At 33.2% G+C, this 120,752-nt stretch overlaps 6 protein-coding genes and 1 long non-coding RNA gene across 9 annotated transcripts; 4 read left to right on the top strand and 3 right to left on the bottom strand.

The window, feature by feature from the left end:
• Positions 1 to 48,618: 48,618 nt before the first annotated feature.
• Positions 48,619 to 49,252, bottom strand: Dad1 (dolichyl-diphosphooligosaccharide--protein glycosyltransferase subunit). The gene is made up of 2 exons (XM_088041507.1): positions 48,918 to 49,252; positions 48,619 to 48,813 (listed from the first exon to the last, which is right to left on the bottom strand). Exons 1-2 carry the CDS (start codon positions 49,123 to 49,125, stop codon positions 48,683 to 48,685), a joined length of 339 nt encoding a protein of 112 aa, XP_087897633.1. The 5' UTR covers positions 49,126 to 49,252; the 3' UTR covers positions 48,619 to 48,682.
• A 351-nt stretch (positions 49,253 to 49,603) lies between these two features.
• NiPp1 (nuclear inhibitor of protein phosphatase 1) lies at positions 49,604 to 54,923 on the bottom strand. The gene is made up of 4 exons (XM_088030078.1): positions 54,722 to 54,923; positions 54,373 to 54,587; positions 54,075 to 54,292; positions 49,604 to 50,495 (listed from the first exon to the last, which is right to left on the bottom strand). The coding sequence occupies exons 1-4, from the start codon at positions 54,748 to 54,750 to the stop codon at positions 49,944 to 49,946; spliced, it is 1,014 nt and encodes a 337-aa protein (XP_087886204.1). The 5' UTR covers positions 54,751 to 54,923; the 3' UTR covers positions 49,604 to 49,943.
• Positions 54,924 to 55,351: 428 nt separating this feature from the next.
• On the top strand, positions 55,352 to 60,157 carry LOC148180551 (uncharacterized). Its single transcript, XM_088030055.1, has 3 exons — positions 55,352 to 55,470; positions 57,251 to 57,378; positions 57,544 to 60,157. Exons 2-3 carry the CDS (start codon positions 57,253 to 57,255, stop codon positions 59,614 to 59,616), a joined length of 2,199 nt encoding a protein of 732 aa, XP_087886181.1. The 5' UTR covers positions 55,352 to 55,470; positions 57,251 to 57,252; the 3' UTR covers positions 59,617 to 60,157.
• A 97-nt stretch (positions 60,158 to 60,254) lies between these two features.
• Positions 60,255 to 62,220, bottom strand: IntS11 (integrator complex subunit 11). The gene has a single exon (XM_088030067.1). The coding sequence runs from the start codon at positions 62,161 to 62,163 to the stop codon at positions 60,376 to 60,378; it is 1,788 nt and encodes a 595-aa protein (XP_087886193.1). The 5' UTR covers positions 62,164 to 62,220; the 3' UTR covers positions 60,255 to 60,375.
• A 12-nt stretch (positions 62,221 to 62,232) lies between these two features.
• Positions 62,233 to 62,995, top strand: LOC148180553 (uncharacterized). The gene is made up of 2 exons (XR_015769611.1): positions 62,233 to 62,735; positions 62,789 to 62,995. It is a non-coding gene; the product is annotated as an uncharacterized LOC148180553 (long non-coding RNA).
• Positions 62,996 to 65,008: 2,013 nt separating this feature from the next.
• On the top strand, positions 65,009 to 72,120 carry LOC148180554 (zinc finger Y-chromosomal protein 2-like). Its single transcript, XM_088032151.1, has 7 exons — positions 65,009 to 65,259; positions 65,306 to 65,665; positions 65,714 to 65,886; positions 68,175 to 68,376; positions 68,462 to 68,642; positions 68,692 to 69,062; positions 71,508 to 72,120. Exons 1-7 carry the CDS (start codon positions 65,209 to 65,211, stop codon positions 71,934 to 71,936), a joined length of 1,767 nt encoding a protein of 588 aa, XP_087888277.1. The 5' UTR covers positions 65,009 to 65,208; the 3' UTR covers positions 71,937 to 72,120.
• A 379-nt stretch (positions 72,121 to 72,499) lies between these two features.
• On the top strand, positions 72,500 to 112,954 carry LOC148180555 (oxysterol-binding protein-related protein 3-like). 3 transcript variants are annotated; one of them, XM_088032137.1, is made up of 7 exons: positions 72,500 to 72,725; positions 87,395 to 87,715; positions 95,925 to 96,780; positions 100,015 to 100,244; positions 100,294 to 100,555; positions 105,265 to 105,944; positions 111,967 to 112,954. In XM_088032137.1, exons 2-7 carry the CDS (start codon positions 87,416 to 87,418, stop codon positions 112,423 to 112,425), a joined length of 2,787 nt encoding a protein of 928 aa, XP_087888263.1. In that variant the 5' UTR covers positions 72,500 to 72,725; positions 87,395 to 87,415; the 3' UTR covers positions 112,426 to 112,954. The 3 variants fall into 3 exon arrangements, with proteins under 3 accessions (XP_087888263.1, XP_087888246.1, XP_087888254.1); XM_088032120.1 differs by lacking the exon at positions 72,500 to 72,725 and adding an exon at positions 86,820 to 87,350; XM_088032128.1 differs by lacking the exon at positions 72,500 to 72,725 and adding an exon at positions 86,821 to 87,344.
• Positions 112,955 to 120,752: the final 7,798 nt, after the last annotated feature.

Below are 120,752 nucleotides of genomic sequence, written 5' to 3' on the forward strand. Positions count from 1 at the left end.
AACGAAACGTCACTCCATATGTCACTTTACTGTTTTTCAGTGTGACCAACCACGAAACAGACTCATGGCCTGCTTGATCGAACGAAAGGAAGAAAAAGCGTGTTTGTTTAAACAAACAAATGAATAACTCGCAGGTTTGTATCGACGAAATGTCACTTCAGATGTCACTTTTCAACTGTTTTCCAGTGTGACCAACCACGAAACAAACTCATGGCCTGCTTGATCGAACGAAGGGAAGAAAAAGCGTGTTTGTTTAAACAAACAAATGAATAACTCGCAGGTTTGTATCGCCCTCCCCTCCCCCCCGCAGAAAAAATCGAAGAACGCGTCTCATTCCCATTCGAGGCCACTCGCGCTCTGCAAAAAATCTGTTTATTATATTTGCATGCAAGTGTGACGTAACGCCAGCTGGCGGGTCGCCAAACACCGGCGCAAACCTCGCGAAACTGCCCTATCCTAACCTCGAAATCCGCGCAAAGGTCGCGGATGAAACAAGCTCGCAGCACATACGCACTCTTGATTAATCGACATAGCCGAATTGTTTCGGCGTCGCGCGACCTTTCGTCTCCCGTCTTTCATATTCGGACTGTTTGTTGCCTTTGGACGTGTTGACAGGGCGCTGATTCAATTCCTGCCGTTTTAATGCTAATATTTAAGCTCGGCTGTGTACAAAATGTATCGTAAAATCGCGGCGCGTCCTCGTTCTTTGCATTCGAGGCTTTTGTTTATGTTTCAGTGCATGCACGCTAATAAAAACGTTTCCTTATTCCAGAAATAAAAACTTTATAGGTTATAGTAAACGTTTGAAGCGCGCGTAGGTATTTCGGGACGGGCGGCTCTGAAAAATTCGGATGCGAGCTTGTTTTCACACATACCAACTTAACGAGCTAAAAATGTGAGCTAATTTTATTATCGTTTTGTAATACGAAAACTGCACTACTTGGAAGAAGTAAATTAACATTGGCGAGCGACAATAAATCGAAGAAACGCTAAAAACATCCGAAAATAAATATCCTGCCCCCAATAACTATTTATAATATAGCTGAGAATGCAAATGCGTGTCTATGGCACGCGATTGCATTTTTGCCGGATCAGCGAAGTCGGCTGTGAACGCGTTTCCAATCAAAAGTCGTTCTTTAACTCAGCAAGCCGTGATTTTCTTTCATTTTGGCAACACTGCTAAACAATTGAAAAATGACATTTTCACGTACACATAACCTCGAATGGGTTTAAACGTCAACCGTCGATTGACATTCAGTGTTGCCAAAATTATTTGCAAGTCATGGCCTCCTTGGGGTTTTAATGCTCATCCGGTACTTTTTCCCAATCTTTGGGCTTTAATGGCGCTTTTCTTCCGAACCATCATTAGAATCAAAAAATTTCAAGAGATTAAAAAGATTCGGGATGAAATTCTGCGTATATTTGAACTATTGTCGTAGTCCAAATAAAATCTGACTAAAGAAAGTTCAAAGTTAAGTTACGTTTTGGTGTGTAGAAAAAATTTCTTCAGTGGGGGCTGCCGAGCTTTAATCGCATTTTACGTCAGAACCATCATCCGTATCAAAAAATCTCAAGAGATGAAAAAGATTCGTTATGAAATTTTACGTTAGACGATATTTGAATCATCATTGTGGTCTGTATAGAATTTGCCCAGTGGTCGTTCAAAGTTAAGTTGCATTTTAAATATTAGTTTGTTTTTCTAAAATCCAAGAAAATTTGCATAGTTTATAATAAGACCTTGTAGAATTTTAGACAATTTAAAGGGAAGTTTAAAGAATGAAAATATAATTAAAATGAAATTTGAAGATAATTAAAAAAAAATTAAAACAGATTTAAAAAATTAAGACAAAAAAAATATTTAAAAAGAATATGGAGAGAATTGAACATCAATATAATAAAGAATTAAACATAATTTAAAGAGACTAGAAAAAACAGAATTTAAAGAAAACTCAGTTAATCTAGATAAAGTCGGAAAAATGTATTTTATTTTTAAAGAATTAGAAGAAAATTTAAGAGAAATTTAAAACAATTTTGAAAAAAAATTACGAAAATTAACAAAAAATCAAAAGTAAATGAATGAGAATGTAATAAAAATAAAAAAAAACTTGAAAATTCAAAGAAGAAAGTGTAAATGCACAATTTTTTAAATTTGAACGACCATTGCGCAAATTCCATTAGAACTAAGAAGATAGCTCAAACATCATTAAACACAGAATTTCATGAAGAAAAATTTTTATTTCTTAGTATTTTTTGATTTGACTGAAGGTTCGGAAGTAAAATGCGGTCAACGCTCGGCGAGAATTTTTTCTGTACCTCGAAATTCAGCGCTATTTTGTGCAAATTGTACTCAGAGTAAAAAGTTGAATAAAATGTCGTTTTACGGAGAATTTCATGAAGAATGTTTTCGATCTCTTGATATTTTTTGATTCGAGTGACGGTTCGGAAGAAAAATGCGATTAACGCTCGGCACGCCTCTCCATTATTTGGAGGAAAACTTTTCAGTGTCAAGATTCGTTAGATTTTATTGTTTTTTTTTTAATTTTGTCGTTTTTTTACATTCTCTAGAAGTCTCTAGAATTATCTAGAATCCTTTGGGAGTCTGAAAAATTCCCCGAGATTCTGTAGGTTACTCAGGAATTCTCCCAAAATCTCTCTAAAACTCTAAAATTACTACAATTTTCTAAGATTTTTTGAAAATTTCTAGAAAGGTTTTAAATTCTTTGAATTTGTCTAGAACATTTTAGAGTTCTCAAAGATTCTCTGGTTTTCTTCAGAATTTTCTAATACTCTCTAGAATTTTTTTCTAGGATTTTTTGAGTCACTCAGAGTCTTAGAAATTTCTAGATTTTTAAGTTTTGCCTAAGATATTCTAAAATTCTCTGAAATTTTTGGTATTCGAAAGAATTTTTAGTATCGTCTAGAGAAATCTCAGAATTTTGAAAATCCTCTGGGACTGAACAGGACCGCAAAATTTTGGAAACTTTTTAAGATCTCTAGTTTTCTCTCAAAATTCCAGGATTCTGTAAGATTTTCCAAAATTTCTCCGGATCTTTAGGAACTTTTAATATTCTTCAGGATTCTCAGCGGGTCTGTGAAGTTCTTTAGATGCTTTTTTTGAACAAATTCGGTTACTTAGATGCTCGCGGATTCGATAGGATAGTTCAGGATCCTCTAGGATTCTCAGGACTTTTCTAAGATTCTCCAGGTTAAGGACTCCAGGTCTCTGATTTTCTAGAACTCTTTAGGTTTCTCGACAGAATTCTAGAATTCTCTTAGAAGTTTTAGTGTTTTTTGCTTTTTTGGACTTGTGGGATGACATTTCACCGTTTTTCGATGACATTTTGTTCCTACATAACCTCAAATGACTTAAAACGTCACTCATCAATTGACATTTACATCTACTTGATTTATTTTTAAGACAAATTGGACCTACTTGACTAAAACAACCGCGCGAATTTTTGTATATTTCGCTGCAAAACGACGATTTCTCGCCGATTTTCGTTGTTTTCTGGCTTGAATTCGCAAAGAAGAGCACGAAATCTACAAAATCATCACTTTTTATTAAGATTCAACGGCTGAATTGCAAGAAAACAGCAGAATTCTGAACGAAATCATCAAAATTCTTAGAGAAAACCGCATATTTCGATGCAAAACGACGATTTCTCGCCGATTTTCGTGGTTTTCTGGCTTGAATTCGCAAAGAAGAGCACGAAATCTACAAAATCATCACTTTTTATTAAGATTCAACGGCTGAATTGCAAGAAAACAGCAGAATTCTGAACGAAATCATCAAAATTCTTCGAGAAAACCGCATATTTCGATTCAAAACGACGATTTCTCGCCGATTTTCGTTGTTTTCTGGCTTGAATTCGCAAAGAAGAGCACGAAATCTACAAAATCATCACTTTTTATTAAGATTCAACGGCTGAATTGCAAGAAAACAGCAGAATTCTGCACGAAATCATCAAAATTCTTAGAGAAAACCGCATATTTCGATTCAAAACGACGATTTCTCGCCGATTTTCGTTGTTTTCTGGCTTGAATTCGCAAAGAAGAGCACGAAATCTACAAAATCATCACTTTTTATTAAGATTCAACGGTTGAATTGCAAGAAAACAGCAGAATTCTGCACGAAATCATCAAAATTCTTACAGAAAACTGCATATTTCGATGCAAAACGACGATTTCTCGCCGATTTTCGTGGTTTTCTGGCTTGAATTCGCAAAGAAGAGCACGAAATCTACAAAATCATCACTTTTTATTAAGATTCAACGGCTGAATTCCAAGAAAACAGCAGAATTCTGCACGAAATCATCAGAATTCTTACAGAAAACCGCATATTTCGATGCAAAACGACGATTTCTCGCCGATTTTCGTTGTTTTCTGGCTTGAATTCGCAAAGAAGAGCACGAAATCTACAAAATCATCACTTTTTATTAAGATTCAACGGTTGAATTGCAAGAAAACAGCAGAATTCTGAACGAAATCATCAAAATTCTTAGAGAAAACCGCATATTTCGATTCAAAACGACGATTTCTCGCCGATTTTCGTGGTTTTCTGGCTTGAATTCGCAAAGAAGAGCACGAAATCTACAAAATCATCACTTTTTATTAAGATTCAACGGCTGAATTGCAAGAAAACAGCAGAATTCTGAACGAAATCATCAAAATTCTTAGAGAAAACCGCATATTTCGATGCAAAACGACGATTTCTCGCCGATTTTCGTGGTTTTCTGGCTTGAATTCGCAAAGAAGAGCACGAAATCTACAAAATCATCACTTTTTATTAAGATTCAACGGCTGAATTGCAAGAAAACAGCAGAATTCTGAACGAAATCATCAAAATTCTTAGAGAAAACCGCATATTTCGATTCAAAACGACGATTTCTCGCCGATTTTCGTTGTTTTCTGGCTTGAATTCGCAAAGAAGAGCACGAAATCTACAAAATCATCACTTTTTATTAAGATTCAACGGCTGAATTGCAAGAAAACAGCAGAATTCTGCACGAAATCATCAAAATTCTTAGAGAAAACCGCATATTTCGATTCAAAACGACGATTTCTCGCCGATTTTCGTTGTTTTCTGGCTTGAATTCGCAAAGAAGAGCACGAAATCTACAAAATCATCACTTTTTATTAAGATTCAACGGCTGAATTCCAAGAAAACAGCAGAATTCTGAACGAAATCATCAAAATTCTTAGAGAAAACCGCATATTTCGATTCAAAACGACGATTTCTCGCCGATTTTCGTTGTTTTCTGGCTTGAATTCGCAAAGAAGAGCACGAAATCTACAAAATCATCACTTTTTATTAAGATTCAACGGCTGAATTGCAAGAAAACAGCAGAATTCTGCACGAAATCATCAAAATTCTTAGAGAAAACCGCATATTTCGATTCAAAACGACGATTTCTCGCCGATTTTCGTTGTTTTCTGGCTTGAATTCGCAAAGAAGAGCACGAAATCTACAAAATCATCACTTTTTATTAAGATTCAACGGCTGAATTGCAAGAAAACAGCAGAATTCTGAACGAAATCATCAAAATTCTTAGAGAAAACCGCATATTTCGATTCAAAACGACGATTTCTCGCCGATTTTCGTTGTTTTCTGGCTTGAATTCGCAAAGAAGAGCACGAAATCTACAAAATCATCACTTTTTATTAAGATTCAACGGCTGAATTCCAAGAAAACAGCAGAATTCTGAACGAAATCATCAAAATTCTTAGAGAAAACCGCATATTTCGATTCAAAACGACGATTTCTCGCCGATTTTCGTGGTTTTCTGGCTTGAATTCGCAAAGAAGAGCACGAAATCTACAAAATCATCACTTTTTATTAAGATTCAACGGCTGAATTGCAAGAAAACAGCAGAATTCTGAACGAAATCATCAAAATTCTTAGAGAAAACCGCATATTTCGATGCAAAACGACGATTTCTCGCCGATTTTCGTGGTTTTCTGGCTTGAATTCGCAAAGAAGAGCACGAAATCTACAAAATCATCACTTTTTATTAAGATTCAACGGCTGAATTGCAAGAAAACAGCAGAATTCTGAACGAAATCATCAAAATTCTTCGAGAAAACCGCATATTTCGATTCAAAACGACGATTTCTCGCCGATTTTCGTTGTTTTCTGGCTTGAATTCGCAAAGAAGAGCACGAAATCTACAAAATCATCACTTTTTATTAAGATTCAACGGCTGAATTGCAAGAAAACAGCAGAATTCTGCACGAAATCATCAAAATTCTTAGAGAAAACCGCATATTTCGATTCAAAACGACGATTTCTCGCCGATTTTCGTTGTTTTCTGGCTTGAATTCGCAAAGAAGAGCACGAAATCTACAAAATCATCACTTTTTATTAAGATTCAACGGTTGAATTGCAAGAAAACAGCAGAATTCTGCACGAAATCATCAAAATTCTTACAGAAAACTGCATATTTCGATGCAAAACGACGATTTCTCGCCGATTTTCGTGGTTTTCTGGCTTGAATTCGCAAAGAAGAGCACGAAATCTACAAAATCATCACTTTTTATTAAGATTCAACGGCTGAATTCCAAGAAAACAGCAGAATTCTGCACGAAATCATCAGAATTCTTACAGAAAACCGCATATTTCGATGCAAAACGACGATTTCTCGCCGATTTTCGTTGTTTTCTGGCTTGAGTTCGCAAAGAAGAGCACGAAATCTACAAAATCATCACTTTTTATTAAGATTCAACGGCTGAATTGCAAGAAAACAGCAGAATTCTGAACGAAATCATCAAAATTCTTAGAGAAAACCGCATATTTCGATTCAAAACGACGATTTCTCGCCGATTTTCGTTGTTTTCTGGCTTGAATTCGCAAAGAAGAGCACGAAATCTACAAAATCATCACTTTTTATTAAGATTCAACGGCTGAATTGCAAGAAAACAGCAGAATTCTGCACGAAATCATCAAAATTCTTAGAGAAAACCGCATATTTCGATTCAAAACGACGATTTCTCGCCGATTTTCGTTGTTTTCTGGCTTGAATTCGCAAAGAAGAGCACGAAATCTACAAAATCATCACTTTTTATTAAGATTCAACGGCTGAATTCCAAGAAAACAGCAGAATTCTGAACGAAATCATCAAAATTCTTAGAGAAAACCGCATATTTCGATTCAAAACGACGATTTCTCGCCGATTTTCGTGGTTTTCTGGCTTGAATTCGCAAAGAAGAGCACGAAATCTACAAAATCATCACTTTTTATTAAGATTCAACGGCTGAATTGCAAGAAAACAGCAGAATTCTGAACGAAATCATCAAAATTCTTAGAGAAAACCGCATATTTCGATGCAAAACGACGATTTCTCGCCGATTTTCGTTGTTTTCTGGCTTGAATTCGCAAAGAAGAGCACGAAATCTACAAAATCATCACTTTTTATTAAGATTCAACGGCTGAATTGCAAGAAAACAGCAGAATTCTGCACGAAATCATCAAAATTCTTAGAGAAAACCGCATATTTCGATTCAAAACGACGATTTCTCGCCGATTTTCGTTGTTTTCTGGCTTGAATTCGCAAAGAAGAGCACGAAATCTACAAAATCATCACTTTTTATTAAGATTCAACGGTTGAATTGCAAGAAAACAGCAGAATTCTGCACGAAATCATCAAAATTCTTACAGAAAACTGCATATTTCGATGCAAAACGACGATTTCTCGCCGATTTTCGTGGTTTTCTGGCTTGAATTCGCAAAGAAGAGCACGAAATCTACAAAATCATCACTTTTTATTAAGATTCAACGGCTGAATTCCAAGAAAACAGCAGAATTCTGCACGAAATCATCAGAATTCTTACAGAAAACCGCATATTTCGATGCAAAACGACGATTTCTCGCCGATTTTCGTTGTTTTCTGGCTTGAGTTCGCAAAGAAGAGCACGAAATCTACAAAATCATCACTTTTTATTAAGATTCAACGGCTGAATTGCAAGAAAACAGCAGAATTCTGCACGAAATCATCAAAATTCTTACAGAAAACCGCATATTTCGATGCAAAACGACGATTTCTCGCCGATTTTCGTGGTTTTCTGGCTTGAATTCGCAAAGAAGAGCACGAAATCTACAAAATCATCACTTTTTATTAAGATTCAACGGCTGAATTGCAAGAAAACAGCAGAATTCTGAACGAAATCATCAAAATTCTTAGAGAAAACCGCATATTTCGATGCAAAACGACGATTTCTCGCCGATTTTCGTGGTTTTCTGGCTTGAATTCGCAAAGAAGAGCACGAAATCTACAAAATCATCACTTTTTATTAAGATTCAACGGCTGAATTGCAAGAAAACAGCAGAATTCTGAACGAAATTATCAAAATTCTTACAGAAAACCGCATATTTCGATGCAAAACGACGATTTCTCGCCGATTTTCGTTGTTTTCTGGCTTGAATTCGCAAAGAAGAGCACGAAATCTACAAAATCATGACTTTTTACCAAGATTCAACGGCTGAATTGCAAGAAAACAGCAGAATTCTGCACGAAATCATCAAAATTCTTACAGAAAACCGCATATTTCGATGCAAAACGACGATTTCTCGCCGATTTTCGTGGTTTTCTGGCTTGAATTCGCAAAGAAGAACACGAAATCTACAAAATCGAAAATTCGAATTTGAGTCATACCACCCGCGGGTAAATAAATCAACAATAAAACGTCAAATTTGACATTAAAATGACATTAATGACATTTCGCTGTATTTGAATGACATTTTGTACCGACATGACAGAAGCATAACCTTAAATGGCTTCAAACGTCATTTACCAATGACAAACCTGATAATTTTTTCCTGACGTGACCAAATAAGCGCGCGAAATTTGAATTCTTACTCGACAAACAGAGTACTTTTCCACAATTCCCCCTCAATCTCCAGATAAAAACCAGAATTGTCTTGTTTACTACACCTCTTAACTGATCCTCCTCGGCAATCACGAATTTTATTAACCGTACGATAAGACTTTACAATATTTATTGAGCTATCGCATCAAAAAAGTCCACTTTTCCACACCAACAAATTAGGAAGCGTGAAGTCCATGTTTGTTTGTTGATAAATTCGCAAAAGGTGTAACAGTAAACAAGTTGTGTACTCACGCCGAAAATCGTGTTTTTGGTACGAGATAACAACAACAACAAACAACGAGGCTTTGAACTTCGCAGGTTGGCAGCGCTGCCGCGCTTCCGCCACCGTCAAGGCGCAAAAATCCCCAAGTAAGGTAACGGCGTCCAATGACAATGAATCACGGAATTAGGTTCATTTATCATAAACAAATAGTTGTCAAAGTGTAAATATTTATATCCTTTATGATATCCATTTGCGTCTCTTTATTACCAACGCGGAATTAAATGGCAAGGATAAAGTATTTTTGTCCACGCTGTCACCTAATTTATCAAAACACGTCTTTGTCGTCGCATTTTCCTTATCGTTATCATTCACTCCCCTCGAATTCCGAGTAGTTCTTGGACGGTTTGATTGTGATTAGATGGAGGTTTGTTTGAGCGTTCAAGTGCCCAAAATGGCGGTGATAACAGAACTGGGCCAAGAGATTTTTATCACGAGTTGAGTTCGGGCACCTTTGCGGTTTTCAGATAGGGAAAATCCGTCTAATCCGCCTCTGATGGTGATCAATTAATTAATTAATTAATCAGTTATCTGATCGATGATTTTGTTTGTTTAAATTTTTTTGTTTTTTTTTTACAGTTCCACGTGCATTTATGTGCTCGCAACGATTGTGTTAAGATAAGACGCAGTAAATGGAATAATACGGAAGACAAAACATTGGAGATAAGTCTGATAACAAGATAATGAGGTTGCTTGGAAATTAAATTAATGCAATTTGTAAACACGTGGGGGCAATTAAAATTAAGGAAAAATTTGTGATAAAGTGCACGAGCCAAACTGAATTTTCTTTGTTGCATTTTTTTTAATTGAAGTTTCTCTTATATATTTATTTCAAATGCGATTAAGATTGGGGAAATAAAACGAGGAAACTCAGTTTAGGAAGAACATACATATAAAAGTGTAAAAGAAAGTCTAGAAGGATAATCAAAAGAATCAAAAGAAAATAATGTAAAAATACCCAAAACCGTCAAATTTTCTTGTTTGTTTTTCTTTTTTCTTTTTATTTCTGTTATTTTCATTATATTACTATTTTAAAGCCACATAAATTGTGAAAATTTTAGAATTTGTAATTTCTAGGGCAAGTTAAAACTGGGAATTCATAAGATCGACAGTTTTTACGCTAAAACTATAAACTTTGATGTATGTTTTACTTTCATTTTGTGTACCAAATTACAGAATTTTCGGTGACGAAAAGAAAATTTAGAACATTTTTATTTGGAGGACGAGGTTAAAATTTAAAATTTCTTATTAAAGTCCGTAAAACTAAGAATTTTAACGCCAAATCAATGATATTTCGTAAACTTATTACTTTTTAGATGTTTATTTAATGTACTAAATTTAAGAATTTTGGAAAAAGAAGTGGAAATTTTAGAATTTTTTTTATTTGGAGGACGAATTCAAAATTAATTTTTTTTATTAAAATTTGTAAATCCAACAATTTTAAGGTTAAAACAACTATATTTTGTAAACTTATTACTTTTTAAATGTTTATTAAATATTTCAAATTTCAAAATTTTAGAAAATGAAGTAAAAATTCAAAAGTTCAAATTTTCTATTAATATCTGTAATTTTCACAATTTCAACGTAAATGCAACGAAATTTGATAGTCGTGTTACTTTAAATATGCCTATTTAGTGTACCAAATTAAAGAATTTTAGAAAAATAAGTGAATATTTTGGATTATTTTATTTGGAGGACTAGCACAAAATTCAAAATTTTCTATTAAAATTTGTAAATCAGACAATTTTTACGGTAAAACAATGGTATTGCGTAAATTTAATTACTATCTACAGATTTATTATTTAATGTACTAAAATTGGGAATTTTAAGACCAGAAATGAAAATTTTGGAACTTTTTTTGTTTAGAAAGGAGCGCAAAATTCAAAATTTTTTATTGATTACTATAACTCCTACAATTGTATATCTGATGCAACGAAAATTGATGGATTTATTACTTTTTAAATGTTTATTTAGTGTACAAAAGTACAAAATTTTAAAACAACAAATAAAAATGTTGGAATTTTTTATTTGGAAAACGAGCTCAAAATTCAATTTTTTTTATTGAAATCTGTACATCGGACAATTTTCAAGCTAAATCAATGATATTTCGTACACTTATTACTTTTAAAATGTTTATTAAATGTTCCAAATTTCAAAATTTTAGTAAAATGAAGTAAAATTTTTTTATTTTTTTATTTGGAGTTTTTAAGTTCAAATTTTCTATAAATATCTGTAATTCTCACAATTTTAACGTAAATGCAACGAAATTTGGTAGACGTGTTACTTTAAATATGCCTATTTAGTGTACCAAATTAAAGAATTTTAGAAAAATAAGTGAAAATTTTGGATTATTTTATTTGGAGGACTAGCACAATTCAAAACTTTCTATTTCAAAATTTGTAAATCAGACAATTTTTACGTTAAAACAATGGTATTTCGTAAATTTAATTACTTTCTACAGATTTATTTCATGTACTAAAATTCGGAATTTTAAGACCAGAAATGAAAATTTTGGAACTTTTTTTGTTTAGAAAGGAGCGCAAAATTCAAAATTTTTTATTGATTACTATAACTCCTACAATTGTATATCTGATGCAACGAAAATTGATGGATTTATTACTTTTTAAATGTTTATTTAGTGTACAAAAGTACAAAATTTTAAAACAACAAATAAAAATTTTGGAATTTTTTATTTGGAAAACGAGCTCAAAATTCAATTTTTTTTATTGAAATCTGTACATCGGACAATTTTCAAGCTAAATCAATGATATTTCGTACACTTATTACTTTTAAAATGTTTATTAAATGTTCCAAATTTCAAAATTTTAGAAAATGAAATAAAAATTTTCAATTTTTTTATTTGGAGTTTTTAAGTTCAAATTTTCTATTAATATCTGTAATTCTCACAATTTTAACGTAAATGTAACGAAATTTGGTAGTCGTGTTACTTTAAATATGCCTATTTAGTGTACCAAATTAAAGAATTTTGGAAAAAATAAGTGAAAATTTTGGATTATTTTATTTGAGGACTAGCACAAAATTCAAAATTTTCTATTAAAATTCGTAAATCAGACAATTTTTACGCTAAAACAATGGTATTTTGTAAATTTAATTACTGTCTACAGATTTATTTAATGTACTAAAATTCGAAATTTTAAGACCAGAAATGAAAATTTTGGAACTTTTTTTGTTTAGAAAGGGAGCACAAAATTCAAAATTTTTTATTTATAACTATAACTCCTACAATTGTATATCTGATGTAACGAAAATTGATAGATTTATTACTTTTTAAATGTTTATTTAGTGTACAAAAGTACAAAATTTTAAAACAACAAATAAAAATTTTGGAATTTTTTATTTGGAAAACGAGCTCAAAATTCATTTTTTTTTATTGAAATCTGTACATCGGACAATTTTCAAGTTAAAACAATGATATTTCGTACACTTATTACCATCTAAATGTTAATTTAATGTACTAAAATTCAGAATTTTGGAACAAAAAATAAAAATGTTTGATTTTTTTATTTGGAGGGCAAGCGCAAATTGCAAAATTTTCTATTAATATCTGTAATTTCGACAATTTTAGTGCTAATAGAATAAAATTCTGTGTCCTTATGACTTTATAAATGTTTGTTTGATGTATCAATTTGTAGAATTTTAAGGCAATAAATAAAAATTTTGGAACTTTTTTAATTTGGGGGACAAGTTCAAAATTAAAAATTTTCTATTAAAATTTGAAAATCTTACAATTCGAGCGCCAAAATAATGACATTTAGTGGACTTACTACTTTTTGAATGTTTATTTAACATATCAAATTTCAAAAACTTAAGACCAGAAATAAAAAATTTGTAATTATTTTTGTTTGGAGGGCGAGAACAAAATTTAATTTTTTTATTAATATCTATTCTATTAATATGCAACGTAATTTAGAGGCTGGTTACTTCTTAAATGCTTATTTTGTGTTCCAAATTACAAAAATTTTAGAACAATAAATAAAAATTTTGGAGTTTTTTATTTGGAAAACGAGATTTTTTTTTATAAAAATCCGTAAATCTTACAATTTAAACGCTCAATTAATGAAATTTGGTGAACTTATTACTTTCTAGATGTTTATTTAACACACCAAATTTCAGAATTTTAGAATAAGAAATAAAAATTTTGGTTTTTTTTTGGAGGGCGAGAGAAAATTTTTAAACTTTTTATTAATATCCGTAATTCAAAAATCAAAGTCAAAATTTTGCATTAAAATTTGTAAGTTTAACAGTTTTTACTCTAAAAAAATGAAATCTGGTATACTTTGGTTTATTCTACCCACAAAATTACAAGATTTTAGGCCAAAACTCAAAATTTTTCAAGAAACTCTGAAATTCCGGAAGTTTGAACTCTGAAGTAATAAAATTTGGTATAGATATTACTTAATAGTAATTAAGTGTGCAAAGTTACAAAAATTTGTAACAAAAGAGAAATTTTTTAGAATTTTTTTGCAGTACCAAGTCAAAATTCAAAATTTCATATTAAATTTTGTATTTTCAACAGTTTTAACGCTAAAGCAGTGAAATTTTGCACAGTTGTTACTTAGCGGACGCTTAATAAAAGTACCAAATTACAGAATTTTAGAACAAAAATTACAAATTTTTAAAATTTTTATTCTGAAAAACTAACCCGAAATTGAAAATTTTGTATAAAACTTTTGTAATTTCGACACTTTTTACTCTGCAGCCATAAAACTTAGTCGACTTATTACATAATTGGCTTTTATTTAGTGTACAAAATTACAAAAGTTTTAACCAAAAAGAAAAATTTCTACAAATTTTTATTTGAAGCACAAACTTAAAATCTAATTTTTTTATTAAATTTTGTATTTCGGACAACTGAAAAACAAATTGTTTATTTAAACGTATAAGTGTACCAATACATTGTAAACTATAAACAAAACAAACTTGCGAAATTGCTCAAAAATATTTCGCTCTATTTATAGTTTTATGAACTTTCAGGTAGCATTTACAGATTTCAATCTAAAACCAAACTAAAATTTAACCGATAAGAAGTCCACACTCGTTCCAAAAAACGACTTTTCGTAGTAGTTAAACAAACAGCAATTTGCTGTTTTCCTTATTTCCTTTCGCTAATCCCCGTCTTAAAACCGCATTATCATCTTCATCCTCCATCCGGTCCAAATATCCGGCGCGACGTCATTGTCCCATTTATGAAAACACGAAAATGAGTCAAAAAGGGAAAACCGCAGAGGCTTGTCGGACGCAAAACAAACGAATGAATATTTACAAAACCACCCACTAAATGAATCACGACGATTTTATTGACCCCATTAAAGCACAAGTCACGTTCGCTCATTACAAGCTAGGAAGAAGACCGGACAGCGTGCGGTTTGTTGTACGAGTTTTCACCGCAAAATTGAGATAATTTTGATAAAAATTACGCGAATTCTTATCGGAATGACTGAATTATTGTTATTCATTCATGAAAGTTTAAACGTACGGGTGATGAATGGAAATATCCGCTTCCGGCTAACCGCAGTTTAATGACAAGTCGAGATAATTCCGGAAAATTATGCGAGTTTTCTGGGCTCGATTTTCAAACTGAAAGCGACTTTCCCTGATGATGCCAAAATGGAAATAGCACAAGGTTAAGTACGCGGTGTTACATGAGCAAGGAGAAAATGAAAATTTTGCAATTAAGGATTATCCAACTAATATCAGAATTGTGAAATTAATTCAGTTTTAATTAAATATTAAAATTTCTGTTTCTCAGATTTTTTTAATTTTACGATTTCATTTCAGATCTAAAATTCTGTAATTTCGTACACCAAATAAACATCGTAAAAGTAACAAGTCCACCAAATTTGATTGTTTTGCCGTTAGAGTTGACCGATTTACGGATTTTAATAAAAATTTTGAATTTTGAGTTCGCTCTCCAAATAAAATTTTTTAAAATTTTTGAAATCTTTTGACTTTTGAAATCATACAATTTTGTACATTAAATAGACATGTAAAGAACAACGGGTGTACTAAATCACACTGCTTTAGCGTTACAATTGGAGGACTTACATTAATTTTAATAGAAAACTTGGATTTTGAGCGTGACTTCCAAAAGGAAAATTCTGAAACTTTTTCAATTCTGGTTCGAAAATTATATAAATTGGTACAATAGATAATCATTGAAAGAAAAACAATTCTACCAAATTTCATCGCTTTAGCTTTGCAATTGTTGAAGTCACAAGTTTCAAAGAAAATTTTGGGCTTTCAGCTCAGCCGAGAAATTCAAAATTTTTATTTACTGTTCAAAAATTCTGTAACTTGACACACTTAATAGGCATGTAAGAAGTTACAACTTCACCAAATTTCATAGCTTTAGCGTTAAAATTGGTAGAGTTACAAATTTTAATAAAAAAAATTTGGATTTGGAGCTTGACTTCCAAATTAAAAATTTTGAAATCGTCAATTCTTCTTCTAAAATTCTGTAATTTGTCACACTTAATAGACATGTCAGAAGTTACAACTTCACCAAATTTCATAGCTTTAGCTTTAAAATTGGTAGAGTTACAAATTTTAATAAAAAAAAATTGGATTTGGAGCTTGACTTCCAAATTAAAAATTTTGAAATCGTCAATTCTTCTTCTAAAATTCTGTAATTTGTCACACTTAATAGACATGTCAGAAGTTACAACTTCACCAAATTTCATAGCTTTAGCTTTAAAATTGGTAGAGTTACAAATTTTAATAAAAAAAAATTGGATTTGGAGCTTGACTTCCAAATTAAAAATTTTTAAATCGTCAATTCTTCTTCTAAAATTCTGTAATTTGTCACACTTAATAGACATGTCAGAAGTTACAACTTCACCAAATTTCATAGCTTTAGCTTTAAAATTGGTAGAGTTACAAATTTAATAAAAAAAAATTGGATTTGGAGCTTGACTTCCAAATTAAAAATTTTGAAATCGTCAATTCTTCTTCTAAAATTCTGTAATTTGTCACACTTAATAGACATGTCAGAAGTTACAACTTCACCAAATTTCATAGCTTTAGCTTTAAAATTGGTAGAGTTACAAATTTAATAAAAAAAAAATTGGATTTGGAGCTTGACTTCCAAATTAAAAATTTTTAAATCGTCAATTCTTCTTCTAAAATTCTGTAATTTGTCACACTTAATAGACATGTCAGAAGTTACAACTTCACTAAATTTCATAGCTTTAGCTTTAAAATTGGTAGAGTTACAAATTTTAATAAAAAAAAATTGGATTTGGAGCTTGACTTCCAAATTAAAAATTTTGAAATCGTCAATTCTTCTTCTAAAATTCTGTAATTTGTCACACTTAATAGACATGTCAGAAGTTACAACTTCACCAAATTTCATAGCTTTAGCTTTAAAATTGGTAGAGTTACAAATTTTAATAAAAAAAAATTGGATTTGGAGCTTGACTTCCAAATTAAAAATTTTGAAATCGTCAATTCTTCTTCTAAAATTCTGTAATTTGTCACACTTAATAGACAGTTAAAACGTTATAAGTTCACGAAATTTCATAGCTTTAGCGTTAAAATTGGTGAAGTTACAGATTTTAATAGTAAATTTTGGATTTTGAGCGTAATCTTAAATAAAAATTCCAATTTTTTTTTATTTTTGGTTTTAAAATTTTGCAAGCAAGTACCCTAAATATACATCTAAGAAGTCACAAGTCCACCAAATTAATGAAATTAATTAATGAAACAGTAATGGCTTTAGCGTTAAAATTTGGAAAGTTGTAGATTTTAATAGAAAATTTTGAAATTACTGCTCAACCTCCAAATTAAAAAATCTGAAATCTTCAATTTTTGTTCAAATATTCTGTAAATTGGTACAATAGATAAATATTTAATTAGAAACAATTTCAACAAATTTCATTGCTTTAGCTTTCAAATTGTTGTATTTTTAAAGGAAATTTTGGACTTTTAGCTCAGCTTAGAAATCCAAAATTTTTGTTTACTGTTCTAAAATTCTGAATATTGACAGACTTAATAGACATCTAAAAAGTAACAAGTTCACCAAATTTCATAGCATTAGCGCTAAAATTGACGAACTCAGATTTTAATAGAAAATTTTGGATGTTGAGCTTGATCTCCAAATTAAAAATTCTAAAATTTACAGTTCTTGCAGAAAAATTTTATAATTTTCAGCACCAAATAGATATTGAAGAAGTAACAAGTTTACCAAATTTCAATGTTTTAGCATTAAAATTGACGTCGTTACAGATTTTAATCGAAAATTTTGAATTTTGAGCTCGACGTTCAAATAAAAATTCCAAAATTTTAATTTTTTTGTTCGAAAATTTGGTACACTAAATAGGGATCTAAGAAGCAACTAATCCACCAACTGCCGAAGTTATAACTTTTAATAAAAAAAATTGAATTTTGAGCATGATTTCCAAATTAAAATTTTTAAAATTTACAGTTTTTGTTCTAAAATTCTACAATTTTCTGCACCGGCTAGCCATTGAAAAAGTAACAAATTTACCAAATTTCATTGCTTTGTGGTTAAATTGGCAAAGTTACAAAATTTAACAAAAAAATTCAAGCTCGACCAAATAAAAAAATCCAAATTTTTCGTTTTTTGTTCTGCAATTTGGTACACTTAATAGACGGTTAAAAAGTTACAAGTTCTCCAACTTTTATAGCTTTAGCGTTAAAATTTTGAGGACTTACTAATGTGTCTGACACGTTTACTAAATGTGCAAAATTTGAAAATTGTATACTCAAAAATAACAATGTTAGAAATGTTTATTTTCAAAAAAACCCAGATTTTTTCAAAATTTTATTTAAAACTCCATATAACTGGCAGTTTTAATAGTACCACAATACAATTTTATGGATTTCCTACATCTAACACGGTTACCAACTGTGCAAAATTACAAAATTTTAAATCCAGAAATAGCAATGCTAGAAATTTTTGTTTCCAAAAAGGACCATTTTTTTTTTAATTTTATGTAAGACTTTATATAACAGGCAGTTTGAATAGTATGACTGTAAGATTTTCAAAATTTAGCATTTCTAGCACGCTCACCAACTGTGCAAAATTACAATATTTTAGTCCCAGAAATAGCAATGCTAGAAATTTTAATTTTCAAAAAGAACCAAATTTTTTCAAAATTGTATGTAAGATTACATATAACAGAGAGTTCTAATGGTATGATTATAAGATTTTCAGGATTAAGCATTTCTGGCACGTTTACCAACTGTGCAAAATTACAAAATTATCGACCAAGAAATAACAATTTAAAAAAATTGTACTTGGGACAAAAGAAACTTTCAATTTAAAAAAAATAATAATAATTTTGTCAATATATAGCGGGTCTATAGAATTTCGAAGATTTACTGCATCTGACAAGGTTACCAACTGTGCCAAATTACATTTTTAATTGAAAAACTACGAATTTATAAATTTTAAAGGCAAAATAAATTTCCAAGATTTAAAAAAAAAATTATATTTCTGGCAAAACTATCAAATTTTGGGGATTTAGTAATTCTGACACGTCTACCAACTCTGCAAAATTACAAAATTATCTACCAACAATATACAATTTTCTAAATTTTTTTTTGACTTTAATGAAATTTTACAAGTTAAAAACAAACGTAACTCTGTCAATTTTAATAGTAAGACAATCGAATTTTGTGGATTTACTACATCTAACACCCTTACCAAACTTTGTAAAATTACAAAATTTTTGACCGAGAGAGTACGAATTTAGAAATGTTTTTTTAGAAGCTAGAAAATTTTTTGAAATAAAAAAAATTATATCTTTGTCAATTTTTGTGGCATCAAATTTTGAGAATTTACTGCTTCTGATACATTAACAAAGTAGGCAAAATTTTAAAATTGTAGCCGAAAAATTACAATATTAGACATCTGTATTTTCAAAATGGATCCAATTTTTCGAAAATTTTAGTTAAAGCTCTGTAGAATTGGCAGTTTTAATAGTACAGACATAAAACTTTGAAGATTTACTAACAATGACTAGCTTACTAATTGTGCAAATTTTCAAACGTTTACACCCAAAATCAGATTTTTCCAAAAAAATTTTTTGATATTCGAACACACTGGCAGATGTCGAGGCTTTGTCATTTCTGGCATGCTTGCCAACCGTGCAAAATTAAACAATTTCAGACCAAGAAAGTAAAAACTTTTCTAAATTGCTCTCATTACGCCACTGACAGACCCGCCAAGCTCACTAGATTTTTTCGAAAACGGCACGATCGACAAGTGTACCTGAGGAATCGTTTTTGTAATTCAAATCGTTCAAACGGTACATCGATAATAATCAGTCGTTTTTATTCCACCTCATGGCGTCAACGCCGTATTTTTCACATCGTTATTTTCATCTTAGTTAAATGTCTGTTCACACGTGAGAATTGCGTGTGCTGAACAAATTAAGCGCTGCCAGTTTTTCCAGATTTACATCTCGTTGAGCTCGTTAGCTGTTGCATATAATGGCCGATACGAATGCCACAAATTATCGGTTATTATGCGATTGAATATTTTAATGCGAGTTTTTCGTTTTGGCTTCATTATTTTAAATTGAGTTATCGGAGGAGCGAAAAAACTCAAAAATTTTCTTTATCGTTCCAAGAAAATGCCTTAAGTTGTTTGCTTCACTTTAGATATCGTAATCGGGAAATCAAATTGGGTCAAAATTTCCGGTGTGCCTTTTCTCTTTTCTGCGTGCTCGTTCGTCGATAGTTCGTCTTTTTCTTTCCACGCGAATAGGCGATAAAAGATAAATTATTATTAGTAATTTGTTATTGATAATTGTTTTATTGATATGAACAATACTTTGAAAATAACAATGACGGGAAAACAATCAGCAAGGTTGATTTTGAGTGCTAAAAGTGGGGGATTTTCTCTATTTTTTTTAAGTCTTCAAAATTTCTTCAAAACAAGTCTATTTCTATTTTTAGATTTTCAATAAAAAAAGATCATGCGATGTCTGGTGGCTGATGAAATATGCGCAAATTAGAAGACAAAGTTGCACGTACCGGCCCCCACATGGGACCCCCTTAGGAGGTTATCAAAAATATTTATTAATTTAACATGTGATTGATAAAAATACAGAAAATTATCAAATAGACAGTTCCGGTTTCTTGAAAAAAACGATCGTACGATGGATGATTACTCAAATGTTGCATAATTTTAGTTGAAAAACACAAAAATGAAGAAACAGCATCAAAAACATGAAAGAAATTGAAAAATTAAAAAAAATAAGTAAATTGAAGTGATGGAAAAACAGGTAAAAATTTGAAATTTTTTTTCGTCCCACAAATAAAAATTTATAATTTTGTGGTTTCTTGGTCGAAATATTTGTAATTTTGCACAGGGGGTAAGCATACCTGAAATGGTAAATCCTGAAAATTTTATGATCATACCATTAAAACTGCCTGTTATATAAATTTTCAAATAAAATTTTGGGAATAAACATTTTTAACATTGTTATTTCCGGGTCAACAATTTTCAACTTTTGCACATTTAGTAGGCGTGTCAGAGGTAGTAAGTCCTCAAAATTGTGTGGTCTTACCACTAAAATTGACAGAAATATAAAACTTTTTAAAAATTTTGGAATTTTTCTTCGCTCCAAATATAAATTTTTATAAATTCGTACCATTTTTGCCAAAAAGGTTGTAAGTTTGCAGAGTTGGTAAGTGTGTCAGATGTTGTGAATCCTCAAAAATTTCTGGTCTTACTACTAAAACTGACAGTTACATTTTTTTTTGACAAATAAAAATTTAGAAAATTAAACATTGGTGGATAATTTTGTAATTTTGCTCAGTTGGTAAACGTGCCAAAATTTGTAAATCCTGAAAATTTTATGGTCATACCATTAAAACTGCCTGTTATATGAAGTCTTACATAAAATTTTGAAAAAGTTTTCAAAAATAACAATTTCTAACAATGTTATTTCTGGGTCTAAAATTTTGAAATTTTGCATAGTTGGTAACCGTGTGAGTTGTAGTAAATCCACAAAATTTTACTATGGTACTGTTAAAATTGTGAAGTTTTAAATAAAATTTTGAAAAAATCTAGTTTTTTTTGAAAACACAAATTTCTTACTTCGCTATTTCTGAGTTTGAAATTTTGAAATTTTTGCACAAATGTGATTTTTTAGTTGTTTATTTAGAATACTTACTTAGAACATTTTAGAACTAAAAATTAATATTTCAAAATTTTTTAGTCAACGGTCAATTTCATAATCCAAAATTTTCTTTTGAAATCTGCAACTCTGTCAATTTTGACGCTAATGCAATAAAATTTGGTGAACTTGAAGTTTTTTAGACCTTTATTAAGTGTGCCAAACTACAGAATTTTCAAATAAGAAATACAAATTTTGGATTTTTTTATTTGGAAGTCGGGGTCAAAACTCATTTTTTTTATTAAAATGTGTAACTTCTTTAAATTTAACGCTAATGCAATGAAATTTGATGAACTTAAACTGTTTTAGACGTTTATTAAGTCTGACAAAATACAGAATTTTAGAACGAAAAATAAAAATTTTGGTGTTTTATATTTGGAAGTCAAACTCAAAATTCAAAATTTTCTGTTAAAATCTGCAACTTCGCCACTTTTAACGCTAAATCACTGAAATTTGGTAAACTTGTTATTGATTAGATGTCTATTTAGTGAATTATATCACATGATTCTAAAACTAGAAGTACAAATTTTGGAATTTTTTATTTGGAAGTCGAGCTCAAAATTTAAATTTTTTATTAAATTCGGTAACAACGTCACTTTTAACACTAATGCTATGAAAGTTGGTGGACTTGTGACTTTTTAAGTGTCTATTTAGGGTACCCACTTGCAAAATGTTTGAACAAGAAAAAATTTTTTTTTAATTTTTTATTCAGTGGTCCAAAATTTTTTGTTGAAATTTGTAACTCCGTTAATTTTAACCCAAATGCAATGAAATTTGGTAAAGTTATTACTTCTTCAATGCCTATTTGAAGCAGGAAATTACAGAATTTTAAAATAATTTATTTTGGACGTTAAAATTTATAAAATCATAGATTTTAACAATTTTTTTTAATTTTGAGCTTGAGTTCTAAATAAAAAATTCAAAAATTTTCGTTTCTTGTTCTAAAATTCTGTAATTTGGTACACTAAATAAACATCTAAGAAGTTACAATTCCACAAAATTTCATTACAGTAGCAATAGAATTGTCAAAGTTACAAATTTTAATTAAAAAAATGAATTTTGGGTTTGTCCCCAAATTAAAAAAAATATTTATTTTTTCTTTTTGTTCACAAATTCTGTAATTTCGCACAGTAAACAGATATCTTAGAAATCACAAGTCTACCAAATTTCACTGTTTAGCGTAATAATTAATAGTTACAAATTTTTATAAAAAAAAAATAATTTTGAGTTTGATTTCCAAATTAAAAATTCTAAAATTTACAGTTTTTGTTCTAAAATTCTGTAACTTCCTGCACCAAACGGCCATTGAAGAAGTAAGAAGTTTACCAAATTGCATTGCATTGGCGTTAAAATTGATAAAGTTATAGAATTTAATAGAAAATTTTGGGGATATTTTGAGGTCAACCTCCAAATATAAAATTCCAAAATTTTTATTTCTTGTTCGAAAATTCTATAATTTGCTACACTAAATAGACATCTAAGAAGTTACAATTCTACAAAATTTCATTACAGTAGCAATAAAATTGTCGAAGTTACAAATTTTAATTAAAAAAAATGAATTTTGGGTTTGTCTCCAAATTAAAAAAAATATTTATTTTTTCTTTTTGTTCAAGAATTCTGTAATTTGGCACAGTAAACAGATATCTTAGAAATCACAAGTCTACCAAATTTCACTGTTTAGCGTAATAATTAATAGTTACAAATTTTTATAAAAAAAAATAATTTTGAGATTGATTTCCAAATTCAAAATTCTAAAATTTACAGTTTTTGTTCTAAAATTCTGTAACTTCCTGCACCAAACGGCCATTGAAGAAGTAAGAAGTTTACCAAATTTCATTGCATTGGCGTTAAAATTGATAAAGTTATAGAATTTAATAGAAAATTTTGGGGAGATTTTGTGCTCAACCTCCAAATATAAAATTCCAAAATTTTTATTTCTTGTTCGAAAATTCTATAATTTGGTACACTAAATAGACATCTAAGAAGTTACAATTCTACAAAATTTCATTACAGTAGCAATAAAATTGTCGAAGTTACAAATTTTAATTAAAAAAAATGAATTTTGGGTTTGTCTCCAAATTAAAAAAAATATTTATTTTTTCTTTTTGTTCAAGAATTCTGTAATTTGGCACAGTAAACAGATATCTCAGAAATCACAAGTCTACCAAATTTTACTGTTTAGCGTAATAATTAATAGTTACAAATTTTTATAAAAAAAAATAATTTTGAGATTGATTTCCAAATTCAAAATTCTAAAATTTACAGTTTTTGTTCTAAAATTCTGTAACTTCCTGCACCAAACGGCCATTGAAGAAGTAAGAAGTTTACCAAATTTCATTGCATTGGCGTTAAAATTGATAAAGTTATAGAATTTAATAGAAAATTTTGGGGAGATTTTGAGCTCAACCTCCAAATATAAAATTCCAAAATTTTTATTCCTTGTTCGAAAATTCTATAATTTGGTACACTAAATAGACATCTAAGAAGTTACATTTCTACAAAATTTCATTACAGTAGCAATAAAATTGTCGAAGTTACAAATTTTAATTAAAAAAAATGAATTTTGGGTTTGTCTCCAAATTAAAAAAAATATTTATTTTTTCTTTTTGTTCAAAAATTCTGTAATTTGGCACAGTAAACAGATATCTCAGAAATCACAAGTCTACCAAATTTTACTGTTTAGCGTAATAATTAATAGTTACAGATTTTTATAAAAAAAAATAATTTTGAGTTTGATTTCCAAATTCAAAATTCTAAAATTTTCAGTTTTTGTTCTAAAATTCTGTAACTTCCTGCACCAAACGGCCATTGAAGAAGTAAGAAGTTTACCAAATTTCATTGCATTGGCGTTAAAATTGATAAAGTTATAGAATTTATTAGAAAATTTTGAGGAGATTTTGAACTCAACCTCCAAATATAAAATTCAAAATTTTTTATTTTTTGATCGAAAATTCTATAATTTGGTACACTAAATAGACATCTAAGAAGTTACAATTCCACAAAATTTCATTACAGTAGCAATAAAATTGTCGAAGTTACAAATTTTAATTAAAAAAATGAATTTTGGGTTGGTCCCCAAATTAAAAAAATTATTTATTTTTTCTTTTTGTTCAAACATTCTCTAATTTGGCACAGTAAACAGATATCTCAGAAATCACAAGTTTACCAAATTTCACTGTTTAGCGTAATAATTGATAAAGTTACAAATTTTTATAAAAAAAAATAATTTTGAGCTTGATTTCCAAATTAAAAATTCTAAAATTTACAGTTTTTGTTCTAAAATTCTGTAATTTCCTGCACGAAACGGCCATTGAAGAAGTAAGAAGTTTACCAAATTTCTGTGCATTGGCGTTAAAATTGATAAAGTTCTAGAATTTAATAGAAAATTTTGGGGAGATTTTGAGCTCAACCTCCAAATATAAAATTCCAAAATTAAAAAAAGTTAGAAGACCAAGAAATTTCATAGCTTTACCGTTAAAATCGCCAAAGTTACGAATTTTAATAGAAAATTTTGAATTTTTAGCTCATCCTCTAAACTAAAAATTTCAAAATTTTCCCTCTTAAAACACTCCAACAAATAAACATTTTAATCCTTGAGAAAGTCTTTGAGAAAACATTAGAGTCTAACGTATCCGAAAATATAAAAGTGAAAACTCGAGAAATTTAGAAAGAAAGTAAAACTAAAATCACTAAACTCGAAACTCAAGAAACTGACGACAAAACCAAAAAAATAACAGTTTTAAAGGATTTCAAAATAAAATTCAGAAAATTCGAAAGGATTCTTGTTCTAAACTTATTTTCTCATATTTTGTGTTCCACTACATTACAAGAGCTCTGAGACGAATTCACCATCACCTCAAGTTGCCTACTAATGGCGCATTTCCATTTAAAATCGGAAAATTATACAGATCGCCACAACTAATTGACTTAATTTGAATATTCCCCCACCCAAAAAGGTAAAGGATTGTCTGTAACTCTTACACAACCTGAAGGACAATTTTCGAAAACTCTATTTACGAATTCTAATGAGCCAATGACTTAACATCGTCTGGAAAGTAAGAATCCGAAAGCGAAAGTATGGAAACTTCTCACAGACAGAATGAAGCGCCTATGTAGGTCAAACTGGCAAAAATTGAAAGTCTTCTAAATATTCAACAGTCTGTCTGCAGACACGCGAAACTGCACGCCGCCAGAATAGCAACGAGTTTTCCGGAAATTTTTTTTTGCCCACTCGGCAATTTCCTCGCCGCTGATTCTGCATTCCAATTAGCGAAGCACTGATCAAAAATGGGAGCACCACGTCAAAATCGCTTCTCAAAGTTACAGAATTTAATACAAAATTTTGGATTTCGACTTCCAGATACACAATTTCAAAATTTTCATTTCTTTTTTTAAAATTCTGTAATTTGCTACACTAAATAGGCATCAAAGAAGTAACAATTCTACAAAATTTCATTGCATTAGCGATAAAATTAGCGGAGTTACAAATTTTAATAAAAAATTTGTGCTCAACTTCCAAATAAAAAATTTCAAAATTTTTATTTCTTGTTCTAAAATTCTATAATTTGGCAAACTCAATAGTCATCTAAGAAACAACAAGTCCACAAAATTTCATTCATTTACTGTTAAAATCGTAAATCTCACAATAGTTTGAAAGGAAAATTTAAATCAGAGGTCGTAAAAATTACAAATTCCAAAATTTTTATTCCCTGTTATAAAATTCTGAAATTTGGTACACCAGATTAGTATCTCCCAAAAAAAAGTTTACCAAATTTCACTGCTTTAGCATTAAAATTGACATAGTCACAGATTTTAATAAAAAAATTTGAATTTTGAGCTCGACGCCCAAATCAAAATTACAAAATTTTCTTTTTTTGTTCAAAAATTCTGCTATTTGGTACACTAAATAGGCATCTAAGAAGTTACTAATCCATCAATTTTTATTGCTTTAGCGACAAAATTGCCGAAGTTATAAATTTTAATACAAAAATAGAATTTTAAGTTTGCTTTCAAAATTAAAAATTTCAAACATTTTTTTTGTTCTAAAACTCTGTTATTTAGTACACTAAATAGAGATTTTAAAAAACACAAATTTACAAAATTTCAGTGTTTTAGCATAATAATTGGTGGAGTTAGAAATTTTAATAAAAAAAAAATTAATTTTGCGTTTGATTTTCAAATTAAAAATTTTAAAATTTCCAGTTTTTGTTCTAAAATTCTGTAATTTTTTGCAACGACTAGCCATTAAAAAAGTAACAAGTCTACCAAATTTCATTGCTTTTGCGTTAAAATTGACAAAGTTACAAAATTTAATAAAAAAGTTTGGATTTCGACTTCCAAATACAAAATTTCAAAATTTTTATTTCCCGTTTTAAAATTCTGAAATTTGCTATACCAGATTGGTATCTCTCAAACAACAAGTTTACCAAATTTCACTGCTTTAGCATTAAAATTGAGGGAGTTACAGATTTTAATAAAAAATTTTGAATTTTGAGTTCGACGCACAAATAAAAATTACAAAATTTTCTTTTTTTGTTTAAAAATTCTGCTATTTAGTACACTAAATAGGCATCGAAGAAGTTACTAACCCATCAATTTTTATTGCTTTAGCGACAAAATTGCCGAAGTTATAAATTTTAATACAAAAATAGAATTTTAAGTTTGCTTTCAAAATTAAAAATTTCAAACATTTTTTTTGTTCTAAAACTCTGTTATTTAGTACACTAAATAGGGATTTTAAAAAACACAAATTTACAAAATTTCAGTGTTTTAGCATAATAATTGGTGGAGTTAGAAATTTTAATAAAAAAAAAATTAATTTTGCGTTTGATTTTCAAATTAAAAATTTTAAAATTTCCAGTTTTTGTTCTAAAATTCTGTAATTTTTTGCAACGACTAGCCATTAAAAAAGTAACAAGTCTACCAAATTTCATTGCTTTTGCGTTAAAATTGACAAAGTTACAAAATTTAATAAAAAAGTTTGGATTTCGACTTCCAAATACAAAATTTCAAAATTTTTATTTCCCGTTTTAAAATTCTGAAATTTGCTATACCAGATTGGTATCTCTCAAACAACAAGTTTACCAAATTTCACTGCTTTAGCATTAAAATTGAGGGAGTTACAGATTTTAATAAAAAATTTTGAATTTTGAGTTCGACGCACAAATAAAAATTACAAAATTTTCTTTTTTTGTTTAAAAATTCTGCTATTTAGTACACTAAATAGGCATCGAAGAAGTTACTAACCCATCAATTTTTATTGCTTTAGCGACAAAATTGCCGAAGTTATAAATTTTAATACAAAAATAGAATTTTAAGTTTGCTTTCAAAATTAAAAATTTCAAACTTTTTTTTTGTTCTAAAACTCTGTTATTTAGTACACTAAATAGAGATTTTAAAAAACACAAATTTACAAAATTTCAGTGTTTTAGCATAATAATTGGTGGAGTTAGAAATTTTAATAAAAAAAAAATAATTTTGCGTTTGATTTTCAAATTAAAAATTTTAAAATTTCCAGTTTTTGTTCTAAAATTCTGTAATTTTTTGCAACGACTAGCCATTAAAAAAGTAACAAGTCTACCAAATTTCATTGCTTTTGCGTTAAAATTGACAAAGTTACAAAATTTAATAAAAAAGTTTGGATTTCGACTTCCAAATACAAAATTTCAAAATTTTCATTTCCCGTTTTAAAATTCTGAAATTTGCTACACCAGATTGGTATCTCTCAAAAAACAAGTTTACCAAATTTCACTGCTTTAGCATTAAAATTGAGGGAGTTACAGATTTTAATAAAAAATTTCGAATTTTGAGTTCGACGCACAAATAAAAATTACAAAATTTTCTTTTTTTGTTCAAAAATTCTGCAATTTAATAAAACAAGCATCTAAGAAGTTACTAATCCATCAATTTTCATTGCTTTAGCGATAAAATTGCCAAAGTTATAAATTTTAATAAAAAAATTGAATTTGAGTTTGCTCTCAAAATTAAAAATTTCAAACTTTTTTTTTGTTCTAAAATTCTGTTATTTAGTACACTAAATAGATATTTTTAAAATCACAAATCTACAAAATTTCAGTGTTTTAGCATAATAATTGGTGGAGTTACAAATTAACTTAATTAGCATTACGATTCTAAGAAGGAAAAGCGAATGACACAGATTTTACCACTGATCTCTATACTCTAAAAATAAACAGAGTTAAGTAACGAGCCAAACTCAAAATTCAATTTTCTTCAATGAATCTATTGAAAAAAACAAAAAAAATTCTTGAAAAATCGTTTTTTTTTTGCCCACTCGGCAATTTCCTCGCCGCTGATTCTGCATTCTGCAATTAGCGAAGCACTGATCAAAAATGGGAGCACCACGTCAAAATCGCTTCTCACGTTATATAACAAAAAATTTCAGCTTCAGCGCAATTTCTGCAAACTTTTTGAATAAAACCTGGCGATGTTTTGTTTGCAGATTTTTCCCTTAGTCTCCTCTATCGTTCATTCACTCGCAGTTTATTAACCTCCATTGTCAATTTCTTGAAAGCGTGTTTGCAAAGATTAGAACAAAATCAGTTTTATTAGCGATACCTGATGATTGGAGGGTGTTGACTCGCTCGAGGAAACTTTGCAATGTTTAATGTTTGCCTTAGATTATAAAAACGTCTGCACAATTTGTTTATTTTTTATGTGGGAAATCTCGCTTCGCGCGTCTTATTAATTATTCTAATCGGATTTGTAACTCTTTGCTCTGATAATTCGGCGTAACGGCTGAGATGTGCCGGCGCGGCGTCCTGCAGAAATCATTTTTCCTTAATCCGCTTGTTTGAAAGGAAAGTGGCAACCTTAAATTCTTAATTAACTCGGCAATTTACTTAATTACTTCAAACAACAAAGTTATAAAACTATCTCAGATCCTTGCGCCTGAGCGCGTTCTTGAAACTACATTAGCGATTTTCGCAATTCTGTGCCAAGTCATAATTTTTTTTTCGTTTTTTCAGTGGATTCATTGAAGAAAATGCGATTTTGAGTTTGGCTCGTTACTTAACTCTGTTTATTTTTGGTGTGTGGAGATCAGTGGTCAAATCTGTGTCATTCGCTTTTCCTTCTTGGAATCGCAATGCTGTGTCCGAAATTCGCTTGGAAGGAAGGAAAAAACCAAACATTGACCTATTTTGGTGACCACTGAGATGAAACATGCTTTCGAGAAAGTGTGAATTGATCAAAATTGGTTTCTTCAGGTTGTGTAATTTGGTGTAATGAAGAATCAAAAATGCGAAAGATTTTAGGATTGCAGTCCAATAAAAATTTATAAAACTGTACTTTCTTGATTAAATTGTTTTAATTTTTGCACAGATGACAAGCGTGCCATATGTAGTTAATACTCAAAATTTTATAGCTTTACAATAATTAAAATTGACCGAGATAAATTTTTTTTTTAATTTAGGAACTTTTTTAAGACTTTGTCTTTATTAGCTAAAAATTTTGTAATTTTACAGTTGGCAAGCGCGTCAGATGTAGTAAATTTTTTTGTCACCTTTCAATTAAAATTGACAGAAATATGAATTTATTTTCAAAATTTTGGGATTAGTTTTGCTTCAAAAATATAAATTTGTAAATTTGTTCTTTCTAGTTCAAAATTTTTGTAATTTTTCTAAGTTGATAAGAGTGCCAGAAACAATAAATCTTTAAAATCTTATAGGCGTATTATTAAAACTACCAATTATATTGACTTTTATATAAAATTTTGAAAAAAATTGGTTCATTTTACAACAAAAATTTCTTATTTTGTTATTTCTAAGTTCATTTTTTTTTAATTTTTGCACAGATGACAAGCGTGCCATTTGTAGTTAATACTCAAAATTTTATAGCTTTACAATAATTAAAATTGACCGAAATATAATTTTTTTTAATTTAGGAACTTTTTTAAGACTTTCTCTTGGTCTTAAATATAAAAATTGTGTAAATTCGTATTAGCCAAAAATTTTGTAATTTTACACAGTTGGCAAGCGCGTCAAATGTAGTAAATTTTTTTGTCCTCTTTCAATTACAATTGACGGAAATATGAATTTATTTTCAAAATTTTGGGATTATTTTTGCTTCAAAAATATAAATTTGTAAATTTGTTCTTTCTAGGTCAAAATTTTTGTAATTTTTCTAAGTTGGTAAGAGTGCCAGAAACAATAAATCTTTAAAATCTTATAGGCGTATTATTAAAACTACCAATTATATTGACTTTTATATAAAATTTTGAAAAAAATTGGTACTTTTTAAAAACAAAAATTTCTTATTTTGTTATTTCTGAGTTCAAATTTTTTAAATTATTGCACTGATGACAAGCGTGCTATATGTAGTTAATACTCAAAATTTTATAGCTTTACAATAATTAAAATTGACAGAGATATATATTTTTTTTATATTAGGAATTTTTTTAAGACTTTGTCTTTGTCTTAAATATAAACATTGTGTAAATTCGTACTAGCCAAAAATTTTGTAATTTTACACAGTTGGCAAGCGCGTCAAATGTAGTAATTTTTTTTGTCAACATTCAATTAAAATTGACAGAAATATAAATTTATTTTCAAAATTTTGGGAATAATTTTGCTTCAAAAATATAAATTTGTAAATTTGTACTTTCTAGGTCAAAATTTTTCGAAGTTGGTAAGAGTGCCAGAAACAATCAATCTTTAAAATCTTATAGGCGTATTATTAAAACTACCAATTATATTGACTTTTATATAAAATTTTGAAAAAAATTGGTTCTTTTTAAAAACAAAAATTTCTTATTTTGTTATTTCTGAGTTCAATTTTTTTAAATTTTTGCACAGATGACAAGCGTGCCATATGTAGTTAATACTCAAAATTTTGTAATTTTACACAGTTGGCAAGCGCGTCAAATGTAGTAAATTTTTTTGTCACCTTTCAATTAAAATTGACAGAAATATGAATTTATTTTCAAAATTTTGGGATTATTTTTGCTTCAAAAATATAAATTTGTAAATTTGTTCTTTCTAGGTCAAAATTTTTGCAATTTTTCTAAGTTGGTAAGAGTGCCAGAAACAATAAATCTTTAAAACCTTATAGGGGTATTATTAAAACTACCAATTATATTGACTTTTATATAAAATTTTGAAAAAAAGTGGTTCTTTTTAAAAACAAAAATTTCTTATTTTGTTATTTCTGAATTCATTTTTTTTTAATTTTGCACAGTTGGCAAGCGTGTCTGAAGTATTAAAGTCTTAAGATTGCATAGCCTTACTACTAAAATTCACTGAGCTACAACAATTAAAAAAAAATCGAAATTTAGAGAATTAGTCTTTTTGGGTTTAAACTTTTGTAATTTTGGACAGTTGATAGACGTGCCAGAAGCAGCAATTTCTCAAAATTCTGACTCCAACAGGTACAGGGCTACCAACCGTGACACCCAAAGATGCCAACATGAGAAAAATACGCACTAAACCACTAAATTTTGTTATGATTGATCATATCGGATTGCCCACTTGGAATCCAAAAATAGATTTATCTCGATATTTTTAGATGTGCCATTGTTATGATGAGCCATTAATAATCTCGAAGGCTTGGCCTGATAATAAAGTGCAATATTATCGTCTCAGGACCAACAAACAATTATTTTTTAGAAAGTGCACTTCTCCTTGTCACGATCTCTGCCTAATCTCTGAAATTTGCAAGTATGTTGGCAGCCCTGAAACATGGCCGCCTTCCGCCATCTTTCCTCCAATTCTCTATTACCGCGGATCTCATCGTCGCATAATAGTCAGACTGTGATGCAATATTTAAGGAGTACACGACCCAATTCACGTTAGTTTCTAGGCTCACTGCGATTTTCTCAACTTTCCCCCTCACCACGCTCCCTCCGTCTCCCTCCCTCTCGTTCCAACCATCACCCAAACAAAGACAACCTCGTCCACGTGTCCATTAAACAATTGCAAAAATCCATCATGTCGTGGGACCCGTTCGGCCTACTAAACGAAAGTGAAATCGAGGTTAGCTTTGCACTTTCACTTGTTCGCCGCGTCTAGCCCAGCGAATCAGCCAATCAGAACGTGAATTCGCCGTGTGTTTTGTCGGTTTGAATAAATCGAGGCATGGCCTACTTTGGCGGAGTCGCCGGGCATCTAGAATTTTGTTCTCTACGGTTTTTTCACTTTCGTTGAATCAGCGAATTGCGCGATGTTAGGTAATGTTGCTATTCCGGTCGGAAGTGGACGGACATCCTGCATGGTCGGGGATTTACGCGCCGGCGTTGGTACGACTGGCTTCTTTGAAACGCATTTTTTTTATGTGCGGAATTTCCCAGGCAATAGCGACGCCACTGGTACAACTGTCTTTTGTTTCGACCTTTTAAACTGTCATTACAAGTCAAGTTGGCGAACAAGTAGGTTTGGGGACCGAATCAAGTTGGCACTTCTGCTAGTTTGGGGTTAAAATCACTGTCAAACTCGTCGATTGTCTTTTCCGCGCGAAATTTGAGCGTTCGTCCAAATCTGTTGTGAAAACGTCCTCTAATTAGACAATTTTTATTCGTAATTTCTCTTCTTTGATTTACTTAACCCGAGCATTGTCGACGCCACTGGTTCGATAACTCGTTTTCGTTTGTTTCGATATGTCAAAGCAGTCATTCTATGTCAATTTGAGTTTAACCTCAAACTGTCAAATCGGCACTGAGAAACTGATTAGTCAGCGACGTTTCAAAGCCTTCTTTTAAAAAAATTCGAATTTGGTAGACTTTGAAGAGCGAATCAACTTGGCACTTCTGCTACCTTGAGGCTGAATTCACTGTCAAACTTGCCGATTGTCTTTTTCGCGCGAAATTTGATGGCTTATTTTTTCGAGTAAATTCAAGTTATTATACATCAGTGTACGCAGAATTTTCCGCAGATTCCAAATCTGGAATTTAAATTCAGATCCGGCAACAGATAACTGAGTTATGGCCGATCAAAGTTTGGGAAAGTTGATTTTCATTTTTTCTCATTTTTCCTAATTTTTAAAGTCACATATCTCGGAAACTATTTGAGATATTGAGATGCGGTTTGCGCCATTCTTTTTCTCGGCTCATTTTACGTTAGAAAATGTTATCAAAACCCCAAAATTCAATAGTCGATTTTTTGCGAAAAAAAAACCCGACTCAAACGATGAAATTTTTTCATTTTTTTTATTTTTTGCCATAACTTGTAAACTATTTGTCTGATCGATCTCAAATTTGGCCAGTAGATAGATTTCGAGCTCCTCTTTAGACTGATGTATAATTCAAAGCTATTAAACGTCGTTTTCATTTTGAAAACATCGCTTGAAAATCACCCTAAGATGACGTTTTCAAAACAGTTTTTGGCCAATACCTCGTTTATTTATTAAGCAAACTCAACAAATTTGGGTCTCATTTTACGCAGAATTTCAAGCTGAATCCAAAAACATGATAATTTTTTACTATTTGCCAATAAATAACCGAGTTATGGTCGTTTGGAATTTTGGGTTGTCGCCAGATGGTCAAATTTTTGAAGGTTCCAAACAATGCATGCTCGATATCTCGAAAACTATTTGAGATATTGGAATGCGGTTTGCGGCATCGTTTTTCTCGCGATTTTTTTCATAAGAAATTGTTTTTAGATTTTCTAATAGTCGAAAGTTGCAAATTTTCGCAAAAATTCATGACTAAAACTATGGCCAAACTTCTCATACCGATATCTCGCTTATTTTTTAAAGTAAACTTGAGTTATTATACACCAGTGTACGCAGAATTTTACACAGATTTCAAATCTGGGATTTAAATTCAGATACGACTGCAAATAACCGAGTTATGGCCGATCAAAGTTTCGGATAGTTGATTTTCATTTTTTCTCATTTTTCCCAATATTCAAAGTTAAATATCTCGGAAACTATTAGAGATATTGAGATGCGGTTTGCGCCATCGTTTTTCTCGGCTCATTTTACGTTAGAAAAAGTGCTTGAAAGCCCAAAATTCGATAGTCGATTTTTCGCGAAAAAAAATTGCGACTCAAACGATGAAAATTTTTCATTTTTTTGAATTTTTGGCATAACTCGCAATCTATTTGTCCTATAGATCTCAAATTTGGCCAGTAGATAGATTTTAAGCTCCTCTTTCGACTGATGTATAATTCAATGCTATCAAACGTCATTTTTATTTTGAAAACATTGATTGAAAATCACCCTAAAATGATGTTTTCAAAACAGTTTTTGGCCAATACCTCGTTTATTTATTAAGCAAACTCAAGAAGTTTGGGTCTCATTTTACGCAGAATTTCACGCTGAATCCAAAAATATAATAATTTTTTAAAATTTGTCAATAAATCTCGGCTCATTTTACGTTAGAAAATGTTATCAAAACCCCAAAATTCAATAGTCGCTTTTTGCGAAAAAAAAAACCCGACTCAAACGATGAAATTTTTTCATTTTTTTTATTTTTTGCCATAACTTGTAAACTATTTGTCTGATCGATCTCAAATTTGGCCAGTAGATAGATTTCGAGCTCCTCTTTAGACTGATGTATAATTCAAAGCTATTAAACGTCGTTTTCATTTTGAAAACATCGCTTGAAAATCACCCTAAGATGACGTTTTCAAAACAGTTTTTGGCCAATACCTCGTTTATTTATTAAGCAAACTCAACAAATTTGGTCTCATTTTACGCAGAATTTCACGCTGAATCCAAAAACATGAGAATTTTTAGTTTCCGTCAACAAATAACAGAGTTATGGTCGTTTGAATTTTTGAGTATTCGCCAGAGGGGCAAATTTTTGAAGGCTCAAAACAATTCGTGCTCGATATCTCGGAAACTATTTCAGATATTGAGATGCGGTTTGCGCCATCGTTTTTCTCGCGATTTTTTACATAAGAAATAGTTCTTTGATTTTTCTACAGTCAAAATTTGCAAATTTTCGCAAAAATTTATGACTAAAACTATGCCAAACTTTTGATATCGATATCTCGCTTATTTTTTAGAATAAACTTAAGTTATTATACATCAGTGTACGCAAAATTTTCCGCAGACTCCAAATCTGAAATTTAAATTCAGATTCGACAACAAATAACTGAGTTATGGCTGATCAAAGTTTCGGAAACTTGATTTTCATTTTTGCATTGCGCATCTTTATCAACGCTTTTGTGTCACATTTTACACAAATTTTATACAGTGATTTTTATGAACGCAGCCCAGCATTTCAAAGCCTTCTTTAAAAAAATTGAATTTAATGATCAAATAGGCTTTGAAGAGCAAATCAATTTTGCACTTCTGCTAGTTTGAAGCTAAAATAACTGTTAAAATGGTCGATTGTCTTTCCCGCGCAAAATTTGAACGTTCGTCCAAATCTATTGTGTAAACGTCCTCTAATTAGACAATTTTTATTCGTAATATTTTTTTTCATTTACTTAGCCCAAACGTTGCCGACGCCACTGGTACGATAACTCGTTTTCTTTTCTTTCGATTTGTCAAAACTGTCATTGCATGTTAATTCAATTTTAACCCCAAACTGTCAAATCGGCAGAGGAAACTGAGTCGGCGGCATTTCAAAGCCTTCTTTCAAAAACAATTGAATTTAGTGAACAAGCAAACTTTGGAGAGCGAATTAAGTTGGTACTTCTGCTAGTTTGGGGTTAAAATCACTGTCAAACTTGCCGATTGTCTTTTTCGCGCGAAATTTGAACGCCTTTGCAGTTCCATTTTAAAAACGTCCTGTAATTAGCCAATTTTAATAGAAATTCGTAATTTTCCTTCATTATTTTCTGGCCCGAGAATTGTCGACGCCAATAGTACGATACTCGACTTGTCAAAACTGTCACTGCATGTCAATTCGAGTTTAACCTCAAACTGTAAAATAGGCAATGAGTAAACTGAGTCGGCGGCATTTCAAGGCCTTCTTTAAAAAAATCGAATTTGGTGAACAAGTAGGCATTGGAGAGGAAATCACTGTTAGTGTTGACACATGTCAAAATCGTCGCGCGAAATTCGAACGCCCTCCCGGATCTATTTCGAAAACGTCCTCTAATTAGGCATGACTGAAGTACACGCGTGCCAACCCTCCGTCCTTGGATTATCCTTAACATTTAAATCTTCATCCTCGTGTGTGTACATTTAGTTCACAGGAGTCGCGCCACAAATAGCTCCTTGCAGCTCTATTCTTAGCTCGAACATAGTCAGCTGTGGACGCCGCGGCCTACTATGTCGCGGTTGCATCGACCTACTTCCTTATTTTTAAAATAATCCTGGCGGGCTGTGATGGCTTCGATTACGTCCGCTTACACGACTTACGCAATTTTTTGTTTAGTTCAATGGTAGACTTATTAAATAATTAATTAAAATTAAGTCGTCCCGTGGGAATTTCTCATCAGAAATCTTTCAATTTCAAAACCACCGAAAAATTAGTTCTCATTTTCGGAATTCTTTCACCGCGACGAGATAAATAATTATTACAGTTTTCATTAAATGGAGGTTATGTAAGGTTATTTAATATCAAAAATGAAAGTGGAATATTTAAATGAGCGGCGCTGTGTACATCTGCTTGGACTAAATTCATTTGATTGAGAGCGGTTCTTAATTGGAGGTTGGCGGCGGTTTAGGCGATTTAGAAACCAATGAAAATGCAGCGGAATTTGAGTTTTTAGCACCTGTTTTTTGGATTTTGTTAAACGCAACCACCCACTCTGTAGGACAAACTATATGTATGTCATTTTTAGAACTGGTTTTGTGGGTGTGATGATTACAAAATACAAAATGTGGAAAATTACTTCGAAGGGATTCTTCAATTGTTTTCGGGATTCTTCAAAATTCTTAAGGTTCCATAAAGATTCTTTGTGATTTTAAAGTCTAAAAAATTCTCCGAGATCCTGTAGGTTACTCAGGGATTTCCCAAAAATCTTAAAAAATTTTAACGACTCTCAAAGGCTCTAAAATGACATTTACAATTTTCTAAGATTTCCTGAAAATCTCTAGAAAGTTTTTTAATTTTTTAGGTTTGTCCAGAATATTCTAGAACCCTCAGGGATTCCCCGGTTTTTCTCAAAATTTTCTAACTCTAAGAATAAGAAATCACTCAAAAATGTCAAAAACCGAATTTAAAAAAAATAAGAAAATAACTTTGTTTCTAATTTGGCAACACTGACGTAACAATTGAAAATGACATTTTGGATGACATTGGGCTGTATTTGAACGACATTTTGTACCTACATGACAGAACCACAACCTCAAATGGCTTAAACGTCAGTCATCAATTGACAATTAGTTTACCAATGGCCTACCTGATTTATTTTTTAAATGCTCATCAGGTAACTGTACCTACTTGACTAAAACAAACGCGCGAAATTTGAATTTAAATAAACCTTAAAATTGGATATTGTTTTTAGTATATCCATAGTGGTCAAATACATAAACGTCAACTAAATATACGGAGTGTTTAAAAATATATAATATACAGGGTGTTTACCTATATATTTTCCAAATTTTGCCAACATAAACTGCACATTTTCTTTATCTTAAACTTGACCCAATTTAAGTAAAATTATCTTAATTTTTTTCCGAAACTTGCATTTGTCACAAAAACAAGATTGTGTTGAATTTACGATAAAATTGTTTTTACTTGTTGCAATTAGTCCGCAATAAAATCTCAACATTTCTAATTTAGTAAAACGCTTTTTTTAAAATACCATAAAAAACCACAAATGGTAGAAACCAAAATTAACAAAAATAATGATTTGGTAACACCGGCAAAACAATTGAAAAATGACACGTGGGATGACATTTCACCGTTTTTCGATGACATTTTGTACCTACATAACCTCAAACGGGTTAAAACGTCACTCATCAATTGACATTTAGGTCTACTTGATTTATTTTTAAAACAAACTGTACTTACTTGACTAAATCACCCGCGCGAAATTTGAATTTGATTCATGCCACCTACAGATTTGTAAGTAAATCAATAATAAAACGTCAAATTTGACAATTTGACATTAAAATGACATTAGGGATGAAATTTCGCTGTATTTGAATCACATTTACTTTCATGACAGAAGTATAACCTAAAATGGCTTCAAATTGACATTCATCAATTGACATTTAGCCTACCAATGGCTTATCTTTAATTAGTTTCTTAAATGCTCAGCTGGCATAAAAAATCTTAACTTGTCTAAAAAAACGCGCGAAATTTGAATTTGAATAGACTTGATACTTAGTTGTTTTCGTTAGTATATACAGAGGGTTTGTACAGGAAGTATTGGGAAAAAAAATGTATACCGGGTGTTTCCCAACTCGGCTAACATAAAGTGCACATTTTCCTTATCTAAAACTTGACCTAATTCAAGCAAAATTATCTAATTTTTTTCTAGGTAGGCCTGATTTATTTTTTAAATTAAATTTAAATTGACCTTATAGTTAAATATTGTTTTTACTATATACAGAGTGTTCATATACATAAACATCAACTAAATATACGGAGTGTTTAAAAATATATAATATACAGGGTGTTTACCTATATATTTTCCAAATTTTGCCAACATAAACTGCACATTTTCTTTATCTTAAACTTGACCCAATTTAAGTAAAATTATCTTAATTTTTTTCCGAAACTTGCATTTGTCACAAAAACAAGATTGTGTTGAATTTACGATAAAATTGTTTTTACTTGTTGCAATTAGTCCGCAATAAAATCTCATCATTTCTAATTTAGTAATTTTTTTTTTTAAATACCATAAAAAATCAAAAATGGTAGAAACCCAAATTTACAAAAATAATGATTTGGTAACACTGGCAAAACAATTGAAAAATGACACGTGGAATGACGTTTCGCTGTCTTTCGATGACATTTCGTACCTACATAACCTCAGAAGGCTTTAAACGTCACTCATCAATTGACATTTAGGTAAACAAAGGCCTACTTGATTTATTTTTGAAGTTGTATCAACAATAAAACGTCAAATTGATTTATTAAAATTTAATTGCGCATTATCAATGTTTGGTTTATAAACGAATTATCCCGTTTCCATTTTTGCAGAAACCCCTGTTACCATGGGAGCCCTTATCACAGCCTTCAAACAAACGGAATCATCCTTAATAATTAATTGCAAATAAATGTCAAAACAATTGTGCAGAAAATATAACAATCTGTATAAACACGTAATTAGGCAGATTTATGACGCAACAAAATCCAATATTGCACGACTTTCTTTTTAGAAAATTCGTGAGTTATAAAACACTCCCCACAAAAAGCGATGATTAACACATTTATTACCACAATTACCCTAATGTCGAAGTAATTCAAAGGCGTTTTCACCCTCGCCCTCGCCAACTATCCACTTAAACCCCTCACAAGTGGAGTCGTTAAATAATAATCTTCGAATTTTTAATAAAGACGCGTCCATTTCCCGATGAATAAATGATGAACTTTTTATGGAGCTTTTAACGCAACTTATGTAATTTAATTCATCGGCGCGATAACATTTCTAAGGTTATTGCCAATTAATTGCGCAACGATTATGACTACTGCCTTAATGACACAGAATTCGCGCGGAAGCAGCTTTTGCGCAAGTTCAAGGCCGGCGAGAGCGGAGAAAAGCGCGGAAAGAGTCGTTTGCACTGGTTTGAATGCGCAAATTTCCATTGAATTAAAAACAAATTACGTAGCGAAGTTGTCGCGAAGTAGAACGACGAATTAGGGTCATGTTTGTAAATCTCAGGTTATATAACTAATGACCACATTAAATTACGATTTATTGGCGGTATTTTGGAAAAGTTGCGTTTTACCAAATTAGAAATGTTGGGGTTTTATTGGGGGCTATTTGCAACTATTTTATCTTGTTTGCGCGGCAGGTGCGATTTTAGAAAAAAATTAGATAATTTTGCTTGAATTAGGTCAAGTTTTAGATAAGGAAAATGTGCACTTTTTGTTGGCCGAGTTGGGAAACACCCGGTATTCATTATTTTTCCTAATACATTCTGTATAAACCCTCTGTAATATACTAGCAAAAACAACAAAGTATCAAGTCTATTCAAATTCAAATTTCGCGCGTTTTTTTAGACAAGTTAGAATTTTTTATGCCAACTGAGCATTTGAAAAACTTATTAATGATAAGCCATTGGTAGGCTAAATGTCAATTTGAAGCCATTTTAGGTTATACTTCTGTCATGTAAGTAAATATGATTCAAATACAGCGAAATGTCATCCCTAATGTCATTTTAATGTCAAATTGTCAAATTTGACGTTCTATTGTTGATTTATTTACAAATCTGTAGGTGGCATGAATCAAATTCAAATTTCGCGCAGATGTTTTAGTCAAGTAGATACAGTTTGTTTAAAAATAAATCAAGTAGACCTAAATGTCAATTGATGAGTGACGTTTTAAGCCATTTGAGGTTAAATAGGTACAAAATGTCATCGAAAAACCAAATTACTCTTTTTGTAAATTTTGGTTTCTACCATTTTTGATTTTTTTATGGTATTTAAAGAAAAAGCGTTTTACTAAATTAAAAATGAGATTTTATTGCGAACTAATTGCATCAAGTAGAACAATTTTATCGTAAATTCAATACAATCTTGTTTTTGTGACAAATGCAAGTTTCTGAAAATATTTAAAATAATTTTACTTCTATTGGGTCACGTTTAAGATAAAGAAAATGTGCAGTTTGTGTTGGTAAAATTTTAAAAATATATAGGAAAACACCCTGTATATTTTATATTTTTAAACACCCCATATATTTAGTTTATGTTTACGTATATGAACACTCTATATATACCAAAAACAATATCCAAACATAAGGTCTATTTAAATTCAAATTTCGCGCGTTTGTTTTAGTCAAGTAGGTGCAGTTACCGGGTGAGCATTTAAAAAATAAAGCAAGTAGGCCATTGATGAACTAAATATCAGTTGATGACTGACGTTTAAGCCATTTGAGGTTGTGCTTCTGTCATGTAGGTGCAAAATGTCATTCAAATAAAGCGAAATGTCATTCCAAACGTCATTTTCAATTGTTTAGTCAGTGTTGCCAAATTAGAAACAAAGTTTTTTTCTTATTTCTTTAAATTCGGTTTTTAACAATTTTGAGTGTTTTCTTATTCTTAGAACTTTCCGATTTTCAGAGAATCTTAGAAAATTATAAACGTCATCGTAGAGCCCAAAGAATCCAAAAAACAGGAAATTTCAAAGTAGAAAAAATTATAAACCAAAGAAAGAAAGAAGAACAAAGAATGTGAAGGTAAACTGTACAGATTCTTCCCCCCTTTGACATTTATCTCGCAGTGCTACCAACTGGAAAACAAAAATCATGATCTGCTCTAATACACCCAACTGATTAATATCCCTATTTTTTCGCCGATTTGTATAATTCTTGCCAACTTTGACATTTACTTTACTCAATTACCTAATACCGAAAAATCAACACAGAAACCTGAGCAAACTGTCCTAGAAAAATCCCCGATTACACTCAACGCGGAAATTTATTTTGCCCAACTTTTAATCTACCTGTTCTACTATTCTGAAATTTCGACAGATGATAGATTTCGAGGGCCAAATTTTTGAAGATTCGAAACATTTCGTGCTCAATATCTCGGAAACTGTTGCAGATATTAAGATGCGGTTTGCGTCATCGTTTTGTTCGCGAATTTTTACATAAAAAATAGTTCTTGGATTTTCTAAAAGTCAAAATTGCAGTTTTTCGCGAAAATTCATGGCTAAAACTATGCCAAATTTATGATATCGATATCTCGCTTATTTTTGGAGCAAACTTGAATTATTATACATCGGTGTACGCAGAATTTTCCACAGATTCCAAACCTGGAATTTAAATTCAGATCCGACAACAAATAACTGAGTTATGGCCAATCAAAGTTTCGGATAGTTGATTTTCATTTTTTCTCATTTTTCCCAATTTTCAAAGTTAAATATCTCGGAAACTATTAGAGCTATTGAGATGCGGTTTGCGCCATTGTTTTTCTCGACTCATTTTACGTTAGAAAAAGTTTTCAAAAGCCCAAAATTCGATAGTCGATTTTTCGCGAAAAAAAATTCCGACTGAATCGATGAAAATTTTTCTTTTTTTTTATTTTTGACCATAATTCGTAAACTATTTGTCCGATCAATTTCAAATTTGGCCAGTTGATATATTTTGAGCTGCTCCTTCGATTGACGTAAACTCAAAGGTATTAAACGTCGTTTTTGCCTCGAAAAAAATATTGAAAATCATCTGAAAAAGATATTAGCAAAACAGTTTTTGGTCAATGTCTCGTTTATTTTTTCAGCAAACTCAACTTATTTGTGCTCATTTAACGCAAAATTTCACGCAGAATCCAAAACTGTGCGAATTTTGGTCGTACGTCAATAAATGATTGAGTTATGGCCGTTTGAATTTTTGGGCAGTCGCCAGAGTGTCAAATTTTTGAAGGTTTGAAACAAACTAAACTCAATATCTCGGAAACTAGAACAGATCGAAAGAAACGGTTTTCGCCATCGTTTTTCTCGCAATCTTCTAACTAAGAATCGTTTTTAGATTTTCCAAAAGCCAAAAGTTTGAATTTTTCGGAAAAATTTATAACTAAAACTAGATATGTCAAAGTTCGGAGGTCGATTTCTTTCTTATTTTTTGAATAAACTTACGTCAATACAGCTCATTTGATGCAGAATTTTGTGCAGATTCCAAATCTGGGCTCAAAACTCACGTACAATAACAAATAACTGAGTTATCGAAGTTTAAAGTTTCGGATAGTGAATTTTCGGTAACGAAATTTTGAATGCTTGTCATTTTTGAAATTTTAAAGCTATGGTTATTAAAATTTGGAGAAGTTGGTACTCTTGATCTGTTTTTTAAGTGTGCCAAAGTACAAAAATATAGAACAAGAAAGACACATTTTGGAAGATTTTATTCTTGAGACGATGCAGAAAAGTCAAAATTTTTATTCAAAAACCTGTCATTTCCGCAATTTTAAAGCCATAGATATTTAATTTGGAGAAGTTGGTACTCTTGATCTGTTTTTTAAGTGTGCCAAAGTACAAAAATATAGAACAAGAAAGACACATTTTGGAAATTTTTCTTCTTGAGACGATGCAGAAAAGTCAAAATTTTTATTCAAAGACCTGTCATTTTCGCAATTTTAAAGCTATAGTTATAAAATTTGGAAAAGTTGGTACTCTTGATCTGTTTTTCAAGTGTGCCAAAGTACAAAAATATAGAACAAAAAAGACACGTTTTGTAAATTTTTATTCTGAAGTCGAAGAAAAAAGTCAATATTTACATTCAAAGAACTGTCATTTTCACAATTTTAAAGCTATAGTTACTAAAGTTGGTACTCTTGATTCGATTTAAATTTCGAAATTCGAAAAATCAACAGAATCCTGAGCAAACTGACCCACAAAAATCCCCGATTACAACGCGGAAATTGATTTTGCCCAACATTTAATCAACACGCGTTTTAAGTGTGGCAACACTTTTATGTTGGTACAACTGAGTTCCTAAATCATCCTGTATATCAAGTCTGTTGGCAGTTGACAGATTGTTTTGAGAGCAACCTTCCTGATTGTGACAAAGCCTTTGTTATTTATAACCACTCGATCGGAGGTTATTTTATAATAATAATAGGAAAAGGCTTGAAAATTTGAAGTGTGGTGGCAACCCTGTCTCGCCTCATAAATTCTTGCGTTGTACAGGTCACGTAAAACACTCGTTTTATCGAGTTTAATGAGCAACTAATGCACTCACAATAATGACAATGTCACAATGTGATAACTTTCAATCGTTTCAAAAGTGTGACGAAACACGAAATTACGCCTAGGAAGCTGTGGAAGTTTGACAGCACGCAGGGCTGCCAACATATGAAAGTTCAACAGGGCTACCAACATTGCTGAACCCGCACGAAGATTGGTTTATCTCCACTTCCGCATCGTTCTTTTTGGCAAACCAGCATAACGTCCAAATTTCCATACCAACCTATTAACTTAACTCTCACTAGATCCATTGTCCGGATACTCGCTTTTCGTACACATGCGAATTTTATGCGTAACTTTCATTTTTTAAACGGCTTCACTTTCCCTCGTATTGTAACCGAAAGTTTTTTATACTCGGCCATCATTATTTATGACATCCGTTGTAGCTTATCTTCAAAAAATCCTATTGAAAAAACTACTACGAAGTGTAACGTCTCTCGCTGATAACTTATCACAAAGGTGTGCATTTTTCCGGCTGTTTTTAATTGGAAAATAATAATCCAGTCGAACACACCTCTATTTGGATTTTGATAACTGTCTTATCAAATTATCTAAGGAATGGCGACAGGTTAACAATATTTACTTGAGAGATAAAGGTGTCTAGAATGACACGTGCGAGGAAAAAACGGCGCAAATAGGGAAATTGACGTTACCACACTGAAAACTCCAACGAATTTGAATTCCCGGGCAAACGCAAAGAAACTCCAGGAAAACTTTGAATTTTTTGATTTTACAGCGCCATCTCGTGGCCGGTAGCCGAAGCTGGACTAGTTTTAATTACCGCCGAGAGCTGGCGCACGCAACGCTAATGGTCATCGCCCACTTCATCTTATACGCAATTTTCGCGAAAATAGAAAAATAAATAGAAATTGTTCTTTGATTTTTCTACAGTTGAAATTTGCAAATTTTCGCAAAAACTCATGACTAAAACTATGGCCAAAATTCTGATAACGATATCTCGCTTATTTTTTCAATTAAACTTGAGTTATTATACATCAGTGTACGCAGAATTTTCCGCAGATTCCAAATCTGGGATTTAAATTCAGATCCGACAACAAATAACTGAGTTATGGCCGATCAAAGTTTCGAATAGTTGATTTTCATTTTTTCTAATTTTTCCTAATTTTTAAAGTTAAATATTTCGGAAACTATTTGAGATATTGAGATGCGGTTTGCGCCATTCTTTTTCTCGGCCCATTTTACGTTAGAAAATGTTTTCAAAAGCCCAAAATTCGATAGTCGATTTTTTGCGAAAAAAAATTCCGACTCAAACGATGAAAATTTTTCATTTTTTTAATTTTTGGCCATAACTCGTAAACTATTAGTCCGATCGATCTCAAATTTTGCCAGTAGATAGATTTTAAGCTCCTCTTTCGACTGATGTATAATTCAATGCTATCAAACGTCATTTTTATTTTGAAAACATTGATTGAAAATCACCCTAAAATGATGTTTTCAAAACAGTTTTTGGCCAATACCTCGTTTATTTATTTAGCAAACTCAACAAATTTGGGTCTCATTTTACGCAGAATTTTACGCTGAATCCAAAAATATGATAATTTTTTAAAATTTGTCAATAAATAACCGAGTTATGGCCGTTTGAAATTTCGGGTTGTCGCCAGATGGCCAAATGTTTGAAGGTTCCAAACAATTCATGCTCGATATCTCGAAAACTATTTGAGATATTGGAATGCGGTTTGCGGCATCGTTTTTCTCGCGATTTTTTACATAAGAAATAGTTTTTAGATTTTCTAATAGTCGAAAGTTGCAAATTTTCGCAAAAATTCATGACTAAAACTATGGCCAAACTTCTCATACCGATATCTCGCTTATTTTTTAGAGTAAACTTGAGTTGTTATACACCAGTGTACGCAGAATTTTACGCAGATTTCAAATCTGGGATTTAAATTCAGATACGACTGCAAATAACCGAGTTATCGCCGATCAAAATTTCGGATAGTTGATTTTCATTTTTTCTCATTTTTCCCAATATTAAAAGTTAAATATCTCGGAAACTATTAGAGATATTGAGATGCGGTTTGCGCCATCGTTTTTCTCGGCTCATTTTACGTTAGAAAAAGTGCTTAAAAGCCCAAAATTCGATAGTCGATTTTTCGCGAAAAAAAATTGCGACTCAAACGATGAAAATTTTTAATTTTTTTTAATTTTTGGCATAACTCGCAAACTATTTGTCCCATAGATCTCAAATTTGGCCAGTAGATAGACTTTAAGCTCCTCTTTCGACTGATATATAATTCAATGCTATTAAACGTCATTTTCATTTTGAAAACATTGATTGAGAATCGCTCTAAAATGATGTTTTCAAAACAGTTTTTGGCCAATACCTCGTTTATTTATTAAGCAAACTCAACAAATTTGGGTCTCATTTTACGCAGAATTTTACGCTGAATCCAAAAATATGATAATTTTTTAAAATTTATCAATAAATAACCGAGTTATGGCCGTTTGAAATTTCGGGTTGTCGCCAGAGGGCCAAATTTTTGATGGTTCAAAACAATTCGTGCTCGATATCTCGGAAACTATTTCAGATATTGGAATGCGGTTTGCGCCATTGGTTTTATCGCGATTTTTTACATAAGAAATAGTTTTTGGATTTTCCAATAGTCGAAATTTGCAAATTTTCCCGAAAATTCATGACTAAAACTATGGTCAAACTTCTGATATCGATATCTTGCTTATTTTTTACAGTAAGCTCGAGTTATTATACATCAGTGAACGCAGAATTTTACGCAGATTTCAAATCTGGGATTTAAATTCAGATACGACTGCAAATAACCGAGTTATGGCCGATCAAAGTTTCGGATAGTTGATTTTCATTTTTTCTCATTTTTCCCAATATTAAAAGTTAAATATCTCGGAAACTATTAGAGATATTGAGATGCGGTTTGCGCCATCGTTTTTCTCGGCTCATTTTACGTTAGAAAAAGTGCTTAAAAGCCCAAAATTCGATAGTCGATTTTTCGCGAAAAAAAATTGCGACTCAAACGATGAAAATTTTTCATTTTTTTTAATTTTTGGCCATAACTCGCAAACTATTTGTCCTATAGATCTCAAATTTGGCCAGTAGATAGATTTTGAGCTCCTCTTTCGACTGATATATAATTCAATGTTATTAAACGTCATTTTCATTTTGAAAACATTGATTGACAATCACCCTAAAATGATGTTTTCAAAACAGTTTTTGGCCAATACCTCGTTTATTTATTAAGCAAACTCAACAAATTTGGGTCTCGTTTTACGCAGAATTTCACGCTGAATCCAAAAATATGATAATTTTTTAAAATTTGTCAATAAATAACCGAGTTATGGCCGTTTGAAATTATGGGTTGTCGCCAGAGGGTCAAATTTTCGAAGGTTCGAAACAATTCATGCTCGATATCTCGAAAACTATTTCAGATATTGGGATGCGGTTTGCGCCATTGTTTTTCTCGCGATTTTTTACATAAGAAATAGTTTTTAGATTTTCCAATAGTCGAAAGTTGCAAATTTTCGCAAAAATTTATGACTAAAACTGTGCCAAACTTCTCATATATCGCTTATTTTTTAGAGTAAACTTAAGTTATTTACATCAGTGTACGCAGAATTTTCCACAGATTCCAAATCTGGGATTTAAATTCAGATTCGACAACAAATAACTGAGTTATGGCCGATCAAAGTTTCGAATAGTTGATTTTCATTTTTTCTCATTTTTCCTAATTTGTCCAATCGATCTCAAATTTGGCCAGTAGATGGATCTCGAGCTTCTTTTTCGATTTACAAATTTGACCAAAATTATTGGCGCGGGAGAAGCTGGTTGATATCATAAAATTACATTTTTTTAATAAACAAAAAAATTTTTAAAAACAATATTTACTTGAAAGATAAAGGTGCCTAGAATGACACGTGCGAGAAAAAAACGGCGCAAATGGGGAAAATATCCGCGGAAATTGACGTTATCACACTGAAAATTTGATTTTCCGGGCAAAAACGCAAAAAAAAATTTTGATTTTACACCGCCGTCTCGTGTCCGGTAGCCGAAGTCATCGCCGACTTCATCTTATACCAAGCCTGTTCAATTTTGATTTCTCCCCTTTGCAAAAAGTTCCCTCAAGGTTATCGCCGTACATACGCCAGCGACCCCAACGACGAAAAAACGTATCAAATTCTGGTGATAATTCTTTCATTTTGGTGACATTTCCGTCACTTTGAAAGTTGAAGTGATGATAGGTTAGGTATGTCGGATAAATTCATCAAAAATTACGGCATCTGGAATGCAAGGAAAGCGATTTCTCCGAACTTCCATAAAGAAAACAGATCATTCTCTTCGCGGAAACGGCTACTAATCAGAAATATGTAATTAAAAATCAAAAAATGCCAGAACTGTGTTTCAAGAAATTGTCGAGAGTGGCGCTAGCGTACGCACGCCTCACGTACTCATGGCCTACTTCGCGGGAACAGATCTTGGAAGCTATTGAACAGGCTTGGTATAAGATGGAGTCGGCGATGCCGAAGTTGGACTAGTTCCAATCATGGCCCCGAGATGGCGCGCGCAACGTTAATAGTGCGGCATCTCGTAACGGCTAATAAAACGACTACTAAACAATTCTTTTAGCACAAATCTTTTATTTAGAACAATTAAACAGTACAAAACTCTGCGCCATCGCTGACTACCCAATGAAATTCATAACAACTAAATGCAGGACGACGTGGGCGAAAATGAAGTCCGCGAAGCCTCGCTCGGGGCTGATCGACGAGAACTGGCTTTTGTTTTCCGGGTTGACTTGCAGCCGCAAACACACTAAAAAAAACAGTGTTGGAAACACGACAAAAGTAGCAGTGGCACTGACAAAACTGACACTTGGTCACTCAATTGTTTGTCAGTGTTGCCACTAGAAGACTTACCGGCCAAGACGAAGGCGCTGACGCAGGAGATGAAGCCGCTCAGGAACGAATTAAAGGGAAAAGTGCCCACGAGACAACAGTACACGAACTGGACGATGCCGGTCAGTAAAATGTACAGTAAGTAGGCGTCGATGGCCTTGAGCTTCTTGGGGGTTTTCGCGTTGTATTCTGAGAAGAATTTGACGACGACGGAGCCGACTTGGGGCATTTTGGGGGAGTTGTGGGCACTTGAAAACGAGAGTTGACGGCGTGTCAGAAATTTCGTGATGACAGGTGACAGCGGGTGTTGCCAACTGACCGACGGAAAAGGAACTGCTGTGGCGACCTTGAGTGTTAAATTCTAATAACAATTTCGATGTGTTTGAAACTGAGTTTGTAATTACAAACTGCCTTTGATGAGGATATAAAGTACAATACAAATTATTGGCTGCTCAGGGTCACCAACCTACTTATTTGGGGTCACGTGGTCTGACAAATTTCAAAATGGCCGCTCTAATTCAAAATTTAAATGTTTTGGAGCAAACTTGTGTTGTAGGGTGCTCATTTAGCGCAGAAATTTTCGAGGATTTCAAATCCGTGCTCTAAATTGACGTACGACAACAAATGACTGAGTTGTGGTCAATTAAAAAAATGGTTGACATAAGCCTTCTGTATAATTTTTTTTTAGAAAAAAAACTCCATTTTTTTAACATTCAATTTAATCGTGTCAAGATGCAAACGGCTACAGAGTCAATAAAAACAACACAAAAATTAAATTAAATTACCAATCATTTGTACATATCTTACAGTTGAGTACTTATCTTTTGACATGTGTACAATTGGGGGCAAAAAATCATGGGACTCAACACTTCTACGAGTGCCAACTTTCAGCTCGCAACTGCATCGAAACTATTGGGGGCTTAACAATATGTATTTTTGGTTTGCCGCGAGATTTGAAATAAAATTTTGATTCAAAACTCGAAAATAACTCCGTGTAACCTCGCTGCAACTCCACAACTTCGCCTTAACTTAATTCGCCTTAATTATCTACACTAGCAGCGTCTGGGTGGGCTTCTTTCCTGGCCACGCCTCCTTCGCGTACTTCTTCTTCTTCGGCTCCATCGAATCGGCGATTTGAACTTGAGGCGGGACGAACGGTGTGGGCGGGACGAAACTCTGCCCCATGTCCACATCCGGCGCCGGATTGGGCAACACCATGCCCAATCGCGAGCTCAGCGAACTGTAAATGTTCAAATTCCCCGAACTACTGGCCGTGTGCGACTCAGGTGGGAGGTCCGTGTACAGGTCGGGGGCGGAGGAATGCAGCGGTTTCGGCGACTTGAACTCCGTGGGAATTCCGATGCTGTCCGCGGCGAACTTCGCGCGTTTCACCGTCGAGGGGACGATGGTGGTCTGGACCAAGTTGCGGAAGCGGCCGATGTTGGGGTCGACGTCTTCGGGGTTGATGATCTCCTCGTCCTCGTTGAAGGAGACGTATTGCCGCTTGCGCTTGCGGTTGGTGTTGCGCTTCTCCGTGTCGTCGGTGATTCCCAGCATGGAGATTCTTCGGTTGTGGGCGGTGTTGAACTCCGTCAAATTCTGGAAGAAAAACGGGAATTACCACCTCCTCCGCGCGGTTTTCAGCGAGTTTACGTCTAATTCAGTCTCGGCTTCGGGTAATCCCAGAAGTCAGAACCGTTTTGCGCAGAATTTTAGGCAGAGTACAAAACTTTCTAGATTTTTCTAGATTTTACAGCGCCATCTCGTGGCCGGTAGCCAAAGCTGGACTAGTTCCATCACCGCCAAGAGATGGCGCGCGACATCTCGAAACGATTAATAAAACGACTAACAAACAATTCTTTTAGTACAAATCTTTTTAGATTTTTTTACGAAAGTCAACAAATAACTGAGTTATGGCTGATTGAAAGTTTGGATTGTTGCATTAAAAGGCAACCAGACACCTACTTTGGTCGATATTTCGCTCATTTTTTGCCCAAACTTGAGTTATAGGTGCTCATTTTACGCAGAATTTTACGAGGATTCCAAATCCGTGCTCTAAATTGACGTACGACAACAAATAACTGAATTGTGGCCAATTAAAGTAGATTTCAAAGTATTAAATGCTCAATATCTCCGAAACTATGACAGATAGAAATATGCGATCTTCACCATCGGTTTTCTTGCGCTTGTGTTGCTCAGAATTCGCTCTCAGATATTCAAAATTTATGTAATTAATATAAAAATTTGCCTCAAACAATGGAAAATTTTGATTTTTTTGTTTTTTAACCGCCACAAATATCTGGTCTATTTGTGGAGCAATTTTGGATTGACACGTGCGAGGAAAAAACGGCGCAAATAGGGAAATTAATGTTACCACACTGAAAACTCTCCCAAATTTGAATTCTCGGCCAAAAACGCAAAGAAACTCGAGAAAAACTTTAAATTTTCTAGATTTTACAGCGCCATCTCGTGGCCGGTAGCCAAAGCTAGACTAGTTCCATCACCGCCAAGAGATGGCGCGCGCGGCGCTAATAGTGCGACATCTCGAAACGATTAATAAAACGACTAATAAACAATTCTTTTAGTACAAATCTTTTTAGATTTTTTTACGAAAGTCAACAAATAACTGAGTTATGGCTGATTGACAGTTTGGATTGTCGCATTAAAAGGCAACCAGCCACATCTACTTTGGTTGATATTTCGCTCATTTTTCGACCAAACTCAAGTTATAGGTACTCATTTTGCGCAGAATTTCAGGTAGATTCCAAAACTAAATTTTTCTAGATTTTACAGCGCCATCTCGTGGCCGGTAGCCGAAGCTAGATTAGTTCCAATCACCGCCGAAAGATAGTGAGCGCGACGCTAATAATTAAATGGTACAAAAAGCAGCGCCATCGCCAAACTCAAGTTATAGGTACTCATTTTACGCAGAATTTCGCGCAGATTCCAAACCCGGCCTCGAAATTCACCTACGACAACAAATAATTGAGTTATGACCATTTAAAGTTTAGGAAAGTGAATTTTCAGTTCGGAAATTTTCAATCCTCAATATTTCCGAAACTACGAGACATAGAAAGATGCGGTCTTCACCATCCCTTTTCTCGCGCCTTTCTTGTTTAGAATCTGCATTCAAATTTCTAAAATTCGATTGTCTCGTTTTTCGGAAAAAAGAAAAAAATTGAATTTTTGTTTTTTTGACGGCTACTCGTAAACTACTTGTCCCACTGATCTGAAACTTGGACAGATGATAGATGTCGAGTTGTTCTTTCGATTGATATGTCACTCAATGGCGTTAACAGTCCCGAAAAAGCTTCTAGAAAACCACCAAAAAGGAACTATAAAAAAAACTTGTTTCGGTCAATATCACGTCTATTTGTGAAGTAATCTTACGTTATTAGGGCTCATTTTACCCAGAATTTTACGCTGAATCCAAAAGTGTGCTAATTTTTCCCGTACGTCAACAAATAACTGAGTTATGGCCGATTACAAATTTGTATTATCGCTACAGAAGGCAACCAAATATATGTACTTATTTTTAGACCAAACTTAAGTTATATGAACTCATTTTGCGCAGAATTTTAGGCAGATTCCAAAACTTTCTAAATTTTTCTAAATGTTGCAGCGCCATCTCGTGGCCGGTAGCCGAAGCTGGACTAGTTCAATCATGGCCAAGAGATGGCGCGCGCGACGCCAACAGTGCGACATCTCGTAATTCATTGATGTAGCATCAAAACTGCCGGAATTAGAAGATTCCACACACAAATTAGAAATTTTGACTGTTCCTTCAAAATGAAATTTTCTAAAATTTGTGTTTTTGGCTCTATAATTTTAAAATTTTGATGCACTTATTAAGTGGATCTAAGGCAGTAGCTTCTCAAATTTTCATTTCCATAGCATAAAACAAATTTGAAAATTTTGACTGATCCTTCAAATAATAATTTCTAAAATTGGTCCTTTTGGTTCTATATTTTTGTAATTTGGTGCACTTATAAAGCAGGTCTAAAGCAGTAAGTCCTCAAAATTTTATTGACGTAGCATAAAAACTGCCAAAGTTAGAAGATTCAAGAAACAAATTAGAAATTTTGGACTGATCGCCGAAATAAAAATTTATAAAATTTGTGTTTTTGGCTCTAAAATTTTGTAATTCTGTGCACTTATAAAACAGGTCTAAAAAAGTAACTCCTCAAAATTTCATTGATGTAGCATCAAAACTGCCGGAATTAGAAGATTCAACACACAAATTAGAAATTTTTGACTGATCCTTAAAAATGAAATTTTCTAAAATTTGTGATTTTGCCTCTATAATTTTGTAATTTAGTGCACTTATAAAGCGGATCTAAATCAGTAATTCCTCAAAATTTCATTGACGTAGCATTAAAACTGCGGGGATTAAACGATTCAAAAATCAAATCCGAAATTTTTGTCTGATCCTACAAATAAAAATTTTTAAATTTTGACTTTTTGGCTCTGTAATTTAGTAATTTGGTACACTTATGAAGCAGGTCTAAAACAGTAACTCCACGAAATTGCTGTGGCATCAAAACTGCTGGAGTTCAAATTCAAGAGACAAATTGGAAAATTTTGACTAATCCTTCAAATTAAAATTTCTAAAAGTTGTCCTTTTGGCTCTATAATTTTGTAATTTGATACACTGATACAACAGGTCTAAAACAGTAACCCCTCAAAATTTCATTGGCATAGCAACAAAACTGCCGGAATTAGAAGATTCAAGAGACAAACTCGAAATTTTCAAATGAAAATTTCCAAAATTTAAATTTTTGGTTCTATAATTTTGTAACTAGGAACACTTGTAAAACAGGTTTAATATAGTAATTCGTCTAAATTTCATTGACTAATAAAACGACTAAAACAATTCTTTTAGTACAATCTTTTTAGAATTTTTACGAAAGTCAACCAATAACTGAGTTATGACTGATTGAAAGTTTAGATTGTCGCATCGAGACAACCAAACAAATCTATTTTGATCGATATTCCGCTTATTTTTGGACCAAACTCAAGTTATAGGTGCTCATTTTACGCAGAATTTTACGAGGATTCCAAATCCGTGCTCTAAATTCCGATACGAAACCAATTAATTGAGTTATGGCCGATTAAAAGTTTGGATTGGCGCCATAGAGGGCGACCAAAAATATCTACTTCTGTCGATATCTCGCTTACGTCTAATTCAGTCTCGGTTTCGGGTAATCCCAGAAGTCCCCCTTCCGTCTCTTCTCCCGCCTTTTCGATCTCGTCAATGATCGGCCTCATCCCCGTCTGGGGCCGTTCCCTGATCGTGTAATTCCGCGTCGACGCCCCAAAGTGAAAACTAGAATCAATAGGCAACTGTGTGGGTTTATATGCTTCAAGTCTTAGCGATCCTATGTAGGTGCCGTGGGCTAAAATGAGGCAATGTTACCAACTTTTCACACGAAATCTGGCCACTACAGTCGTACCAACCACCAAAAAAGATACTTACTGCTCCCTAAATCAACGAGAAACGCCCGCAGCAAGTGTTTGTGCCACACCAACGCCGCATGCACTCTTGAACACGAAGCGTGATCGATGCAGAAGTCGTTCATTTGGGCGTTGCGCCCGAATAAATAGCACTTTTTCTCGTCGATCATCAGTTTTTGGATGAGTTTTTCGCCTTTGAGGACGTCCAAATGCAGACCCACGGGAGGTTTGCCTGCCCTGGAAAAGTCAACATAACCTCAAACAACTGTCAGTGGGGCGCGGGTTTTTGGGGAAGGAACTACGCTAGGGTGTTGGGGGCTTTCTTTTAGGAAGAATTAGAAGGGATTCGGGCTCTGGGGGGCGATACTTACCAATTTGGGACTTCATAATGGTTTGCCATTTGTGCACTTGACGCAAGTTTGACATCTAGTTTTGACAGTTTGACAGAACCACAGATGTTTAGTGACAGATTGGCAACATGTCCGTTGCAACGAATTTCTATGCTTTCACAGTTGTTTGTTTATTTAAGATTGGAATCTTGGGGAATTAAGTTTGAAACGGTTGGCATCATTGTCTTTCTAGAAATTGACATTTGGTTATTTGACAAAATTTTATGTGAGTTTAGTTTACATTAAGGTCACTAAATCAAAGTTTCTGTTTTATAAAACATTTTGGTGGTTCAGACGCCCCTTTTACTCAAGGTTCCTAAATTAAGCAGGTTTGCTCGTTACAAAGGCTGAAACTCCACCCTCTTTTGGTTGCTAGGGACGTGCGACCATAAATGACGTCACAAGAAAGTTCTGTCAATTGTTTTGCGACGTAAAAACATTGTTGATCGCCATTGTTATTTAACAAAGTTCTTGTAGAAACATCAGAGTGTTAAGTATTGCTGTTTTAAATAATAATAGCAATGAAAAAAATCAATCGGAATTTAAAAGAGCTTTCCGATGACGTATTCGCGCCAGTTTGAGAGGCCTGCTTCTATTGGCTCAAAACTTCAGTAACCTTGGCACTCGACGCTGTTTCAGTCGATAATACAGTTTCCATTTAACTTGTCAGTTGACATTGGCGGTTGGAGTGTGTTATTTTTCTTTAGTGTTCGCATATTTGACCTTACTGGGTAAGTAAAATGTCTTGATGTTTATTAAATGTTATAAGTAAAATATAATTCATCTGAAATTCTGTTCTTTTTCAACGCTTGTGTCTAAAATTAAAGTAAATCAAATAACTGAATCCTGCCCAACGAACGTGGTACATTGTTATTACCATTTTTCAGTGTGATAAAAGAAAAACATTGCTTTCACGTTCAAAACATGGTAGTAATTAATAACTAGAATAATTGTATTTATTATACTATTGCTGGGAAGTTGTAACACGTGTTGTACTTAACCTAAAACTAGGCACAGTTAGGCAATTATCTGAATTTATGTTTTTGTAAAGGTTTTTAAATATCGCAGAGGAAATATCTGCCTAAAGCTGACTCGTACTGTAAGTTATTTCCATTCTTAGTTTGCTAGTTTCATGATCGAGAAAAGTTGTCCAAATCAAACAATACTTGACTTTCCGTTTAATTTACAATTTTTGAGTTTCTTCATTTATTGCTCTCATTTTTTAGTTTGTCTTTCAAGCTCAACTAATGACAGTAGGTATTTTTTATTTTAGAATAAATCACTACGTGAAATAGGTACAGCCGCGAACAACAAAATCTTAGACGTCATTTTTCTGGCGTTTCAAAAATTTTAGTGTAGTCTGTACATTACTGTCATTGTCATTACTGACATTTAAAACACCAAAGTATTGACAAGTTGTAATTAAAAATTATCATGAATGAAGTATTTAAAGTCGATAAAATTAGAATAATCTCTTTAGAACAGAGCGGTATAATTTACATTCAGGTTCTTGCAATATTGGAAATTCAGTGTATTTAGAAATTAAAAAATTAAAACTGTGAAAATTGACAATGCAAAAATTAAAGTTAGTAATTCTAAGTGGGGTTTTACACCATGCGACAGTTAAATGACATTCACGTCTTAAGATTTTTTCTCCCCGGCTGTACATACGAACGTTATAATTATAACAATTACCTAATAATTTAACTGAAATTGCGTTTGACTTAGAATCAAATTTAAATAATTAAAATTCTTTTTTTATGGCTTTTTGTTCAGCAAAAGTGTTAATTACGTCATCGAAGTTCAAATTCCGGGCCATGGAATGTTGGATGGACAAAACAGCTAAGCTGCTTAACCTTTCCTGTCCCATTTCTTATTAGATAAGTTTTTGTCAATTTCAATTTTGAAAATGATCGCTCGGCATTAGCCGTAGTTAGAGGGATGGTAATCAAGAGCAGAAATGCAGTGCAGACTTCAGAAAAGCTTGAAGACATAAAATGATTCTTGATAATTAATAAGTCAGCGAGTTCTCCTATAGAAGATGTCGAAAAGCGGATCGAAAACTAAGAATTTCCTTTGCAAACGAAATCGATATTAACTTTTTTCTACAAATTGACAAATACTAAAGCTTTTTCTAACAAATCGTTATCATTTAAATTTTGCAAAGTGACAGGTTGCAGGATACTGAAATTAGAAACATCTTAAATTGTGAGCAGCACAATGAACATACACCGCATATCTCTTAGGAGTTTTTGAACTCCGCCATAAGCCTTTCATGTTATTAGCTCATGTTATTTACGAAATATGATTACTAAAAATAGGAGATTTATAGGAACACACGCAATTACAGGGTAAAACATGAGATTTCAAGCAATCTTTCCAAAACGGTTTAGTTCCACTATTATTATGTGTTTTATTATTACATACATATATTAATAAACTAATAAAATCGCAATAGCGCCTATTAATGTTTATTAATTTATTTCTTCATTACTAATACTTCTATGATAGACATGGATGAGAGAGACAAGAAAAGAAGAAGAATAATGAATACGGAGGGTGAATCTGTCAACCGGGATCATGACAAAGAAAAAACTGATGGCGCCCAAATCGTAACTACCGATAATAGACCACCAGAGGTAATAACGAATTGATTGATCAAGATAATTAGGGCAATGTAGTTTTTTGTCTTTGTTTTACATGCGCTTTGATTCGTTTTGCTGATTTATTGTTTTTCATGCATATGTAAGTAAGTGTGGTTTATTGCTCGTTAAATTAATGTTTTTTTTTTATTTTCTTTACAGGAATTGCACATACCAGATTCATTAAAAGCATCAGATGTCGCCGATTTAACTACAGAGGACTTTAACGTCGTCAGAACAAAACTCACCTTTGTAGATAAGAGCGAGGGCATAAAACGTTTATTTGAACTTCCAGGATCTGGGGTCCAGATAACAGCCCCGAGGGGCTTTGGAAAATCAACATTTATGAGTATGCTCGAGGTATTTTTGATGATAATAGTGGATAAAGATGGAAAGCCAATTTCAAATCCAGAGAGTTCTGATAATTACAAGATGTTTATGGAATTAAAGCTAGGTCAAAAGCATGGTAGATTTGTTAAGCAACATTGCGGTCAATATCCTGTGATTTCGTTCAGTCTTAAATGTGTGGAAGGTAAAACAAAAACAGATGTTTTAGACTCCCTAAGGGATGCTATTAGTGAGACATTCAAAAAGCATCTGTATCTGCTTGAAACAGCTCCTGACGGTTCTAAGAGCTTCAAAAATAAGAAACTGGAGGGCATCGAACTGTTTTTGAAATATTATAAGATGAATAGGTTGGAGGAACTGTCTGAAACGAATGTAAAAAAAGCTTTGAAATTCTTGTCTAAAATCTTGTACGATCACTTTAACAAGAAAGTTGTTATACTTGTAGACGAGGCCGACCCGCCCATTATGAAAGCTATTACAGACAAGGTGGGAAATGAGACCCTGAAATTCCTCATGCGTCTTCTTATGGATATGTTGTCAGCAGGCTTGAAGGGGAACCGGTTTCTGGAACGTTCATTAGTTAGTTCTTGTGTTCTCTTTTCAGGCACATATTCCTGGGAGATAAACAATCAATATCATGCTCTGTTCCTCCAAGAAAAATATATTTCTGAAATATATGGATTCACAGAACAAGAAGTACAAAATCTGTTGGAGAATCCTGCATTGCAAGCAGTGAATGATTTTGATGGTGTTAAAAAGTGGTATAATGGATACCAAACGTTAAATAAAGATGGGGCAACGATTTACAATAGCTGGTCTGTTCTAAACTATTTGAGCAAGAGTTTTGAACAAGGAAATAAAATGTTTGACACTTATTGGCCTAACTCAGGCTTACTGGATATTTTAGAAAAATTGCTTGTGCATCATGAGATATATAAGAGAATCAACGAACTTATTAATGGCGAGAATTCTATAATAGTGGTAGCTGAGCCAACAGTTAAAAATATATTGGAGTTGAAAAATACGATTTCTTTTCCATCTACAGAGTTGAATAGGAAACAAGTGGATTTCTTCTTGCAGCTACTGTGGGATGAGGGTTTGTTGAATGCAGTTGAGAAGTATGGGAATACTGTAGTACTAAAGATCCCAAACTTTGCGATTAAGACGGAAATCCAACGTAAATGTTACACTCAGTCGCTTTTTGAAACCAAATATAAGCTCAAACCTGAGAATATAGAGAGATACATAGAAGCACTGAATCGACTGCTACTAACAAATAGTAATGAACAAGCAAATAAGAATGAAGAAAAAGGTGAAATAGAGGAATCTGAGGAAGGGGCAACTGAAAAATGTGAAGAAGCAATACGCAACCTTGTTAATGCGGTTTCACTTCTTTTCACAGATGATGCGGTTATTCCATTTAATGAATCAGAGTTACATCACATCCTGTTTTTTTTAACATATAATAACGAGCTTTTCACAACACAGTCTAGTAGGGCAGTTGTGAAAGTATCAGAAGAGTTGCGAGATACCGAGGAACTGAAGAAGTTTTATCCACGCGAGGCCAAGACAGGTTCTCAAAGTAAGGGAAAAGAGAAACGTGGAAGAAAAAACGAGTGTGACATATGTGTGACTCGTGGAACAGGTGGACTCATATTGGAATTAAAATTTCTCAAGGAGGATAAAGCAAAGGAAAATTCAAGAGCTGCGCTTGAACAAATTATTGAAAAAAATTATTATAAGATTTTTGACAAAGACGAGTATAAATATGTTAGAACCAAAATCTATGTTGGGTTGTATTTAAATAAAAACTTGGATGTGGCAGCGCATTACTTAGTCGACAATATTGATATAAACAAAGCAAAAATTGTATGTGGCAACAAATAAGTTTTCTTTAGATATTTTCTCTTTTTTTTTGTTTATTAGGTGTATGTATTTTCATTTCAGTTAGTTGATAAAATAATCTAAGAATCATTGTAGGTATATTGTATTAATAATAAAATATTTTGGTAAAAAGTTTGAAATCAAATGTCACAAAATCAACTTTTCACACAATAATGACCTGTTATTCTGTCAATTGGCCAACCGAGGGATCTTCATCTGTTTTTTCATAACATCCTAGTTTAGACCAAATAGACTTATTTAAATAAGAATCTACTAGGTATTGAAAGCGTCTATTTGGTCATAACTTTGATCTAGGAAATCTAATTGGAATCTAATTATTCTAAAGAGAATCTAAGGAATCTAAAAAATACAAAGAATTTAAGGAGAATTCAAAGAATATCTAAGAAATCCAAGGAGCATCTATGGAATCTAAGAAAAATTTAAGGAATCCAAGGGGAATCCAAGAATTACAAACAACTTGAGAAGAATCAAAGAAAATCTAAGAAATCTAAGGGGAATCTAAGAAATACAAAGAATTTAAGGGGAATATAAGCAATCTAAGGGACAACCAAGAAAACTGAGGGGAATCTCAAACGTCCTAAGAATTCAAAACATTGAGAAAGTCCAAGTGGGGTTCTACCAGAAAATACTTTTTTATTAAACAGTGCCTTGCACTACAACTAACTTCGTCCATTTATATTACTCCTAATAAAATAAAGAAAAATTCACAGAAAGTGTCTCAGATCACGTTAATACTATTCGTTACTGCCCCATCCTGTTCAACAAATTCAAGATATAGCTGCCCAAATCCTCATCCTGATTGGTCCACGACACATAAACATTCTTCTGTTCGTCTTCATCTCCTTCCACCTTCACCAGAACGGACTCGATCGAGATCTCCCCCTCAGCAAACGTCACAGCCCACTGAGGCAGATTCTCCTTAATAAAAACGTGCAGTTTATGAGCCGTCGCCAGAGCCGGCCCTGTATCACTAATATGCACCGTCGACGAAAACCTGATTACGTGCCTGTTAATACCCGCTTCTTTGCACGCTTCCTCCACGTCCATCAAACAGACGTTGTTCTCCTTCATCACCAGGACGCCATGGAGAGTCCGCCGCCGCTTCGGATCCGGAGGCAACGCGCTGAACTTCTTCGTTTCGTTCTTGAGGAGCGGCAGCGACACGTCGACGGGGATCTTCACCGGGGTGGTGATGACGCACGTCTCGCCATTAGCGGGGTTGTAACACTTGACGTTGAACTCCTGGTGGATCTTCTGCTTCAAGAACTCCATCTTCTCGGCTTCGCCGTGGACGAGCATGACGTTGCGCGGCTCGCAGTGCTGGATGAGCTGCATGATGCCCTTGGCGTCGGCGTGCGCGGAGAAGCTCATGTACTCGACGGACATCTTCACCTCGACGATCTGCTTGTTCTCGAACTCCACGCGCTTCGCGCCGTTGAGGATCTTGTGGCCGACGGTGCCTTGCACGCAGAAGCCGGGCATGATGACCATGTTGTTCTCATTGGGGGCCCACTTCTTGAAGATCTGCAGGCTGAGCCCGGCGTGCAGCATCCCCGGGGTGGCGAAGACCACCATGGGCCCGGGGTTATCGATATACTGGCGGTCGAAAGGCTTGATATGCTTGAAATCGAACATGTTGCGCTGGACGAAGGTCTTCCGGATCTTCTGGTTCGTCCACGTGATGAACATCTTGTAGTAGTTGTTGGCTTTCTCGGTGAGGCCGAGGGCGAAGTACACGGGGGCCTTGAGGTTCATGCGCTCCCAGTAAGTCTCCAGGAGGATGCAGAGCTCCTGGGCGCGCCCCAGGGCGAAGACCGGGATGAGGACCTTCCCGCCGCGGTCGATGCACTCGTGGACTTTCTTCAGGAAGTCGCGCTCTCGACACCTCTTGGAGTCCCGGATGGTGGTGGCGTACGTGGACTCGGAGATTAGGAGATCCGGGCGGCACTTGTCGATCCAGGCAGCCCCCAGGTGCCGGTCCGGCGTCATGTTGTAATCGCCGGTGTACACCACCGACTGCGACCCCACCCGGATCCAGAACATGGCAGCCCCCAGGACGTGCCCCGCGTAGTACGCTTTGATCTCGATCTCGCTGTCCACCATCAGCGACTGGTGCAGCGTCACCGCCACCACCTTCTTCATGCAGTCTTTGATCATCTGCGACGTGAAGAAGTTCAAGTCGCCTTTCTTCTCCACCGACACCTTCCGCATGTCTTCGAGGAGGATGGGGGCGATGGCCTTCGTCGGGTGCGTCATGTAAATGGGGCCCGAGTAGCCCACCATCTCCGACATGTAGGGCAGCGCCCCGCAGTGGTCGAGGTGGAAGTGCGAGATGATGACACAGTCGATGTGCGACGTAAGGGGGCCCTCTTGAGTTATGTACGAAAAGTCCGGGAAGCGGCGCTCGTCGTTGAACCCCATGTGCATGCCGCAGTCGAGCATTATGTTCTTGCCCCCCATGGAGAGCAGAATACAGCTGCGCCCCACGTCCTGACCGGCCCCCAGAGGAGTTATCTTAATATCAGGCATGGCGCGGAAAAAGTGAGGTTATATTATTGTTTAGCAATGTCAAAACTATCACAACGATGTTATGAAGTTCTAGAGGGAGCACGTTCCACCACGCCATCTCGTAGCAATCATCGGAACTAAACACGAAATGAGTACAGTGACGGACAAAAAAAGCTGGACATGCGAAAATTGCTTTATTACCCCCATAAATGATGTAGTCATTTTTATGGTAATTCTTTATCAGAGAAACGACAAATAAGATAAAAACTATAAGTTTGCATGCAATTAATTGCTCTCGTCCGCATTCTCAAGATCACAATCGACCACTCCACGCCGTGATTCGCTTATCATATCATCGTTTTTGTCCCCGCATTCCAAAAAACGAGTTCAGCTCCATCTCCCGCGCCTAGATAAGATCTCTTATCAGTTCGCACCTTTAAACCTCCATGTAAATTGTAAATAATAAAGATCATAGGTTAAGACTCATTCCAAAAGTGCGCTCACACCTGTTAACATGTTCTGGAACTTGTGTTGTTGTGGCCGGAAAGACGCCGCCGCCGCCCCTTTGGAAATGACAAATTCTTCCAATTCCGGTAAGTCTGCATTTTGCATTTTTTCTTCTTCGTGTTTCAATTGAGGATTTTAGCGACTGATGAATCTCACAATACTCAAATCAGTGTTATAAGCGGGAAGGAAGAAGTGACTGGAGGAAGAACGCGGACGTTTTCGCAGAGCAGTGGAAATAGCATGTTTAGTGTGAAATCGTATTATAGTGTCAATTCGAGATCTTCCAAAGGCGATCAGGACTTTTATAGTATTTGTAGTGTGGAATCGTATAAGAGTACATAGGTTGTGAGAGATTTGTTATTTTTTGGATACTTTAATAAATTAATGTTTGTTATTTAATCGAGTTATCTTTTGATTTTGACAGAGCGGACTGTCATGACGTCATTGATATGACACATGACGTTTGGGAATTGACATGGAGAATTACATATTAAGGCGGTTAAGATTCCATGGTTTGCTTTAGCGTTTTCGCGTTATTATTCGTCTTCTTCTCTTTTTGCTTTTTTTCCACCTTTTCCTTCTTCTCCACCTCCTCTTCTTCCTCCCTCTTCTTTTCCTTTTTTCCCCTCCTATTTTTTCTCGTATTATATCTTCTATTTTTCCTTCTCCTTCTTTTAATTAATTTTTTTTCTTTTCTTATTTTTCTAATTTTTCTCTTCTCCTACTTATCCTCCATTTTTTTTCTTCTTTTCTTTTACCTTCATTTCCATTTCATTCTTCGTTGTTCAGCTTTTCCTCCTTTTTCCTCCTTTCCTAGCTCTTTTTTTTTCTTTTTTCTCTCCTTTTTTTCCACTTTTTCACTTTTTTGTTGTTTTTCTCCTTCACATCTTCTCCATTTTCTTCTCCCTTTTCTTCTCCCAGTCCTCCTTCTTTTCTCTTTCTTCTTCTTCTTTTCACCCTCTCCGTCTTCTTTCTTTTCTTGTTCTTTTTCTTCGCCATCTCCTTCTCCTCTCTTTCCTATTTGCCCCCTTATAATTGTTATTCACTTCCCAAATCTTATACTCTACTTTCTCCTTTTCCTTCTTCTACTTCTTATCCTCCCTTCTTTCTTTCTTCTCTTTAATATTTTATAACTTCTTCATTCTACTCCTCATCCTCCTTTTCCTCTTCTCCATTTTCTTTTTTTATTCTCCATCTATATTCCTTTTTTTTTAGTCAGGTTATTTATCAAAACTGTCATGACGTCATCGAACTGACAGATGAGGTTTTGGGATTAACATGAAGAAATATTTACAAACGCTATTTTAAATTCCAAGGCTTGCTTTGGTGATTTTCGGGTTATTCTTCTTTTCTTGTTTTTGCTCTTTGTTCATTTTTTCCTTCCTCCCTACCTCCTCTTTTCTTTCACAATTTTTCTTCTCCTTCTCCCCCTACCGCTCCTACTGCACCTTTTCTTCTTCTCTTTTTTTTTTAATTCTTTTACTCCTTCTTTTTATTCTTCTTAATTATTCTGGTTATTCTTTTTTTTTCCCATTCCTATTTTCTTATTATAATCTTCTACTAATTATTTTCTCTTTTTCTATCTATTCTTCTACTTCTTCTATTTCTTTTTATATTTTTCTTTTATTTTTCTAGTTCTTTTTCTGCTTATTTTTTCGTTCAGCTTTCTTTTCCTCTCTCTCTCCCTACTCTACTTTCTCTCCTTCCTCATCTGCTTTTCTTTCTTCTTATCCTCCTTTGTTTCTTTATCTTTTCTTCCTTTTTCTCGATCTTCTTTCTCCTCTTTGTTTTTCCTCTTTTCTTTTTCTTCCATTTTTTATTTTTTTACCTCTTTTCTGATCTTCTTCCCTATGCTATCATATTTCCTTTTTTTTTTTTTTGGTTTTCAACTTATAGACTCCATCTTTTCTTTTTCTTCTTTCTCCTTTTTTATCTTCTCAATTTTATTCTTCTCCTATACCTTCTATACCTTTTCCTCCTCCTCCTCCTTTCATCTTTTTCTTCTTTTCCGATTTCATCATGTTCTTCTTCTCTTCTGCTTTTTTTTTTCATTCCCCTTTTTTTTCCTTCTTCTTCTTATTCTCTTCTTCTCCATCTTACTACTCTTCTTTTTTTTCCTTTATTTCCTTCTTGTTCTTCTATTTTTATAATAAATGATGTTATTTAGCCAAGTTATTTACCGGCTTTGACAGATTTGAACTGTCAAGACGTCATCGAAGTGAGTTTTTTTTTGTTTTATTTAGTATTGACCGTTTCCTATTAAATTTCTACCAATTTGGCTTTTGCATCCTCTCATCTTACACTAAGTAATGCCGTCTTTTTTTATTTTTTTTGTTCTTTCTTGGAACTGTCAAAATCAAACTTGATAGTTTGACAAATCACGTGACACAAACACGTTTTACGTGCTCCCTCTAGAATTTTGCAACACCTTTTCACCTGACGTTGACATTTGACATTAATCTAACCTAATTTACTTGTCACCTTGACAGTTCCATCACAAAAAACTTTATAAAACAGTACTGAATACCCCCTTTGAACTTCGCGACTTTCTCCCTCAAGATGCGCCACGTGAAACTCCCCGGCCGCAAAATCGCCACCATAAAAAATCAGGTAAACTAATTTTTTCCATTCTCTTCTCTTTAACTCTTCATCGCAGATTGGGGGCATCCTCCAACAACTCAACAAATTCGACGAAAGCGAGAAAACGGAGGTGGTGTCGTACATCCAGAGCTACATCAACGAAGACACCAAAAGGCCCCTTTTGAGGAAGAAAAGACTCCGCTTGTTCAAGCCCCCCAACTTGAAACGCGTCGTGTACAAATGTCGCGTGTGCGACGTCCGAGAAAAAACGAAGAAGGTGATGCTGAAGCACATGCAGACACACGTGGGGGCCCCTCGTTCCTGTATTAGATGCAAAAAGACGTTTAATGGGAGCGCCGCGTTCAAGTGGCACCAAAGTTGCTATTGCGCCGTTGCGTTGAAGAAGATGAGGTACACGTGCAGCATGTGTCCTCGAGTAAGTTGTGTTTTTAGGGTTTACTGGGTGTTGTAAGGTGATTTGAAGGAGTTTATCTCGAAACGGACTCTGCAGAGCCACGTGCAAGGCCACAAACGGAATAACTGCGCGTACTGCGAGAAGGTCTTGACCAGGAGGAAGCAGCTCATTCGGCATTTGTTGGAGGAGCATTCTATCAGACTTGAGCGGGACACGTATAAATGCGACTACTGTGAGAAGAGGTACGGCTATTCTTCTTCTCTTTGTTCTACTTGTTCTTCTCCGTATTCTTCTTTCTTCTTCTTTTTTTTCTTTTTTTCTTACGTTTTTCCCTTCTATTTCTTCTTCTTTTCCATCTCTTCCTCATTTTTCTTCTTCATTTTCTTTTTTTTCTTCTGTTCTTTTTTCTGTTTCTCATCCTTCTTCTGTTTCTTTCTCTTCTACTTATTCTCTTTATTCTTTTTGTTATTCTTTTCCTTATTTTTCTTATTTTTCTACTTCTTCGTCTTCCCCCCGATTCCTCTTTCCACTCTTTTTTAACCTTTTCCTTCTTCTCCTTCTTCTCTTTCCTCTCCATCTCCTTTTTCTTTTCCTTCTTTTCTCTCTTTTACTTTTTACCTTTTTCTCCTTTTTCTTTTCCCCATCTACTTCTCTTTTTCTTTTTTATTTACTCTTTTTTCTTCTTTTTTTTCTCATCTCTCTTCTCTTTCTTCCTCCTATACTTGTTCTCTTTTTTATTATTCTTCTTTTTCTTATTCTTTTTCTTTTTTTCCTTCTCTTGTTTCTTCGTCTTCTCTTCTGATTCCCCTACTTTTTTAAATTTTTTCCTTTCTGTTTTTCTTTCTTCCTCTCCACCACCTCCCTTTTATCCTATACCTCTTTCTCCTCCTTTTCCTCTTCTTCTTTTTTTCCATTTCGTTTTTATTTTGTACCTCGTTGTTCTTCTCCACCTCTTCCTTCTTCTTCACATTCTGCCTTTTTTCCTCTTTTTTCCTTTTTTTTTTCTTAATTTTTCTGCTTCTGCTTTTGTTCTTTTTTTTACCTTTTCATTTTTCTCATTATTTTTTTTTCTTTTTCCTAAGTTTTTTCCTACTTATTTTCTTTATTTTCTTTTATTCTCTTTTTCCGTTTTCCATATTTTTATTTTTATTTCTTCTACTTTTTCCTTATTCTTTTCCTCATTTTTTTCCTTGTTAATTTTTTTCTCATTCTTTTTTTTTCAAGGTTTTTTCTTCGTTTTTATTTTTTTTTTTGTCCTTTGTCTCCTTTCCTTCTCTGTTCTGCTTTCTTTTCTTCCCTTTTTCATTTGTTTTTACATGTCTCCTTTACCTTTTTATCTTTTTTCTTTTTTTTTTCTTTTCCTTCTTTTTTTCCTCCCTTTTCTTTTTTTGTTGCTCTTTTTCTCTTCATTCTTCTTTTTTTTCTTTGTCTTTTTTTTAACTTATTCCACTTATTCTTCATTTTCTTCTCTTTCTTCCTTTTTTTTAATAACTTATTCCTTTTATTTTTCGACTTCTTTGACTCTTTTTTTACTTTTCTACTTATTCTTTATTGTTTTTATTCTATTTTCTCCTACCTTTTCTCTTTTTTTCTCTTTCTTGTTTCTCTTATTCTTTTACTGATTTATTGTTTTCTGACTTTTATTCTCGTCTTCCTTCTTATCCTTTTCTATTCTCATTCTCCTCCTTTTTCTCTGTTTGTTTTTTACCTTCTTTCTTTTTTTTTCTCAAGCTCCTCTTTTTTCTCTTCTTCTTTCTTTGTCTATCTTTGTTTTCCAGCTTATTCTACTTATTCTTTTCCTTTTTCTTCTCTTTCTTCTCTCTTTTCAAATACTTATTCTTTTAATTCTTTTTTTTTTGACTCCTTTTACTTTTTCTACTTATTCTTTATCGTGGTCTTACTATTTTTTCCTATCTTTTCTTTTTTTCTCTTCCTACTTTGTCTTATTCCTCTACTTATTTATTTTTATTTTTGTCTCCTTTTATTTTTCTTTTCCTTTTTTTTTCTTTTTTCATTCTCCTCCTTTTCCCCTTTTTGTTTTTTTACCTTCTTCTTTTTTTCCAGCTCCTCCTCCTCTTCTTTCTTTGTCTATCTTTCTTCTCCAGTTTATTCTACTTGTTCTTTTCTTTTTTCTTCTCTTTCTTCTCTTTTTTCAAATACTTTTTCTCCTTATTCTTCTATTTTTTCGACTCCTTTTTTACTTATTTATCTTTTTTTTCTTCTTATTCTTTTTTTTCCTTTTTTTGTTCTACATTTTTTCTCCTTTTTTTCTTTTTCAATCTCCTATTCGTGTTTCTCCTCTTTTCTTATTTTCTCTTTTTCCTCCTTTTCCTTTTTATATTTTTCGCGTTCATCTTCTTCTTTTACTTCAGCTCCTCCATCTTCGTTTACACCTTCTTCTACTTCTACTCCTTGGTTTGTTTCCTTTCATTCCTCTTCTTCCTGTTTTATTTTCCTTCTTTTTTTCACCTTTTTTTTTCTTCTCCTTGTTTTCCTCCTTTTTGTATTAATTTCTTTGTGATCACCTTAGATACATCAAAAAGTGCTCCCTCTACTACCACTTAAGACAGCACCTCCCGGACAAGTGCGTCTGCCTGGAATGCGGCAAGATCGACAACACCATAGAAGAAGAAGAAGAACACAAGCGCCAACACGACCTCCAGAAGCACTTCACCTGTGCAACCTGCGGAGACAAGTTCTCGCGGCGCCAACAATACCTCTGGCATTTAAAAGTGAGTGTCATCCAAACAAACGTGCCGTTCCTATGGCAACGACGATCGCATTGGCGCACACCCGTCACGTGTCCCTCACTTTCAGCGCCACAACCAATACAAATGCGTGACGTGCAACGAGAGCCACGCCTCCCGCACCAAGGCGATCAAGCACAAACAAGACGGGCACGAAGTGGAGGGACTCGAGCCGCGGTTTATTTGCCCCCATTGCCCCCTGGCGTTCCACCGGGAGAGTCGGTTTCTTGTCCACATGAGGAAGCACACTGGTAAGGGTGAGAGGGTCGCGGGAGGTCTTGAATTTTTGTTTGATTGCAGAAGAAAACAGAAATGTCAACTGCAAGTACTGTAAGAAGACGTTCAGCTCTCCGTACGCCTACTACAAGCATTGCATTACGATCAATCACGAGAAATTCAGTCCGGAGATCAACGACATCGTTTGCAACAAGTGCGGGAAGCATTTCGCGAAACGTTACGATCTGAGGCAGCACATGTATCGCGTTCATAACGTCTCGAAGGAGTTCGTTTCGTGTCAGCACTGCCAGTACAGGACGGTGCACAAGTGTAATATGGAGAGACACATGGCGCTGCATTACAGGAGGGAGAACCAGTACACGTGCGAGTACTGCGGCAAGAGCTGCGACAGCATTTCCAGTTTGAATGATCACATTACTTACAATCATGTGCAGGTAGGCTTTGGTTCGTTTTGTGGGTTGGCAGCATTGTCGGGAATGTCATGCGATTTTTAAATGTCAAACCACTGCTCTGGTTATACTTTTTCTCCTTCTCTTTTCTTTCTTTCTCTTTTTTTTCCTTTTTTTTTATCTTTTTCTTCTTCTCTTTTTTCCCTTTTTCTTTCTTTCCCTATTCTCTTTTCTGCTTCTTCTTTTTTACTCTATACGTCTTCCTCTTCCTTCGTTTTCTTTTTTTCTTCTTCTTTTTTTCCCTTACTTTTTGCCTTGTTCATTTTCTTCTCCTCCTTACTTATTCCCATTATTCTTCTATTTTTTTCGTTTTTCGTTTCCCTTCCTCTTATTTTTTCCATTTTTTTCTTCTCTTACCTATTCTTCTTTTTCGTCATATTTTCTTTTACTTTTTTTCGCCTCCTTTTTTTAATCTCTTCTTCATTTTTATTTCTGTTACTAATTTTTATTATTCGTTTCTTTGTTTTCTTTTTTTACTTATTATTTATTTTTTTTTCTTCTTTAACCGCTTATTCTTTTTTTTTTCCTTCTTTTTCTCTTTGTTTTTTTTCTCCTTTTTTTTCTCTCTTCTTTCTTCTTTTTCTTCTTCTTTTTATTTTGCATCTCACCTTCTTTCTTCCTTCTCCATTTCCCAATCCGCCTTCTTTTTCTTCCTTTTTTCGTCTCCTTTTTTGATCATTTCTCTTTCTTCTTTTCCTACTTATTCCCTTTTTTATTTTTTTCTTTATACTTGTTCACTTGTTCTTTTCCTACTTATTCTCGTCATTCTTCTCTTTTTTCTTCCGCTTCTTATGTTTTCAATTTTTTTTCTTTTTTTTTCTTCTACCTAATCTTCGTGTTTTTTTCGTCTTTTTCTCCTTATACTTTTCCTATTATTTTTTCTTTATTTTTATTCTGCACTTATCCTTCTTTCTTTCTCCTTTTTCTCCTGATTTTTCTTTTTTTTTCTCCTACTTATTCTTCGTTTTTTTTCGTCTTTTTCTCCTTATACTTTTCTTACTATTTTTTCCTCTTTTTATTCTGCACTCATCCTTTCTTTCTACTCCTCCTTCTGTTTCTCCTTTTTTTCTTCCTCTATTTTTCCTCTTCTTATTTTTTCATTTTTTTCTCTTCTTATTTTTTTCCTTTTTTTTTCTTTTTATTTATTTTGCTTTTCATCCTTCTTTCCTCCTCTACCCAATCCTTCTTCTTTTTTTTCTTTTTTCTTCTCTATCTTTTTCTTATCCGTTATTCTTCTCGTTTTTTCTTCCCCTTCTTATTTTTCTTATATGGCTTTTTCTTTTTCTCTTATTCTCCTTTTTTTATATATTCTTATTTCCCTTTTTCTCCATATTCTCCTCCTCCATTTTCACCGTTTTTCTTCTTTTTTTCTCCTTATACATTTTGTCCTTTCTCTTCTTTTTATTCTTTTTCTCATCCTTCTTCACCTCTCTCTTCCTGCTTTGCGTCCTCTCCTTTCTCATTTCTTCTTCTCTTTCCCCTTCTCCACCTATTATTTTTGATTATCCAACCTTTTCTACTTCTTTTTTCCCTCCTTTTCTTTTTTTACCTTCTCCTTGTTCTTCTTTTCCACCACCTTATCCTTCTTCTCCCTCTTCTTTTTTTCTCCATCTTACCCTTCCATCTTCTTCTTTCTCTATCCTCTTCGTTTTTTAATTTTTTTTCTATTTTTCTGCTTTTCTTTTTCTTGTTTTTTTTTTCTTTTTTTCTACTTCTCTTTTTTTTTGCTCTTTTTCTTTGTTCTCTTTCTTTTTCTTTTCTTATTCTGTTTTTTCTTCTTTTCCTACTTATTTTCTTTTTTTGTAATATTCTCCTCTTTTTTCTCTTTTTTTTTCTTTATTTGTCCTTATAATTTTCCTCTTTTTTTATCTCCTTGATATTCTCCTTTGTATCTTTTTTCACCTGCTTTCATGCTTCATGCTTCCTTTTCTTGCTCGTCTTTTTTTCTTTTCCTTCCCTTTTTTCTTTTTTTCATTGTCTAGCTTTTTCTGTTTCATCTTTCTTTCTTTTTCTTTTTTCTCATTCTCCTCTTTTTCCTCCATTTCTTTTTTACCTTCTTCTTGTTTTTTTCCTCCTCCTTCTTTATCTTTTTCTCCATCTAATTCTTCTTTTCTTTCTTATTCTTCTTCTGACAAAAACCCAAAGAAATTAATAAATTTCTTTGTATTTTTGTGGGAAGACCTGTGTCAGCTCTTCTTGTTTTAATGATCACATTACATTCTTACAATCATGTACAGGTAGGCCTTAGTTCTTTCTGTAGGTTGGCAGCAGTGTCAACAATGTCAATGAATTTCAATCATCAAACCACAGTATAATAACTAATAGTGACCCACAGAAAAGCATTGACACTGCGCCACTGGTTGTACTGTGGCCGAATTGTCTCCAGAACTACCAACTTATAAAAAATTAAACGCCTCTTCTTTTTTTCAGACAAAACAATTCAAATGCGACAAATGCGACAAATCCTTCAAACGAAACTCGGAATTAGTCCGCCACCAAGACAGCCACTCCGACGAACGCCCCCACGTCTGCACCCTCTGCGGCAAATCCTACAAAAGAACAAACCACCTAAAACGTCACGAGCATCAAGCGCACCAGATTGTGAAGGAGTCGCGAAGAATCAAGAAAATCGCAACGGAAGAACCAGAGGAGAAACCGGACGAAGAACAAATTTCGATAATTGGAGTTTTGGAGCAACAGGAAGTCATGTTGACTTTCCCAGGAAGTCTCGAAATGAGCGCCGGAAGTAACGAGCAGTTTGGGTACTTTTTACCAGATAAAGGGTGGAGCGTCAATGAGGAGCTGTGCAAAGTGTACAAAGATGTGTCGTTCGGCTTTGGGGGTCAGGGGGGTAGTTAAAAGTTGGTACTTTTGATGATGTGAGGTTGGTACCACGTTGACGTTAATTGAACGGCCTGTTATAAAAATTCCCCCAGTTGTTATCACTATTATTATTTTGCTAATTTATTGCAGATAAATCAAAGCATTAGTTTGTATCCTTCATTGCGAATGATTAGTGTAAATAAATATTTCCGTTTTTTTAGTTTGTGTCGTTGCCACCCGACTAAAACGAATTTCCCCAACCAGAATCCCGATCTTGGCGCAGTGTAGAGCGAATTAATAATTGGGGAATTATGTCCGGAAACGGAAGTAATTCCAGTGAGAAACAAGCAAAAACGCAACAGGAAGTGGTACGATTTAAAGTAGTTTGGTGTTTTTGTTTCGACGGGGTTGGTACCACCCGTTGTCAATTTCGAGTGTAAATTCGCAAATTCGCTCCTGTTGACTGCTTGTTATTATTTTATTAGTTTGTTTCCGTCTAATTTGACTGTTAAATTCGCGTAAAAGAATTATTTTCGGCGTTTTTTATAAAATGGCGTCAGTGTCGCCACCCGTGCCGAGCGAAATTCCCCAACGGAAATCCCGCAACCTGCATTATAACCTTGGCGCCGTAAAGCAATGAACAAGTCAAATCGTTCGGTATAAAAAGTGTCGTCGTCTTGTGTATCACTTGTGTTGTGTTTTGCTGGGATTCAAAGACAAGAAACGACCCGTTTTGGATAATAAACGATGATAAAATCAGTGTTTGAGTGTGTTTTCCTTCTTTTCGCCAATGAAAAGTAATTAGCATTATTGGATTTGGCCAAGGTAAGTTAAAAGTTTCATCATTTACTAATTTTGTTGTATGAGCTAATCTCCGACATCGTCATAATCCGAATATTAACACCAGTTAACACCTTTTCAGTCAGTCGATTGTTTCAACGCCTGTTTGAAAAATCGTTAGAGTTAACCTATATTTTGACAATTGGATTTGAAAGGGTTGCAAACTTTGTTTTTATTTTTAGAAAATTCGGGTCTTATGTAAGGTTTTTGGCGTTAAACTGCTCGAATTAATCAGTTTTCATTTAACTTCCGAAGGTGGTTTAACCAGTGCGACCATGAATCAAACTTGTGGGTTAAAGTTCAGCTAATTGGAAGATTTGTGCAGTGGAGTGATTCATTGTCTGTTTATCTTGCGTTATAAAAATGATTTAGCAACGATTTCGGATTTACGAGACTATTATTCTATTTTTACGTTTCTTGCACTAGCCCTGATTTTATGGTGTCTAGGAGGCCGTGCGGTTTTTATATGTTGGTAGCATTGTCACGAAACATGATTGATGATGCGGAGCAGCCGAATTGTACGATTTTTCTACCACTTCTACTTTTTCAGATACGTGAGTAGTTACGTAGCACCAATTGATTTTTTTACACGTCGGCCTTTTTGTCTCAACTTCCTGGTTTAAACTACACTAGAATGACAAGGAAAAAACACAGATAAACAATGTAATGACAGTTAATTACAAATTCTCCTTTTTTTTCTCCCGATCTTCCTTTTTTTCTCATTCTTTTTCTTATCCTTTTTTTCATTCTCTTTCTTGTTCTCCTACCTATTTTTCTTATTTTTTTTTCTTATTTTTCTCTATATTTTCCTTCATTCTCTCAGTTTTTCTTCTTTTTTTTCTTTATACATTTCGTTTTTTTTTCTTTTTTTGTTTTTTTCCACCTTTATGCAACCTTTTCTCCTTTATTTTATTTTTACTGCCCTTTCGTTTCCTTTTCATTTTCCTTTCTTTCCTCTTTTTCTTCTTTCACCTCTCCTTGTTTTTCTCCTCATTTTTTTTCTTTTCCTTTTTCTCCTGCTTTTCCTTTTTTTCTCCCGCTTTTTCTCCTTTTTTTTTTCTTTTTCTTCTGCTTTTTTTCCATTTCTTTTGCTTCTCCCTTTTACTCCTTTTTTCTCTCCCTTTTTTTTTTCTTTTTTTACCTTTTGTTCTTATTCTCTTTTCTTTTTTTTCTTCTTTTTCTACTTAATCTCTTTCTTTCCTTTCTCTTTTTCTCTTTTTCCTTATCCTTTTTTTTATACTCTTTCTTCTTCTCTTTCATCTTCTCCTACCTATTCTCCTTAATTTTTTTCTCCTACTTTTTTTTCATTTAATTTCCCTTCATTTTCTTTTTTTCCTTATACATTTCGTCTTGTTTCTTCTTTTTTTTTGTTCTTCCTCTTAACCTTGTTCACCTCTTTCTCCCTGCTTTGCGTTCTCTCCTTTTTCTTCTTCTTTTCTTTCTCCTTTTTCACCTATTCCTTCTCATTTTCCAACCTTTTTTCTTTATTTTTATTGCCCTTTCTTTTCCTTCTTCTCCTTTTCTTTCACCTTCTCATTGTTCTTCTCCTTCTTTTGCCTATTCTTCTCCTTTTTTTTCCTGCTTTTCCTCTTTTTTTCTCTTCTTCTTTTCCTTCTTTTTTCTTTCTTTTGTCTTCTATTTCTTCTACTTCTCCTCCTTTTTACTCCTCTTCTTAGTCCTCTTTCTTTCGCTGCTTGTCTGTTTTTTACCTTTTTTTTGGTCTTTTTTTCTTCCTTTTCTTCCCCTTCTTCATCTCTTTCTTCTTCTCCTTTTCCTCCTCAAATTCTATTATTCTGTTTTTAAGTTTCTTGCGTTACTAGACCTGATATTATGGAGGTCCTGCGGTTTTTACAGTTGGTAGCATTGTCACGGGACATGTTTAACCTCAAATGGAGCAGCCGAATTGTACGATTTTTTTACAACTTCTTCTTTTTCAGATACGTGAGTAGTTACGTAGCCCTACTTGATTTTTTTACACGTCGTCGGCCCTTTTGCCTAAACTTCCAAGTTTAAACTACACTAGAATGACAAGTAAAAAACACAGAAAAACAATGTAATGACAGTTTATCATGGCCTACATGTCGACTCGCGTTAATTGGCAAATTTTCTTTCTTTTTCTCTTATTCTTTTTCTCCATATTCTCCTCCTCCATTCTCTCTGTTTTTTTCTTTTTTTCTTCTGATACATTTCGTCCTTTTTCTTCTTCTTCTTTTTAATCTTCTTGTCCTTCTTCACTTCTCTTTCTCTGCTTTGCTTTCTCCCCTTTCTCTTCTTCTTTTCGTTCTCCTGCTACACCTATTCTTTCTCATTAACTTGCCTTTTCTTCTTTTTTTTTGTATTTGTCCTGCCTTTCCTTTTCCTTTTCATTGTTCTTTTTTTCCTCCTTTTCTTCTTTCGCCTTCTTGTTCTCCTTCGCCACCTTCTCCTTCTTCTCTCCCTTCTTCTTTCCTCCATCTTATCCTTTCCTCTTCTATCGTGTTTTTCTTCTTCTACTTTCTCTTTCATCTTCTTATTATTTTTTTTCCCCTCTTCGAATTAATCAGTTTTTATTTAAGTTGAGTAGGTGGTTTAACCAGTGCGACCATGAATCAAACTTGGAAGATAATTGGAAGATTTGTGCAGTGGAATGATTCATTGTCTGTTTATCTTGCGTTATAAATATGATTTACCAACGATTTCGGATTTACGAGACTATTATTCTATTTTTACGTTTCTTGCGTTGCTAGCCCTGACTTTATGGTGTCTCTAGGAGGCCGTGGGGTTTTTACAGTTGGTAGCATTGACGCGAAACATGTTTAACCTCAAACGGCTGCGTAACAGCAGAATTGTACGATTTTTCTACCACTTATTGTTTTTCAGACACGTAAGTGGTGGTGACGTAGCACCACCCGAATTTTGAACATCTCTCTTTAAACTGTAGTTGTCAAGGAAAAAACGCAGAAAAACAATGTAATGACAGATTATCATTACATCTTTACATGGCCTACACTTTGACTCGCCTTAATTGGCAAATTAAAGAGAAAAACAAACAAGTTTCTCGTTTAACAACAAAATGACAACAAAATATGTGCTAAAGTTTTTCATTTTTTTCCAAACACTCTTTTCCTGTTTTGCTCGAATGAAAATAAAAATCGCCGCGTTTATAACATCCTGTATTATTCAATGAACGTATGCAGGAATCCTCTAAATTTGTAATAGAGCTAGAGGAGGAGGAGATTCGGTTACACAGCAGGCGGATCCGTTTCTCCAGTGGCGCGAGGATACATCAAAACTGTTGCGAAGTTTTACAGCGAGATTACATTACCGATACCATTAAATTACAATCGCAGGTGGCTTGGGCGAAAAAATCGTGTAGTAACTGAGGCTTAACGTATTGAGAGATTTGACAGTTCAAATGCACGGCCTGCCTAGAATGGACGTTTAAAGTCTTATTTTTCGCTCGCGACTGTACTTCTCGAAGTGGCAATTTGCGTTTTGGATAAGTAAATGTCAAAGTGAATCATCAGATATTCCGTCTTTGGCCTTTATAAATATTTATGCCAATGAAACTGTGTTTTAGCCAACGAAACTTGGAAGACGAGGGATTTGTTTGTTTTGTCGAACAATACCGCTTTTACCGCGTCTGTTTAACCGCTGCAATTTTCTGGCGTTTTTGTGCTAAAACGATTTTTGTTTTTTTTTTGAAATTCGAAAAACTATGTGAATCCACTTTCCACGGTCGATTTCTCGCTTGAGTTTCGGGTGCTCAATTTACGCAGAATTACGCGCAGATTCCAAATCCATGCTCAAAATCCCCGTACGATAGCAAATAATCGAGTTATTACCGATTGAACTTTTGGACTTTGTTTATTTTCGAAATTTTTAGTGCTCAATATCTCTGAAACTACGAGAGATAGAAACACGCGGTTTTCGCCATTGTTTTTCTAGCGCCTTTCTTGATTAGAATCCGGTCTCAGATTTCTAAAATTCGATTGTAATTTTTTTTTTGAAAAAAATAAAAATTTTGGATTTTTGTTTTTTTACCACCACTCGTAAATTACTTGTCCTACCGGTCTGAAATTTTGACAGAAGATAGATGTTGAATTGCTCTTTTGATTGATATGTCACTTAATGGCATTAAGTGTTGTTTACGCCCTGATAACGTTTCTTGAAAATCACCTGCCTAAAAGACCTGCTAAAAATTTATTTCGGTTAATATTTAGTTCATTTGTGAAGCAAAATTAAGTTATTTTATGTAGAATTTCACACTGAATCCAAAATTGTATTAATTTTTCACATACGTCAACAAATTGTTGTGGTCAAATTGCGGATCGTCGCTAGAGGGCTAAAATTCTGAAGGTCCGCAAATATCAGTGCTCAATATTTTGGAAACTAAGTCAGATAGAGAGATGCGGTTTTTGTTATCGTTTTTTTGATGTTTTCTTTAATAAGAAATCGTTTTTACATTTTCCAAAATTGGATTTTTTTTTCGAAAGGTATATTTTCGAGTATATTTCGGTTAATATCTTACTAATTTTTGCAGCAAAGTTAAATATAGGATACTCATTTTACGCAGAATTTCATGCAGATTCCAAATCCGTCCTCAAAATCCTTGTAAGATAACAGATAATTGAGTTATGGCAGATTGAAATTTCGAAGTTGTTTTTTTTTTTTTTCGAAATTTTCAATGCTCAATATCTCCGAAACTACGAGAGATAGAAAGATGCGGTCTTCGCCATTGTTTTTCTTGTGCCTTTCTTCTTTAGAAACCGCTCTCAGATTTCTAAAATTTGATTATCGTTTTTTTTTGAAAAAAAAAAAATTTTGAGTTTTTTTTTTTTGACCGCCCCTCGTAAACTATTTGCCCTACTGGTATGAAATTTTGACAGATGAGAGACGTCGAGTTGCTCTTTCGATTGATATGTCACTCAGTGGCATTCAATATCGTTTTCGTCCTGAAAAAGTTTCTTGAAAATTACTACAAAAAGACGTACTGAAAATATATTTCGGTCAACATCTTCGGAGCAAATTTAAGTACAGGATACTCATTTTACGCAGAATTTCGTGCAGATTCCAAATCCGTGTTCAAAATCGACGTACGACAACAAATAACAGAGTTATGGCCGATTGAAGTTTTAGTTCCGAAATTTTTTATTCTCAATATTAATCATGACTTTTTAGGTTTTTTGGCCGCCACTCATAAACTATTTGACCTACTGATCTGAGATTTGGCCAGTTCATAGATTTTAAGCTGCTCTTTCGATTGATGTATAACTCAAACATATTAAACGTCGTTTTTGCCCCAAAAAAATTCATTAAAAATGACCCAAAAAAAACATGAAAACCGATTTTGGTCAATGTCTCGTTTATTTGTGACGCAAACTCAAGTTATGTGTGCTCATGTAACGCAGAACTTCACGCAGAATCCAAAACTGTGCGAATTTTATCATATTTATAACTGAGTTATGACCGATTGAATTTTTGGGTAGTTGCCAAACTACTCTATAAAACTCTCAAATTTTTGCGATGGATATCTCTCTTATTTTTGGCGCGAACTTAACTTATTATATCTCATTTTACGCAGAATTTCGCGCAGATTCCAAATCCGTGCGCAAAATCCACGTGCGACCACAAACAACTGAGTTATAACTAATTGAAAATACAATACAGTACACGACCGCAAGCGCGTTTTGACACTTCTCAAAATTCCCCTTTTTGACTAATTTCGCTATGTAATGGTACGATGAATGGAACTATTGTCTCTCATTCTAAAAATAGGTCGTTTGAGAATAATTCTTGCAATTAGTCGTACTTGGATTTACCGGAAATGACACCAAGTTTTTTAAGTATAGTGCACTGGATGACTGTATTGTTTGCTAATTTAACATATTTCGCGGGATGACGAGGAGGATTATCAACGCAAACTGAGTAGTGTTTGCGTAACTGACAGTGCTACCAACATATTTCACATTTCTAGGCCTTCGTTTCCTTCGCGTAAGTAAACAACAATTGCAACTTAACATTGTCGCGAGTATTTTTGTTTCGATTACTCAGAACATAAAAATAGCCAATTACACGTTCGAGCAGGTCTAAAATATCGCGAACTGTGGCGATTGTGTTGTAATTAAATTTAAAGGAGTTGATAATTGAGTTAAGAATTTACCGTTGTTTACTGAGAAAGTGGCCGAAGTAAAAGTTTTGCGGTGGAGGAAAATCGATATTCGAGACGGGGGACATAATCAACAGGGAATTGATAGATACCTTCCAATTATGGGCGATAAAAGAACAAAGGCTGCTGTGGGAGGGTGATAGTTTGGTGTAAACAGAGCTACCAACAGCTATTAAATGCACTATACAGTTGACTTAAAGTTGGCATTATTGCCCCTCCACAAAATCTCCGTTTTGACAGTTGGCGGTTTTAAGGCAAAATGGCGGATCTAACATGGCGTCTTTGTCTATTATTTAAAGTTGGCACCATTGCTTCCTTGGCGTTTGTCCATTGTGACATAAAATTGGCTGTGTATTTAAGTTTGCGTTTCTCAGACAAAATGGCGGATCCAACATGGCCGTTTTTTCTCATTACTTAAATGTTGGCAATTTGTAAAACTTTCAAATCTAGGATTGTTTAGTTCGTTTATTTTTTTGTTGGTAGCTCTGTGACATTATGCTTCAAATGGTCAAGGTTAGTGACAAGCAAGGCTGCCAATATAAATCTGCCCACAATTACATGTTGGTATAGTTCGTACAGTGAGAGTTTGAATGACAGAAAAGTCACTAAATCTACGCAATAAAAAGTGTACCATACGCGCGAAATTTAAAATAACAAAATAACTTCAGCTACTGACAACCCTGCCAACCCATTTCGCGTAGGAATTTAGTGTTTTTAGTGTATTTTGTAGCATAATTTGCTGCCAACCTATATGTCATCTGTCGAAATCTCGAAATCTCTCACCGGATATACTATAGACCTGTCAGGTGCAAATTCAAACTGCCAACAATCTGAGTGACACACATGCTTGCCAATATAAATACAAATATTTTGATGCCGTTGCATTTTTCTACGTGTTGGTAATTCTGTCAACGAAACTGTCATGTCAAAATGTTACAATTGGATGTCAATTAAGTAACCTTAAAATGTCACTTTGAGAGGCACTCAGGGCTGCCATCACAAATCCAAAATTACTACAAATGGTATCGTTCTGACCTTCTGTGCACAAAGTTAAGGGCGCGAAATTTTAATTTTAAATTAATAGTTTTTACATGTTGGTAGCTCTGTCAAAAATGTAACAATTGCACGTCAAATTGTCAATCTGGGAGATCCTCAGGGCTGCCAATACAAGTCCAACATTACTAGAAATAGAGTTATTGATGTTGTCACTAAAGTAAAGTGTCCGAAATTTTAAATACTTTTTTGCTTTTTTCTAAAAAATATTTTGTTATGGTGGTAGCTCTGTCATAATGTAGTAACTGCGTCTCAATTATGTGTAAATTCAAACTGTCAATTGAGATACACTCAGGGCCGCCATTATAAATCCAAAATTACTAGAAAATGTATCGTTCTGACGTTGTATCACTAAAGTAAATGGCGCGAAATTTGAATTTTAAACAGTTTTACTTGTGAAAATTTTGTTTTCGTTGCATTTTTTGCCAAACAAGTCCAAAATTACTAGAAATGGTGACGTTTTAATATTGTGTCACCAAAGTAAACGGCGCGAAATTTGAATTTTAAATAGTGTTTTTGCTTTTTTGTAAAAAATAGGATTTTATTATGTTGGTAGCTCTGTCAAAATGTAGCAAATGCGCCGCAATTATGTGTAACTTCAAACTGTCAATCTGAGAGACCAACATAAACCCAAAATTACTACAAATGGGGTTTTTATGACCCTGTGGCAGCAAAGGAAATGGCGCGAAATTTGAATTTAAAATTGTTCGTTTGCTCTCAGTGGAAAATGTGGTTTCGTTGCATTTTTTACATGTTGGTAACTCTGTCAAAGTGTCACAATTACACAAACCCAAAATTACTAGAAATAGTCTCATTCTGACGTTGTGTCACGAAAGTAAATGGCGCGAAATTTGAATTTTAAATAGTTTTCTTGCTCTCATCGTGAAAAATTTGTTTTCGTAGCATTTTTTACACGTTGGTAGTTCTGTCAATTATGTAACCTTAACCTGTCTATTTGAGAGACACCCAGGGCTGGCAATTCAAGTCCAAAATTACTAGAAATGGCGTCAATCTGACGTTGTGTCATTAAAGTAAAGGGCGCGAAATTTGAATTTTTAATACTGTTCTTGCTTTTTTGTTACATTTTGTAGTAAATGGCGCGAAGTTTAAATTTTAAATAGTTTTTTTTGCTCTCATAGTGGAAGATGTGATTTCGTTGCATTTTTTACATGTTGGTAGCTCTGTTAAAGTGACAATTGCTCGTGAATTATGTAACCTCAAACTGTCAATTTGAGAGACACTCAGGGCTGCCAATACAAACCCAAAATTACTAGAAATTGTTTCATTCTGACGTTATGTAACCAAAGTAAAGGGCGCGAAATTTAAATTTTAAATACTTTTCTCGCTTTTTTGTAATAAAAATCATTTTTTAGATGTTGGTAGCGCTGTCAAAATGTAACAATTGCACCTCAACAATGTATAACTTTAAACTGTCAATCTGAGAGACCCTCAGGGCTGCCAATATAAACCCAAAATTACCTCAAACGGTGTTTCATAACGTTGTGGCACAAAAGTAAATGGCGCGAAATTTGAATTTTAAATACTTTTGTTGCTCCCATGGCGAAAAATTTGTTTTCGTTGCATTTTGTAAATGTTGGTAGTTCTGTCAATTATGTAACCTCAAACTGTCAATTTGAGAGACACTCAGGGCTCCGAATACAAGTCCAAAATTACTAGAAATGGCGCCAATCTGACGTTGTGTCATTAAAGTAAATGGCGCGAAATTTGAATTTAAAATAGTTTTCAAACATTTACATAAAATCGACTGTGTATGTTCGCGTTTCTTAGACAAAATGGCGGATTCAACATGGCCGCCATTCACCCCATTTTTCCCCGCTTATTGATAATTCGTCAACTCATTGATATCAGCAGTCAAAAGGTTGCCCCAGAATGTTAATTCGCTTGCATGACTGCTCCTCGGGTCAATTCGATAATTATAATCAGAGTTTCTTACTCAACGCTAATTTCCCTTATTCGTCGTTTATTAATGAACTTTTACACATTTTCGTATAATTATTATTTTGTGCTCTCGGCGGCGCGTTTCGATCGGGGGGTTTAGGGTGGCCTCATTTAAATTTTAAACGGGAGCGAAGGGTTAATCCGACACGAATGCGCAACGTGTTACACTAACCCACAAGTTCGAGGGAACTTTTACCGATTGAAATTTATTTTCGTGTATTTCGCTAACGAAGCGGATCAATCATGCTAATTAAGATTGAGTTTGTGCCTTATTAGAGCTGGCTAATGTGGTTAAATTGTGGAGCTTCGTTACGTCGTATTGTGTCGCAAAGTGGCGCTTTCTGCGTATTTTAAGAGTGCCATGACGGTTGCCTCGCCTCGCCTCGGCTCGCAATGACTTGATTTTTACCAGTCGGTAAATGTAGATTCGCCGAGGCGAGGCAAGCCGAGGCAAATGTTAGAAAATCAACGTTGCTGTGACACATTTACAATTCCCACGCCCACTTTGTCTCTTTTTTACGAAACATTTGACCTCTCTTCAGTGTGACATTGAAAAGTTGCGACAAACTCGACAAACAGGACCGGACTACAAAAAATGCTTTGTTTTAATAAGAAAAAATTCGTGGAAACTTGAATTCCGACAAGTTTCCTAGCCTGTTTTTTGTTCAATCAATTAAAAGGAACTGAATTATGCATGACTTTGATAAATATTTGTACTTCAGCAACAAATAAGTTTTAATTACGTTCGTTAAAAGCCGATAATCGATACAATTTTTTTTGACCTTGGAAAGGCAAGTGTATCGATCAGAGTTTGTAAAACTTTCAAATCGAGAATTGTTTATTTCGTTTATTTTTTATGTTGGTAGCTCTGTGACATAATTATGAGTTATACTTCAAATGGTCAAGGTTAGTGACAAGCAAGGCTGCCAATACAAACCTGTCCAAAATAACGTGTTGGTAGACCTGTTAACTGAAGTGTCAATTTAGTGTAACTTTAAACTGTCGACAATCTCAGTGAGTCATGCTTGCCAATATAAATACAAATGTTTTGATCTCGTTGCATTGTTTTACGTGTTGGTAATTCTGTCAACGGAACTGTCATGTCGAAATGTAACAATTGAACGTGAATTCTGTATCCTGAAATTGTCACTCTGAGAGGCACTCAGGGCTGCCAATACCAACCCGAAATGACTAGAAATGGTGTTCTTCTGACGTTTTATCACTAAAGTAAATGGCGCGAAATTTGAATTAAAAATGGGGTTTTGCTCTTATCTTGAGAAATGTCATTTTGATGCATTTTTTACAAGTTGGTAGCTCTGTCAAAATATAACAATTGCACGTCAATTATGTAACCTCCAACTGTCAAATCCAAAATTACTAGAAATGGTGTAATTCTGACGTTGTCACCAAAGTATGTGGCGCGAAATTTGAATTTTAAGTAGTTTTCTTGCTGTTATCGTGAAAAATTAGTTTTTATTACGTTTTTTACATGTTGGTAGTTCTGTCAATTATGTGATTATACGAAACTGTTAATTTGAGAGACACCAAGGGCTGCCAATACAAGTCGAAAATCACTAGAAATGGTGTCATTCAACGTTGTGCCATCAAAGTAAACGGCGCAAAATTTGAATTTTAAAAACTTTTTTTGCTTTTTTGAAAAAAGTATGATTTTGTTATGTTGGCAGTTGTGTCACAATATAACAATTGCGCCTCAATTAGGAGTAACTTCAGACTGTCAATTGAGAGACACTCGGGGCTGCCAATATAAATCAAAAATTACTAGAAATTGCATCGTTTTGCCGTTGTGTCACTAAAGTAAATGGCGCGAGATTTAAATTTTAAATAGTTTTTTTGCCCTCATCGTGAAAAATTTGTTTTAGTTGCATTTTTTAGATGTTTGTAGTTCCGTCACTTATGTAACCTCAGACTGTCAATTTGGGAGACTCCCAGGGCTGCCAATACAAGTCTAAAATTACTAGAAATGGTGTCATTCTGACGTTGTGCCACCAAAGTAAACGGCGCAAAATTTGAATTTTGAAAACTGTTTTTGCTTTTTTGAAAAAAATATGCTTTGTTATGTTGGTAGTTGTGTCAAAATATAACAATTGCGCTTCAATTATGTGTAACTTTAAATTGTCAATTGAGAGACACTTAGGGCTGCCTCTATAAATCAAAAATTACTAGAAATTGTATCGTTCTGACGTTGCCACCAAAGTAAATGGCGCGAAATTTGAATTTTAAACAGTTTTGTAGCTCTCATCGTGAAGATTTTGTTTTAATTAATTTTTACATGTTGAATTTTAAATGCTTTCTTGCTTTGTTGTAAAAAATATGATTTTGTTACGTTGGTAGATCTATCAAAATGTAACAATTGCACGTGAAATGTCAATCTGAGAGACATTCAGGGCTGCCAATACAAATCCAAAATTACTTGAAATGGTGTCATTCTGACGTTTTGTCACTACAGTAATTGGCGCGAAATTTGAATTTTAAATAGTTTTGTTGCTCTCATCTTGAAAAGTTTGTTTTTTACATATTGGAAGTTTTGTCAATTATGTTACCTCAAACTGTCAATTTGAGAGACACCCAGGGCTCCCAATACAAGTCGAAAATCACTAGAAATGGCGTTGTCACCAAAGCAAACGGCGCGAAATTTGAATTTTAAAAATTGTTCTTGCTTTTTTTGTAAAAGACATTTTTTACATGTTGGTAGCTCTGTCAAATTGTAACAAATGCGCGTCAATTATGTGTAACTTCAAACTGTCAATCTGAGAGACTCTCAAGGCTGCCAATATAAACCCAAAATTCCTCGAAATTGTATTGTTTTGACGTTGTGTCATTGAAGTAAATGGCGCGAAATTTGAATCTTAATTAGTTTCGTTGCATTTTTTACATGTTGGTAGTTCTGCTAGTTCTGTAACCTCAAACTGTCAATTTGAGAGACACCCAGGGTGCCAATACAAGCCTAAAATTACTAGAAGTGGTGTCATTCTGACGTTGTGCCACCAAAGTAAACGGCGCAAAATTTGAATTTTGAAAACTGTTTTTGCTTTTTTGAAAAAAATATGCTTTGTTATGTTGGTAGTCGTGTCAAAATATAACAATTGCGCCTCAATTATGTGTAACTTAAAATTGTCAATTGAAAGACACTCAGGGCTGCCTCTATAAATCAAAAATTACTAGAAATTGTATCGTTCTGACGTTGCCACCAAAGCAAATGGCGCGAAATTTGAATTTTAAACAGTTTTGTAGCTCTCATCGTGAAGATTTTGTTTTAATTGCATTTTTTACATGTTGAATTTTAAATGCTTTCTTGCTTTTTTGTAAAAAATATGATTTTGTTACGTTGGTAGATCTATCAAAATGTAACAATTGCACGTGAAATGTCAATCTGAGAGACATTCAGGGCTGCCAATACAAATCCAAAATTACTTGAAATGGTGTCATTCTGACGTTTTGTCACTACAGTAATTGGCGCGAAATTTGAATTTTAAATAGTTTTGTTGCTCTCATCGTGAAAAGTTTGTTTTTTACATATTGGTAGTTTTGTCAATTATGTTACCTCAAACTGTCAATTTGAGAGACACCCAGGGCTGCCAATACAAGTCGAAAATCACTAGAAATGGCGTTCTCACCAAAGCAAACGGCGCGAAATTTGAATTTTAAAAATTGTTCTTGCTTTTTTTTGTAAAAGAAACATTTTTTACATGTTGGTAGCTCTGTCAAATTGTAACAAATGCGCGTCAATTATGTGTAACCTCAAACTGTCAATCTGAGAGACTCTCAAGGCTGCCAAAATAAACCCAAAATTACTAGAAATTGTATTGTTTTGACGTTGTGTCATTGAAGTAAATGGCGCGAAATTTGAATCTTAGTTACTTTTCGTTGCATTTTTTACATGTTGGTAGTTCTGCTAGTTCTGTAACCTCAAACTGTCAATTTGAGAGACACCCAGGGTTGCCAATACAAGTCGAAAATCACGAGAAATGGCGTTGTCACCAAAGCAACGGCGCGAGATTTGAATTTTAAAAATTGTTCTTGCTTTTTTTTGTAAAAGAAACATTTTTTACATGTTGGTAGCTCTCTCAAATTGTAACAAAGGCGCGTCAATTATGTGTAACTTCAAACTGTCAATCTGAGAGACTCTCAAGGCTGCCAATATAAACCCAAAATTCCTCGAAATTGTATTGTTTTGACGTTGTGTCATTGAAGTAAATGGCGCGAAATTTGAATCTTAATTAGTTTCGTTGCATTTTTTACATGTTGGTAGTTCTGCTAGTTCTGTAACCTCAAACTGTCAATTTGAGAGACACCCAGGGTTACCAATACAAGTCGAAAATCACTAGAAATGGCGTTGTCACCAAAGCAAACGGCGCGAAATTTGAATTTTAAAAATTGTTCATGCTTTTTTTGTAAAAGAAACATTCTTTACATGTTGGTAGCTCTGTCAAATTGTAACAAAGGCGCGTCAATTATGTGTAACTTCAAACTGTCAATCTGAGAGACTCTCAAGGCTGCCAAAATAAACCCAAAATTACTAGAAATTGTATTGTTCTGACGTTGTGTCATTGAAGTAAATGGCGCGAAATTTGAATCTTAGTTACTTTTCGTTGCATTTTTTACATGTTGGTAGTTCGGCCAGTTTTGTAACCTCAAACTGTCAATTTGAGAGACACCCAGGGTTGCCAATACAAGTCGAAAATCACTAGAAATGGCGTTGTCACCAAAGCAAACGGCGCGAAATTTGAATTTTACAAATTGTTCTTGCTTTTTTTTGTAAAAGAAACATTTTTACATGTTGGTAGCTCTGTCAAATTGTAACAAATGCGCGTCAATTATGTGTAACTTCAAACTGTCGATTGAAAGACACTCGGTGCTGCCAAAATAAATCCAAAATTACTAGAAATTGTGTCATTCTGAGACGTCGTGGCACCATAGTAAATGGCGCGAAATTCAAATAATTATTTTTTGCCTAAATCGTGAAAAATTTCATTTCATTGCGTTTTTCAACCCAAGAGACACTCAGGGTTGCCAAAATTTAAACCTGAAGCAGAAAAATGTAGCTATTGTCCGCGTCATTTCTCGGAAGTCGCTCTCCTTGTTACATAATTTTTTTGAAAGTTCGATTTTTCACGGTTTCAGCACCGTCGTGCATCTACTGATCCATAAAATTCCATCACTCGTCGAAACTAAAACTCTCCGTTTAGTCTCTCGTCCGAGCTCTTCTTCGACGAAACCGCGAAGAAGTGAGTTTTTCGGCTCGATTTGATGTAAATAAACTTATCGATAAACGACTTTGCGGGTCACTAAACCTCATTGCTACATAATTTATCAATTCAGTTTTGTTTCCTGAATAAGAAACGTGCGTCGGCCAGTCGAACTCTGAACGCAAAGTTCGTCGGTCGTGAAATGTGCCTCTGAAGATGCTCGCGTACACGTTCATGGTAAAAGTGGCGAGTCGCTGGAAAATCAATCAAAATGCGTTTGTTTGCAGTGTCGGCAGAGCCGGAGGATTATGGCCAGTGGCGATAAGAAAAGTCCCCAACTCAGTAAAATCAAAGTGAAAGTTGGGAACAGCGCGGTGACGGCCAGCGATTCGGACGCCAGCGTCGAGACGAACAGTTTGAGTGCTGATAGCGCCACGGAACAGAACAATGTCACGCAGACGGAGAAGAGGAGGAAGAAGACGAGGAGAGGCTCGGAATGGGAGATAATGGAAGGGCTGAAGGATGGCCAGAGGTTCGAGAATAAGCCGAATGTGTTTAACGGGTTCTTGCATAAGAAGAGGAAGTGGCCCTTGAAGGGCTGGCATAAGGTAAATGGGGGAAAAGAGGTTGAGGAATGCGCACGTTTTTTTGGTTCAATGTCAAATCGCGGTAATTGTTGTAGAGTTGTGATAACCTTAACGACTCTTTTGTTTGTTGTGAACTTTGGAAAGATAAAAATTATCAGCGAGTTGAGAAATTTTCAAAAAGGAAAACTTCCTGGAGTGATATGCAACGTCGAAAACATTCGGCGGATTTTTGGGTTTTCGAAATTTTGCAATTGTGGGTACAGAAACTTGAAGAATTTGGAACATTTTTACTTTTCCTTGTAAAATTCTTAAATACAACACACCCGATGAGGATTCCCAAAGTAGTAAGTCCACCAAATTTCATTACTTTGCCGTTAAAACTGGCGAAGTTATAGGATTCAATAGAAATTTTTGATTTTTGAGGTCGCCAGACAAATACAAAATTCCAAAAGTTTTAGTTTTTGTTTCAAAATTCTAAAATTAAATACTTGGGATAAGGAATCCTTGAGTAATAAATTTTTGAAATTTCACTGATTTACCGTTAAAAATGGTGAATTTATAACATTTAATAAAAAATTTGGATTTCGAGGTCGCTCGCCAAATAAAAAATTCCAAAATTCCAAATTTTTGATCGAATATTCTAAAATTTTACACATTCAATAAGGACTTCCAAAGTTGTAAATCCACCAAATTTCGTTACTTTTGCGTTAAGACTAACGGACTTTTAATGTAATAGAAAATTTTATTTTATGAGCTCACCCTACAAATAAAAAATTCCAAATTTTTTTATTTTTATTTTTCAAATTTTTGAATTGAATACTCTAAATAAAGCATCTTTGATTAATAAATCCACCAATTTTCATTGATTTACCGCAAAAATGGCGAATTTAAATTATTTAATAGAAGATTTTTGATTTTGAGGTTGCCCGACAAATAAAAAAATTCAAAATTATCAATTATTGATAAAAAATTCTGAAATTTTATATATCCAATGAAGACTCACAAAGTAGTAAATCCACCAAATTTCGTTACTTTTGGGTTAATTTAGCAGACTTATAAAATGTAATAGAAAATTTTGGATTTTAGGCTCGTTCAACAAATAAGAAATTCCAAAATTTTCACTTTTTGTTCTACAATTCTGGAATTAAATACTCTTGATAAGAAATCCTTGAGGAATAAATCCACCAAATTTCATAGATTTACCGTTAAAAATGGCGAAGTTATAGGATTCAATAGAAATTTTTGATTTTTGCGGTCGCCAGACAAATACAAAATTCCAAAAGTTTTAGTTTTTGTTTCAAAATTCTAAAATTAAATACTCGGGATAAGGAATCCTTGAGTAATAATTTTTTGAAATTCCACTGATTTACCGTTAAAAATGGTGAATTTATAACATTTAATAGAAAATTTGAATTTCGAGGTCGCTCGCCAAATAAAAAAATTCCAAAATTCCAAATTTTTGATCGAATATTCTAAAATTTTACACATTCAATAAGGACTTCCAAAGTTGTAAATCCACCAAATTTCGTTACTTTTGCGTTAAGACTAACGGACTTTTAAAATGTAATAGAAAATTTTATTTTATGAGCTCACCCTACAAAAAAAAAAATCCAAATTTTTTATTTTTAGTTTTCAAATTTTTGAATTGAATACTCTAAATAAAGCATCTTTGAATAATAGATCCACCAATTTATATTGATTTACCGCAAAAATGGCGAATTTAAATTATTTAATAGAAGATTTTTGATTTTGAGGTTGCCCGACAAATAAAAAAATTCAAAATTATCAATTATTGATAAAAAATTCTGAAATTTTATATATCCAATGAAGACTCACAAAGTAGTAAATCCACCAAATTTCGTTACTTTTGGGTTAATTTAGCAGACTTATAAAATGTAATAGAATATTTTGGATTTTAGGATCGTTCAACAAATAAAAAATTCCAAAATTTTCACTTTTTGTTCTACAATTCTGGAATTAAATACTCTTGATAAGAAATCCTTGAGGAATAAATCCACCAAATTTCATAGATTTACCGTTAAAAATGGCGAATTTAGAATATTTAATAAATAATTTTTGATTCGAAGATCGTCCGCCTAATAAAAAATTCCAAAATTGCCAATTTTTGCTCTAAAATTCTGAAATTACAGATTCTGGGTAAGGTATTTGAAAGTAGTATATCTATCAAATCTTATTAATTTACCGTTAACAGATTTTCTAACATTTAATAAAAACATTTGAATTTTCAGGTCGCCCGACAGATAAAAATTTTCAAAATTTTTACTTTTCGTTCTAAAATTCTAGAATTGAATACTTGATATAAGGAATTCTTGAGTAATAAATCCACCAAATTTCATTAATTTACTGTTAAAAACAACGAATTTATAGCATTTAATTAAATATTTATTTTGGGTTAAATAAATAAAAAGTTCCATAATTTTTAGTTTTTGTTCTAAAATCTTGAAATTTAACACACTTGGTGAAACTTTCTGAGATTATAAATCTACAAAATGGTATTACTTTGGCATTAAAACTAGCCGAATTATAAAATTTAATAGAAAACTTTTGAGAAATTCTGAACTTGCGCTCGACATAAAACAAAAAATTCCAAAATTTTTAATTCTTGACCGAAAATTTTGAAATTTAGTACAGCCGAAAAATACATCCAAAGTAAGATATCCACGAAATTTCATTGCTTTAGCCTTAAAACTTGAGAACTTTTATAGAAAATTTTGGACTTTGACGCCATTTTCTAAATAAACAAATCCAAAATTTTCATTTGTTGTTGTAATATTCCGAAATTTAATCCACTTTTTACAGACTTTCGAAGTTATAAATCCACCAAACTTCATTGATTTTGCGTTAAAATTAACGGATTTACAGCTTTTAATAGGAAACTTATTTGAATTTTGAGGTCGATCTACAAATAAAAAAATTCTAAAATGGTGAATTTTGAGTTTAAAGTCCTGAAATTTAGTACACCCAATAAAGATTCCTAAAAGAGTAGGTCCACCAAATTTCGTTACTTTTGCGTCAAAATTAAAGAGAAGATTTTGGAATTCGAGGTCGCGCGAAAAATAAAAAATTTCACAATTTTTACTTTTTGTTCTAAAATTCTGTAATTAAATAATCGGGATAAGAAATCTGTAAGTAATAAACCCGGCAAATTTCATTGATTTAGCCTTAAAAATTACGAATTTATAAGATTTAATAAAAAGAAAATTGATTTCGAGGACTTTCGACAAATAAATAATTTCAAAATTTCTAATTTTTAATGAAAAATTCTGAAATTTTATACATTCAATAAAAACTCCTCAAGTGGTAAATCCACCAAATTTCGTTAATTTTGTGTTTAAAGTAGCAAACTTATAAAATGTAATAAAAATTTTAGTTTTTGAGCTCGTCCAACAAATACAAATTTTCAAAAATTTCACATTTTGTTCTAGATTTCTGAAATTTAACACATCCGATAAAGACCCTCAAAGTAATAAAAGCACCAAATTTAGTTACTATTGGGCTAAAACTAGCAGACTTATAGTACCCAAATAAATTTTGAGCTCTTGCTACAAATTCAAAATTCCAAAATTTAAGATTGAATACTTGAAATCAGGAATCCTTTCGTGATAAATCCATAAAAGCGAATTTATAGCATTTAAGCAAAAATTTTGGATTTTGAAGTTCCCGACAAATAAAACTTTTCAAAATTTTCATTTTTCATTTTGAAATTTATACATACTCTGATTGGCATTTAACTTAAATGCAAAAGTTTAAAAAATTTGATCAAAAAAATGTTTAAAATGCACACCAAAGAATCCCAAAATTTTAAAATGAATACAAAGCCCACCAGATCCCCATCAAATTACGCCCCATTTTCCCACATTTCCCGCCCCATCAATAATTCCAATAAATCGACCATTACAATTTAAAATTAGTTTCCGTTTTCCCTTTTAACACCCTCCCTTATCTCCCATGCATACTTTTGCCTATTTTTAACCGAGTGACGTTTCGAACCTGTGACCTCCACATTAATTATTCGTGCGGTAATTGCTAGACTCACTGTCGAGTGGTTGGAAGGAGGAAGAAAATAATAATTTATTCATTAAATCGAGCCACATTTCATAATTGAAGGGACAGAAGAAAACCGAGCGAGTGGGAGGCCGTGCGATTTCCATACGTTGGCAGCCCTGTTTTTTGACATGTCTAAATCCCAGCGCGTTGTTTTTTCGTTTGTTTTGTTAGAGGAGGAGCAAACTGGCGTGAAATAACTTCAATATGTAAGCAGCACGAGTACAGAGAGAATATTTTTGGGTCATCGGAGCAGAAGAACGGACGCGCGAGAGTCCCTATAAAATTCGTTAAATAGAAACGTCCCGAATAAATTATCCTGTTTATGCACCTGTTCGATGGAATTTATTGCACCAAGTTGACTCATATTGCCAACGTAATTTACAGGTGTATGAATAAAAAGATAAGAACTAATGACAAAGAATTGTACAACAGGACGTTATCTAACAGCGGAATTTAATTATTGCGTGCAGCACAATCGATACGTTTATTGGCGGGTACGAATAAATAACCGTGTTGGCATAATTCGGGGGATTAAGTCGATATTTGAGGGTGCATCGGGATAACTTTGACATTATTATTTTCGTATCGTTGGGGGTGAAATCCCAATGGAAGATCGATTGGGTTGTTTTGGAATTTGGCGCTGGGAAAAATTGGGACGGAATGGTTTGCTCCAAAAACCTAATTTCGGGGGTATTGATTACAGTTTCGAAGAACGACCTCGAAGATTTCTGGGGTTTTTGGTTCTACTCACTTGGTAACCATGAATGGCGTTTTTTGCGAAATTCTGTTGTTTTTTAGGGCCGCCGACTTGCGGGTCTACGTCAAGGCCTGCGTGTTTTTTTACGTTTTTTATTTAATTCTCTAGATTTTATGGCATTTTTTTATTATCGAAAATCTCGGGAAATCAAATTAATTTCCTATTAAAATCGGAGGTGTAAAATTTTAACGGTACTCCCATAAAATTTGGTGGATTAATTTTTTTATAGGTCTTTATGGAGTGTGTCCGATTTCAAGTCTGCTATTTTGACGAAAAGCTATGAAATTTGGTGCAATTATTACACTGAAGGTTTTTATCAAGTGTGCCAATTTTCAGAATTTTCGAACAATAAGTAAAAATTTTGGAATTTTTTTTGTCGGACATGCTTAAAATCCAAAATTTTCTATTGTATTTTATGATTTCACTAGTTTTAACACAAAAGTAATGAAATTTGGTCAATTTATTACTTTATTGGATGAGTTTCAAATTTTTTGAACAAAAAGTGAAAATTGTGGAATTTTTTATTTGTTGGGCGACCTCAAAATCCAATATTGTCTAGTAAATGCCATAAATTCGCCAATTTTAACGGTAAATCAATGAAATTTGGTGGAGTTATTGCTCAAGGATTATTTATCCCAAGTATTTATTTTCAAAATTTTAGAAAAAAAAAAGAAAAATTTTGGAATTTTTTATTTGTTGGACGAGCTCAAAATCCAAAATTTTATACTACATTTTATAAGTTCGACAGTTTTAACGCAAAAGTGACGAAACTTGGTGGATTTACTACTTTGGGGGTCTTTATTGGATGTGTAAAATTTGAAAATTATCCTTCAAAAATTGGTTATTTTGGAATTTTTTATTTGTTAGGCGACCTCAAAATATAATTTTTTTTATTAAATGTTATAAATTCGCCAATTTTAACGGTAAAAAAATGAAATTCGGTGGATTTATTATTCAAGGATTCGTTATCTCGAGTATTTAATTTTAGAATTTTAGAACAAAAAGAAAAAATTTGGAATTTTTTATTTGTTGGTCGAGCCTAAAATCCAAAATTTTTTATTACATTTTATAAGTCGGCTAATTTTGGCGCAAAAGTAACGAAATTTGGTGAATCTACTCTTTTAGGAATCTTTATTGGGTGTATTAAATTTCAGGACTTTAAACTCAAAATTCACCATTTTAGATTTTTTTTATTTGTAGATAGACCTCAAAATTCAAATAAGTTTCCTATTAAAAGCTGTAAATCCGTTAATTTTAACGCAAAATAAATGCAGTTTGGTGGATTTATAACTTCGAAAGCCTCCATAAAGTGGATTAAATTTCGGAATATTACAATAACAAATAATAATTTTGAATTTGTTTATTTAGAAAATGGCGTCAAAGTCCAAAATTTTCTATAAAAGTCCGCTATTTTTAAGGCTAAAGCAATGAAATTGGGTGGATATCTTACTTTGGATGTATTTTTCGGCCTTACTAAATTTCAGAATTTTCGGTCAAGAATTAAAAATTTTGAAATTTTTTATTTTATGTCGAGCGCGAGTTGAGAATTTCTCAAAAGTTTTTTATTAAATTCTACAATTCGGCTGGTTTTAATCCCAAAGTAATACCTTTTTGTAGATTTATAATTTCAGAAAGTTTCAGCAGGTGTGTTAAATTTCAAAATTTTAGAACAAAAACTGAAAATTACGGAACTTTTAAAATATATAAATTCTATAAAACATATAAATATATATTTTCTATATAAATTCGTTGTTTTTAATTTAATTTAATTAAAAATTTTGGAATTTTGAATTTGTAGAAAGAGCTCAAAATTTTTTCAGTTACTTAGGTACTATAAGTCCGTTAGTTTTAGCCCAATGGTAACGAAATTTGGTGCTTTTATTATTTTGGGGGTTTTTGTCGGATGTGTTAAATTTCAGAATTTTAGAACAAAATGTGAAATTTTTGAAAAATCAAAATCTATAATTTTTAATACATTTTTACCCAAAATTAACGAAATTTGGTGGATTTAACACTTGAGGAGTTTTTATTGGATGTATAAAATTTCAGAATTTTTTATCAAAAATTGGAAATTTTGGAATTTTTTATATGTCGAGTGACGTCGCAATCAATTAACTCTATTTTCTTTTTAATAAATGTCATAAATTCGTAATTTTTTATGCTAAATCAATGAAATTTGAGGGATTTATTACTTACAGATTCCTTATCCCGATTATTTAATTACAGAATTTTACAACAAAAAGTAAAAATTGTGGAATTTTTTATTTGTCGGGCGACCTGGAATTCTAAATTTTTCTATGAAATATTATTAATTCGGCAATTTTGACGGTAAATCAATGAAATTTGGTGGATTTATTATTCAAGGACTCTTTATGCTGAGTATTTAATTTTAGAATTTTAGAACGAAAAGTGAAAATTTTGGAAATTTTTATTTGTCGAGCGACCTCAAAATTCAAAATTTTCTATGAAATGTTATAAATTCGGTAATTTTAACATTTAAATCAACGAAATTTGGTGGATTTATTACTCAAGGATTCCTTATCACGAGTATTTAATTTTGGAATTTTTTTATTTGTTGGACGAACCCAAAATCCAAAATTTTCTATTACATTTTATAAGTCTGCTAGTTTTAACCCAAAAGTAAGGAAACTTGGTGGATTTACTACTTTAGGGCTCTTTATTGTATGTGTAAAGTGTAAAATTAAAAATTTTGGAATTTTTTGATTTGTCGGGCGATCTCGAAGTCCAAATTTTTTTATTAAATGTTAAAAGTTCGCCATTTTTAACGGTATTTCTATGAACTTTAGTGCATTTATTACTTAAAGTGAAGATTCCTTATCCAGAGTATTCAATTCCAGAATTTTAGAACAAAAAATTAAAATTTGGGATTTTTTTTATTTGTTAGACAATTTAAAAATCCAAAATTTTCTATTACATTCCATAAGTCTGCTAGTTTTAATGCAAAAACAACAAAATTTGGTGGAGTTGCTGCTTTGGAAATCTTTATTGGATGTGTTAAATATTAAAATTTTGGAACAAAAACTAAAAATTTTAAAGTTCTTTTATTTGTCGGGCGATTTCAAAATCCAAAATTTTCTATTTAATGCTATAAGTTTGCTCATTTTAATGCTAAATCAATGAAATTTATTGTGAATTTACTACTGTAAGGATCTCTATCGGATGTGTTAAATTTCAGAATTTTTGAACAAAAAGTGAGAATTTTGGAATTTTTTCATTTGTACCAAAATTTTTTGATAAAATTTTATAAGCTGTATGTTTTTTATGAAGAATTTTATAATGAAGAGTGAAAATTTTAGTATTTTGAGTGTTTTTTCTTGTTTTCTATTTTTTTTTGGATTTATTTTGAAATCGTCTTAGATTTCTTCACAAAAAGCTCTTTTTCAGCGCTACTTTGTGATAGAGCGAGGAATCCTCGTGTACGGAAAAGGCCCCAGCGAGATAACCAAGGGCAAAATCCACGGTTCCGTCGATATAGGCTTGTCTGTGATCACCACAAAAGCGAAAAGAAGACGCATAGATATAGACGCCGAAGAGTTCATCTACCACTTGAAAGCCAAAAGCGACGACACCTTCCACAGCTGGGTGCAACAACTGACCGTGCACCGCCTCTTCAGACAGCACATCCTCACCTTCGGCACCAACGTCGGCGCCCTCTTCAAGCCCGCCGACGTCCTCCACAGCATCCCCCGCACGCCGGAGATCGTCAGCCGCGACGGCAGTCTCACCCGCGGCCTCCAACCCCCGCCGGCCTCCGGCCGCCTCAACCTGTGGCTCCAGGAGTCGCTGACCTCCGTGGAGCAGTTCCAGAGGGACACCAACTCGCTGGAGCAGAACGTCGCGAAGTTGGCGCGGCTGTTGAAGCAGATCGAGGCGAGCGCCATCTTGGGGACGGAGTTGGTGCCGGAGGCGCTGTCGCCGAATATCAAGAAGGACAGGAGGAAATTCGGGCTGAAGAAGAAGAAGAGCTCCAAGGGAGGGAGCGTCGATTTGACTATTCAGTTCAGCAGCGCGAATAAGTCGTCGACGACTGGCACGGATACGGATAACACTTCTCCGCTGTCGGCGAACTCCTTCTCGGTGCTGTCGACGTCGCCGCAGTTTGGGGGCAATGTGGTGGCCAGTCTGCCGGTGCCTATTAATGCGAGTGTGCCCGCTGCGGATAGTCTTAGTAATGTGGATGTGATTTCCTTGTCGACGGAGAATCAGATGCGGGAGGATTTTCTCTCGCTGGCTAGGACAGGTATGAAGTTGGCTTGGAATTTTCGATTTTTGGCGAAGTCAAAATCCAAAATATTCTTTGACAATCTGAAAGTTTGAATGCAATGAAATTTGATCGCTTTGTTATGTTCACGACCGACAAATTTTATTAGAAACTTTGGAAATTTCGAATTTTTATTTTCAAAACTTGTCGAAAAAGTCAAAATTTTCTATTTTTCGTATTAGATCGTACGATTTTGACACTAGAAGAATGAAATTTGGCGGACTTGGTCCTCTCTAGATGTGTATTTAGTGTGCCAAATTCCACAATTTTATGACAAAAAATAAAAGTTTTGGAATCTTTGTTTTTAAGGATAAGCGAAAAAGTCAAAATTTTTGTTTATCCGCCGTAAGTCGGGTAATTTTGACGCTAAAACTGAAATATGGTGGACTTGGTCCTTTCTAGATGCGTGTTTCGGGTGAAAAATTACGAAATTTTACCACTAAAAGTAAAAATTTTGGTACCTTTATTTTCTCGGATGAGCGAAAAAGTCAAAATTTTCGATTTTTCGTATTAAATCGTACAATTTTGACAGTAGAACAGTGAAATTTGGTGGACTTGGTCCTCCCTAAATGCGTATTTAGTGTGCTAAATTCCACAATTTTAGAAGAAGAAATAAAAATTTTGGAATCTTTGTTTTTAAGGATAAGCGAAAAAGTCAAAATTTTTGATTATCCGCCGTAAGTCGGGTAATTTTGACGCTAAAACTGTGAAATATGGTGGACGTGGTCCTTCCTACATGCGTGTTTCGGGTGAAAAATTACGAAATTTTGGCACTAAAAGTAAAAATTTTGGAACCTTTATTTTCTCGGATGAGCGAAAAAGTCAAAATTTTCTATTTTCCGCCGTAATTTGGTCAATTTTGATGCTAAAGCAGAGAAGTTTTGTGTCTTGTGTTTTGTTTTGTTTTGTCCTAGATGCGTATTAAGTGCGCTAAATTACATATTTTTTTGCACAAAAAGTAAAAATTTTGGAATCTTTGTTTTCTAGGATATGCGAAAAAGGCAAAATTTGGGATATTGAGTTTTAGAATGAGCGACAATTTCGAAATTTTTTTATTATTCGGCGTAAGTCAGGCATTTTTGATGCTAAAACAGTGAACTTTGATGGACTTAATCCTTCCTAGATGCGTATTTATTGTGCTAAATTAAAAAATTGTAGCACTAAAAGTAAACATTTTGGAACCTTTATTTTCTCGGATGGGCGAAAAAGTCAAAATTTTCGCTTTTCTGTGGTAATTCGGTCAGTTTTGACACTAAAAGAGTGAAATTTTGTAGACTTGGTCTTTCTAGATGATGCTTATTTAGTGTACCAAATTACAAAATTTTAGCACTCAAAGTAAAAATTTTGGAACTTTAATTTTCTAGGATGAGCGAAAAAGTCAAAATTTTTGATTTTCCGCCGTAAGTCGGGCACTTTTGACCCGAAAATAGTCAAATTTCGTGGAATTGTCCTTTCCTAGATGCGTATTTAGTGCGCCAAATTACAGAATTTTAGCACGAAAATTAACAATTTTGGAATCTTTATTTTCTAGGATGAGCGAAAAAGTTAAAATATTTAACTATCCGCCGTAAGTCAGACAATTTTGACGGTAAAACAGTGACATTTGGTAGACTTGTTCCTATTTAGATGTGTACCTAGTCGACCAAATTACGAATTTTTAGAACGAAAAGTAAAAATTTTGGAATCTTGGATGAGCGAAAAAGTCAAAATTTTCGATTATCCGCCGTAAGTCTGTCATTTTTGACGCTAAAACAATAAAATTTGGTGGTCTTGTCCCTTTTTAGATGCATATTTAATGTACCAAATTATAAAATTTTAGAAAAAAAGTACAAAATTGAGTTTTAGAATGAGCGAAAATTTCGAAATTTTTGATTATTCGACGTAAGTCGGGCAATTTTGCAGCTAAAACAGTGAAATTTGGTTGACTTAATCCTTCCTAGATGCGTATTGATTGTGCTAAATTAAAAAATTCTTGCACTATAAGTAAAAATTTTGCAACCTTTATTTTCTAGAATGAGCGAAAAAGTCAAAATTTTCGATTTTCTGTGGTAATTCGGTCAATTTTGACGCTAAAAGGGTGAAATTTTGTAGACTTGGTCCTTTCTAGATGATGCGTATTTAGAGTACTAAATTACAAAATTGTAGCATCAAAAGTAAAAATTTGGAATCTTTATTTTCTAGGATGAGCGAAAAACTCAAAATTTTTGATTATCCACTGTAAGTCGAGCAGTTTTGACGCTAAAACAGTGAAATTTGGTAGACTTGTTCCTTTTAAGATGTGTACTTAATGTACTAAATTACAAAATTTTAGAACAAAAAGTTAAAATTTTAGAATATTTATTTTCTAGGATGAGCGAAAAAGTCAAAATTTTTCATTATCCATCGTAAGTCGGTCAATTTTGACGCTAAATCAGTGAAACTATGTGGACTTGGTCCATTCTAGATGCGTATTTAGTGTACCAAATTACAAAATTTTTGCACAAAAATTAAGAATTTTAGAAGCTTTGTTTTCTAGAATAAGCGAAAAATTTAAAATTTCAATTATCGGCCAGAAGTCGGGCAATTTTGACGCTAAAACAGTGAAATTTGGTGGACTTTTTCGTTTTTAAATGCGAACTTAGTATACAAAATTAAAAATTTAGGACAAAAATAAAAAAATTAGAATCTTTATTTTATATATATACGCTGTAACTCTGGCAACTTTAACCCTAAATTAGCGAAATTTGGTGGAATTGTTCTCTTCGTGATATTTATTTAGTGTACCAAATTACGAAATTTTAGCACAAAAAAATAAATTTTTTTGAATTTTTTTGTCTTTTAGAATGAGGGAAAATTTTCGATTATCTGTCGTAAGTCGCACAATTTGAACGCTAGAACAGTGAAATTTGGTGGACTTGGTCTTTTCAAGATGCGTATTTAGTGTGCCAAATTACAAAATTTTAGCACAAAAAGTAAAAATTGTATCTTTTAGGATGAGCGAAAAAGTCAAAATTTTTGATTATACACCATAAGTTGGACAATTTTACTAATAAAACCCTGAAATTTGGTGAATTTATACCTATCTAGATACTAGCGCTAGAACAATGAAACGTCATCATTATTTTAAAATTTGCAAAATTTCAGAGTTTTGGACCAATAATCAATAATTCAAAACTCAAAATTGAAATTTTCCAAATTTTATAGCCCTCACGTCTAACACTGTGCCCCTTCCAGTTGTCGACGGTATTAAGACCCTATCCTTCGGCCTAAGCACTGAACGCGACCGACTGAAATCCGCCCTCGAACTCGAAGGCCCCATCAACGTCAATCAAAACATAGTAAACCTCCGAAACAACCTAAATCAAGTTCTTCAACAAAACACCGAACTGAAAAGCCGCCTGTTGCGCATCCACGAGGCCTCCGACGTGGCGGACCTCTCCTCCCTCGAGCACCTCCCCGAAAACGTAAGTCTCCTCCCCCACGTCTCCTCCCCGATTAACCGATTTTCGTTAGCACCGCCCCTATAACGCCTCGTTGAGCTACAGTTCCTCGTGCGTGAGCGCGACCGAGTTCTTCGACGCCGAAGACTTGCCGACGGAGAAGGCGGCGTCGGACATCGAGGACCCCGAGATCCAAGAGGAGGAGTCCGAGGTGCGCACGCGCTCTGAGAGCAGTTCGGAGGCGGGGTCGCTCTCCAGCGGCGAAGGCAGCATCAGCTCCGAGTCGGACATCGGCGCCGAGTTGAACACAGTCAGTAACTCGCTGGATTTGGCAGGTTGGTACCCCTGGGGGGCTTGATAGACCTGGTGTCCTGTACACCGCCAAAATCGTCTTTAAAAGATGACAAAGCTCTAGAAGCTGAAGCAAGAATTTGTTTTTTAACACTGATAGTTTTGGCGTCGCGACGTCTTAAAAATGTAATTTTAGCCAACTGTGAGGCTTTGTAAAATCAACCCCTAATTTAATTTTTTTTTAATATAAATCTGTTAAAAATATCTCAGTTGGCATTTTAGATTTAATACAAATTGTATTAAAAATTTTGAAAAAAATTTGGATTCGCGAATATTTCTGCAAAAACTCAAAAATCGATAAAAATTATACTTCTTAGGCGTCGCGACGCCAAACAAACCGTGATAAAAAACACATTTTTCGTCAGCGTCTAGAGCTTTCTTTACTATGAGCGTATGCAAAATTTAGCCAGTTTACAATTTTTTTAAAGTACTTTAGAATCGTTTTTTTTTATGTTTTATTTTTACCTTAAACTACTGTCTTTTGACTTTCCATTAACATTTTTTTCAAGCAAATGGTTGTTTCAGTTTTTAGCAAAAAAAAAATTAAAAACTTGGGTTTTCAGTGCATTTGTCACTTCACTGTATTTGATTTTTTGCTCTAAAATGATAAAACTGAATATCGACCACTTTTGACCGCGACCTTTTTTGATTTGGCTGAAAGTTTTTCTTCTTTTTTTTCACCATATGAAAAACAGTTCTCAGAATTTTTTTCAATTTTTTGTTCCTAACCCAAAAAAAGTTATGAATTTTTTCAAAAAATGGTTTTTATATTTTTAAATGGCTATACTTTTTTAAAAATTAACTTATTGGGACTTTTTTTTCAAAATGTTTGTATTGAAATGTACTTTTCAGAAAAAAATACAAAAAAAATTAAGATAATAAATTTAATAAAATTTTCGCCTTATTTTGATAAAAAAACGGTATTTTCTCGAAGTTCGCCTTTTTTTATTTTTTATTTTATTTTCTCAAAAACAAAACTTCAATTAATTAATTGGGTCGATTATTTTTTTTATTTTTTTATTCTATTGATTTTTTTTCTGTTTTTACTTTTAAGTTAACAAAAACTAGAAATTTTAGAAATTTTTAGTTATAAAACCTCCAAATGCACAATTTGCTCTAAAATGTGGATTTTAAGGTCATTCCAAAAATAAAAAAATTCTAAAATTTTTAGTTCTTGTTCTAAAATTATTTAATTTGGCGTCGTTAATAATCATATTGCTTTTAATAACCTCCTGAAATTTTATTCTTCTAGCACTAAAATCGGCTGAGTTACATAAATCAAAAATTTTGAAAAATTTAATTTGCTCTGAAATACAATTTTCTAAAATTTGTGTTTTTGTTCTAAATTTTTCTAATTTAGCAACGTTACTTGGAACCTTTTAAGTAGCAAAACCTCCAAATTTCATATTTTTTGCATTAAAATTCTTGGGAGTTAAGGAATTTAAAAGAAATATGTCCATTTTGAGGACGTTCTAAAAATAAAAATTTCTAAAATTTTTAGTTCTTGTTCTAAAATTATATAATTTGGCGTCGTTAATAATCATATTGCTTTTAATAACCTCCTGGAATTTTATTCTTCTAGCACTAAAATCGGTTGAGTTACATAATAAATCAAAAATTTTGAAAAATTCAATTTGCTCTGAAATAAAATTTTCTACAATTTGTGTTTTTCGTTCTAAATTTTTCTAATTTAGCAACGTTACTTGGAACCTTTTAAGTAGCAAAACCTCCAAATTTCATAGTTTTTGCATTAAAATTCTTGGGAGTTAAGGAATTTAAGAGAAATATGTCCATTTTGAGGACGTTCTAAAAATAAAAATTTCTAAAATTTTTAGTTCTTGTTCTAAAATTATATAATTTGGCGTCGTTAATAATCATATTGCTTTTAATAACCTTCTGAAATTTTATTCTTCTAGCACTAAAATCGGTTGAGTTACATAATTAATCAAACATTTTGAAAAATTAAATTTCCTCTGAAAGACAATTTTCTAAAATTTGTGTTTTTAGCTCTAAATTTTTCGATTTTAGCAACGTTACTTGGAACCTTTTAAGTAGCAAAACTTTCAAATTTCATATTTTTTGCATTAAAATTCTTGGAGTTAAGGAATTTAAGAGAAATATGTGCATTTTGAGGACGTTCTAAACATAAAAATTTCTAAAATTTTTAGTTCTTGTTCTAAAATTATATAAGCTGGAGTCGTTAATAATCATATTGCTTTTAATACCTTCCTAAAATTTTATTCTTTTAGCATTAAAATCGGCTGAGTTACATAATAATCAAAAATTTTGAAAAATTAAATTTTCTCTGAAATACAATTTTCTAAAATTTGTGTTTTTAGCTCTAAATTTTTCGAATTTAGCAACGTTTCTTGGAACCTTTTAAGTAGCAAAACCTCCAAATTTCATATTTTTTGCATTAAAATTCTTGAAGTTAAGGAATTTAAGAGAAATATGTGCATTTTGAGGACGTTCTAAACATAAAAATTTCTAAAATTTTTAGTTCTTGTTCTAAAATTATATAAGCTGGAGTCGTTAATAATCACATTGCTTTTAATACCTTCCTAAAATTTTATTCTTTTAGCATTAAAATCGTCTGAGTTACATAATAATCAAAAATTTTGAAAAATTAAATTTTCTCTGAAATACAATTTTCTAAAATTTGTGTTTTTAGCTCTAAATTTTTCGAATTTAGCAACGTTTCTTGGAACCTTTTAAGTAGCAAAACCTCCAAATTTCATATTTTTTGCATTAAAATTCTTGAAGTTAAGGAATTTAAGAGAAATATGTCCATTTTGAGGACGTTCTAAAAATAAAAATTTCAAAAATTGTTAGTTTTGTTCTAAAATTATATAATTTGGCGTCGTTAATAATCATATTGCTTTTAATAACCTCCTGAAATTTTATTCTTCTAGCACTAAAATCGGCTGAGTTACATAATTAATAAAAAATTTAAAAAAATTCAATTTGCTCTGAAATAAAATTTTCTACAATTTGTGTTTTTCGTTCTAAATTTTTCTAATTTAGCAACGTTACTTGGAACCTTTTAAGTAGCAAATCCTCCAAATTTCATATTTTTTGCATTAAAATTCTTGGGAGTTAAAGAATTTAAGAGAAATATGTCCATTTTGAGGACGTTCTAAAAATAAAAATTTCTAAAATTTTTAGTTCTTGTTCTAAAATTATATAATTTGGCGTCGTTAATAATCATATTGCTTTTAATAATCTCCTGAAATTTTATTCTTCTAGCACTAAAATCGGCTGAGTTACATAATAATCCAAAATTTTGAAAAATTAAATTTTTTTTGAAATACAATTTTCTAAAATTTGTGTTTTTAGCTCTACATTTTTCGAATTTAGCAACGTTACTTGGAACCTTTTAAGTAGCAAAACCTCCAAATTTCATATTTTTTTCATTAAAATTTTTGGGAGTTAAGGAATTTAAGAGAAATATGTCCATTTTGAGGACGTTCTAAAAATAAAAATTTCAAAAATTTTTAGTTCTTGTTCTAAAATTATATAATTTGGCGTCGTTAATAATCATATTGCTTTTAATAACCTCCTGAAATTTTATTCTTCTAGCACTAAAATCGGCTGAGTTACATAATTAATCAATAATTTTGAAAAATTTAATTCGCTCTGAAATACAATTTTCTAAAATTTGTGTTTTTTGTTCAAAATTTTTCTAATTTAGCAACGTTACTTGGAACCTTTTAAGTAGCAAAACCTCCAAATTTCATATTTTTTGCATAAAAATTCTTGGAGTTAAGGAATTTAAGAGGAATATGTGCATTTTGAGGTCGTTCTAAAAATACAAATTTCTAAAATTTTTAGTTTTTGTTCTAAAATTATGTAATTTGGTATCGTCAATGAGCATATTGCTTTTAATAACTTCTTAAAATTTTATTCTTCTAGCACCAAAATCGGCTGCGTTACATAATGAAATGAAAAATTCTAAAAATTCAGTTTGCTCCAAAAAAAAAATTCTAAAATTTGTGTTTTTTGTTCTAAATTTTTCAAATTTAGCAGTTACTTGGAACCTTTTAGGTAGCAAAATCTCCAAATTTCATATTTTTACATTAAAATTGTCGGTGTTAAGGAATTTTAGAGTAATTTGTGCATTTTGAGGTCGTTCTATAAATAAAAATTTCTGAATATTTAGTTTTTGTCAACTTAATAATAATAATAATTAAAAGAAAAATCTCAATTGAATAAAAGAAGTAGAAAAAAATTAGGCCTACTCTGGGATATGCGGAATGATCGCAGAATTAAGAAGTTTTTTTTTTGAGAAAAAATAAAAAATGACGAACTTCGGGAAAATAACGTTTTTTCTCATAAAAAGGCAAAAATTGTATTAAATTTATTATCTTAATTTTTTTTTGTATTTTTTCTGAAAAGTACATTCTAGTACAAACATTTTGAAAAAAAAAGTCCCAATAAGTAAATTTTTGAAAAAGTTATAGCTATTTAAAAATATAAAAACTATTTTTTGGAAAAATTCATAACTTTTTGTGGGTTAGGAACAAAAAATTGAAAAAAATTCAGAGAACCTTTTTTATAGAGTAGAAAAAGATAAAAAAAATTCAGCCAAATCAGTCAAAAGTGGTATTCTAAAACTCAGTTTTCTAGACCAAACCATTTTTGAGTTTACATTGCATTTTAGGGTGCGACCGCTGTTAATCACGGCACTTTCCAGGTTCGCAGGGCCTAACCGGTCGCCGTACGGTCCTCCCCGCGCCCCGCCCCATCACCGAAGGCCTCTCCCTCTGGAACCTCCTCAGCAGAAACATCGGCAAAGACCTCTCCCAGATCAGCATGCCGGTGGCCCTAAACGAACCCCTCAACGTCCTCCAGAGGCTGTGCGAAGAGCTCGAATACTCCGAACTCCTCGACAAAGCCGCCACCCTGGACGACCCCTACGAGCGGATGATCGAGATCGCCGCCTTCGCCGTCTCCGCCTACGCCAGCACGCTGACGCGCGCCGGAAACAAACCCTTCAACCCCCTCCTGGGGGAGACGTACGAGTGCATCCGCGAGGACAAAGGCTTCAAGTTCTTGGCGGAGCAAGTGTCCCACCATCCCCCGATCAGCACGTGTTACGCCAAGAGCAACAACTTCACGTTTTGGCAGGACGCGAGGGTCAAGACGAAGTTCTGGGGGAAGAGCATGGAGTTCCAACCCTTGGGGTGCGTGCACGTGCTGTTGCCCCGAACGGGGGATTTGTACACGTGGAATAAAGTCACGACGTGCGTGCACAACCTCTTCAGCGGCCAGAGGTGGGTGGACCAGTACGGCGAACTACGCATCTCCAACGGGAGGATCACCTGCAAGCTCACCTTCAACAAGGCGAGCTACTGGTCGGCGAAGAGGCACGAGGTAACTCACCCCCCAAAATATGACCTTTAGAATCCAACAGCTTCTGGCAGCTGTCAATCACCATTGATACGCCTTAGGCTAGATTGTAAACGTCCAGATATAATTCGGTACCTCAGAGGCATAAGGGTCTATCTCCAATTTTTGTGAAAAATGAGTTAAATAATGTTTTTTATTACTCTTTACATCTTCTTTAAGACATAGAAAAATAATCCCTATTAGATGAAAAACAAGAGTGTCGATTTAGAAAAATTTAGGCCGAAAAAAATATTTTTTTTGATTTTAAGAAGCTTTTTTACTAAAAAAATGTGACCAAAAATTTTTAACAACCTGTAAGTTCTTCATTTTTAATACCACTATAACCAAATTTGTGGAGTTTATAAGTCTTGACTGTCTTATTAAGAATACCGATTTAGATCAATTTTGACCAAAAAGGAGAATATTTAGAAATTTTTATTTGGACAACCATGAAAATGTCAATTTTTTCTACACTGAAATTTCGTTATTTTTACTGCGACAGGAACGAAATTTATGCATGTTGTTTCTTTTGTTTGTATTAGTAATATCACTAATTTTCAAAAATTTACATCAAAAAGTCGAATTTTTAGGAATTTTCGTTTTAAAACCGAAAAAATGTCACCAGTTTTTTTTAAGATCCTGTAATTTCTTTGTTTTATGCGATTTTAACCACATTTGTGGAGATTATTTCTCTCGACTGCCTTATTAAGAGTGTCGATTTAGAAAAATTTAGACCGTAAAAGAGAATTTTTAGAAATTTTGATTTCGAGGAGCAAAAAAAAAATTTGTTTTTTGACCAAAATTTTTTAACAACCTGATAGTTCTCCATTTTTAATGCCACTATAACCAAATTTGTGGAGTTTGTAAGTCTTGACTGTCTTATTAAGAGTACCGATTTAGAAAAATTTTGACCAAAAAGGAAAATATTTAGGAATTTTTATTTGGACAACTTTGAAAATGTCAATTTTTTCAACATTGTAATTTCGTTATTTTTACTGCGACAGGAACGAAATTTATGCATGTTGTTTCTTTTGTTTGTATTAGTAATATCACTAATTTTCAAAAAATTAGATCAAAAAGTCGAATTTTTAGGAATTTTCGTTTTAAAACCGAAAAAATGCCACCAGTTTTTTTAAGATCCTGTAATTTCTTTGTTTTATGCGATTTTAACCACATTTGTGGAGATTATCACTCTCGACTGCCTTATTAAGAGTGTCGATTTATAAAAATTTAGACCGAAAAATAGATTTTTTAGAAATTTTGATTTCGAGGAGCAAAGAAATTTTTTTGACTTTTGACCAAAAAAATGTGATCAAAACTTTTAACGGCCTGTAAGTTCTTCATTTTTAATGCCACTATAACCAAATTTGTGGAGTTTATAAATCTTGACTATCTTGTTAAGAGTACCGATTTAGAAAAATTTTGACCAAAAAGGAAAATATTTAGGAATTTTTATTTGGACAACTGTGAAAATGTCAATTTTTTCAACATTGTTATTTCGTTATTTTTACTGCGACAGGAACGAAATTTATGTTGTTTGTATTAGTAATATTACTAATTTTCAAAAATTTACATCAAAAAGTCGAATTTTTAGGAATTTTCGTTTTAAAACCGAAAAAATGTCACCAGTTTTTTTAAAATCCTGTAATTTCTTTATTTTTTATGCGATTTTAACCACATTTGTGGAGATTATTTCTCTCGACTGCCTTATTAAGAGTGTCGATTTAGAAAAATTTAGACCGTAAAAGAGAATTCTTACAAATTTTGATTTCGAGGAGCAAAAAAAAAATTGTTTTTTGACCAAAATTTTTTAACAACCTGATAGTTCTCCATTTTTAATGCCACTATAACCAAATTTGTGGAGTTTATAAATCTTCACTATCTTATTAAGAGTACCGATTTAGAAAAATTTTGACCAAAAAGGAGAATATTTAGGAATTTTTATTTGGACAACTGAAAATGTCAATTTTTTCAGCACTGAAATTTCGTTATTTTTTGTGCGACAGGAACGAAATTTATGCATGTTGTTTCTTTTGTTTGTATTAGTAATATCACTAATTTTCAAAAAGTTAGATCAAAAAGTCGAATTTTTAGGAATTTTCGTTTTAAAACCGAAAAAATGTCACCAGTTTTTTTTAAGATCCTGTAATTTCTTTGTTTTATGCGATTTTAACCACATTTGTGGAGATTATCACTCTCAACTGCCTTATTAAGAGTGTCGATTTAGAAAAACTTAGACCGAAAATAAGAATTTTTAGAAATTTTGATTTCAAGGAGCAAGAAAAATTTTGGTTTTTTGACCAAAAAAAATGTGACCAAAAATTTTTAACGGCCTGTAAGTTCTTCATTTTTAATGCCACTATAACCAAATTTGTGGAGTTTATAAATCTTGACTATCTTGTTAAGAGTACCGATTTAGAAAAATTTTGACCAAAAAGGAAAATATTCAGGAATTTTTATTTGGACAACTGTGAAAATGTCAATTTTTTCAACATTGTTATTTCGTTATTTTGGTGCGACAGAAACGAAATTTATGCATTTTGTTTCCTTTGTTTGTATTAGTAATATCACTAATTTTCAAAAAGTTAGATCAAAAAGTCGAATTTTTAGGAATTTTCGTTTTAAGACCGAAAAAATGTTACCAATTTTTTATGATCCTTTTATTTCACTTCTGACTGTCTTATTTACAGTGCCGATTACAATAATTTAGAGCGGAAAGGAGAATTTGTAGACATTTTCATTTCGAGCAGCTAAAAAAAATACAAAAAAAAACTTGAACGCTCTTTAATTTCGACATTTTTGGTGTCACAAGAACGAAATTTGTGGGAGTTTTTTTAAGGTTGGATAATCTATACTAGAAGTTACTGAATTTGGGTTAATTTTAATATATCTTTGTTAGTAATTATTTCTAATAACGTATTACCTTTATTTTTGTAAAAATATTTTTCAATTTTCAAAAAAAAATAAGTTTGCACATTTTTGAGAATTTTTTGTTTTTATTAGACCACCAAACTTGTTTATAAAAGATCCACATAAATTTGAAATGTCACCATTCCAAAGCACGCTTAAAAAATGGAAACATAATTACTCAAAAATTTTGGAAAATTCAATTTGCTCTGAAATAAAATTTTCTAAAATTTGTGTTTTTTTTTCTAAATTTTTCTAATTCAGCAACGTTACTTGGAACCTTTTAAGTAGCAAAACCTCCAAATTTCATATTTTTTGCATTAAAATTCTTGGAGTTAAGGAATTTAAGAGAAATATGGGGATTTTGACGTCGTTTCAACAATAAAAATTTCTAAAATTTTTAGTTCTTGTTCTAAAATTGTATAATTTGGCGTCGTTAATAATCATATTGCTTTTAATAAGCTCCTGAAATTTTATTCTTCTAGCACTAAAATCGGCTGAGTTACATAATTAATCAAAAATTTTAAAAAATTCAATTTGCTCTGAAAAAAATTTTTCTAAAATTTGTGTTTTTTGTTCTAAATTTTTCTAATTCAGCAACGTTACTTGCAACCTTTTAAGTAGCAAAACCTCCAGATTTCATATTTTTTGCATTAAAATTCTTGGAGTTAAGGAATTTAAGAGAAATATGGGGATTTTGACGTCGTTTCAACAATAAAAATTTCTAAAATTTTTAGTTCTTGTTCTAAAATTGTATAATTTGGCGTCGTTAATAATCATATTGCTTTTAATAAGCTCCTGAAATTTTATTCTTCTAGCACTAAAATCGGCTGAGTTACATAATTAATCAAAAATTTTAAAAAATTCAATTTGCTCTGAAAAAAATTTTTCTAAAATTTGTGTTTTTTGTTCTAAATTTTTCTAATTCAGCAACGTTACTTGCAACCTTTTAAGTAGCAAAACCTCCAGATTTCATATTTTTTGCATTAAAATTCTTGGAGTTAAGGAATTTAAGAGGAATATGGATTTTGAAGTCCTTCCAGCAAAAAAATTTCTAAAATTTTTAGTTCTTGTTCTAAAATTATATAATTTGGCGTTGTTAATAATCATATTGCTTTTAATAAGCTCCTGAAATTTTATTCTTCTAGCACTAAAATCGGCTGAGTTACATAATTAATCAAAAATTTTGAAAAAATCAATTTGCTCTGAAATAAAATTTTCTAAAATTTGTATTTTTTGTTCTAAATTTTTCAAATTCAGCAACGTTACTTGGAACCTTTTAAGTAGCAAAACCTCCAGATTTCATACTTTTTGCATTAAAATTCTTGGAGTTAAGGAATTTAAGCGGAATATGGATTTTGAAGTCCTTGAAAATTATGTAATTTAGTATCATTAATGAGCATATTGCTTTTAATAACTTCCTAAAATTTTATTCTTCTAGCACTAAAATCGGCTGAGTTACATAATTAATCAGAAATTTGAAAAATTCAATTTGCTCTAAAATAAAATTTTCTAAAATGTGTGTTTTTTGTTCTAAATTTTTCTAATTTAGCAACTTTACTTGGAACTTTTTAAGTAGCAAAACCTCCAGATTTCATATTTTTTGCATTAAAATTCTTGGAGTTAAGGAATTTAAGAGAAATATGGGGATTTTGACGTCGTTTCAACAATAAAAATTTCTAAAATTTTTAGTTCTTGTTCTAAAATTGTATAATTTGGCGTCGTTAATAATCATATTGCTTTTAATAAGCTCCTGAAATTTTATTCTTCTAGCACTAAAATCGGCTGAGTTACATAATTAATCAAAAATTTTAAAAAATTCAATTTGCTCTGAAAAAAATTTTTCTAAAATTTGTGTTTTTTGTTCTAAATTTTTCTAATTCAGCAACGTTACTTGTAACCTTTTAAGTAGCAAAACCTCCAAATTTCATATTTTTTGCATTAAAATTCTTGGAGTTAAGGAATTTAAGAGAAATATGGGGATTTTGACGTCGTTTTAACAATAAAAATTTCTAAAATTTTTAGTTCTTGTTCTAAAATTGTATAATTTGGCGTCGTTAATAATCATGTTGCTTTTAATAAACTCCTGACATTTTATTCTTCTCGCACTAAAATTGGCTGAGTTACATAATTAATCAAAAATTTTGAAAAATTCAATTTGCTCTGAAATAAAATTTTCTGAAATTTGTGTTTTTTGTTCTAAATTTTTCAAATTCAGCAACGTTACTTGTAACCTTTTAAGTAGCAAAACCTCCAAATTTCATATTTTTTGCATTAAAATTCTTGGAGTTAAGGAATTTAAGAGAAATATGGGGATTTTGACGTCGTTTTGACAATAAAAATTTCTAAAATTTTTAGTTCTTGTTCTAAAATTGTATAATTTGGCGTCGTTAATAATCATATTGCTTTTAATAAACTCCTGACATTTTATTCTTCTCGCACTAAAATTGGCTGAATTACATAATTAATCAAAAATTTTGAAAAATTCAATTTGCTCTGAAATAAAATTTTCTAAAATTTGTATTTTTTGTTCTAAATTTTTCTAATTCAGCAACGTTACTTGTAACCTTTTAAGTAGCAAAACCTCCAAATTTCATACTTTTTGCATTAAAATTCTTGGAGTTAAAGAATTTAAGAGAAATATGGGGATTTTGACGTCGTTTCAACAATAAAAATTTCTAAAATTTTTAGTGCTTGTTCTAAAATTATATTATTTGGCGTCGTTAATAATCATATTGCTTTTAATAAGCTCCTGAAATTGGCTGAGTTACATAAATAATCAAAAATTTTGAAAAAATCAATTTGCTCTGAAATAAAATTTTCTAAAATTTGTATTTTTTGTTGTAATTTTTTCTAATTTAGCAACGTTACTTGTAACCTTTTAAGTAGCAAAACCTCCAAATTTCATATTTTTTGCATTAAAATTTAATATTTAATAACTAAAATTTGAAAGATTAATTTAATTCATCAATTAAAACCGGTAAACCGGTCCATAATTACATAAGTGATATTTTAATTAATTAATTATACTTATTCAACACATCCATCCATTGTTTGAATGAAAAAAAGCACCTAACCTTTTTGTTTTGGCTCTGTTTAGGTCGTGGGGGCGGTGATGGACGAGTCGGGGAAGACAATCCACCGCCTCTTCGGCAAGTGGTCAGAATCGCTGTACTGCGGCGTGCCGCCTTCAGCGCGTTGCATCTGGCGCGCCGGCAATCTGCCCCCCAACTCAGAGCGGTACTACGGCTTCACCCGCTTCGCCATCGAGCTGAACGAGCTGGGGCCCGACGGGCACTTGCTGCCGCCCACGGACACGCGGCTGCGCCCCGACCAGCGGGCGCTGGAGGAAGGCGACCTCAACACCGCCGAGACGCTCAAGTCGCAGTTGGAGAGCGCGCAGCGAGACAGGAGGAAGCGGCGCGAGGAGTTGCGGGTGGCGTACGAGCCGCGGTGGTTCTCCAACCAGAAGGACGACACGTGGGAGTACAACGGGAAGTACTGGGAGATGAGGAAGAATCCGGGATTCTCGAATCTGCAGTTCGAGTCGCTGTGGTAGATTTAAGGGTGCGCTGGGAGGAACTCGTGCAATTGTCCGGTTTACTTTCTATTTTTAGCAATACGGAGATTTTATTGGAATGAAACGTAGTGATATATATAGGGTTAGATGGCAGTTTAGATAAGTTACACAAAATCAAGTTTTAAATTGTGTAAAATTCCACTTTGAAACTTTCCTATCTAGTCACTAATTATTGTTCGATAAAGTTAAAAATATATTGTTATTGTTGTAACTTAATATTTATTTTTATGTTAAGAGGTGTAACTTTCATTCTTTTTAAATGTTTACATGTAACTGCTACATTGTTCGCGTTTCAAATGTCTTTTTGGAATTCGTGTAGACTTAGTTGGATTTTTAAGTCAATGAAAGGGTGACAATAATCACTACAACGCCAATTCTTTGAGATGCTTCTTTTATAATACGCCTTGCTTTCACAGACAAACTAGACTAAAAGTCGTTTCGTTCGAATTTTGTTATTTGTAAAACGCTCTTTCGAAGGTGAAGGTTAAATAAAAACATTCAATCAAAACTGGATTTTTACCCGTCTTTTGTCTATCGTGTGTTCGCAACGACGAGTCATAACAGTCCTGCTGTTTTCCTATTGGTGAAGTGTCTTTACGCTTCAACAGAGCGCAGATTGCGGATTTTAAGAGGAAAGAATTTTACGCAAGTTGCTGCTGCGTGCAGCAGTAATGCTTTGACGCGTTGACTCGTCCCGTCATTATACTATAGTTTATGACAACTAGAACTAGGATAGTCATGCAAAACGTGCTTTAGAAAAGACACGGCCTCCTAGATATGACTGACTAATAAGTTAGTTTGACATTTAAATCTGTGTAAACTAGGGCCATCTAGTGGCGCAAATTTGTACTATCAGAGGTGTAATGTTGGTTGCCTAAAAATGGGCGCAATGAATTTCCAATCTTTGTCCATTTTTGAATTTTTGGCGTTTTGTTGGTGAAAAAAAGACATAGAAAACGTAAAACACAATTTTCGAGAATTCAGTCTGAAAAAGTAAGTTTGTATTTAGGAGGCCGCCACCACGACCAATCAAAAGTCCAGAATTAGCTTTGGAAATTTTGTGACGACAATGTTGGTATCAATGTCCCCCAGATTTTGACATTAAATTTTCTGGGTACAAGATTGCGTACAGTCACGTTAGGTTGCGAATGTCCACTTTGACAGTCATTTTTGTATGTAAGGTTGGTATCTTGATAAATTAACATTCGAAATTTTAAGATAACATGGTTGGCATCATGTTCCTTTCAAGATTTTGACATTTGTCAATTTTGGCATGAAAATTGCTGTGCATCAAAATTACGTTCAATAGGTTTCGGTTGCAAGTGTCCACTTTGACAGTTATTTTTATATTTAACGTTGCAATCTTGATGAATCGGCTTTGGAAATTTTGAAATGAGAAAGTTGGCATCTTTGTCCCCAGAATTTGACATTTGTCAGTTCGACATAAAATTGTCAAGGTGTCAAGATTGCGTACGATCCGTTTAGGTTGCAAGTGTCCACTTTGACAGTAATTTTTTTATTTAAGATTGGAATCTTGATTAATTAACTTGCGAAATTTTAAGATGACAAGGTTGGCATCATGTTTTCTCCCAGAATTTGACATTTGTCAATTTTAACATGAAAATTACTGTGCATCAACGTTACGTACAGTCGGTTTAGGTTGCAAGTGTTCACTTTGACAGTTAATTTTTTTATTTAAAGTTGCAATCTTGATAAATTACCTTTGGAACTTTTGAGAGAACAAAGTTGGCATCATTATCCCCCAGAATTTGACATTTGACATTTTGACATAAAATTTTCTGGGTATCAATATGCGTAGTCCATTTAGGTTGCGAGTGTCACTTTGACGGTTATTTTTTTTATTTAAGGTTGGAATCTTGACAGATAAATTTACGAAATTTTAAGATAACATGGTTGGCATCATGTTTTCCCCCAGATTTTGACATTTGCCAATTTTGACATAAAAAATCCTGCGCATCAAAGTTGCGTATAGTCGTTTTAGGTTGCAAATGTTCACTTTGACAGTTATTTTTATATTTAAAGTTGCAATCTTGATAAATTACCTTTGCAAATTGTGAGAGGACAAAGTTGGCATCATTAGCCCCCATAATTGGACAGTTGCCAATTTGGCATACAATTTTCGGGGTACCAAGGTGCGCACAGTCGATTTAAGTTGCAAGTGTCCACTTTGACAGTTTTTTTTTAATGAAGGTTGGAATCTTGATCAATTAACATAACTTCGAAACTTTAAGATAACATAGTTGGCATCATGTTTTCCGCCAGATTTTTGACATTTGACAACTTTGCCATGAAAATTGCCGTGCATCAAAGTTACGCACAGTCGGTTTAGGTTGCAAATGCTCTTTTGACAGTTAATTTTTTTATTTAAAGTTGCAATCTTGATAAATTGTCTTTGGAACTTTAGAAAGAACAAAGTTGGCATCTTTATCCCTCAGAATTTGACATTTGTCATTTTGACATAAAATTTTCTAGGTATCAAGATGTGTAGTAAGTTTAGGTTGCGAGTGTCCACTTTGACAGTTATTTTTTTTATTTAAGGTTGCAATCTTGACGAATAAATTTTGGAAATTTTAAGATAACATAGTTGGCATCATGTTTTCCCCAGATTTTAATATTTGTCAATTTGGACAAAAAAAGTCTTTTGCATCAAAGTTACGTAGAGTCGGTTTAGGTTGCAAGTACTGACAGTTATTTTTCTATTTAAAGTTGCGATCTTGATAAATTAGCGTTGGAAATGTTGAGATGACAAAGTTGGCATCATGTTTTCCTCAGATTTTGACATTTGACAATTTTGCCATGAAAATTGCCGTGCATCAAAGTTACGCACAGTCGGTAAGTGTTCACTTCGATAGTAATTTTTTTATTTAAAGTTGCAATCTTGATAAATTGTCTTTGGAACTTTAGAAAGAACAAAGTTGGCATCATTATCCCCCAGAATTTGACAATTGCCATTTTGTCATAAAAATTTCTGGGTATCATGCGTAGTCCATTTTGGTTGAAAGTGTCACTTTGACAGTTTATTTAAGGTTGGAATCTTGACGAATAAATTTACGAAATTTTAAGATAATATGGTTGGCAACATGTTTTCCCCCAGATTTGAACATTTGTCAATTTGGACAAAAAAAGTCTTTTGCATCAAAGTTACGTAGAGTCGGTTTAGGTTGCAAGTAGTGTCCACTTTGACAGTTATTTTTCTATTTAAAATTGCAATCTTGATCAATTAGCGTTGGAAATGTTGAGATGACAAAGTTGGCATCATGTTTTCCCCCAGATTTTGACATTTGTCAGTTTTGACATGAAAATTGCTATGCATCAAAGTTACATTCAGTCGGTTTAGGTTGCAAGTGTTCACTTTGACAGTTATTTTTTTTATTTAAAGTTGCAATCTTGATAAATCACCTTTGGAACTTTTGAGAGAACAAAGTTGTTATCATTATCCCCCAGAATTTGACATTTGCCATTTTGACATAAAATTTTCTGGATATCAAGATGCGCAGTAAGTTTAGGTTGCGAGTGTCCACTTTGACAGTTATTTTTTATTCAAGGTTGGAATCTTGACGAATAAATTTACAAAATTTTAAGATAACATGGTTGGCATCATGTTTTCCCCCAAATTTTGACACATAAATTCCTTTGCATCAAAGTTACGTAGAATCGGTTAAAGTTGCAAGTAGTGTCAACTTTGACAGTTATTTTTCCATTTAAAGTTGCAATCATGATGATTACCTTTGGGAATTTTGAGATGACAAAGTTGGCGTCACTGTCCTCTCCAGAATTTGACATTTGCCAATTTTACATAAAATTTTCTGGGTATCAAGATGGCGTACAGTCCCTTTAGGTGCGAGTGCCCACTTTGACAGTCATTTTTTTATTTAAGGTTGGAATTTTGACACATTACATCGTCTTTTGTCCCCTTAAACCCAATTCACACACCACCGCGATTGCGACATTAGCACCAGGAGCGAATTACACGATGACAATGGGTGCCCTTGGTTCGAAACGCACGGTTCCATTAGTAAATTCGAAATGGTAATTTTTTAAATAATTTATTATACGGCAATACTAAGCACAATAACAAAGATTAGGAGTTTGACAGGACACGTAAGTACAGTGAAATAAGTATCTGATATACAATTTGGCCCTTAGACATCTGGCACACAATATATGTTTTTTGAAAGTCGCAATCTTCATGAATCAGCTTGGAAATTTTGAGATGAGAAAGTTGGCATCATTGTGTCCCAGAATTTGACATTTGCCTGTTTAACATAAAATTTTCTAGGTATCAAGATTGCGTAGTCCGTTTAGGCTGTTAGTGTCCACTTTGACAGTAATTTTTTTTATTTAAGATTGGATTCTTGATGAATTAAATACCAAAATTTTAACATAGTTGGCTACATGTTTTCCCCCAGATTTTGACATTTGTCAGTTTTGACATGAAAACTGCTGTGCATCAAAGTTACGTTCAGTCGGTTTAGGTTGCGAGTGTCCACTTTGACAGTTATTTTTTATTCAAGGTTGGAATCTTGACGAATAAATTTAAAAAAATTTAAGATAACATGGTTGGCATCATGTTTTCCCCCAAATTTTGACACATAAATTCCTTTGCATCAAAGTTACGTATAGTCGGTTTAAGTTGCAAGTAGTGTCAACTTTGACAGTTAATTTCCCATTTAAAGTTGCAATCATGATGATTACGTTTGGAAATTTTGAGATGACAAAGTTGCCGTCACTGTCCTCTCCAGAATTTGACATTTGCCAATTTTACATAAAATTTTCTGGGTATCAAGATGGCGTACAGTCCCTTTAGGTGCGAGTGCCCACTTTGACAGTCATTTTTTTATTTAAGGTTGGAATTTTGACACATTACATCGTCTTTTGTCCCCTTAAACCCAATTCACACACCACCGCGATTGCAACATTAGCACCAGGAGCGAATTACACGATGACAATGGGTGCCCTTGGTTCGAAACGCACGGTTCCATTAGTAAATTCGAAATGGTAATTTTTTAAATAATTTATTATACGGCAATACTAAGCACAATAACAAAGATTAGGAGTTTGACAGGACACGTAAGTACAGTGAAATAAGTATCTGATATACAATTTGGCCCTTAGACATCTGGCACACAATATATGTTTTTTGAAAGTCGCAATCTTCATGAATCAGCTTGGAAATTTTGAGATGAGAAAGTTGGCATCATGGTGTCCCAGAATTTGACATTTGCCTGTTTAACATAAAATTTTCTAGGTATCAAGATTGCGTAGTCCGTTTAGGCTGTTAGTGTCCACTTTGACAGTAATTTTTTTTATTTAAGATTGGATTCTTGATGAATTAAATACCAAAATTTTAACATAGTTGGCTACATGTTTTCCCCCAGATTTTGGCATTTGTCAATTTTGACAAGAAAATTGCTGTGCATCAAAATTACGCACAGTCAGTTTAGGTTGCAAACGTCCATTTGACAGTTATTTTTCTATTTAAAATTACAATCTTGATCAATTAGCGTTGGAAATGTTGAGATGACAAAGTTGGCATCATGTTTTCCCCCAGATTTTGACATTTGTCAGTTTTGACATGAAAACTGCTGTGCATCAAAGTTACGTTCAGTCGGTTTAGGTTGCGAGTGTCCACTTTGACAGTTATTTTTTATTCAAGGTTGGAATCTTGACGAATAAATTTACAAAATTTTAAGATAACATGGTTGGCATCATGTTTCCCCCAAATTTTGACACATAAATTCCTTTGCATCAAAGTTACGTAGAGTCGGTTTAAGTTGCAAGTAGTGTCAACTTTGACAGTTAATTTCCCATTTAAAGTTGCAATCATGATGATTACGTTTGGAAATTTTGAGATGACAAAGTTGGCGTCACTGTCCTCTCCAGAATTTGACATTTGCCAATTTTACATAAAATTTTCTGGGTATCAAGATGGCGTACACTTCCTTTAGGTGCGAGTGCCCACTTTGACAGTCATTTTTTTATTTAAGGTTGGAATTTTGACACATTACATCGTCTTTTGTCCCCTTAAACCCAATTCACACACCACCGCGATTGCGACATTAGCACCAGGAGCGAATTACACGATGACAATGGGTGCCCTTGGTTCGAAACGCACGGTTCCATTAGTAAATTCGAAATGGTAATTTTTTAAATAATTTATTATACGGCAATACTAAGCACAATAACAAAGATTAGGAGTTTGACAGGACACGTAAGTACAGTGAAATAAGTATCTGATATACAATTTGGCCCTTAGATATCTGGCACACAATATATGTTTTTTGAAAATCGCAATCTTCATGAATCAGCTTTGGAAATTTTGAGATGAGAAAGTTGGCATCATTGTCTCCCAGAATTTGACATTTGCCTGTTTAACATAAAATTTTCTAGGTATCAAGATTGCGTAGTCCGTTTAGGCTGTTAGTGTCCACTTTGACAGTAATTTTTTTTATTTAAGATTGGATTCTTGATGAATTAAATACCAAAATTTTAACATAGTTGGCTACATGTTTTCCCCCAGATTTTGGCATTTGTCAATTTTGACAAGAAAATTGCTGTGCATCAAAATTACGCACAGTCAGTTTAGGTTGCAAACGTCCATTTGACAGTTATTTTTCTATTTAAAATTGCAATCTTGATCAATTAGCGTTGGAAATGTTGAGATGACAAAGTTGGCATCATGTTTTCCCCCAGATTTTGACATTTGTCAGTTTTGACATGAAAATTGCTGTGCATCAAAGTTACGTTCAGTCGGTTTAGGTTGCGAGTGTCCACTTTGACAGTTATTTTTATTCAAGGTTGGAATCTTGACGAATAAATTTACAAAATTTTAAGATAACATGGTTGGCATCATGTTTTCCCCCAAATTTTGACACATAAATTCCTTTGCATCAAAGTTACGTAGAGTCGGTTTAAGTTGCAAGTAGTGTCAACTTTGACAGTTATTTTTCCATTTAAAGTTGCAATCATGATGATTACCTTTGGAAATTTTGAGATGACAAAGTTGGCGTCACTGTCCTCTCCAGAATTTGACATTTGCCAATTTTACATAAAATTTTCTGGGTATCAAGATGGCGTACACTTCCTTTAGGTGCGAGTGCCCACTTTGACAGTCATTTTTTTATTTAAGGTTGGAATTTTGACACATTACATCGTCTTTTGTCCCCTTAAATCCAATTCACACACCACCGCGATTGCGACATTAGCACCAGGAGCGAATTACACGATGACAATGGGTGCCCTTGGTTCGAAACGCACGGTTCCATTAGTAAATTCGAAATTGTAATTTTTTAAATAATTTATTATACGGCAATACTAAGCACAATAACAAAGATTAGGAGTTTGACAGGACACGTAAGTACAGTGAAATAAGTATCTGATATACAATTTGGCCCTTAGACATCTGGCACACAATATATGTTTTTTGAAAGTCGCAATCTTCATGAATCAGCTTTGGAAATTTTGAGATGAGAAAGTTGGCATCATTGTCCCCCAGAATTTGTCATTTGCCAGTTTGAAATAAAATTTTCAAGGTATCAAGGTTGCGTACGATCCGTTTAGGTTGCAAATGTCCACTTTGACAGTTAGTTTTTTATTGAAAGTCCAATCTTGATCTTTGAAATTTTGAGATGAGAAAGTTGGCATCATTGTCTCCCAGAATTTGACATTTGCCTGTTTAACATAAAATTTTCTAGGTATCAAGATTGCGTAGTCCGTTTAGGCTGTTAGTGTCCACTTTGACAGTTATTTTTTCTATTTAAGATTGGATTCTTGATGAATTAAGTTCCAAAATTTTAAGATAACATAGTTGGCTACATGTTTTCCCCCAGATTTTGGCATTTGTCAATTTTGACAAGAAATTGCATTTTGACAGGAAAATTGCTGTGCATCAAAATTACGCACAGTCAGTTTAGGTTGCAAACGTCCATTTGACAGTTATTTTTCTATTTAAAGTTGCAATCTTGATCAATTAGCGTTGGAAATGTTGAGATGACAAAGTTGGCATCATGTTTTCCCCCAGATTTTGACATTTGTCAGTTTTGACATGAAAATTGCTGTGCATCAAAGTTACGTTCAGTCGGTTTAGGTTGCGAGTGTCCACTTTGACAGTTATTTTTTATTCAAGGTTGGAATCTTGACGAATAAATTTACAAAATTTAAGATAACATGGTTGGCATCATGTTTTCCCCCAAATTTTGACACATAAATTCCTTTGCATCAAAATTACGCACAGTCAGTTTAGGTTGCAAACGTCCATTTGACAGTTATTTTTCTATTTAAAGTTG

Source organism: Gnatocerus cornutus, chromosome 1 (assembly GCF_029298725.1).
Source record: "Gnatocerus cornutus isolate USDA-ARS CGAHR chromosome 1, icGnaCorn1.1, whole genome shotgun sequence".
Taxonomy (NCBI): domain Eukaryota; kingdom Metazoa; phylum Arthropoda; class Insecta; order Coleoptera; family Tenebrionidae; genus Gnatocerus; species Gnatocerus cornutus.

Excerpts from the sequence above, each read along its gene's own strand:
- Dad1 (XM_088041507.1), bottom strand. The coding sequence starts at position 49,125 with ATGCCCCAAGTCGGCTCCGTCGTCGTCAAATTCTTCTCAGAATACAAC. Across the intron at positions 48,814-48,917 it reads CAGCGCCTTCGTCTTGGCCG|TGTGTTTGCGGCTGCAAGTC; the intron begins GTAAGTCTTCTA and ends TGTTTTTTTTAG.
- NiPp1 (XM_088030078.1), bottom strand. The coding sequence starts at position 54,750 with ATGGCAAACCATTATGAAGTCCCAAATTG. Across the intron at positions 54,588-54,721 it reads CATTATGAAGTCCCAAATTG|GGCAGGCAAACCTCCCGTGG; the intron begins GTAAGTATCGCC and ends TGACTTTTCCAG. Across the intron at positions 54,293-54,372 it reads TCTCGTTGATTTAGGGAGCA|CCCACGGCACCTACATAGGA; the intron begins GTAAGTATCTTT and ends GCCTCATTTTAG.
- LOC148180551 (XM_088030055.1), top strand. The coding sequence starts at position 57,253 with ATGGATGAGAGAGACAAGAAAAGAAGAAGAATAATGAATACGGAGGGT. Across the intron at positions 57,379-57,543 it reads CCGATAATAGACCACCAGAG|GAATTGCACATACCAGATTC; the intron begins GTAATAACGAAT and ends TTTTCTTTACAG.
- IntS11 (XM_088030067.1), bottom strand. The coding sequence starts at position 62,163 with ATGCCTGATATTAAGATAACTCCTCTGGGGGCCGGTCAGGACGTGGGG.
- LOC148180554 (XM_088032151.1), top strand. The coding sequence starts at position 65,209 with ATGCGCCACGTGAAACTCCCCGGCCGCAAAATCGCCACCATAAAAAAT. Across the intron at positions 68,643-68,691 it reads CCACATGAGGAAGCACACTG|AAGAAAACAGAAATGTCAAC; the intron begins GTAAGGGTGAGA and ends GTTTGATTGCAG. Across the intron at positions 69,063-71,507 it reads TTACTTACAATCATGTGCAG|ACAAAACAATTCAAATGCGA; the intron begins GTAGGCTTTGGT and ends TCTTTTTTTCAG.
- LOC148180555 (XM_088032120.1), top strand. The coding sequence starts at position 87,324 with ATGCTCGCGTACACGTTCATGGTAAAA. Across the intron at positions 100,556-105,264 it reads TAACTCGCTGGATTTGGCAG|GTTCGCAGGGCCTAACCGGT; the intron begins GTTGGTACCCCT and ends GGCACTTTCCAG. Across the intron at positions 105,945-111,966 it reads GGTCGGCGAAGAGGCACGAG|GTCGTGGGGGCGGTGATGGA; the intron begins GTAACTCACCCC and ends GGCTCTGTTTAG.